Source organism: Drosophila novamexicana, unplaced genomic scaffold (genome assembly GCF_003285875.2).
Source record: "Drosophila novamexicana strain 15010-1031.04,08,12 unplaced genomic scaffold, DnovRS2.1 tig00001059-arrow-arrow-pilon, whole genome shotgun sequence".
NCBI classification, from domain to species: domain Eukaryota; kingdom Metazoa; phylum Arthropoda; class Insecta; order Diptera; family Drosophilidae; genus Drosophila; species Drosophila novamexicana.
Window position 1 is genome coordinate 1,350,178 of NW_020824837.1, and position 144,179 is coordinate 1,494,356.

Consider the following 144,179-nt stretch of genomic DNA (forward strand, 5'->3'; position numbering starts at 1 on the left):
TGCGCACTTGGGCATTGAGCTGCTTTGGCTGCTTTTGCTGCTTTGGCTGCCTCAGCCTGAGCTGGGTTTCAATTTATTTGCGCCTTGCAGTGCGTGGCTTCCTTTAATTTGATTAAAATTTATGTAGAACTACGCGTAGCTGCTGCGTCCGCTGCAAACCTGATAAATGTCCGCTTCAGAGCTAGGTTATAGGTTCGTTTTGGGGGCCACTGACCAAAGCAGCTGGAGAGCTAGGCTCGCCATGACATTAACTTGATTCCATTTTCTTATGCTTTACTCTTTTTTGCAGTTGAATTCTATGTGAAATAATTCTGTTGATTTTATTTAGTTCCATTTTGGAATGCGTCGAACCAAGGCCACAAAGCGTTTCGATCCAAGAAAACCAATTTATTTCTACTATGAACTAAAACTCTGAGCGAGACAGGCCCACTGACGCATACATTTTTTAGAAATGGTGTTGATTGAAATTCAAAACTTTATTGAAAGACTCAGCCCCAAAGCAATGCATTTATTTTGGTCCCAAATATTCGGTTTATTTAAGCCGAACCACAGACTTTTTCGGATTGCAGACCTGTTACAACAATTCTTGGGTTTCTGCCCAACAATCAGCTATTGAAAGCACAGTCAACTGTTACTGGGGTATTTCATTAGGTGCTGGCCGAGATTCGTCTCAAATATTTGTAGATTTTACTTAACATAAAAACTGTGATAATCTCTATACATAAAGCTGTTTGTCCTGACTGACTGACTGATTGGTGATAAGCGCACAGCGCAAGCCGTAATGAAATCTTTACAGTAGTTACCTTTTGTGATGAAGGTGCACATTAAGACGGCGATTCGGGAAATTCCACCCGCATGCCTTGGAATAATCGTTTGTATGCAAACATGCATATTTCCATACATACATATATATGTACACACATATGTATGTATCATATATACATACATTCATGTGCACATATACACATGCATACATACATAAATAAATATACGTACATACATACATACATACATATAAATATACATATGTACATACATACATACATATAAATGTACATACATACATACAAGGAATTAGCAAAAAAAACACCAGAAAAGCTAAGAATGAAAAACTGCAGAGCCTAATTGAATTCTTGAGAATCGAGGAGAAGGGCAGTTGGTAACAAATCGTATTATTTGAATTTGCAGCACAGTGAAATATAAGCTTGGTCTGCATTATATATATACACATGTATACTTACATGCATGCATACACTAACACACACACGCCTACACACACATATACATTCATACACATATATAATACTAATAAACGATTTTTCGAAGACTATGATTAATCTGGAATCATACCTCGGAGCAATAATTAAGAAAGGCTAAGTGCAAATTTGAAATCAAATCCTTTCGGTGCTGAGGGTATGTCCTGCGTGTGTCCTTCGCTTTAGACTCCCATCTAGATTATTCTTTGCAAGGTCGCTGGGTTAATGCGCCGCCAGCAGGCTCAACAATAACTCAATTAAATGCTGGCCATTAATCATACGCCGTGTGAGACGCGCCGAATGCGGACTCGCATCGGCCTCTCTCCCTGTCTCTCGCTCTCTGTGGCGCGTCGTCGTCGCTGTTGAGCTGCAGCAAATGTGTGAAAATCTCCCGTGGCGATGAAAAATTAAATGCAACTCTAGTCATACATAGATCATCAATGAAATTTAATATGCGAACAGCAACAAGCGTCGCACTGGTAGCCGCTAACATTCGGAGCACTCCGAAGTCCGATTCCGTGCCCGAGCCCGAGCCCGAGTCCGACCCGTTGACCAAACAGACCAAACACACAATGACATTGTGTAGCTTAATTAGCCAAAGTTGTTGCCAGTTCGCTGTGAAAGCCAAAAGGGGCAGGCGGCTCAGCAGCCCGCTGATTAGAATATGATTTGGATTGTGTGCGATGGAGGAGGAAGGAGAGGGGGGGGCAAAAATGCGTCCGATATCATTTTGTGGCAGCCTAATGAAGTTGTTGGCTGCGCTGTAGCGCAATTAATCAAAACTCTAATCAAATGGAAAATGGAAATTTAATGGCAGACAAAACGTTGCAGTCGTGTGACAAGTGTGGCATAGACGAAGATTTAATGCCCTTACTAGATTAGTTATAATCAGGTTGCCATGCCGTTGCTTTGCGTCTATAATTCTCAAGTGGTTTAAGGAGTAAATAAGATATTTACAATTCTAAAAACGGGAGGTTTTTGCATAAAACTTACTTTTATCTTTGTTTCTTTGCACTTACAATTCTCAACTAGTTAAAGCTTCGAGCTTAAAAAGAGAACTAGGTTCTTGCAATCCCAGAGTCGACAGCAAGGTCGACTGATAATAGAAGATTTTACATCAACCAATCTTTTAAATAGCATTAGCTTCTAGAGCCTTTGGCTTTATATATATAGCTTTAGTAAAAACAACATAGTGACTCCATGATATAGTGTTACGATCTGGTCGGCTTGGCCATATGTATTGCCTGGAGCTAAAAGCCTCAAGGGCACCGAGTTCTATCGGAAAGCTCACTTCGATCTAGAATATGCATAAATTGTTTCGACTTGATGTCGTCTTCAAAGGGTTACGTGTCACGTTACATATGGAAAATAGCTAACGCGGGTTAGGGTATACATAAATATGCCTAAATGATGAGATATAACGCAAGTGAGTAAATTGATGAGAGCTGCTTTGCAGTGAAATCTATGGAACAGATCTGGCTATCAACATGGCTAGCTGGCTGGCCGTCTGGCTGCTTGGCTAGTTGCTTGATTAGCTAGTTGGCCAAGTGGAACTCTCTCTTTCACTAAATGAGCCAACAAATTGCAACAAGCGCAATGTTTAACAAACTGTTGTTTAATGCGCAACTATAATTTATGCGGAGTGCAGCTACTGCAGCAGCAGCAGCAGCAGGAGCAGGAGCAGCAGCAGTAACTGGAGGCAATGCTAGAATACCAAGAACAAATGCGACTTTTGGACATAATGCGCGAACTTATGCAAATGGGAAAAGGCGAAACGCGAACCGTAAACCGCGAATGGCGAATGGCAAACGGCGAATGGCGAGTGAGTCCAGGCTGAGACGAGGCATGACTTATGCCTGAAATTTGTCTAGTTGTCAGTAAATATGGGAAATCAGTTTACAACATGCGTGCCACAGTTGCAGCAGCAGCAGCCGCAGCAGCACAGCTCCAACTGCAGCTCCTTCCCGGCCTGGCGACGACAGCGACATTGAGACTTAAGCGGAAGGCACAGCAGGAGCAGAGATAGCCAACATCAGATAGACTGAGACTCGTAATGGCGACAACAGCAACAAAAGAAGGAAAACCAACGACAGCGACAACCCGACAAACCGACAACCGGACAATCCGACAACCGAGTCGAGGATGGAGGATAGAAAAAGAACATGGAACATGTTGCTTGTTGCCCATGATGAAGCCCGGACCCAGGGACTGGGCCTGGGTCTGGGTCGCTGCTGCACACACAGAGACGAGGCATAGATTGATGCCTGCGTCGAGCCGGCGTTGTCTATTGACTATTGATGACTCGTCAGGGCAGAGTAAAAGCTTCTCTCTCTATCTCTCTCTCTCTGGGTGTGAGCGTCATATGCATATGAGGCCAAAGTCAAAGCCAATGTGGATGGCAAGTTCCGAGATTCAAGATCTGTGCACCTATAAGGATAATGCGCAAACACACGCAGGTTGCCACAAAATTTGCATTGCAAAGTCACAGTCACAGCCACCGTATGAGATACACTCAAAGAAACAAAAACTATATTTACTACAAAGCATAAATAAGCGAGTTCTGATACGATTATATTATTATACCAAGCATTTTATATGATGCGAATTCTTCTTAATCGAAATTCTCAAGACGGAAATTGAATTTGCGGTCATTCAATCTATAGTGAATTCTTTCCGCGCAGAGCGGTGGATTTGCCGAAAAGGCTGAAACAAAGCGACTGAGCCTAAAATTTTTTTGCATGGAGTTTAAAAGCATTTTTATTTTCGCTCATTCAAATAAATCAAAAGTAAGAGCTTGTAAATTTATAGAGTTTCTCTGACATGCTAAAAATGACAAAACTATGCAAAGAAACATTTGATATTCTAAGAATTTACTAAAATTTTCGCAGAGTGCATTCGAAGTGTGTGACTCAAATAAAACAAGAAGAAAATATGAGAAATAGGCATCGGAATACTTGGGGGTACTTAGCGTGCAGTTCGTTGAACCTAAGCAAATAAGTTGGAACTCAGCTGTGCGTTCTCAGATTTCAGGCAAACTTGAGAACACAAAATGCCGTGAATTTATGCATAATATGCTTCTTGTTTGACTGAGCAAAACAGGGGACAAGCATCGATCAGAGTGAGATCAGAGCCAGATCAATAGAGCAGTTTATTTTATTTATTTTATTTTTTGGCTTTTACAACCTTGCCATAATTCATTTGTGCGGTGAGATTTCAATAAATTTCGCATAAAACCAAGTAAATATTTAATTTGCTGTGTTGTGTAACATAAATTCACCGCTAGAATTAATCCTCAGCTGGAGTCAATTAGTATTTTATGGCGCTTTTATTAGGCCCGAGCGACAACCTTTTCGGGCATTCAGCAAAGATCAAAAGAAATCGAGCCCAGACACAAAGGTTAAGCCAAATTAGAATTCATTTCTTGTTAATATATCTATATATATATATTTATATATATATATATCTATATATTATGCCACTATTTATGCACGGACCCGACTTCATTAGCGAGCCGTCGCTGCCAGGCCTGGGAACCCACCCAAGTGGCCGCTGAATGCGAGCTAAAGTCATGTAATTGGAACGCCGCCTTATCAAAGCGACTAAATATTAAATACCAACCAGAACAAGTAAGTTCTGGACTAGTTTCCGCTAGTGCTCGACTAGTAAATACCCTGTACTCAGCGACAAGCTATACTAAATCCCAAATCCCTAGCTTGTGTAGCTTTCCAGATCGATTCAGAGGGAGAGATGGATTCACAACGTCGCCATGATCAAAAATATAGATTTTTTATGAGGTAGCAGATGCTTTCTTCTGCCTGTTGCATACATTTGCACAAAACCCTTATTCCCTTCTTACAGATTCTCATTTCATGGGTGCAGGGTATAAAAAGCCGAAGTCAAGTTCCAGTCGCGAGAGCCATTCCAAGCTTAAGTTTATAACGAAAGCGCTTTTCAATTAAAACTAAAACAGAAGGCAGAAGCAGCAACAAGTTCGATGAAATGGGTTGGGGGGGGTTGGTAGGGGGCGGCTTGGGGCACAAACCACATGAAAAATCGAACAAAATGTGCGCTCATTAAAAATTCGCATAATTTATAGATTAATGAATGTTGCCGACATATGGCCGAGGTCGACGCCAGCTACCGAAATAAAATAGCGATATTTATGTCAACAACTGAAGCTGAAGCTGATGCCAATCCGCGTCCCGCATAGACGTCATCAGCGGGGGCGATACCAATAACTATATATATATATATATATATATATACAGAGCTTATCGAAGTTATGATTCGTTCGATCAGAAGCGAAACGGCGGCATTTGCATGCCCGGATGACAATGGATTAGATGGATATGTGCGGATGAGCCGGCAGACAGAAGCCGGCCAGAGGACAAATACGCAAATAAATAAAACTTAACATCGGCCACAAGAAATCAACCAGACAAGTCGAACAGCAGCACACATGAGCTGCGAGCTATTCCTCGATCTGGCAAGCCGATATCAGTATACCCTGTAATAAAGAAATCAATTCATTTGCCTGCCGTTTACCCCACGCACAGCACAGCACGGCCGGACTTGCCATTTCGAGCAGCTCGCATCGCTTTGATTTGTGACGGCAGCTCATTAAGCAGATACCCTGTGATTATGTGCTTAGATCGATGCGTCTATTAATGCGAATGGCCTATAAATTAACAAACGTATTGAGCGAATTAGAATGCCCAATGTCTCAGAACAAACAGCATCGTGAACAAAACAAGCAGGAATGTTCTAGGTGAGAGCGTGCTCGAATGCAAGATACCCTTTACGAAAGCTGTAGAAAATAACTATGTAAAATATGAAAGAGAATAGCTTATATGCATACTGTGTTGGAATACCCTGTACCTAAAAATGTTGGCCTACTGCTCTAGGTGAAAGCATGTTCGACTGAAAGATACTCTGTATAACTTTACTATAAGTATGTAAAATGTGAAGAAAAATATGCTGAATTCCTGTCACCTGGAAACACCCTGTAAACCCTGAAGCAAAAACATAGCAATGTTTATTCTCCAGACGTGGGTGCTCGACTAAAAGATACCCTGTCCGAAGGCTTCAGTAACTATGTAAAATATGAAAAAGAATACGATATTGCATATTGTCTCGGAATACTCTGTATCTATAAAAAAGTAGCAAATATGTTGACTTAATGGGCAAGGCGAGCCTGAAACATACCCTGTACGATAGGTTTGGGAAATAACTAAGAATAATTTAAAGATGTTTATATATAAAGCTTCTGGGAATACCCTGTACCAATAACAAAATTTTTTGATATAATACTTAAGGCGACTGATACATACCCTGTACAAAAGCATATGACCAGCTATGTTGAATTGGTGACTATGATGTATATGATTGATACCTGCACCTGTAAAGAAGTAAACAAAATTTTATTTAAAAGAGATTTTACAAGAAACTTCTGGGTTTAATCCGATTCCTTTGACAAATTTAGTATAGAATATTAAAGTTGACAACTGCAAGTTCTAGAAAATGAAAGTGTTGTTAAAAATATCGCTTAATACTAAGGGGAACTCTGGCGTTGGTAACTACCAAGTTCCAATGCCAAATATATATATTTTTATGGTGTACAGAGTATTGAAAAGAAGGAAATCGGAAAATGTATCGATTATTCTTTTCTTTTTGTCAGTCAGGCGAAAGATGCCTGAAGCACATTTGTATTTTTGCCTTAAAGGGCAGCAAAGGCCTCTTTCTGCTAGTAACAGCCATTGTTACGGGCTACAGGGTATAACAAACAACAACAAAAAACAAGCAAACATACACAGAGCGCAGCCAGAGCAAAGCCTGCAAAGCAACTGGCAACAGGCAACCAGGCAACTGGCAACATGTGGCAGAACAACAATTTATGATGTTGCCGCTGACAGGCGAATGTTGTTTGCAGTTGTTGATGACGATGATGATTCCAAGGATGCGACGAACGGGACGACAACGACGACGACGTCGACGGGACAGCTATTGATTTGGCCTGGCCGGGGCCAAACTTGAACATCCCCAACTCTGCCAGCCGACGGCCAGCTCCCCGCTGGAGATGTTTTTTCTTTGGCTGTGCGATAGATTTTGCATATTACTTGCATGATGGATTCCGTTTGGTCGTTTTGTGTGGGCCCGAACAGCGCCTCATTGGAGCTGGCCAAGATTCCAAATGTCGTCAGAGAGTTCGATCTCAGATGCGCTGCCCAAATATTGTTGTGGATAGCTGCCGCTGCTGTATGATGCATAAATCCAGCCGAGCGCAATTGTGTCCATTGCCATTACCATTACCTGATTTGTTTAGATAGACCCCTACCCCAGGCCAAGAGGGAGGGAGGGGGCTTTGAATGAGACTCGGCGTGTGGGTGGCGTCGATCAACGATCGCCGATCAACTGGCACACAATGAGATATACTCGCATATGTATATATATATATATATATATGTGTATATATATCTCATGTGCTTTGCTTTTCAAGTGCCTGTCAGAGTGTCGCTCGTGTTGCCATAGTTGTTGTTGTTGTTTTTGTTGTTGCTCTGTGTGCGACTCATTCATTTCAAAGTGCAAATGCAAGCCGACAGCTAAGCGACGTCATTTAGAGTTTTGACAAGCGGCGCAGCACAGCAAATGCTGGCCAAATGCTTAAATGGACGCCCTCAAATTGCGCCGACGAATAACACGGAGCTGGCTTGAGAGCTTGTGCCACCAACGTGCATTCCAGCTAAAAGCCAACAGCAACAACAACAAATGAGCATAATTACAGCGGCAAGCACACGACTAGCAGATACTCTGTAAGCCGTCTGATACAAATAGTGGAGGATTCGCCTGTTTCAATTATGATTAATTATATATATTTTTTCAGAGACTCGTTCGAAAAGTTCTTGAGCGTATAGGGTAAATAATAGTAATTAAAAAATATTTCGATAGTCAAGCTATTCAGGCTAGCTAGATTAGCAAAAGGTTTTGGGAAATTTATAAAGGCAGCTTTAGTAGTACCCATTTGGGATTTTGAAAGGCAGCTTGGAAGAAATATTTTCGAGTATTTTTTAAAAGAAATCATTATGAATCTTTATATGAAAGACATCGGGTGGGTAGCCTGGCATACAACTGCTTGGTTGCTTTTACAAGGGTATAAGCTGTTTTTAGAGATTTTAAAATTTGGTAAGTCTAGCTACATAGCCTAGTTTGCAGAGGCGCAAGTGGGCGGGGCTTAAATACGTATTGGCCTTAGCCTGCACGAAAATCATTTGTTGCTAAATATACTCTTATTTAATTATAAATATATATATGACTTTGGGTTTCAAATGGTGACAGATATAGATTTTTCTCCGTTTATATAGGGAAACATTTGATCACATCTTGCCAGAGGATTATCAGTGGTTCCTATGTGTAACAAACTTAGATCAAAAACTGCGAGAAACTATAGGGGCTTTACTCTATGGGAGATGTTTTACTATACTTTGCCATAATGTAATAACATTTCTAATCTTCGTGCAGAGTATTAAGTGCAAAGTATTTATGGATGTAAGATCATCTATATATTAGAGCTATATATTAGAGCAATTTGATATAAAGAATGTTTCACACTTTTCACAAAATCCATTTCGCCATGATATAAATAAAGGTCCATAAGGATTGGCGTATGAAGTTTTGGGCTCAAATTTATTAATTTATATTTTAACTGATTTACATTTTACTTTTTACTAATTTAAGAGGGCGTGGCATATAATTGTAGGCAGTCGGAGCCGCAAATGCCTCTGCTGTTGCCCTTTCAGAACAGGGTATAATAACAACAACAGAGAGACAAGAACAACAACAACAATAATAACAGCGACAACAACAACAAACACTGACGATGGCACGCACATTTCGTGTACGATTCCCAGACAAATTGCAGAATTGGCGAATGCTTGAGAATTCTGCGGAATCGGAATCTACACTATGGGATCTATGGTGGTCCTTTTGGCCACAAGCCGAGCTGAGGCTAGAAGTTGCTAAGAAGTTGGAAGCTTGTCGCTGGATTGGGCTGGGCTCAAGCTCAGGCTCAGGCTCAGGCTTGGGCTCAGGCTGCTGTGGTTGTTTTATTTTTGTTGGGGGCGCCAAATTCGCACATGTTGCGTAAGAAACAAAGTTGCTGTTAATGCGCATTGTTGTTGTTGTTGTTGTTGCGCCCAATTTGGGCTGCGAGCACTCCAAGCAGCAGCAGCAGCAGCAACAAACAATAACAGCAAGAGCAACAGGGGCTGGCAAGGGGTCCCTGGGGGATGGGGCGGGGTGCAGAGCTCAGCATACCAAACACTCAACGCCAAAGCGCACTCCACTCGGCCACTTCACTGCACTCGGCGGCAAACATAGCCCAAACAACAACAACAACAACAACAACAACAACTACGGCAACAACAACAAAGTGAACTTGTACACAGGTGAGCGCTGGTCTGGGAGCGCGCACAGCCAGCGGAGAGCGCTGAAACCGGTTTATGCTCGCATGTGCTCTCTGATACTCGCTCGCTCTCCCTCTCTCTCTAACTATCACCCTTTCGCTCTTTTTTTTTTGTGCAGCTAATTTACATGCCGCAGCCGCTGCCGCTGCTTCAGCCTGGGCCTGAGCCTGGTTCTTGTGGGCAGCACTTGGCGAGGCGTTGGATGCATTGCTGGACTTGACTTTTATGCTTTTATTGAGGCACGAATTTAAGCACGATCACAAGCACGAACTATCGCCAACACAGTGCGTGTGGGTGCTCAGCAGTGAGAGCGAGAGATTGAAAATGCGAGAGCGCGTTTGAGCATAGAATTGCTGCTCTCTCCGATTGCTGTTGCTGCTGCTGCTGTGGTGCTTTTTAGCTAATTGTGGACCTGTCGTCGCTGGCTTCTTAGCTGTTCTTGTTGTTGTTGTTGTTGTGTGTGTTGTGTTGCTGCCTTTTAAAATTCTTGTCTTGCACCGCTGCTGCTGCTGCTGCTGCTGCTGCTGCAGCCAATGCTGTCTCCGTTTTGGCATTCATATGCAATTGCCATGTTGCAGGCCAAGAAACTACCGCGTGCTGTGCAGAGCGCACCAAGATGCTGAGCGGGCAGCAGGGCTCCAGCCTGTGGCTGAGTGTGGCCAAAAGAAACCGACCAAACCACTTTTGGTGAGTTGCCAGACGCCAACACACCACGCACACACCAAACATACCATACACACAAGCTAGCTCTCTCTCTCTCTCTCTCACTCACTAACTCACTCACCACGCTTGCCGCATGCACTTGACCACAGGTGAGTTGCGGGCATCGCCGCGAAGAGAGCCAGCGCTGAGAATTCAGTCTGTCGTTTGTTTTCGTCGCAGAAACATTGAGCAATTGCAGCGAACGGATTAACGCAACTCTCGTCGCAGTTGTCGCCGTCGCCGTTGTTGTCGTCGTCGTCGTCGTCGTGCTCGCAACAACACAGCTTCAAGAATCCGTTTATCGGTATTAGAAACGATATCGATAGCTCGATATCGAAGTGCAAGTGTAGACAAGTGCCAAATAGCGTTAACTGCGGCACAAAACAAGTGCTAACGAAATTTATATTCTTTGAGCAAATCCAAGCATAAATTCTAAGCCCCAGAAGGCATCTCTGCTGTAGCCCATCCGCCCCTCGTTAACCGATCCCCACCCAACTCCCATCTGTTGGCGTTTGTCGCCGCGTTTTTATTTTGTTTTCGTCGCGGTTCCGTCTTCGTCGTCGTCGTCGCCGTTTTCGTCTCTCGCCGTGCAACAAAAATGTAAAAAAAAAGAGTTGCAAACACAACAAAAAAAAATAAAATAAACGGAATCTGAATTCAAGTCTTTGACTGAGTTTGAGAAAACTTCGGAGTGGGCTGCGAGTCAATAAATGCCGAATGTTAAGAAAATTGCAATATTTGCATTTTAATTAAATCGCAAGAATTTCCGTGTGTGCACGCGTTTTTGTGTGTATGTGATTGTGTGTGCGTGTGTTTGTGCCCCCTACAACAACAAAATACACACACCAAAAATATATAATCAAAAGAAAAAAATACAAAAAGAAATAAACCAGAAAAAGGCGAAAAGAAATATTGTTCAACAAGTCAAACGAGTTCTTTTGGCTCGCTTTGGCCGTGTGGCCAGCAGCAGCAGCAGCAGCTACAACAACAACAACAGCAACAACAACACAGCAACAACAACAAATCGACTCAACATCGCATTTGGTGGCAGTGGCAGGCAGCAAGTTTTGTTGTTTGCGCCTTTGGTGAAAAATATTGACAGCATTTAGCCACAAAATGTAAGAAAAACACAGTATAAAAGAGAATAAAAAGGATAAATAATACATAAGGACACATGTGACATTTTTGAAGGCGAAATTATTCTAAAGCCCAAACAGCTTCACTTGCTGCACAAATCGTTATGGTCGTACAGATAATTCATGTTATGCCCAACTACAGCAAGGAATAAATTTGGAAAAATGTGAAAAAAATAGTCGACTTTTTTATCAAATTATGCCAAGAAATCATCATCATCATTCATAGATCACGATTAGTACTCATACAAATATGCATAGTGAGCATTGTACTCAAAAGAACGCATAGTACGCATCGAAGTACGCATTCCACTCATAGAAGTACGCATCGTACTCATCCCAGTCGGAAAAGTACTCAAATTATATGCGAAATTCTCGTTAAGCGTAATTTTCAAAGTACGCATAATATTTGTCGACGCACACAATTTACTCATAGTACTCATAGAAGTACGCATTGTATTCATCACTGTTGGCAATGTACTCATAGTACTCATCAACACATGCATTATGCCCAACGTTATATTCACTGTACTCATCAGAGTACGCATTGTATATTAAATAAACAGGCATAGTACTCACAAGATCTGTTTGATTAGTTAGCGCAACTTACGCAGCCTAATTAGATGTTCAATAAAGTAAAAGGTAGCAACAACAACAACAACTGCGTCGGCGGCTGCAGCAGCAAGGAAAACAACTTGAAATAGTCAAATTGGTAATCGAATTTGACTTGTTAAATGTTCAGAGCCACGGTAGACACAAAATGTACACAAAACGAAAAAGGTAGAAAAGCAAAACACACACACTTTGCAGCTGCTTCTTTACATGCATCTGTTTCCTCTTCTTCTTGTGCTCTTTCCCAAACGTTTTTTTCATTTTGCCGCTTTGTCTTTTGTTCCAAAAAAAAAAAAAAAAGTTGTGTGAGGAAAATGTGAAAAACCAACAAGGTTGTGATCTTTGATTTTCGTATTGAAAAATTCGAGTTTTCGTTCGTTTTGTTTTACCTGTTTAAAAAGAAATATCGGTGCGTAAATCTCTCAATAGGCCGTTTGAACTGTGAGTTATCGTTATCTATGTGAGCAATACGTGAGCTGCCTGCGCAAAGTGTCGCCAAACGTGCGGATTCCTGGAAAATTGACAGCTAGAGACCTGCAAGTATTTCCAAACGCCCAGCAGCTAATTCTATGTAGGGCTTACTTTTTGGGTCTTTTTTCGTGGCGTAATAAAAATCACAAAAAAAAGAATGCAGGAAGTGTTGACGTCGTGCTCGGATTTCTTAATGCTTGTTGCCATTAAAGTGCATTAAATTTTCCACTGAAAATTATATGAAATTATTACAAAAAGTCGACCAGAAGCCGAGTGTGTGTGTGTGTGTGGTGTGCGCAAGCATTTATAAACCAATTTTCGAGCTGCTGTTAAAAGCCAAAATAGCTTGACATTAAGGCAAGCTAAGAGGCTAACTGAAAAACAAAATTTGGGCTAACAATGAGCGCAGCGAGTCGCGGGGTTTTCTGTATTTTTATGGCCCTTAATTTACACTTCCTTCCAATGCGCTGCGTAGAGCAAGAGCAAGTGAGAGGAAGAGAGAGAGAGAGCGATGGGGAGAGAAACAAAAGATCGCCGAGCTCTCTAGTTTGTCGGCAGCGACCAAAGGCAAAGGCGCAAGCGGCAGCAAAAGCGAACAAAATATAATTTTCATTTCCCATTTTCATTCCATGTTTCTCACAGCAAAACGCTCGCCGCTGCGGCTGCTGCTGCGGCTGCTGCTCTGCATATTTTTGCCTTATCAGCGCCGGCGGCGGCGGCGGCACTTGGATGGCAGCTAACGGTCGAGACTCGCGCGACCGTTTCGTTTTTCTTATGCTCTTTCCCCATTTTCTTTTTATCTTTATGCGCCGGTGCGTCAGATGCGGGTGATTGCGATTGCTGTGACGTATGCGGCGCGACATAACGAAAGACTTAGGCAACGAACTTGCAAAACGCAATTTAATGCGCTTTAAATTGCCGAAGACGTCGACCGTTCACCGCTCCCCCTGTCTAATTGCTGCAATGCTTAGCGCTATACAAACAAAAATTACGCTTTAATCTATTTTTGCCCGGCCCCATACACATACACACACACACAGGCACGCACAACAGGCATCAGGCCAGCAGCTGCCCCCTTTTTGCGGACCACACGCGCGTCTCGTGCGCCATGCCAAGAAAATTACATTAGACGTGGAAACGTTTCAGCTTTGCTCTTCGGTAAAAGCAACGCACCATGCTCCATGCAACACACACACCACCCCCCTGCTGCCCCCCACTCAACATATACAATGCCTAGGCCATGGCCACCTGCTCCTGGCTGCTGCAAGCGCAGGCCCACAACTAAACACCCGCTCGGGTCTTGCCCTCAGCTCAGCGCTAATTTCTTTGTTGAGTCTCATGCGAGTTGGCACCGCGGACATACGAATGTGCTAGCCTGTGATTAAGTTTGGAATATGTTCATCGTTTTGTGCAAGTGTCTTCATCCGCCACAATCCACAGCGAGAGAGAGAGATTGCGGCCGGCTCTGCCTGGCCATGCTGGATTGTGATTGAGTTTGTGCCCGCGGCTGCTCGGTCGTGCTAACTACGCATAAATATTTTCTCTATGCGTATTAAAAGGCATAAAACAATAAACATTGTTAATTTCAGAGCAGTTACAGTTTGCAGGCACTGTTGAGGTGCATTTGCCTATTAAAGGGGACCGCTTGAGTTGGCAAAATGCTTGCAACAGGCGGGGGCAAAGAGAACATTAATCTTGTACGAGATATATTATTGGATTTGGCCCTTGACTTAGATCTGAGAATAGCGCAGCTAATGACACTTAATTATTCATTTTTGTGATTGTTTACTATGTTAGTTAAATATTACAGACTAAAAATAAAAATCAATTAAAATTAGAGCTGAACATAACGAAAGACTTAGGCAACGAACTTGTGAAATGCAATTTTATTTATAACTAGCATTTCTCTTTTATTTGTTGAATAAATTTTTATTGTCATCTCATATTAAAACTTGAGTTAAAATAAATTTTTGAAGTTCATATTTCATTTACTTTCAATCGGATTTGTCGACTGGCAAAGATGTTTATTTTGTGAAATCTACGTTCTTTGGCTTTCAAATTTCATACAAATTTGACGATAAGCTAGGAGCATACGTATAATACTCGACTAAGTAGAAACATATATGGTACCAATAAGAAATACATGTATGAAGTGAATAAAACCCCATTTATTCAGTTAAAAGAACCTAGGGTAATTTCATGTCTCCAGAAGATCGATGCATACATAATTATATAATATATATACATATATGTATATAAATATTATATCTATTTTCTGTGGTTTACGTGTGTAGTATGTAAATATTTTATGATTCAATTCAGAGTATCTAGAAGTCCAGCAGCCTGACCTGGTTCAGTCCGATTAAGTTTAGTTTGGGATTTAGTTTTATGACCCACATGTGCTGCCTGACCATGCACCAAGCATGTGTGTGTGTATATTGCACGAGAAGGTATTAAATTAAGTCAAGATTGAGCCCATAACAACAACAAGAGCTAGAACGATCGTAAAGCAGGGCACTATGCCCGTCGATAACAAGTGTATTTGTGGCTTCGGTGTGGCAAAGCATTTTGTCTGCATTTGCATTTGTGGCATCGAGCCCATAAACACTTGGTCTACATAATTTGATTGTTTTAATGGGAGCAGCATTCTTTATGGAGGCAAACTAGTCGCATACAGCATCAGCTCAATAGCGCGATAAATATAACGAAATGTTAACAATTTTTTTTTCCGATTTTGATTGAAAAACATATTTGTATTTAATTTTTTTTATGGCATAGCGTGCGGGTTAATGAACGCGCTGTGAGATCAGTTTCTCGCTGGCTGATTTGCACTTTTATGATGAGCCATAAAACGGGCCAAACAATGGCCAAAAAGCACACACAGACTATGGCAATAATTGCTAAATGCTTTTGGCTACCCCCGAAAAATAACTAAAACCAAAAAATAAACACTCCTTATAGCTAGATCTGAAGCTGCTGCCCGAAGCTTCCGGTTCTCGCAAATCTATTAATATCCCATATAAATTTGTGAAAGATGTTACTGGGCGCAGCCCCATAAACCGCAACGGATAGCACAAACAAACGTGGGGAAGGTAAGGCAGGTGGTGCAGCACACACAGACACACATAGTCGAGATTAGAAGACACAGACACATGACAAGCTGCAGCCCATTCGGATTCGGATTCAGATTCCAGTTCAGCTACAGCTTCAGGTTCAGCTTCAGCTTCAGGTTCAGTTCGGCGGGCAATCTGTAATCTGTGTGAGCGTCATTTCATATTTTCTTACACTTTGGAAATTGGTGCACTTGACGTCTTGACGGACGCTGTTTTCCGATAAGATATGATAAATAATATAATAAATGCCGCTAATTAATGGCACTTTAATATGAAAAGAGCCAATGCCATGCTAAATATAGGCAGATCAACTGTTTGCTGTTGCTTCCCTGAGAACCTGTGTGCTGCCCATTCCGCTTCTTGTTCCCGACAACTCTGCCATTTTCATTGCAGGCTAATTACGAGAAAATTTCAATAACAGGGCGCTTTTCTAGCTAATGGTAATGTGTGCTTGGCTAAATTTCAATATTTAACTATTATTGCATGAAGAGGTTCGGGAGTTCTCTAATTAGGCTGATGACTATCGAAAATTTATACAGAAAAACATCGATTTGTAAGTCAACATGATGCATACCGATTAATTTCATAGAAAAAATCGATAAATCGCTATCAGAGACATGTACCAAGCATTTTATCGATAAGATAAGTTCAAATCGATAAGTCAGAGTCGTATGCTAATTTAATAATAACAATGATTAAATATCAAATACATCTGTATCGATAGATGTACTGACAATTAGAATACCGATAGTTCGTACTAGCGAATATCGATAAGATGGCAAAGGATAATTGACTAGTCTTTCAAGTTTTATAAGATAACTTAGTAAATTTTTCATATGAATCTAACCACACATATAGTTAAAAGTTTTAAAGTTCCACAAATATCGATATATATCGATAACTTGAAAAATCGCAAATATCATCAAAATATAGCAAGCTGACCACACAAATTGACCCCGATTTTTTGCACTTGTTTTGAAAGTGAAATTCATGGTGAAAATTTGTAAATGAAAATGGAAAACAGTTTCGTGCTTTGCTGGTCAGCTGAAGCGTTTAGGTGTTGGGCCGTTTGCGTTCACTTGCATTTTCGCACTTTTTCTTGCAGAAAATCTCATGCGAACTTCACGCTTTCTGAGAACCGTCCGTCTGCATGTCTGCGTGTTTTTTTCTGCTCGGCTGGCCATCAACAGAGACTCCAGTTATAGGCGATATGCACATATGTACGCCGCAGATTTGCATCTAAATGAGCTCAATTAATATGCAAACAATTAAAATGTTACTGCTTATGGCTAATGCCACGAGTCCAACGCGACTGTCTCGAATATATCGTGTACGGCAATTAGAAAGCCATTAGAAATAACTTATTAACAACCGCAGCCCCCACAAGATTGAGCATCACCCCTCCCTCACTACCCCCCCGCTGCCAAGCACTGTCGCGGGCCACTTCAGTGAGCAGGCGCACTGGGCATGCTCCATCTCGCACATTTCATAAATTACTCAACATTTAATTAAACACGCTCTAAAGCGCTACTTACCACCTACTTAGCCGCCGGTTTTAGACAACAATTTTGCATAATTTGAAGTTAAATCATGAACACACAACAGCAACAACAACAACGATAACTGCAGCAACAACAACGACATTAACAGACGACAAGTTGATTATCAGATTCGTTTCTTTCCTTTTTTTTTAATTGTACAAGTTGAAGTTTCTTTAATGCCCTTTAATAAGCGGGTATTTTAAGTGCGTTGAGGCACATGTAACGCGTTCAAAAAGACTTCGACCAAGGTCTTCATTGTTGGACATAGGACATAACCGCAAACTATATGAACTCATATCCCAGTGCAGATATCTTAATGAAATTTTGTGCAGCTGCTTCTTAAAGTTGTTGGCATTATATCTGACAGAACCGATCTGATCGGTTTACTATATCGCATGGCTACCATACGTGTGATTGATCGTATCGATCGATCGTAAAGGTTTTGAAAGGAAAATTTTGGTGTTGCTTATGAAAAATTAATCTAACTCAAGATTAATCCCTCCAATTTAATAAATATGAAATGTTATGGCATATAACTTAAATAGAAACGATCGGTTAATATAGCCCGGCAATATACTGCATATTATCTATAAGTATGCAAGGCATTTAAATCATTTAAATATCTTGCATATTATATGCAAGTATACAGGGCATTTAATTCTCCCAATAGATTTTTATTAAATGTCTAGTTTTTCGACAAAAAGGAATAAATAAAAAACCAACTAAAAATCGCTTGAACATTAAATGCTTCTATGGAAACCCCCTTTAGATATTTTGGCAATACACCTTTTGCCCGCCTATTTGACGAGCTTTTGCTTAAGATCTGATGAACATATTTTATAACTGCCATAAATCTGTAAGGGTATTAAATGGCAGTACAAAAGAGTTATTTTTTCTTCTGGTTTTTATAAGCAATTAATGAAATCCTAGGCACTCAAAACATGTGCAGTGCTCATGTTAAGCACTGTACGCGGCGCTCTGGGCCGCTTCCTGCCTGGCAGCTGGACAGAGGCGCCTCGGCTCCTTTGGCTGGCCCAAATTGCGGCGGCCATGCTTGGACGCTCAGAAAAACCGCCTGCTTTTCGTCTGATGTTCGTTTGATATCAGAGCAATGCCAGGTGAGTGTCCACTGTGCACAGCAGTCGAGAGTTGAGAATATTGTGGCTTTTCTTTCGTTGCTCCCTTTGTCAGTTTTGTGCCAGCCCCCCTTTGGCTAATTAGTTGAGCCGTAAAGTTTATGCGCCTTTCGTTATTGTTTTTTTTTTTTGTTGTTTTGATGGGGTTATGGTTATATAGTATTTGTTGTAACTTTTATTTGCCATTAAGTAGATTTTATTAACGCGAACAGCCTTTACGAGCTTTTGTGCTCGTAAAAAGAAACAAAAAAAAGCGAACACAGTCCCGGGAAAAGTAATATTTTTTTAATGCCCAAGTTATGAGATGGTCAGGCAAATCAAAGCCAAAACTACAATATGTCTAATTACATGTTTGTCATTTGATATTAGACAACGGCACAGTGCACAGTTCGAGTGGAGTCTGCCTGCCTGCTGGAGCCACACACACGCAACCAACCAGTTGCTGTTGGGGCCACGCTCTGTGCGCTTTCTAATGTGTTTGGGTATTAGCAGTTCATCTAAACTTATGACAAGTGCAAATCAAACTGACGTTTCCGTAGTAGCTGCAGCAGCAGCAGCAGCAATAGCCCAAGCCTCGATCTCGCAGAGGTAATTTGCGTATGGGCCGCCGTCAAGTGTCAAGCCTGGCCCAACCAGAACCGGGGGTTCATGTCTAATGTGCTTCTCTTATATTTTTTTCTGTTAGATTTTCAACCCGGTTTGCAGTTTATTAAATTACATTTTCATGCCATGGCTGCGTTTCCAGGAAGGTACTCGGACCATGATTATTAAGTTATTAGAGGCCTGATGGACACGCAGCCTGGCCCCCATACCCTGTACCCGCTCCCGGTACGTTATATCAATCAGGCATTCAAGCTGTCACATAATTGAGCCCAAGCTACTCTCACATGCAATGCACGGCCTTTCGCATGGTCTATTTATTAATTCACTTTTAATTGCTCGCTTTCTTTTTGATCCTGTGATCATCTGACGATGAGCGGGCAGTTTTCTTTTCTTTTCTTTTGGAGGGTGCCCTTAATGCTAGATTTCTATCGCTAGGAACATCACGAACCCAAATACCATGTGAAACTAACAAATTTCTATTTTGGGTATTTCCACCATTTGCTACGGCCTGTTGAAACAAACAAATAATCATAATTATACCCTGGATTTTAGAAGAACATTTTTGAGAGGGGTGTTTTGAATGCTATTAAAGGTAGATTTAAGAATAGAAAAAAACAGCCACTAAAGTATTCAAAATTCATTTTATGATTTTATGGCGATAAATTAAAATTTTGTTATTAATTTCAACCAATTTTCATTCAATTAACTAGCGACTTTGTCGATTTTCCTGTTTGATTTATATTTTTGTTACTTTGTATAGTTTTGGTACTTCAATTATGATTCGAAATAGTCAAATCTATAAAGAAAATATAACTGTGGTAAGAGGATTCTGACGAGGCTGTGATACTGTACTTATAAAGAGACATCAGCACACATTTACAGCTCTTTCTTGTTCTGTTTATGTGGCCATAATTTTCGATCCCAGCCACATTTAGAGCTGGGATTTTAACATTTAGCATGCTAGCAGCTTGACTAAAAATTGTGATTGTTGAAATTAGTTTAAGGTACTCTAAATCCCTGTTGAAATGCTTATTTCAAATATATATTATGCCCCGCAGTCTGATATCAGGCATTTTCCTATTCGGTTTTGCTTTGTTTAAGTTTTTTTTATTTCTGTCAATAACCAACTTGTGTGTAGGGTGTTTGCTAGTGCAGCACGCCCGTCTAAAGTATTTTTACTTCTTTCATTTTTCTTCTATTTTTTTGTTGTATTTTTTGCTTATCGCGCGAGAAAAATCTATAAAATTGCAGCAGCCGCCGCACAGCGTTGTTTGTTGTTTTTTTTTATTTTCGGGGCCACTCGAATGTGCCGAATATGAAAAGTGTTAGTCATGGTCTTGTTAACTAAATTGTTGACCACGAATTCGCTGGCCAGCCGAGCCGCAGTTAAGACTCGCCCTCTCTCTCTCACACACACATACACAAAATCTTTCTTCTGTTCTTTGGCTGATCCCATGCGCTCCAATCCAATTTCAATACAATAAAAACTTCAGTTGTGTATTTTATTTGTTCGAATTCTAAATGTGCGAGTGTGTGTGCGTGTATGTGTGTGTTACCAACAGTTTTAGAACATCAATATTTCAGACCAGCATAGGCCCCAGCAGAATTGCCGACTCGGACTCGGACTCGGACGTGGTCTCAGACCCTTTTAGCCTTTGAACCTTTTGGATGCGCAGGTAGTTGTTTTTTGTTGCTGCCAGCCGGAGCTTCTTTTGTCTTCAGCTCGTTTAGTTTATGTGTGTATCCCGTCTTTTTTCTTAACCCACCCCCGGTATATGGGCATTTGCCTCGTTTGAATTTCAAATTGTGCTGCGGATGCTTGGACAATGCGTAAGCCGCTCTCAGAACCATCAACGTGATGAGCTTCATCAGTCTGCTAAGCGCGTTAGTGCAGTTATCAGTCTATTAGTTGCCATCTATCACGGGCCTAAGAGGAAGACATCTAACGCGAAGACCCACCAACTTTCCACCAAGTCGTTGCAGCGTGGGCAGGGATTAGTTGGTCACGTTTATGCTCTGCGTTTATAGTCGCCCATTTGTCCCTGCTTTTCAAAAAGAAAAATAAGCCCGGTGCCAGTACTTAATCACAGTTTGTCGAAGGATCGCTTGGTGAATCAATGCCATGTGTTGACACTTATTCATGTGTTGAACCTAGCTCGAAGCTTGGCGAAGTAAATATTCCTCACTTTTCTGTATTAATTATGGTGTGTGTGTAGTAGAAGCAGAAAATTTAGTTTTTCTCTAATTGAAATGCAACAAGAAAGAATACGGGTGGATTGAGAGCTGAAGATTAAATATCCTCATGGATAAGCGTAAAATTGGAATAACAGACATGATAAAGTAGTCTGTTTCAGCCAGTTACCATGTATATACGTCCTGCACACTAAAGAAGGAACTGTGCTTAATTTTATGAAGAGAGCTGTAAAACATAGAGACTAGTTTGCATAAAAACAAACAGAAGAACAAGGCTATCACAACTCGTATTTGTACTGATCAAGAATATATAGCTTATGTGAAATAAAATTGATATTTATCAATTAAAACCAATTAAACCTTTTTCTAATTTTCAATATTTTTTCTCCTTCCATTTGCAGCCCAAAATGGCGCCTGCTGCTGGACGTAGCGTAGGGCATACGCAGTCGGTGATATGCGATTAGCGTGTTGTTGGGTTCTTAGCACGCAGCAGCAACAAGACGAAGAATACCCAAACGCAGACAAACTGAAACAGCGAAAGCGACTGAAAGCCCCAAAAAACCCAACGAGATGCATACGAGTTCGAGCTCCAGCTCGAGTGCGAGTTCTGTGAACTCCAACAACAACAACAACAAGATCTGCAGAAGCAGCATAGCAAACACAAGCCGGCGTGCCACGCCCAGAACGCCTCAGAAAGATTACACAATGTTTCACAGATGCCGGCGACGCAACCGGCAAAGCTCAAGGTCAATTTTACCCGCCAACAACAGCAACAACAACATGAGCTGGACGCTGCTCTGGCTGCTCCTAGTCTCCTGCAGCCAACTGTTCGGCTGCAGTGCAGCGGGCAACGCGGGGGACAAGCAGCAGCACGAACGTCGTCTGGAGGTCTTTGAGGGCGTGCCCATTGGCCATCAGATTGGCTATATCGGTGACTTTGACAGCATTGACAGCGGTCCGCCCTACATCATAGTCGCCAATCCCGGCGTCGAAACGGATCTGGCCATTGATCACATCTCAGGCGAAATACGCACCAAGGTACGGCTGGACAGGGAGACCCGTGCCTCCTATGGCCTGGTGGCCATACCCATGAGCGGCCTAAATGTGCGTGTTGTGGTCATCGTGCGGGATGAGAACGACAATGCGCCCACGTTTCCACAGCCCGCCATGCACATCGAGTTCCCGGAGAATACGCCGCGCGAGGTGAAGCGCACGTTGCTCCCAGCGCGAGATTTGGACCTGGAGCCGTACAACACGCAAAGGTATAATATTGTGTCCGGCAATGTGAACGACGCCTTTCGCCTGTCCTCGCATCGGGAACGTGACGGCGTGCTCTACCTCGATCTGCAGATCAGCGGATTCTTGGACAGGGAAACAACGCCCGCGTATAGCCTGCTGATAGAAGCTCTGGATGGTGGTACGCCGCCGCTGCGTGGACTCATGACGGTCAACATAACAATACAGGATGTGAATGACAATCAGCCCATTTTCAATCAGAGTCGGTATTTCGCCACCGTGCCGGAGAACGCGACCGTGGGCACCAGTGTGCTGCAGGTGTATGCCTCCGATACGGATGCGGATGAGAATGGACTCGTGGAGTATGCGATCAATCGCAGGCAGAGCGACAAGGAGCAAATGTTTCGCATTGATGCGCGCACGGGCGCTGTGTACATCAACAAGCCGCTGGATTTTGAGACCAAGGAGCTGCACGAGCTGGTCGTCGTGGCCAAAGATCACGGCGAACAGCCGCTCGAGACGACTGCATTTGTGTCCATACGCGTGACGGATGTCAATGACAATCAGCCCACAATAAATGTTATATTCCTCAGCGAGGATGCCTCGCCAAAAATCTCGGAATCGGCACAGCCGGGCGAGTTTGTCGCACGCATTTCCGTGCACGACCCCGACTCCAAGACGGAGTACGCCAACGTGAATGTCTCGCTGAAAGGCGGCGATGGTCACTTCGCACTGACCACGCGCGACAATAGCATCTACTTGGTCATAGTCAATCTTCCGCTGGACCGTGAGGCGACCTCCAATTACACGTTGAGCGTGGTGGCCACGGACAAGGGCACACCGCCGTTGCATGCCACCAAGTCGATCTTCCTGCGCGTCACTGACATCAACGACAATGCGCCCGAGTTCGAGCAGGATGTGTACCATGCGAATGTCATGGAGGTGGCCGATCCGGGCACCTCGGTGCTGCAGGTGCTGGCCCGCGATCGGGACGAGGGCAACAATGCGGCCTTGAGCTACGCCCTGGCGGACACGCCCGACACGCATGCTCAATGGTTTCAGATTGATGCGCAGACCGGGCTGATTACCACCCGTTCGCACATCGATTGCGAGACGGAGCCGGTGCCACAGCTGACGGTCATCGCACGGGATGGCGGCCAGCCGCCGCTCAGCTCCACGGCCACGGTGCTGGTCACCATACACGATGTCAACGATAACGAACCGATCTTCGATCAGAGCTTCTACAATGTGTCCGTCGCCGAGAACGAACCTGTGGGCAGGTGTATACTCAAGGTGAGTCACTTCCCCATCTACCAAGGGTACCAGATGTCTGTATCTGGATATCCATCCATCTATTTGCCTATCTACCAGCTTTTGTTTGACCCATTTTGTTTACTTTGTTTTTTTTTTTATTTTTGGCTCGCCTCGCCTAGTGACTCGAATCACACAACAAGCGTCACTTATGGATTTTCTACGTACTTGAAACCCAACCTAATCTCATGCATCAATTACCCTCAGACTCAGGCCCAGAGTCAGTCCGAGTAAAACTTTCTGACCGATCACTCAGACATCGACATCCGTAGGGAATTGCGGCGGCTGTCGTTTCGGCTACTTGCCGCATGCCGTTTGCCTTTTGCCTCGTAGACACATTTGTGCACAGCTTGTTATGCGCATACCCTTATCTCAGGCTAGAGGTCTATGCGCTTTTTGACCAAGTTTGTAGTACTTAAACAAAACTCACGCTAAAAAACTGCAGATGGGCGAGGAAGTGTGATGAATTTGAAGACTGACAGATCTACCAAACTAGCCCAAATGAATTCATTCGATAAACGATAACCTTTGCAATCGAAATCGATCAATATTTCTTATATACAATGTCCAAATATTGATGTTGTGTGGTCAGTAATCCTACAAGATGATAATAGCTCAATACCATTGAACATTTTTAATATCGATAGATTTCTTTAATTGAGAATTGTTAAGACAATAAGATTTCTTGATATATGATCAGCTACTGATGCGCTTTAACGTTTTTTTTTATCGATAATTGCAATCGAAATCTCGGAGCATAACGATATGATCGAGAAACGATAAGCCCAAATCAATACTAATGACATTTGTAATATCGATTAAAAATATTCTCGATAGTCATTTTTTACGATTTTGCTCACTTGACAACTAGTGTATATCCGTTTCGGTGTTCACCTGTTGGCATTTCCTCCTTGTTAACTGTTTTAGGCAGTCGAATTCCAAATCGTTTCCAGCTTGTTCGGGTCCCCGCAACCCCCTTGGCGTTACCCCGTTGCCATCCGCACCCGAAGCAATGCAGGCTTCTCACTCTTTTGTAGTTAATCCATTCATCATCGGGTAATTACATTTTTATAACATTTTTCCCCGCTCACAATACAAATGGGCAACCAAAAAGAAACAACTGCAACAACAACAACAAGAACAACAACAGCATGAAACCGGGGCCTAAAACCGTTTCTAGCGCTTAACGAAGGCATTTTGTTCGCTGTTGTTGGTCGGCTCTCAGTCTCCGTCTCCAGCTCCATCGCCGTCTCCATCTCCGTTCCCGCCTCAAACTCTTGTCTTTCTATCACCCATTTTTTTTCTTTCACACACACACACACACACACACACATATACATACACGACGTCGACAAGATTTTGTTCGGACTATCAAATGTGACCTCTCTTGTCTCTTGTCTCTCGCTGTGCGCCAGCCGCAAATAGCAGAAAAAAGCCCATGAAATGAAAAAAAAAAACAACTAAAATGTTGCTTAGATTCCGAAAAAAAAACTTCTCAGCAATTTAATAACACGAGTTTCAACTCAACGCAACAACAAAAACAATTTATAAATACGAGTAACATATCAAAAAAAAAACATTGATTACCGTTTTTGTACAACATTTTTAGTGTTGTAAAGCGCTTTGTTTGTGTAAGCTTGAGAATTTGTCTCCAATTTTATGTATTATCAGGAATCCCATTAAGTGTAATATCTTAAATTGGGTCAGTTAACAAAAAAAACGTACAAAATCTTTGTATAAATGGAAATGCCAAATAAAAAATCAGAATTTTTCATGTTTCTTTTGAGTTTTCAATGTTGTGCAGCGCCTCTAAATGGTATTTCCTAGGCGACCCTTTTGGTTTGTAAATCTCTTCACCACAATTACATACTCTTTTTAACAATATTACTGGCTCAAGTGTCTTTTCGTCAACAGTTTTCAGTGTTGCAAAGCGCTTCGTAAGTGTATTTAAGTTCAACTTGTTAGCTGAATTCATATTTTTTTGATTCCTGGTCTTAGTTAGTAAAAAATCGCGAATTTAGCTACTTATAAACAATTACAGGGCGCTCTCGTAGACATTTCCGCCAATCAAATCAAATCAAATCAAATCGTATCGCTGCAAAGAAAGAGAAACAGCAAATGCGAGAGTTGAACGAAATTAAAGGCTGCGACGGGCCAAAACAACAACAATTTGAAATAACAACGCCAATTCTGTGCTGGCAACAACAAAATTTTCGATGAAATCTGAAAAAAGTCACGTTTCCTTAATTACAATGAAAGAAAATCAGTTGCGTCTCGGTGTTGCCGCCTCCCCCAACCCACCCTCGCTGAACCCTTCAAGCAAAATATAAACCACAGACACAGAAAGAAATACAAAATACGAAACACAAAACGCATAATTGGTTCACGCAAAAATGAAGAAAAAATACAAAATAATACCAAAAAAAAAAAAATAAATAAAAATTCAGTCTGCGATACACATCTACAGTTTTGGGAAAGAGATAGCCATATCGCTGGATCGTAGAGCGCGAGGTTTCATAATCATAAAAGCGGCGGCCAAGAGAGGAAAAAAAAATCGAAAACAAAAACTAAATTCGGTGCTCGGGTTACTTCTTTTTCATATTGAAGCCAATCTGTGGTTGTGAACACAATAAAAAGTCGAAGCTACTTCAAAAACAAAAAACAAAAAAAACGCAAATCGGAATTTGGAGTATAATAAAAACAAATTCAAAAAAACAAAAAAACAGAACAAGTAAAAAGGGCAACAAGCTGTTCCAAAGGGCCCGAGAGACAAAAACGAAGACGAACTAAACATTTTTTATGGCGCAAACCAGAAGAAAATTAAAAAACCCAAAAAGAGAAAAAAGTTCGTAATATATTTAATACGAGCGAGTTGGAGAACATTCAAACAGGCCAGCGCCAAAGCCAACAAACAGACAAACAATAAACCGAACAATTCTGAAACAAAAAGCCAAATATTTGACTAAAACAAACCGGACAACGGTGCCCAGTTTTCTGGACCCCAAAACCCCAAGCCAAATAACTGCGCTGCCCGGTCGAGTGAGAACAACAAATACTTGCCAGCTGCTCGTCATTGTTTGCTCGACTTTTGGCACTGCACGTGGGCGCAAGGCGCGGTCAGCGGAGCGGAGCGGAGCGGGGCGTGGCGACTCGCTGCGTTCCATCGATTGGCGGGCAGGCAGGCAGGCAGCCAGGCAGACCGGCAGCGCAGCTGCGAATGGAATTCGCCATCATCATCGAGGATAATTGCAGCTTCATCAGCCGCAGACGAAGCTGACTTTAATTTCGTTCCTTCCACAACGCAGAACAGGCGGGTTTCTCCAGAGCAAAGTGCAAAGAAATATGCCAGAGCAGCGCTGCGAAGGTTAACAGAGCACAACATTTTCAGCACCCTGAGAGTTTCCCAGGGAAAGTTCTGCTATTATAATTAGTATTTCATATCGCTTGTCATTAATGTTTATAATTCAGCCCAAACACTGGCAAAGATATCAGAATACTTGTGCCCAAAACTGGTATTCAAATTCGCAGCATAAGGCTCAAAGAAATGTCAACTATTTTTACTTCCTTTGTATTTAAAACAACATTTATCGAGGGTTCGAACCCTTTACCTAACTATTCAGTAGCTGTACATCTTTAAAGGAGAAGCCATGCAATCTAATACTAATTATTTTTTTTTTTAGCTAAGTTTAAAGAAATATGCAAAAAGAAAGCCAAGAAATCCATAAGATGGCTCGAGCCCCCAGCCACAAATGTATATTTTATATATTCATAATAGATATCAATGCATTATGAGCTAAAATTTGTGTTGACTCTTAGAGAAGTTGGAATCTTTTCCCTTAGTATAAGGAAACTGAAGTCTGCGGTTCAAGCTCCCAGGCTCAATTTCCAATCAGTTCTATAATCGAAATAGATTGAATGAACTCGCATGTAAATAGCAAAGTCCACAATTTTGATGGTTTTTTAAGCTGTAATTTTAAATTTGTTGTATTTTTATTATTAAGAGTTGGGAGCTCGAAACTCTCGGCCAGTTCTTGTGGCAGTTACTTGCTCATAATGCAAATTGTTAAACCAAATGAAATGGCACAAATTGATGGCAAAGGCCACGTACTTGTTCCAAATTCGGTGCCCTACAAGCTCTGAAATGTTGGCCGACTCAGTTTCGCCCTCCACACAGACAGACAGACAGTCAGACAGACAGATGTACAGGCAGACGGAGCGCGTCCGTCCGTTGCCGTTCCCATCTAGGCCACACCTATTTCGCCAGCGAGTGTATCATTTTCGAGCGGGAGCGGAAATGCTATTTAATTAGAGGCGATCAAATGCCGCCTAACTCCAACTCCAATTCCAAGTCCGACTGCGACCTCGAGATGGACTATTACTTGGCCTGGTAGCCATCTAATGGCTGACCAAATTACACTTTAATTCGGGCCGCAAGACGAAAGACTTAGGCAACAAACTTGCCCCAGCTACGCCAGCATTAATATTGAAATGAAAAAAAAAAGAAAAAATTAAAAACTCATTATGCAAATTGCCAGCGAGAGTTGAGTCCAAGCTGAGCACAATACGAATTGGAGCGCCAACTGTGAAGCGTCCTCTACGTTCTGGTCCTCCGCTTGCCGCCGCCGCCGTCACCCCCCCAATCGCCCCGCGGCCACCCCCGCAGCCGCCCTCGCAGCAGTCAGTTGATTTCTAAGACAACATAATTTGTTCAGCGTGTTGTCATTTCGGATTTGTTGTTGCTGTTGTTGCTGCAGTTACACACTAAATTACATGCAATTACATGTTGCAGCTAGTTGACTGGCAATTGGCTGGCACCCCCTACACCCCTCTCCCCGCACCCCTCTCCCACCGGACAGCACGCGGAACAGATTGGCAGCCAAAGTTGTTGCTGCAGCAGCCGGCGCTGAAATTAGTTGCATTTGTTGCCGTTGCTGCTGTTGTTGTTATTGTTGTTGTTGTTGTAATTTCGCATTGTTTGGCTAATCTACGTAAATCTCATTTTGGAGGCTCCCACAATTACAAAAGTGCCCGCTGCTGGGCGCAGGGGAGGGGTCGGGGGCGGGCAGCATTAGTTGGGCTCTAGCTGCGAACTGCGGCCTGCCCATTTGGCAAGTTATGTGGCCGCTTCTCTTCTAATGCCATTGAACTGGTTTGCGCCGAGGGTGCAAGTGGCAGGTTTGCCGCGCCCCTTTGGCAGCCCCCCGCACAGCTGCCGCCGCCCCTGTGGCTCCACTTGCTGCACATGCGTTGGCTTTGCACCAATTTTTCTTTGTCTCTTGCATCAATTCACTTTTTTCTAAACATGGACTCAGCCTGCCCCTCTCTCTCTTTCGCACTCTCTCTGAGCGAGCTTCTCTCTGTAGTTCACGCTCTCTCTCTCTCGCTCTCTCTCTCTTGTCCGCTCTCTTTTGCACTGCGTCCGCAACTTGTTTTGCACAATTTTAATTTTATAAACACCTTTAACGCATTTTTGTGCGCTCACATTCCATAAATGCCACAGCAGAGCGTAGCGCAGAGACACAGGGCGAGAGACTAAGAGAGAGTGAGAGAGAGAGCATGTCTTGAATTCACCTCACTTGCTGCACGTTGTTTCTGTTGCTGGCAAACGGCGCATTCAGCGTTTGTCATTCAGAAATTCAGCGTGTTCTCTAGCTCTCCCTCTCTCTCTCTCTCTCTCTCTCGTTCTCTCTGTATGTCTGTGTGTGAGACAAAATGGTTGGAAAATCATGGCGCAGGCGCAGCGGCCGAGCCGGTTTTTGGGCTCGATATTTTTGTAGTACTTGTCTTTTGTATCATAGCAAACAACGCGCTACAACTTAGCGTATGTGTGCGTGTGTGTGTGCACATGTGTGTATGTGTGTATGTTTGTCTCGCCTTGTTTGTATTTGTGTTTGCGGGGTGCCTAATATATGCAGTGGCTGCAGCTACCATTTGTGCTACCAACTGGCGCTGATATTTAAAACGCTTAATAAATTAATTAAGTTGTGTTTTCTTGTTGAACCATGCCACGTCCCGCCCGCCCCGCAGGCATAGAGAGAGAGAGAGAAAGGAAGAGAGAGAGGGAGGGGGCAGCGATAAGCCCAACATAATTTTTGACACAATTTTGCAAAGTTAAAAATCGCCAGATAATCGCCAGTTGCCCGAGCGTTTCCTGCTATGCAAAAAGCAGGCGGAAAACAACAACAACAACAATAAGAGGAACAAGAACAACAACAACAACAACAGCAGCAGCAATAATAATAACGACAGCTACATGAAGAGGCAGCCATAACAAACACCAACAACCCACAAGCGCTGCCCGGGCAACCGCCACAATAGCCACAAGCGCTGATCACAATCAAAACATCAATAAACCTTAACTGATAGCCAAGGCAGCCGAGGCGGCCAAAAGGAGCGGCTGTGCCACAGTTGATGTTGCACATTTTGCATTGCCACTGACCGAAAACTGCGTCATCCTCTTCGACTTGCAACGCGCATGTGTCTGTATGTGTGTGTGTGTGTGTCTGTCTGGTTGTGCACGTCGTCATCACACATCAAATGCGCATCAATTTGCGGCCCAAACGCGACAACAGCCGCGTACTCTGGCCCAAAACCCCGTTCCAGACACGCGTGCAACATTGTGGCAAGGCAGGCAGGCGGCGCTTTTGGGCCAGAGCATTGAGCTCTGTTGCTGCTGCTGCAACTTCTGGCTTGGCTCTGGCCATATTTAGTAAATGCCGCTTCTGTAGCCTGCCTTTAAACGTGCAATTAAAGCGCACACACACATACACCAACACACACACACACATATATATATACATATCGCGAAGTGCTGTTAGGACTGCAAACTGTGGAGCAGAAGCGCGCGCGCGCGCCCGTTCGCTCGCTTGCGCACATCACAACAACCCGAGGGCATTGGCTACTGCATTTGCATAGCCGCCGCCACTCACTCGCTCGCTCGTCCTCTCTCTCTCTCTCTCTTCCTCTCTCTCTCTCTTTCTCTTTCTCTCCTCCACTCTCTGGGCAAGAAAGAAAGACAGGCCCTGGCAGCAGGCAGCACAAAATATGCACTCCAGCTCCTTCTGCCCGTACCTTTTGGCCCGACTTTGGCCGTCAGTTTCAGTTATGTTGGCCAAAATAGCTTCTTTTGAAGCTGAATCTGAAGTCGTGGCTGGAGCTGGAGCTGTTTCTGGCTGCGTTGTCAAGTGTGCACAGCTCAAACAATTAACTCGTCTCGCTGTCCATTAGCTGCTCAAGCGTTCGCCCCCTGCAGCCTGCTCCAAAAATCAATACAGCCGCGTTCCGCTTAGCACTTTATGCTCCTTTTTTCTTTAATACCCTGAATCCATTGAAAATGGGCAGAAAGGCATTATACCCATTTTACCAATGTGTGTAACAGACGGAATATATATATTGTTGAACAGGCTTGATCAGCCGAGTCGAGGTAGCCTGGCTGTCCGACCGTCCGTCTTTAAAAACAAATCGAACCCAACAACTTTAACAGCTAGAGATTTAAAAGTTGAAATATATCATATTATTACTGACCTTATTATTTTCCCCATATCTCGTTCCATTATCGTAATATCGATAAATAGCCATTTGGTCTTTGGTATTTGAAACCTTAAAGCATTAATATTCCGCATCAGAATGGATGTAGCACGAGTCTATAAAAACAAATCGAACCCAAAAACATTAAGAAATATATATTTGAAAGTTTGCACATACGCAGAACGGGGTATCTGATAGTCGTGCACTGCCGACTAGAGCACACTTGCTCTTTTTTATAGTTTTGTGGGGCGGCTCAAAACGCGCTTAGCCGCCATTAGCTGAACGTAAGAAAAAAACTGAAAGTGCGTTGATTGATGGGCTGCTTTGGGTACCTCTTGGCCACGGCTAGTTGGCCAATTGGTGTTGGAGGTCAAGTGCGTGTGTATATATGTGTGTTTGAGTGTGTGTGTGTGTGGCAGCAGAGGCATTTGCATATTGGAGTAGCAATCAACGCAGCAGCTCGTTCTGGCTTCGTCTACACTTCAGCTGCTGCTGCTGCTGCTGTGTGTTCTTAACAATTTCTGCTGAAAAACGTGCGATTCTAAATGAGCATATCAACAGCTTACAAGCCAAAACCACAAGGCAACGAACCAGCGAGCCACACACAAAAAGCAGCAGCAGCAGCGGCAGCAGCAGCAACAAGTACCTACAGACGAAATACGAAAGACTGAGGACACAAACTTGCTCGCTGGCTGCCTGGCAAGATGCAGCGTTGATAGCTTTTGCATATCGTTGTCGGGTCGCATTCGAAGTATTTACCACAGCAAAATAAAAACCAAAAAAAAAAGCACACACAGCAAGTTGGCAGCTTATTTGGCCCTAATGTCTGCTAGGCTGTTGTTGTTGTTGTTGTTGCTGTTGTGTATTTGGCATAGCGCCGCATGCGGACAGCAGCAGCAGCAGCAACAAGCGAGTTCACAATTTTAATTAGTTAATTATTTTTACTTTTAAGCAAACAAGATTTCAGCGACAAATAAAAAGCAGTCAACAGACAACAGGCAACTGGCAGCAGCAGCTCCAGCCACAGCCGCAGCCGCTTTTGGCCAAATCCCACATGCAGCGGCTCAGCTTGAACCCCAAAACCAAACAAAAAATCCCTGCAGCCTGCAGCCGGTGCCTGTGTCTAAGCCAGACACAGTCTTAGTTTCATAGCCATGGCCGGCAATCTGCATACGTGCATCTTGCTACAGTTGCCGCAGCGCGCCCTTTGCATCTTCCTCTCCCTTTCTCTCTATCTCTCTTTCTCTGTCTGTCTCTGTCTTTCGCTGAGTTTCTCATCTACGCCAGCTTATTTGTCGTCCTGGTCTCAAGTCTCTCTTCTCGTGGCACCCTTTTTAACTGATTTTTTCTTTTGCCTTAACTGATTCGCTTAGCGATTGCTTCTGCTGCGGCTGCTGCTGCTTCCGCCTTGGTCCGGCATGCAGCAGCTCTCCAAATCGACATCTGACCAGCAGTCGCCACAATTTTCGGCTAAATTCCGCAGCGTGTGGGTTGCTGCGCTCAAGAGATGTTTGTGATTTGCCGGACCATTGTGGGCCCATCAATAGACTCTAACAAATTATTATTCTCCCAAAAAAACGAAGCAGACAAAAAAAAAAAACAAAGACTGTTAACATGTGTACGGATTTGCATATTTTCAATGGGCCAACAAATAACAAACAAAATATTCGAATCAAAGCCAAATATTTCATAAATCCCCCACAGCCGCAGCGGACTTCGAAATTAAATTGTCAATCATTTTTATAACATGCCCACAGCTCGTGAGAATGTATGTGTGTGTGAAAAGAAGTTAATGCCAAAATGATATGTGAAAAGCAAAAACCATAGATACAAGAAATACAAGTATTTATGTTTAGCTATGCCCTGCAAACAGTGGAGTATTGAAAGTGGGTAGCATAAAATAAGAGGCAGGCAGCTAAGTTATATATATATTTGATGAGCCGCGACAACTGAGTTGGAAAGTTTTGCCTGAGTTATCAGGCACTAAAGAGCTAGGGTATTCGGAAGCTCATCTCTTTTGTCTTATCGTACGCTCAAAAGCATCGCAATTGGCATCTACTACTACTACTACTACAACTATCGACTAACTATCTAAACAATTGTATATTAAAAATATCAACAGCCTCTTAACAATACAAAAAGCTGCACAACTATCGCCATTCATATGAACTATCGATATTGTCGATACTATTAACAGGCTTAAAGCAACATTTTTGTTTATATCATTATCTAGCAACAACAATAAACCAATGTAATGAACCAACTACAGGGTAACTGTTATTCTGTCATTCTAGTCATATCACCTGTGTGCGTTGCTTGAATTTTAAACAGTCATTGGCAGGCTTTGTTCGCAGCTTGTTGTTTGTTGTCTCTTGTCCGTTGTTGGCACTTTGTCGATTTGACGACGCTGACGATGATGGAAGATACGATAGACAGATAACAAAAAAAGAAGTACACATACATATTTGAAAAGACAAGGATCTAACGATCTTGGGGTATTCGGTTGTTGACTGAACGCGTAAATATAAATAATGAATTATGCTGATTATTAGGTGACTTATGCAAAACTTGGCCACAGAGCTGAAAAATCACAGTGATTAGCTGATTTGAGTGTTTATGGCCAATAGCTGCTACCAATGAGCTACTTGGCCATAAATCAAGCGCGTGCTGGCCAACAAAAAAAAAGAAGAATCCTCAAAAACAATTGGAATGCCAAAGCGGCTTTTATCGATGCGCGATGCGCGCTGCATGCTGCATGCTGCAAATGCATACAAAAAAAGAAAAAACGTAAAAATTAAAAACTTGGCCCAAAAAAAAAAAAACCAAAAAATGGAAGAGGCAGCAGGAAAACATAATAATACTTTGTTTCTGCCGCAGCAGCAGCAGCCGCCGTCGCCATCGTCGTCGTCGTCCGGTGGCAATAAAGCTGCAACATTGTAAGTTGTTGATGAGCTGCCACGACATCAGCGCACGGCTGTAGCTGGCGGGCTAAGGGGGAGGAAGGCACAGTCAGAGACAGAAAGAGAGAGAGGGGCTTTGCACACCACAACACAGTTATTGATTAAGGGCCATAACAAAGCAAAATTGCTGATTGAAAGCCAAAGCACAAATCACAAAGGGACCAACACGCAAACACAGCACAAAAAAATATCGAAAAATCAAAAACAAAAACTCGCGTTGAAAGAATCTCCCCCCAACAGAAAATAACTGTGCAGCCAAATTCGAGTAATTGCAGTTGCAATTTGCAAAACGAAACAAAAGTAAGCCGCGCCGGGCCTCCACAGGCTTTCCAGCTCTCGCTACGCAACTCGATACTTGCGGCTCGTCGCTCGAGTTTTGGCCTTCTTTGCCCTTGGGAGAGGGAAACACACAACCCAAGGAACTGCTAGACAGCCCAGCAGGCCAAAGTCAGCCAGAAAGGTGACCACCTATGAAGCACTTCAAATGAACACTTTAAAGCAATCGATAAGGGCAGACTTTAACATTTATCGATAGTCGATAGAATTGATAGAGTTGAGGTATCTTTTATCGATTGAAATTGTTGATATGAGCAAAATTGCTCGATAATCCCATTAATATTTCTACTGAGAGAACTTTTATTGCCAGCGATACTTCTGATAAAAGAACAGTGCAGTATTCATACAAATAAAAGTATCATCGAGAAAAATACTAAGTTAGCGATGAAAAAAGTAATCGAAATTGTGTATATAAGTTTTGTAGCAGATAATTAGGTACATTTATCGATACTAGTTGCATTCAAATCAAAGTATCATCGCTATTATTAGCCCGATACTCTTGATGCTATTATCGATTCAGCTAGTTTGTTTGATAGATATAGTTATCGTTGTAGTATTCTACGTTTTATATTGTAAACCAATTACTGCTAGTTCGACTTTAATTACAATACAATTAAATGTTCCACAATCCAGTTCGATTTTCGATAGCATCGATACTTTTGAAGCATTTCTATGAACAACTTTCTGCGCAGCTTTCTATTTCCGCTCGGGAAAGTTTCGCTTATCGCATTAATTAAAAGCACAATTCTTATTGTTGGGCACAAAAGCGCTTGATATTGAAGAAATATTGCGTGGCGGAGTCGAGTTCGATTGTCCGTTGGAATTCATAAATTAAATCAAGTTAATATTTCAGTGTCGCTTTGCCGCAACACCCAGTGGTAACACCTACTTTGGTACAGAGAGATATTAAAATGCTTAATTGAATTTGTTAAACACAAAAAGACGGCGAAGCGCCGAATCCGCCAGATAAGGCACGGACTCATACGTACTCTCGCACTTCCTACAACCAAAAAAAAAAATAAAGAAACAATAAAAAAAGGAAAAGAAGTGCGGCGTGCAAGTTCACACCGCACTGCCTGTGGGCCAGTTGCTGAACTCAATGGTTCGCCATAAACAAACGCAAACATTTATTGCCGCTGATTGTTAATTTGTGAAGCGATAACGCAGCCGAGTCCAACTCGCAACTCTCAACTCCACATTCAACTCGGAGTCCCCCACATATTCTGCGACCTCAATAACCGCAGAAAAAATGCGTGTATGGCCGCAGTGCGAACTTGTGACACCAGCAAAAGCTGAAGCTTAAGCTAAAGCTGTAGCTGTAACTGCAGCTATAGCTGGGCTGTCCCTACACTCAGAGAAAAACTGCCTACTAAGTTCTAGCTTGATGCATTTTATTATCAAAATTTCAAACAATTTTCCTTGCGAAATATATTGTTATAAGTCTGAATTATCTTAATTTTAAAGCAAAGCGCACAATTGTTCTAGAGTTTTGAGAATAATTATGAAAAAATTGCTTAAATTTAGCACAAAATCTTTTTAGCCAGAATTTGCTTACTTAAAATGTGTTTTAATTGTTCCTAATTTAAGAAGAAGATTACATTGATTGAGTATTCTGTTTGGGTTATGTATTTAGGATTATTTAGAAGACTTCAGTAAAGTATTTTAATTTAGACTCTTGTCCTAAGCCTAAGCGATTTCTAAAGCAAATAAGCTTTAATTTATTTTAAGCAAAATATTCATAATTTTCTTTCTGTTGAGTGTAAGCCTTGACAGCCCCTGCCCGCAGTCGCCATGACCCTGGTCCTGGCTGCAGCTCCTCCTGGCATACACTCACGCCTGCTCGCATTGCTTCACCTTTTGTGCTTTCGCTCTGGCTGAGGCGGCCGCACTGCACCCGCTTCGCCTCTGATCTTTTGATATCGGTAAACTCATCCTCATTTTTTTTTGTCTGTTGGTTTGGGTTATTGCCACCCCCCCTCCTGCTTCAAGTTCCGCGCGTCTCGCTCGCACATTAGCACGCATGTCGTTTCCTGCGCCGACACACAAATGACATGACAAATGTCTTTGACCAGAGCCCAGCGCCTGCAACTGACACTCCACACACACACACACACACACACACACATACAAAAAACTTTGCGATTTGGCCAAGAGAGACGACACCCAAAGGCAGCAAAAAGAGCCTCCCCTTGCACCCTTCACCCAGCCCCTATGCCCAATGCTGGCCCTGACTCTGGTTCTTGTGGCTGCTTTTGTTGTTCAATTCAATTTATTGTCGAAAGTTCGTAGTTGAAAGAACATTTTAATTTGGCTGGCAGTGCTGCGGGGCCAGAGTGCGGTTGGCGGGGCGGGCGGCGCGTTGCTGCTTTTCTTATAGTTTATGTGGCATGAAGCTGCGCTGTGGCACATTCAGCCTTAAATTCAGACGCGCTGGCAAATTGAACTTCCAACTTTATTTTTTTTTTGCGGTCGAGGACAACGCGCGGCGATTAAAAAGTAACTGTTTTGCACAGGGTGTCGAAATTGCCGTTTGGCTTTATTTAAACGTTTATTTATGCACTTTTTGCACTCTCTTCTTCTGCCTGTTTATTTTGCAGCTGTTGTTGTTGCTGCTGTTGCAGTTGTTCCGCTGCTTTTTTGTGGCTTCATTTTATGCACAAATTCAACAAATTTATTTGCAACTCTCTTTTCGTGTTGTTTTGTGGTTTTGCTGTTGTTGTTGTTGTACTTGTTGTTGGCAGTGTTTATTGTTAAATTTATAACGTCTTCTGGCCGTGCCGCTCGTTAGTCGAATTGTAAACTCTGACGGGCCATCAATTGGCATCAATCAATTGCAGCCAACAAGCTAGCTGCCTGTCCGCCTAACTGTACTTTAATGCACAGCTATACACCATATATATCGATATATATCGATTTATATATATATATATATATATATATATATATATATATATATATATATATGCATATATATGTTATAAATATCTGAGGCAATGCTCGAACAGAACTGCGCCTGCGCACCGGATCATAAATTTGTGCATACAACTCATTAAACAGCAAAGGGAACCAAAAGTATCCGATTACCAACACTGCTCAGCCAGAGAGAGAGAGAGAGAGAGAGAGAGAGAGAGAGCGCAAAGAAGAGAGAGGGACGGGGAGAAAGGCTGAGAGAGTTTGCAAGCGAGAACATATTTCTTTACTTCCATAGAAGCACAGGCTCAGACGTAGGCGATCGCCGGCTTCGTTTCGCTGGAGCCAGGCTTGATGGACACGAAAGTGGATCGATGCTGGCATGTTTGAAATTTTATACACATGGGAGGTGGATTAAGAGATTCTTTCAGCTTTTTGAACAACAACTAAGTCAACAAAATAAGGCAAATTGGGAGAAAGAATAAATAAGGAGAATATGAATAGATGTGGGAGGTGAAGAAGTTAAAGTGCGATTAGAAGGAGGAGGCAGTGATTCGGGGGCGAACTGTTAGAAGCTGCAGTTAGAAGAGACATTGGAGAAAGTGGAGACAACGTACTTAAATAAGGAAAATAGACCAGAAAGTAGAAGAATTAGCAGCAAAAACAATGAAATATATAAAGTGGGAAAGGCAACGGAAGGTTTAAAAGTCGGAGTGAATGGAGGAGGAAAACAACTCAGAGGAGAAATGGGAGCATGAGAGGAATAGAAATTTGGCAACGACTAGAAGTTGGTGGAGAAGACGTAGGCAGAGAAACTGAATAATGAATAATAAATACGAGAAAGAAAAAATATGAGACAGAAGAAAGGATAAGAGCAGAATTAGGCATTGGAATGGCAATATGTTAAGAAGTCGAAGGCGTTGAAGTATAAAGAGTAGAATATTGAAAAACAAGTACGAAAAGAAAAACAAAATCAGCGAATGAGGAAGACGAAACCGTAGAAGTAGTAACTAGAGCTAGACTTAATAATGAAGGCAAATGAGTTGGTTGAGGCTCACACAGAATCGGAGTTGGCAACAATGGAAATAAAGTCAAAATACTTGGATTATGCGACGCCTGCCAAAGTAATTGTCAAGCAACGTAATAAACTTCACTCAGCATAGACCTTAAATTGTCAGCAGCTGCGTTGCAAGGGGATTGAAACTGTGCCAAAGAGCCTGAAGAGGGGATATGGCAGCAGCAGCAGCATCAAATTAAAGTTAACAAGACAAAGTGTTAATGAATTATTTGGAGGACACGTCGCAATGTGCCCAGGCGAGGGCAACAAACAAACGAATGGAACGGAACGAAAGGAACAGCCACAAGCCAAAAACCAAACCGCAGACGGCAACGCGAGGCACTGGCTCAGGGCCATGCCACAAAGGCCGCTGCTGTTGCTGTCGCTTGGACTGTTGCAATCGACATCGTTGCACAAATGAATTTCATTAAAAACTGCAACAAACATTGTCGACAATTAAAAAAAAGCTCAAAGCCGCAGACCGTCGCTGTCCGAGCCCATGTCCCTGTCCGTGTCCCTGTCCCTGTCTGGGGATTGGGGATGAGCTGCGGCAGGGTCTGGCTGCGGTTGGGGCAACGCGTACAAACTCTTAAGTGGGCTCAGGCTCAACACTATTTTTAGGCAGCGCCGATGGGCATTGCGAATGCTGAACTGAAAACGAGTCGAATGCAGCCTCTGAAATTGAAAGTGGAAACTCTCTGGAGTATTACTAGCTTATGTTCTTCTTCTTGTTATATTTTTTGTTTTCTAGTTGTTTTTCATTCTCATTGCCACTGCCATTGGCATTGGCATTGCCATGGGCAGAACGAAAGCGAACACGCCAGCAATCGGGCAAATTAGCAAACATTTAATTTCAAATGCGTTGGCAAGTTCGTTGCCTAAGTCTTTTGTTTAGCGACTGCTGGCTGCCGCCTGCTTGCATTTATTTTGCATGGCAGCCGCAACTATTTGCTTTGCTCTCCACTTATGTTGGCAATCAGCTTAAAATTAACCAACTTGATGCGCATTAAGCGTGCAGCAGCAGCAGCGAGAGCGGGTGTATGCCAGTTGGCCACTTGGCTGGGCAAGATGCGTGCGTGTTAAATTGGCCGCCCTCTTAAGCTGCAGTCTCAGCTTGTTGTTGTTCATGGGGAGTGCCTGAAACTAGCTAAATATTTTGCATAATCAAATATTGATCTTTTGCATTCCTTTATTATGCGTTCTCATGGGATTTCTGCTGGAGCCCAAGAAACTTTTGTTCTTTTGCTTCGAGTTGTTGCGTTCGGCTTATGTGTGGGCGACCCTATAATTTGCGCGCGCCTTTAAATGTTGCGTTCTTAATGACAATTGGACACACTTAAGACATTTACATATACATTTTAACGGACACCAAATCGGAAATGCTTACAGGGCATACAATGAGCCAGGGTTAAGACGGGGTGAAAACAGCAATCAAATTAAAAATGCAAATAAGCTACTAAGCAAAATGCTGCTGCCTGGAAAAAAAAAACAAGTCAAAGCATGAACAAGAACAAACACGAGCGCTCTAGTTGACAGTGCTCGACAAGGCAATACCCTGTCTTTAAGCAGGGTCTCCTTAAATTGCTTTCTGTTTTCTTTGTGGAGTGTGCAAGTTTGCTGCCTAAGTCTTTTGCTATATTCAACAAGTTTTTATTGAAAACTAAAATATATTTGAGCTGTGAACTTTGCAAGTTTGCTGCCTAAGTCTTTTGTTATATTCACTTGTAATCTGTAAAAACAAAAATATATTTGAGTTGTGAGTACCTTATTTGGTGTATCTAACTCTAATAGCACAGAACACATAAATGGAGCTTAGTCGTACCTGGCAGAGCTCTGCAATTTATGATAGTCATAGTCGAAGATACCTCCTGCTGCTTGTCACATACATTCGCACAACTTAATAATACCCATGCTTTCGTCTTGTGGCTACAGGGTATAACAAATCATAGTTCTTGCCGACATTTGTTAAAGTTCATTAAACGCAACGCACAAAAAAGAAAACAAAGACAAACACAAATAAATATGAATGTGATGGCGGAATGAGGAGTCAAAGCCAAATAAGACGGCGCAAATAATGGCCACGGCTTCTCACTGGACACAGGCCCAGGCGGCCCACCAGCAGCGCGATCGGCACCAGTAGAAGCAGAAGAAGAAGAAGCAGCAGCAGCTCCCATACTTATATAAAAAAAATGAAAAAAAAAGAAAAGACGCACGCACTCGCCCCGCTGGCTGTGATCGCTGCCATTGCCAAAGACATTGCCAACATTTTTGCGAGCCGCGCTGCGTTGACAACTTAATAAATTTTGAGTGAGCAGCTCGAGCGATGCGCGACGAACGTTGCGAGACGAGAGAGAAAAATTTCTCCACTTGGTTAGTCGTCAGTTAGTTTAGTTGCTGGTTAGTTTAGTTGCTTAGTTTAGCTTGTGGATTGGCTGCCTGGCAGCCTCCTGACCGCCTGCTTGGCTGATTATTAAACGCGCATATTTCTAATAATTTGCTCAATGTCTGTGCAGACATTTCCTCTATTTATCAGAAACGCATAAATTTCTCAAATATTTTCAGCGTTGAAGGCAGCAACAAAAACACGACTCGGCCAGATAAAGACAATATCTAAGAGTGAAAACCTCAAGACGGCGAGATGCTCTCTTTTGAGTGGAATAATAATTGTGAAAGGGTTTTGTTATTTAAGAAACCATTAATCGAAATACATTTAATTTATCGATAGTTACTTTATGAGCTACTTTTGATGTCACCAATGGCAGCGACTATAAATATTGTTTATAGTTATCAACTATACAAAGTATAGAGAGATCGACTGCCCAAATTATCAATTGTTGATAGATATTAAAATCTATCAATGAAAAGCTATCGGCTATTTAAAATATCGATTGCTTCAATTATCGAAAGCGTTGCAGCAGCATAAAAATATTATATGACAGCCTCTTTATTGATAATGACAACTATTTTAAACATATTTTAGTGTCGAAATTATGCATATCGAAATTATGCCTTGTAGCCTCATAATTTGCACACACATTTGCATACTCTTTCTTTTCCTTTGCCAACAGTGTATCAAAATAACAAGCATCAGAATAACAAGAAGAACAACACCAACGTGCACAATAAATATAAGTACAAAGTACAAGTACAGGCACACGTGCAGTTAACACACGCCCGAGTATGAAGATCGCACTCGCAGTTATAGTTAGGGTCTGATGTTGCAGCTATGGGCTGCAGTTGGATTCGAAGACGTACTCGGAGTCGGAGTCGTAGTCGGTTCTAGCATTTCATTTCAACACCAAACGTAAATTTGTATTTCCTCAAAGGAGGCAGCGGCGTATCGTTCTTGTTGTTGTTTGAAAAAGAGATTTATGTTCATTATAGATTATTTCTGTCTGATGATGTTAATTTTGTTGCATTTCTCGCATTTGCTGCAGCCAAGCAGCCAAGCAGGCTTGTACAAAGTGTGTGTGTGTGTGTTGCTTGGAGAGGAAATTGTAGAATTCAGCTGGCGCTGCCACAGCTGTCTCATAAATGTTGTTGCTGGCTGTTGGCTGGTTGCCTGCCGCTGCTCGTGTTGGCCACATTGCATGGCAACATTTGATTTGTTGCCGCGCACAGCTTGGCAACATTGTTGCTGGCCAATCGATTGTTGCCAACACGATTAGCACATGATTTTTCCTGCAGCTTTTCTTTTGATGCACTTAACTAATACGCTCTCCCTCTCTCTCTCTCTTTCTTTGCAGGTAAGCTGCGTTTGCACATTAAACAAACTAAAGGCGTATTAGATTTAAGCTATGCGTGAGTATTATGTGACTTCTCTGGTTGCTTGTCAGACGTTTGTCAACACATGTCAAGATCTGAGGCTAACGTTGCCGCTAACTAAAGTAGATGCAACAGCAGCAACAACAATAGGCACAACAGCTGCCGCCGCCGCCACCTGCGCCCACTGACCACACCCCGTTCGGCTGGGAGCCGGTGCTCAAATCAGCTGTCATTATGGGGCTCAGGCAGCCATAATAATGCCATGTTCACTTTGTGTTACACGTCAGTTGCTGTTTGCAGTCGTAGAAGAAGAAGAATAGTTCTCCACGCGCTGCCCTGCTGTGGCAAGGCTGAGCTGTTGTTGTTGCTGTTGTTGTAATAAAACTTTTGTGGCACATAAAGCCATAAAGTTCGAGCAACGCGTTCAGTTAACCAACGGGCGCGCATGTTACCAATTTAACAGCGCCGCAAGCGCTCCCTCTCCCTCTCTTTCTCTCTCTCTCTTTCTCTCTCTATCTCGCCCGCTCAGTGTCATTTATTTTGGTATCAGCTCGGCTCAAGCCACGCATGAACGAAATTCTAGACTTTTATGTGCGCTTTTCAATGCTGCCTATGAAAATGTGCAGCGCAGTCCGCAGCGACGCTGGCAGCGACGTCAGCGGCGACAACGACGCCCTAATGTCGACTGTTGTTCGGTTTATGATCGCGTTGACATTTTTATTAACGCTTGCCTTAATAACACACACGCACAACAGCTAGTCGCACGGCCTGCACACACACACACAAAAACACACACACCCATTCCCCCAGTCCGCCCGCTGGTTGGGAATGTCGGCAACTCCGTTAACGCTCGCTGGAGCGCAGCGCAGATTTATGAAGGCCATAACAATGAATTAAATATGACATTGATTACTATCGATAGAGTTGTGGCCCGTTCTGTTTTATCGCCGGGCATCAACGAGATGCACATGAAATGCATCTTGGCATTGTTCAAGACTTGCTATTGATAAGCCATGCGGGAAACCCAGCACATTGGACAGATCCAAACACAGTTTCACACACAGACACACACATACATGCACACACACACACACGTATCCATCAGATCCCGCTGCGTGCGACTTATGCAACCGCCCGACTCATATATCAAAATGCTTGACGTGTATATTTCATTTGGGGCAGAGAGCTAGCTGGCAAAGTAGGGTCTGCAAGGGGGGCCAGCAGCGGCAGCGGCGTCTACGTCTGCGTTTCCCTGCACTATATAATTAGTTTCATCAACGCAATAATCATGCTGCAATCGGGGCCTGAAAAGGTGCAGAGCGCCGGGTCGGGCCGGGTTGCTGCTGAGGTGCAATAAAAACTGAAAATTACCAACTGTCTTTGTCTGTCTGCATCCTCTTTCTTTCCTTTTTGCCTTAAATTAGGCAAAAGTCTGAGCAAGAATGACAAAGGAAGATGGAGAGCGGAAAGGAATAAAGCAGAGATCATATTTAGCGAAAAGTTCATTTCAGATGGCTAAAGAACTATGTTGATGTATATCAACTATTTCTTAGTATTTTATCGCCAATTTTAAATTGTTCCAAGCCAACCTTTATTCCATTTGGCAAGTTCCTTGCCTAAGTCTTTTGTTATGCTATGTTATATCCTGTACCCATGGCTAAGAAGGATTTGTTGTAGCTCTGCAAATGTGTAACAAGTCGAAGTAGGCATCCGCGAGATCTTAAGTTTTATATATTCCTGATCAGGACGACGAGCTGAGTTGATCTAGCCAGGTTTGTCTGTCTCCCCGTCTATGTGAACATGTTGTTAGCCGCTCGTTAGGTTTTCACTGATAGAGAATATTTCACATTTTGGATATCTTCCCTCTTTTCAAGTTATTATGTTTCAAATTTGATGTACATACTTCAAGATCAACGTACAAGCAATTTGCTTAAAATTTTAACTCGGCTTAGTTTTGAAATTGAAATCGTTTATCGCTCTGCGCGGCGTATTTTGGGTTACTTCATTTGGCTATTTATGAATGGATTTTTGTATGGCCGCCAACGTAGCCGGCAGCATCAGATTACCAGCTCAATTCATTAATGGGGCCAGCAGACTGAGACTCGAGACGCGCGACGCGAGACTCGAGACAGAGATTCCAATTGAGACAGAGACAGACAGCTGGACGGACAGTTGTTGTAACAAAAGTGTTTAGTTAACCACACAACAACACGCTCGTGGGCTTTTGAGCTTGCATGTAATGTAAAACAAAACGCCTCGGTACTTAGGAGAATCCCCCCTCCCCGCCCACAACCACTCTAAAGCTTGTGGAGTGTGTGAAATAGACGAATTGATTTCGCGCTTCGATGCAAATGATCAAAGCGGGCTCTTGTTCAGGGTTGCGTAGTGTTGTCTGGCTTTTCTTTTTTTTTTATTTTGTTTTTTTGTCTTTTTTGATGGCTGAGCTCAGGTGTCGGTTCTGGGCTGCAGATTGACAGACAGGCTGACAGAGTGCGAGGGAAGGGGGCAAACGTACAGACACTTTTGCGGTTTGCAGTTGCCAAATATGCAAGACGAAGACTGTAAAAAAAATGGCAACTTTTCATCGTTGTTGCAGTTGCAGTTGTTGTCATCGTCAAGGCGGCCATTTTGGGGGCTGGTTACTTTGTTTGCCTGCCTGGAAATGGGAATGGGGAATGTGCAGGAGCAGCCAACAATGTGAACTGTTCACAGCACGGGGCTCCTGCTCTCTGTGCCAGCAATCGGACAGTTTACGACTTGGAGAGTCGAACTCGAAGAGTCGGACTCCAAGATGCAGTTGGACTTTGCGACTTGGCGGTAGCGCATACAATTAGAGTTTTAATTATCGTATTTTTGCAGTTGTTGTTTTTGGTTGCTTTTTTTTTTTGTCGTCAGCGTAAAAACTAATAATTTGCAGTAAAAAAGATAACAACATTGGCATTGGCAAAGCAGCCGCAGCCGCCGCAGCAGCCACACAAGTTGCACGGCGTGCGCAGAGCCAAACTTGAGTGCAGCCTGTCGATTCTGCAGGCAAAACCCCGCAGCCCGTGCCGCGGAGTCGTTAACATTTTGTATGCTTAAAGCAGAACAGAACAAAAGTTGGCAAATAATTTGCAAAATTTTATGAGGCAGCGGCGAATTATTGCAGGAAGCTGCTTAGTTAAACAGTTGCAACTGGCCACTTGCAGGTTGCAAGCATCCAGTGGCAGGTTCCAAGTTGCAAGTTGCTGGCAGCCACGAGTACAAGTCGAAAAGTACGCAGCAGTAGATATGAGCACGCCAAATGAAATTCAAGCCTTACATTGCCCATGGAAAACATATTTCTTTATACAACTCGCAATATTTCAGATATTCAATGTCCAGAATTTTATTCATACACTGAAGATACTTTTAATATTTTACCAATTAGAAAGTTTCAATATCAGATTTGATACTATTCGAATAAAAAACAAGCAAGAGGTTCTAGTCGGGAGCTCCCGACTAGGGGATACCCTGAACCCTCTTCTTCCAACATCAAATGCATATATATATTCTATTTTAGAAGCTATATGTCAAGTTTGGTGGCTCTAGTTCTTATTATTTACCAAAATTGCCCAAAAAACAGGATATCGATATCGACTTTTATCGATTGCTTGGAAACGGAGTAAGTTATCGATTATCGGAAACAAACTCGATCTGCGCGGGAGCTAGGAGCATCTACATCTAAAATTTCAAGTCTCTAGCTCTTATAGGTTCTGAAATCCTTGCGTTCATACGTACGGACGGACGGACGGACAGACAGACGGACATGAGGGAAAACCATGAAGAAAAAGCCAAACTTCGTGGAAATCGGATGAGATTTGACCGAGGTATGGGGGTGGTAATTTTTGACCCATGTCTATATACGAATCTTGGGGTAAGATTTGGACATGAATTTCGACCAAAAAATCGGTGTCGAGATTTGAATGCCAGATTAATCTAGAGGGAAAACCATGAAGAAAAATACAAACTTCGTGAAAATCGGATGAGATTTGGCCGAGTTATGGGGGTGGTAATTTTTGACCTATGTCTATATACGAATCTTGGGGTAAGATTTGGACATGAATTTCGACCAAAAAATCGGTGTCGAGATTTGAATGCCACATTAATCTAGAGGGAAAAACATGAAGAAAAATACAAACTTCGTGAAAATCGGATGAGATTTGGCCGAGATATGGGGGTGGTAATTTTTGACCCATGTCTATATACGAATCTTGGGGTAAGATTTGGACATGAATTTCAACTAAAAAATCGGTGTTCAGATTTGAATGCCAGATTAATCTAGAGGGGAAACTATGAAGAAAAAGCCAAACTTCGTGGAAATCGGATGAGATTTGACCCAGTTATGGGGGTGGTAATTTTTGACCCATGTCTATATACGAATCTTGGGGTAAGATTTGGACATGAATTTCGACCCAAAAATTGGTGTCGAGATTTGAATGCCAGATTAATCTAGAGAAAAAACCATGAAGAAAAAGCCAAACTTCGTGGAAATCGGATGAGATTTGACCGAGTTATAGGGGTGGTAATTTTTGACCCTTGTCTATATACGAATCTTGGGGTAAGATTTGGACATGAATTTCGACCAAAAAAATGGTGTCGAGATTTGAATGCCAGATTAATCTAGAGGGAAAACCATGAAGAAAAAGCCAAACTTCGTGGAAATCTGATGAGATTTGGCTGAGTTATGGGGGTGGTAAATTTTGACCCATGTCTATATACGAATCTTGGGGTAAGATTTGGACATGAATTTCGACCAAAAAATCGGTGTCGAGATTTGAATGCCAGATTAATCTAGAGGGAAAACCATGAAGAAAAGCCAAACTTCGTGGAAATCGGATGAGATTTGACCGAGTTATGGGGGTGGTAATTTTTAACCCATGTCTATATACGAATCTTGGGGTAAGATTTGGACATGAATTTCGACCAAAAATTGGTGTCGAGATTTGAATGCCAGATTAATCTAGAGGGGAAACTATGAAGAAAAAGCCAAACTTCGTGGAAATCGGATGAGATTTGACCCAGTTATGGGGGTGGTAATTTTTGACCCATGTCTATATACGAATCTTGGGGTAAGATTTGGACATGAATTTCGACCAAAAAATCGGTGTCGAAATTTGAATGCCAGATTAATCTAGAGGGAAAACCATGATGAAAAATACAAACTTCGTGAAAATCGGATGAGATTTGGCCGAGTTATGGGGGTGGTAATTGTTGACCTATGTCTATATACGAATCTTGGGGTAAGATTTGGACATGAATTTCGACCAAAAAATCGGTGTCGAGATTTGAATGCCACATTAATCTAGAGGGAAAAACATGAAGAAAACGCCAAACTTCGTGAAAATCGGATGAGATTTGGCCGAGATATGGGGGTGGTAATTTTTGACACATGTCTATATACGAATCTTGGGGTAAGATTTGGACATGAATTTCGACCAAAAAATCGGTGTCGAGATTTGAATGCCAGATCAATCTAGAGGGAAAACCATGAAGAAAAGGCCAAACTTCGTGGAAATCGGATGAGATTTGACCGAGTTATGGGGGTGGTAATTTTTGACCCATGTCTATATACGAATCTTGGGGTAAGATTTGGACATGAATTTCGACTAAAAAATCGGTGTTCAGATTTGAATGCCAGATTAATCTAGAGGGGAAACCATGAAGAAAAAGCCAAACTTCGTGGAAATCGGATGAGATTTGACCGAGTTATGGGGGTGGTAATTTTTGACCCATGTCTATATAAGTACGAATCTTGGGGTAAGATTTGGACATGAATTTCGGCCAAAAAATCGGTGTCGAGATTTGAATGCCAGATTAATCTAGAGGGAAAGCCATGAAGAAAAATACAAACTTCGTGAAAATCGGATGAGATTTGGCCGAGATATGGGGGTGGTAATTTTTGACCCATGTCTATATACGAATCTTGGGGTAAGATTTGGACATGAATTTCGACCAAAAAATTGGTGTCGAGATTTGAATGCCAGATTAATCTAGAGGGAAAACCATGAAGAAAAAGCCAAACTTCGTGGAAATCTGATGAGATTTGGCTGAGTTATGGGGGTGGTAAATTTTGACCCATGTCTATATACGAATCTTGGGGTAAGATTTGGACATGAATTTCGACCAAAAAATCGGTGTCGAGATTTGAATGCCAGATTAATCTAGAGGGAAAACCATGAAGAAAAAGCCAAACTTCGTGGAAATCGGATGAGATTTGACCGAGTTATGGGGGTGGTAATTTTTAACCCATGTCTATATAAGTACGAATCTTGGGGTAAGATTTGGACATGAATTTCGGCCAAAAAATCGGTGTCGAGATTTGAATGCCAGATTAATCTAGAGGGAAAGCCATGAAGAAAACGCCAAACTTCGTGAAAATCGGATGAGATTTGGCCGAGATATGGGGGTGGTAATTTTTGACCCATGTCCATATACGAATCTTGGGGTAAGATTTGGACATGAATTTCGACCAAAAAATTGGTGTCGAGATTTGAATGCCAGATTAATCTAGAGGGGAAACTATGAAGAAAAAGCCAAACTTCGTGGAAATCGGATGAGATTTGACCGAGTTATGGGGGTGGTAATTTTTGACCCATGTCTATATACGAATCTTGGGGTAAGATTTGGACATGAATTTCGACTAAAAAATCGGTGTTCAGCTTTGAATGCCAGATTAATCTAGAGGGGAAACTATGAAGAAAAAGCCAAACTTCGTGGAAATCGGATGAGATTTGACCCAGTTATGGGGGTGGTAATTTTTGACCCATGTCTATATACGAATCTTGGGGTAAGATTTGGACATGAATTTCGACCAAAAAATCGGTGTCGAAATTTGAATGCCAGATTAATCTAGAGGGAAAACCATGAAGAAAAATACAAACTTCGTGAAAATCGGATGAGATTTGGCCGAGTTATGGGGGTGGTAATTGTTGACCTATGTCTATATACGAATCTTGGGGTAAGATTTGGACATGAATTTCGACCAAAAAATCGGTGTCGAGATTTGAATGCCACATTAATCTAGAGGGAAAAACATGAAGAAAACGCCAAACTTCGTGAAAATCAGATGAGATTTGGCCGAGATATGGGGTGGTAATTTTTGACACATGTCTATATACGAATCTTGGGGTAAGATTTGGACATGAATTTCGACCAAAAAATCGGTGTCGAGATTTGAATGCCAGATCAATCTAGAGGGAAAACCATGAAGAAAAGGCCAAACTTCGTGGAAATCGGATGAGATTTGACCGAGTTATGGGGGTGGTAATTTTTGACCCATGTCTATATACGAATCTTGGGGTAAGATTTGGACATGAATTTCGACTAAAAAATCGGTGTTCAGATTTGAATGCCAGATTAATCTAGAGGGGAAACCATGAAGAAAAAGCCAAACTTCGTGGAAATCGGATGAGATTTGACCGAGTTATGGGGGTGGTAATTTTTGACCCATGTCTATATAAGTACGAATCTTGGGGTAAGATTTGGACATGAATTTCGGCCAAAAAATCGGTGTCGAGATTTGAATGCCAGATTAATCTAGAGGGAAAGCCATGAAGAAAAATACAAACTTCGTGAAAATCGGATGAGATTTGGCCGAGATATGGGGGTGGTAATTTTTGACCCATGTCTATATACGAATCTTGGGGTAAGATTTGGACATGAATTTCGACCAAAAAATCGGTGTCGAGATTTGAATGCCAGATTAATCTAGAGGGAAAGCCATGAAGAAAAATACAAACTTCGTGAAAATCGGATGAGATTTGGCCGAGATATGGGGGTGGTAATTTTTGACCCATGTCTATATACGAATCTTGGTAAGATTTGGACATGAATTTCGACCAAAAAATCGGTGTCGAGCTTTGAATGCCAGATTAATCTAGAGGGAAAACCATGAAGAAAAAGCCAAACTTCGTGGAAATCGGATGAGATTTGACCGAGTTATGGGGGTGGTAATTTTTAACCCATGTCTATATAAGTACGAATCTTGGGGTAAGATTTGGACATGAATTTCGGCCAAAAAATCGGTGTCGAGATTTGAATGCCAGATTAATCTAGAGGGAAAGCCATGAAGAAAACGCCAAACTTCGTGAAAATCGGATGAGATTTGGCCGAGATATGGGGGTGGTAATTTGTGACCCATGTCCATATACGAATCTTGGGGTAAGATTTGGACATGAATTTCGACCAAAAAATTGGTGTCGAGATTTGAATGCCAGATTTATATAGAGGGAAAACCATGAAGAAAAAGCCAAACTTCGTGGAAATCTGATGAGATTTGGCTGAGTTATGGGGGTGGTAAATTTTGACCCATGTCTATATACGAATCTTGGGGTAAGATTTGGACATGAATTTCGACCAAAAAATCGGTGTCGAGATTTGAATGCCAGATTAATCTAGAGGGAAAACCATGAAGAAAAAGCCAAACTTCGTGGAAATCGGATGAGATTTGACCGAGTTATGGGGGTGGTAATTTTTAACCCATGTCTATATACGAATCTTGGGGTAAGATTTGGACATGAATTTCGACCAAAAAATCGGTGTCGAGATTTGAATGCCACATTAATCTAGAGGGGAAACTATGAAGAAAAAGCCAAACTTCGTGGAAATCGGATGAGATTTGACCCAGTTATGGGGGTGGTAATTTTTGACACATGTCTATGTACGAATCTTGGGGTAAGATTTGGACATGAATTTCGACCCAAAAATTGGTGTCGAGATTTGAATGCCAGATTAATCTAGAGGGAAAACCATGAAGAAAAAGCCAAACTTCGTGGAAATCGGATGAGATTTGACCGAGTTATGGGGGTGGTAATTTTTGACCCTTGTCTATATACGAATCTTGGGGTAAGATTTGGACATGAATTTCGACTAAAAAATCGGTGTTCAGATTTGAATGCCAGATTAATCTAGAGGGGAAACTATGAAGAAAAAGCCAAACTTCGTGGAAATCGGATGAGATTTGACCGAGTTATGGGGGTGGTAATTTTTGACCCATGTCTATATACGAATTTTGGGGTAAGATTTGGACATGAATTTCGACCAAAAAATCGGTGTCGAAATTTGAATGCCAGATTAATCTAGAGGGAAAGCCATGAAGAAAAATACAAACTTCGTGAAAATCGGATGAGATTTGGCCGAGATATGGGGGTGGTAATTTTTGACCCATGTCTATATACGAATCTTGGGGTAAGTTTTCTACATGAATTTCGACTAAAAAATCGGTGTTCAGATTTGAATGCCAGATTAATCTAGAGGGGAAACTATGAAGAAAAAGCCAAACTTCGTGGAAATCGGATGAGATTTGGCCGAGATATGGGGGTGATAATTTTTGACCCATGTCTATATACGAATCTTGGGGTAAGATTTGGACATGAATTTCGACCAAAAAATCGGTGTTCAGATTTGAATGCCAGATTAATCTTAAGGGGAAACCATGAAGAAAAAGCCAAACTTCGTGGAAATCGGATGAGATTTGACCGAGTTATGGGGGTGGTAATTTTTGACCCATGTCTATATACGAATCTTGGAGTAAGATTTGGACATGAATTTCGACCAAAAAATCGGTGTCGAGATTTGAATGCCAGATTAATCTAGAGGGAAAACCATGAAGAAAAAGCCAAACTTCGTAGAAATCGGATGAGATTTGACCGAGTTATGGGGGTGGTAATTTTTGACCCATGTCTATATACGAATCTTGGAGTAAGATTTGAACATGAATTTCGACCAAAAAATCGGTGTCGACATTTGAATGCCACATTAATCTAGAGGAAAATTCATGAAGAAAAATGCTATATCATATATATATTATATTTTAGAAGGTATATGTCAAGTTTGGTGACTCTAGTTCTTATTATTTACCAAAATTGCACAAAAAACAGGATATCGATATCGATTTTTATCGATTATTTGGAAACGGAGTAAGTTATCGACAATCGAAAACAAACTCGATCTGCGCGGGAACTAGGACGAATGGACGGACGGACGGACAGACGGACAGACAGACGGACATGGCTAGATCGACTCAGCTATTTATGCTGATCAAGAATATATATACTTTATGGGGTCGAAGTTGCTTCCTTCTGCCTGTTACATACATTTGGCTTTCGCACAAATACAATATACCCTTATACCCATTTTTGAGGGTATAAAAACCCAAAATAATATAATAATAAGTGAAATATTGTATCCAATTAAAACGAAAAGGTTTTCCCAAGTAATTCACAGTATGCCGCAAAAATATGTCCAATAAATGTATCTAAATAAATCTCAATCTTTAATGCTCAATAAATTTAGAGTTCAAGGCATGACTAAAGTGTGATCAATCATGAATATCGTTGATCTTCGACCACGTTATGAAGTCTATTGAGGAGATTGAAGAGCTTGAGAGCTTTACAAGCAAATTCTATGATATTTTTGGCATGATTGTTAACCGAATTATTCATCATGAAAATTATGTTATTTTATACTTATTTTCACACGCAACATTGATTTAAATAAAAACTTCAAGATTCTGAACTTAATAAAGCAGAGAGAAAAAAATACTTACCAAAATAATAACCAAATCAGCAAATTGTGTATTAAAATATTCCCCAGTTGAAAAAGCAGCATTAATCTAGACGAATAACGAGAAGAGTAAATGTTATCAACCAAGAAAATCAATTGAGTCTCAACAAACTTAAATATATTAGGACTAGAGAAGTGACATTATTTGCTGGGGACTTGAAGTAAAATTTAAATTGATCTAAATGGAAAGCCTGTCCGGCTCTTGGCGTTCTATTTTCAATTAAAAATAGATGCAGCTCCTTATCGAATTGGCCGATAAATCTCGAAATCTCAAATGGCTGAATGCATATTAACGAAGTACATCACATGAATTAATGGACTGCATGAAAGTCTCGTTAGTTGTTTATCAATTGCCGTGTAATTGCTGCCATTTTGTAGTGTATACGTGAGCCTTCTAGTAAACGAAGCGTTATAAATCGCTTTGCCTAATCAATTATCTTTAGCATCTTTAATTAATTTTATATTATTCGCGCTTGTGTTTTGGACAGCAGCTGCTGCTGCTGCTGCCGATTGCTGATCAGCATCATCAAGAGAGGCAGCTGAAGCATCTGGCCAGCACATCTAAAACTCTCTCTCTCCCCCTCTCCTACTCTCTCTGTCTTTCTTTCTCTTTCTGTCGCTTGCATGCAATTGCAAATTGTAAATTGCGCTCCCTTTAGCCATAAATCGTGCCGCACATAACTCAGCCCCAATCGGAAATTGGTTTTGCGCTTATCGATTTACGCGCCTAATCGACACAAGACAATTTTCAATTTAGCACTCATTTACTTAGAATGAGCTGGCCCACACCCCTAAGCCCTGGCCCGCCCTGGCAGGCAAAGCCAGTCCTCCTTCAGGCCTAGCTTAAGAATTTAATAAGATTTCTAACTTTGGCCTCAAATTCTTGTAAACAGAACGGGTTAAATGAAACAACGGCAACGTCTTCTCATATGTTATATACAAAACGTATATCATATACCGTACATATGCATGCATATATAATATTATCATATACCACACATATATCTCGCATTTGATTTGCATAATCTGCTATTAATTGCGCTGATAGCGCATTGGAATTAAGAGAAAAGCAAGAGAAAGGCCGAGAGCAAGGGCCAACGCCAGGGCCAGGGAGAAAATGGCCAGCAAAAGCGGGCCGCAAATTGATTGGACTTAAATACCAAACAGAAACATTTGGACAGCCGCAACGGCAGTCGAACTCTGTGGCCACAAGCCAAAAAAACAAAAATACCCAAAAATAAAGTCAGCTCCTACCCATAAATATATGTTGGTAGGCCCAGAGTAAGCGACTCTGTACGGCTTATCGTTGGGCCTTGTCATCCATTGATTAATAAACACAAAATGGAAATTTAAATGGAACCCAAACGTAAACCCCAGCAGCAGCAGCAGCCGCAGCAGAGAGTGGGACAGACAGTCGGGAGCAGAGTTGAGGCCATGTATTTAAATGAGCATTAGGCACAGTTCGAGCTGGCGTCTCGAATCTCCCACAAATGACACTAGCTGAAAATAGCATTTAAATTAAAGGTTTTCCAATTGGAATAGAAAAGGAATTTAATCAAATACCCATTAAAATGTGCAACTGTTTCCAGCGCGTCGTGAGCTGTCGTGTCACGACACTCACGACTTTCATCAATACATTTTCAATAAAATTTGATAAACATTTCTATAACAAACCGCCAGCCAGTTGATTGACTGAGTAATATATAGACTTTGTATGTATATCTACACAAATATATTCAAACTAGCGGATATACCCCGGCCTTGCCCTTCTCTCAAACAGAAATTTCGACCTATGTCTATATGGGATATTTGAGGGTATTTTAGTATTTTCACTTGAATTTTGACCAAGAATAATGTTGCCAGATTTAGATGTCAGCTCAGCTGGGCAAATTGTTTAGATTAATATCTCATGCAGTTGCCTAGACATCAAAGTTGAAGCAAGAATAGCATAAATTTCCTAACGTAACAGTCTGAAGTGCTTGTCTAGGGTTTGGCAATCTCATACAGAGCATTGCGTAGTCGGCTTTTGAACTATTTTGTTTTTCTAAACTTTTCAAAGCCGTTCTCTATTCCACTTCCTTATATCCCATTGAATACCGCTAGGCCAGCCGCAGCGGCCACTTGTTTTGCCCACATCTTGGGCCAGGTTCAATGCGGTGCGTTGGCCAACTTATAGATAGTTAGCTACTCATGTATCTTAATGTATACAGATGCATGTATATACAGATACTTGTGCTCATACATGTTTGGTAATGGCGACCAACACCCACAAATTGTTGGCTGGCCAGGAACAGGCTAAAGGCAGCGGCTAAACGCAGTATGGCTAAAACGGACAAAATGCTTTAATTAAAAATCTCTGTTGGCCTATTTGTATGTTGTTTGGCCGTTGTTGTGCTGTGCGCTCTATCATCTGGCTTTACACCATTAACCGTTACTATTAACCAGCCCAGCGACACACACACATACACACACCGAGCACACAATCGACTTCACATGCAGGCGGCAACGTCAGTCGAAAATCTGTCATAAATTTATTATTTTCAATTAATTATGAGCTGTCGTTGTTGCTGCTGTTGCTGTTGCTGCCTGTCGAACGGCAGCGCAACGCCCAAAACGCTGCTAAATAAATTTCTAGGCACAGCCGCACAGCTCTAGTGGGAAGTGCACGACTAGAAAATACCGTAAACCCAGCGCCAAACTTCATCCATATATAATAAATGCGTTCTTGGTGAACTTTGATGTTGTTAGTACTGTATAAAATGTTCAGGACATAAATATGGCATAGGCAAGTGTGCATAAGTTTCTCAAGTTTCTAGCTAAGGTATTTTTCCAATGGAAAGGGAGGGGTATGTTAGCCTCAAATAACCATGTCTCTAAATCGATATTTACGATAGCTCCTAATCAATCTCATTGCTATCGGTTAAATGAGAGGATCAAAAAGATCGGAAATGTATAGTTAAAATCCAACTTTGTAGCTTTTGGCTAGACGAAACAGAGTCAGACATGTCTCCGAAAACATCATACCCTTAAAGTTAGTTTTAATTGGTTCAGGGTATAGAAAACGCTTATTATAGACAACAACAAATGCGGCGTGCAAATATTTTAGCCAGGCCAAAATGCCAAAGTGCTCATTAACAGCAGCCACAGCAGCCGCAGCGAGACGAGCTGTGGGACCCGCTTTGCCCAATAGATAGCAAAGAGTTTCAAATCGAACCGTGCGTAATTTATTGCTGCCAAAAATAGGCGTACAGCTCAAATTTGGCCAAGACCGGGACGAGTAGGCACTAGGCACTGGCTGACAGTTTTTCGGTTTTTGAGGCTGATGACAAAAGTGTCGCTGGAAAATGTTGCCATTAAAAACGTTTCGTATCAAATCCGCCAAATGACCAAATCACCAAATGGCAATTTAGCAACGCATCGGCATGCGCGCTATTGATTGAGTTTTTCACAGTTTTGCGATGAATGGCTGCTGGCTCCATGAATGAATGAATGAATTGCAATCGCCTGGCCAGCTAGTGCCCGAAACGTCAAACGGACAACGTCTCCAACTGACCGCAACAATCCGAAAACAACAACTGGACCCAACTAAATTGCAGCGTGTTGTGTGTGTTGCGTAAATCGTGAACCCATTTTTGGGCTTTCTTGGACATTTGAAACAATTTTGTGAATTAAAATTCAGCGAGGCTAACGCACAAAAATGCAACCACAATGCAATTGGCTAAATGCAACAAAGCCATCAAATGATTTCATAATTGCGGGTCAAGCAAACAGACTGTGACTCAGACTAACAAAATCTAGGAGGGTTAACAGATCGTAGCGTGAGAGCTGAACTGCGAAAGTTGCTACCTAGACTGTCCATTGTTTTGACAGAAAAGAAACATTGTTATGGATAGTATAGTAAAATGAGTATCAAGAAATCAGCAGAGACTGTCAAGATAGAGAAATGACTCGAAAGCATCGATTGTCTAATGAATACTGTCGATTGTGACGCAAAACAGATAACAATCGGTATACCGATAATGCAATCGATAGTTTTATGTATTTAAAGATTAAAGCATCTCGTTATTGGATCTTAATCAGCATCCTGTCAAATAGTTGTCAGTAAGAAAGTACGGCTGTCTTCTACACTTATAGACAAAAGACTAATGGCTTAGCTTAGAAATGCTAGCAAAATTGAAAAGCCCATAAGTGCTGGGTTTGGAGAAGATATTATATATATAAAAAAAAGGGTTTTCCAACTTTTTCCCACCAACTCATATAGTAGTCCGATTTTGATAAGGTTTGGTTTGGGGTAACGACATATTTTCGCACGACATATCTCCGCTATTCTACAAACGACATATCTCTACGCGAAATTATGTCCTGTTCATAAGTCATATCTCCGCACGAGCATGATAAAACTCCTAAATCTAAGATCTAGTTAAAATATCTTAAGCTACAAAAGAGTTTCTCTTACAAGAAGCAAACTTTCGAGCGATCATTCCTATGGCAGCTTTATGATATAGTGATACGATTTTGCTTAGATTTAGGCAGAATAGAAAAACTGTTAAGCGACGGGTTTGTATACATTTCTTCAAAATTTATATGGAACCACCATGTCAAATAGGACAAGTCCGATTCCGACATAAGGTAGAAAGGCAAACTAGGAGCTAGTCAGACATGGTTAAAGGAATTCCTGCTTAGGTATATATATATATATATATTCTATAAGTTATGTCTGCAATGCGTTACACATTTCGTGACAAAATTGTAAGAGCCTATGCCCAATGGGCATTAAATATGAGTACTCATAGTATTCATGCTCGTAAATGCAATCCACATACACACGTGCACACACACATACAGTCGCAGCGGCAACAAGTGCCGATTGATAGCTGAAAAGGCTGCTCCGCATGGCTATCGCCACGTTGTTGCCACATCGATGGGTGGTTGCATCTTTGCATTTTATGGTTCAGGCTTTCGAAAGAAACCCAACCGGCAACTGGCTCTGGCTGTGGCTCTTGCTTTGGCTTCGACTTGGCTACGACTCCGGCTTGTAATGTGTTCATGGCCACGGCGAACTAATCAGAAAATTGAATCGCTTTAATTACTGCAAAAGCAATGAGCATCGTTTGCCCGCCAGAAAGGGAACTGCAGGCGTTGAGTACTCATCAGGCAGCAGCAGCAGCAGCAATAACAACAACATGCAGCAGCAGCAGAAGCTGCAACATGCAGCAGCTGCTTCTTCTGTGGGCTGTGGCTACTCGTCTTCTATGAGAAATTACTTTAGAAATTTTGCAATAAATTTTAATATGCGTGTAATGAGTGGCTGAAGAATGCGCCAAAGCAAATGGCTAACAAAATGGCGCAATAATTAGAAAAGGAATTTATGCAGCAGCTATGCGGGGCATGCCACCAACCAGCAGCAGCAGCAGCAGCAGCAACAGTTGCTAGCATCCTCATCCTTCGCTGGCTTTAATTGCCCAAAATAATGGCTTAAACTGCGCCCACACTCAGCGACAGGCACAGAGGCGAGTGGAGGGGGATTGGGCAACCCAGTGACACATTAAAGTGTCGCTTGTCAAAGACCGAAAAAACAACCGTTAAGCCACGCTTACACAGTGGCTTTCGGGGGGGGTGGGGGGCGTGTCAGTGTCTAAACATAAATAATTGAAGTAAACGAGCGGTCAATAAAAAAACAACAGCGGCAGCGGCAGCTGAGGCCAAGACATGCTCGGATGGGCCCTCGACTTGGAGCTGCAATTCAAGTGGCAGTTGAAGTTGAGAGCTGCAGTTGCAGCTGCGGCTGCACTGCAACAGTTCCCAGTAGACAGTAGACAGTGGCTGTGGCTGGGGCAGTGACTGCCTGCCTGTGGGCCCCGAGGGCGTTAGCTAAGCTGCCAAATGTCGAACGGGCTGGCAAACATTTTTGGCCAGGCTGCGCGCTGCACTACATGAGTTGGCAGCAACAGCAACGGCAACAACAACTTCATTTACTGCCAGCAGTAATGCCAAATATTTACAGGCCGAAGCGATAGCAACGAATTAAAAAGGGCGACCGGCACACACACACACACATAACCCAGTTGAAGCCAAATTCCCAGCGCTTGCCACTGTTAGCTGCTACTGCTACTGCCGCAGTCGCAGCCACAGTCACAGCGACTGCCACTTGGCTGGCTGTTGGCTGTAACTGACACTTTAACAGCAACAGGCAGCAACAAGTGGGTGGACGTTTATGTCTCTTTGTTTTCCGTCTGTTGTCTTCTGTCTGCGCCGCAGCAAAGATTTTTCCAGCTTTGGTTTTTATTTCATTTTTATGCGCTGACTTTGCAAGAGCATACCTAATATGCCATCACATGTGTAACGCTTTGCCAGAGACATGGCTCGGCCCTTTGAAAGCTAACTAAGTCAAGCTCCATTTTATAAACTCATGCAGAACCAAGCTCTCAGTAAGAAGAAACTTGGTATAGTTGATTTTTATGCTGCCATAAACCTAGCCAATATTTTGTATTGTTTTTACTGAGGTCCGATCCCTTAACTTAAAGCCTTACAAATATTTTGTATTCTGTCTTTACCAGAGTTCGATACCCTAACTACGACCTATTACATTACATCCAGCAAATATTATGTATTATATCCTTACGAGGGCTCGAGCCCTTAAACACATACAATTAAAATTAAAACCTGCAATTGTTTTGTATTCTGTCTTTACGGGGGTTCGATCCCTTAACTTTATGACCTTGACTATAAGCCCAGCAAATGTTTTATATTCTGTCTTAACTTTGAACTCAGTCTGCAAGTAATTAACAAACGAAACACAAATGCCACACAAGGTGACAGATTTCTTACAGCCTATTTAGTAAATATGGTATGCCCACTACAAAAAGTAAAAGCAGCTCTAAAAAAGAGCATTCGATCTTCGGCGAGTGGCAGCTAACTAACTGTTCTTTCTTGTTATTTCATTTTTCGTTAACTAAATCACACAAATGTTTATTTCTTTTGGTTTTTGTTGTTGTTGTTTTTTTTTTTTTTTGGATTCGAGCGCTTCGAGCATTGCCTCTGCCATAGTTTCGAGTTGTGAGTTTTAAGTTTTCAGTTTTATGGGCTGCTCATGCTTTTTTATGGCCACTTGGAATGGCAGCTACTCGTACTGTGAAGCGTAACAGCATAACCAACCCGACCGCCCGCCCGACCGCCCGCCTCATGTACCCACCCACAGCTGACACAGTTCAAGATGCTTTCATTGGCAGCCAGATTGCTGTTGCTGGCGTGTTGCATCCGTGTTTGCCTGCCCCTTGCTGGTGGCCAAGCTTTGGCTGTCAACAAATTTGACAGTTCGACGAGCCAAAAGCTTTGCCTTTGGCCGAGTGGGCGCCGCACTCATTTGTCGTTTAGTGAAATGAGTTGCCGGTAATTGCTCTCACACACACAAACTCACACACATACACACACTCCTCAGCGGGCCAAATATGGTGGCATTTAATGGGCGGCGTGGGCGTGTCATTTGATGAAGTGCCATCCAGCCAAAGAGAGAACATTTGCACGAGGCGAAAGCAAACGCTGCGCCAGTAGCTCAGCTCTAAGACAAAGATCTCAATCTGTTCAGCAGGCGATCGACCTTATTTAATTTGAATACCCTGCACTATTTTGGCATGACTTAAAAATAGGCATGCTAATATATATATTTTGTGAGATTAAATAAATTATAGATCAATATTTTTACCAGGTTAATGCAGATCAAGCAGTTGCTTTAAATTTTCAAGTTTGATATACCAACATTTTCTGGTAAAATGAATAAATAAAATTCAATGAAATTCTTGAAATTTCATTTAAAGGGCATATCTAAGTCGCGCATTCTCATCCGTATTATTCTCATCTACTCAAAGACCTTTCTTTGATTCATGTGATTTGGCATTTGTCACTCGCTCTCTCTCTCTCTATCTCTCTCTCCTCCTCTCTCGCACCCATCCTTTCACCGTCTCAAAATATTTAATTTCCACTTTCACATAGATTAATCACATTGCTCGGGACCACCCGACGGTTTCACTTAGCTCTTATCGCAGTTCACAATATAAATTATGTAAATTTTGAATAGCTAATTGAGTTGCTGCCTAGTTTAAAGTTGTAGCATTAAAAGCTAGAAAAATGTTCGCATTAACATTTGCTTTTTCTTTTCAACTTGCAGGTAAGCTAATCCCAAACAATGTTTGTTGCTTCTAAGACAATTATGGCCACGCCCAGTTGCTGGCCATAAAAAAACAAAGAACGAAGCGTTAAAGTTAATTTGCCAGGTGAGAGTTAAGAGCCAAGAGCCAAAAGCCGCAAAAGCGGCTTAAGAAAGCAGCAGCAACCACAGCAGCAACAGCAACAACATGAGGGCGTATTATTTATAGTACGTGCATATGTTATTTGGGGCTGAACCCTTAAGTCCAGTTGGCCAAGGAGGCACTAAATTTGGTAGCCATTTTCTCGCTGTTCGTCTCCCTCTCTCTCTCTCTCTCTCTTTCGTTCTCTCACTGTCTCTCTTTCTAGCTGTTGTGCTGCCAGTTTTTTGTTGTATATTTTTTTTGTCTTTCCTGCTTTACATTCTCACATTATGCTTTCCTTGGAGTGCTACTGATTGCCTCTAGAAGGTACTCACATGTACCGCCTTCTCAGACCTTCGCAGTTGGCCATTTTGACAAACAGCAGCAGTCAAGTTTCTTCTGCTGCTGCTGTCGGCTGCCTGTTGCTCATCATGATCTGCACGCTGATAATGATGTTGCCGATGACGTGACTGTGAGATTCTCGAACTGAGAATGACGCCCGACACTGACTGCTGTCTGTCAGTGGCCATTTGTAGTTGTTGTTGCTGCTGTGGGCAATCAAGTGGCTCGCCTGGTGCGTGCAGCGAGTGGGCACTGTGGGTGCTGCTGTCATATTGTCTTAGCCCATTTTTGGGTCACAAATTGGTCAACAATTTGCGAGCACAAACGTTGCCAAATGAAATAAAAACAAGAGAAGAGGAAAAAGTAACTTCGTTCAAGTTTGTGTCCTAAGTCTTTTGTTTCGGCAGACTGCCATGTTGGTAATTACAAATGGCCATGCTTTGCATGTACGCTGCACGTATGCATATGCATGTGTGTTGGTGTGTGCTCGCATGTGTGTGTGTGTGCACAGCCCCGACCCAGACCCCTTGGCCAGAATGGAACAGGCTACATGACTGCAGCAGCCAAATGGCTAAATGTTTTGTGCCCAAAATGGCAAATTCTAGCAGATTTTCTTGTGGCCACAGCATCTGTGTCTATGTGCTCTACGGCATTTTACCCTTTTACGGAGAGCAGCAACAGCAGCAACAGCAACAACAGCAGAAACAGCTGCAGCTGGCCCTTGAAGCCAGGGCCAAGCTGCTGCGCTTTGAGCTTTTTGGTCCGTTTACACGGGCCGTCTAGGCCGGAGCACTCGCACAGTCGCTGTCAAGACTGCCTCGATTTGCATTTCGCGTGACTTTTGTGTGCCCACTTTTGAGGCGTGGCTTGGGGCGTGGGCATTTAAACGCATCAGTCGACTTCCCACTAGCAGCAACAGCAGCAGTAGCAGCAGCGACAAAATTAGCCGCAGCCTCATTAGGAGCAACTGATACTCGCGCCGCTTATCAAACGGGAAACGGTTATGCCAACCCCCCCCACTCTGCAACCACAACCCCTCAATTCGCTGCTTCCACGTTATGATTGCCTATGACAAGTTCTGGCCAAAAGCGTTCCGACTCCGGCAAGACAGTCGACAGCCTGTCTTGGCCGACTAGTTCAAGGTGTCGCCTCATGTAAATGGCGCAGTGCCCACAGCTAACAGCAGCAGGCAACCCGCAACCCACCTCCCTCCTCTGGCCAAGAGTACACGCTTCAATGGCGGTTAGTTGCCGCATGATTGATGCCTGTTTTGCGTGTCGTGCGCTGCTTTTCGAGTTTATTTTTGTTTTTGTTGTTGTTCTTGTTGTTGTTGCAGTTGCTGTTGTTTATCAAGCTCTGTCTTTGTCTTCTTCTTGGTCTGCGTCTCGGACATCGCATGCCGGCGGCGGCAAGGCCATAGACACACAAGTACAGTTAGAAGCTGGCTCAATCTGCGTTCGGCTGCAGCTGATGCTCTTCAGCTTGTTGCGACATCTGTCGTCTTCGCCTGATTGTCACCAGTTGTCCCCTTCTCCAGCCCGACTGCACCCCTCTGACTGCCCGCCACACTTTCTGCATAACTTTACACAGCCCCAAAAACCACACACAAGAAAGAAATGCTGCGAGCGAAATGGAGCGCAAGAGAACAAGAAAGAACAGTTAACTTCGGCTTGCCGAATATTAAATACCCTTATTTATTGCGTTCCTCTTTCATAATAATAGCAATTAAACAAATAGAGAAATTTTAAATTGCTGCTGAATTTGAACCGGCGAGCTGGCGCTTGTAAGTTCGACGCTCTGAAACCTAAATTGCATTTTTGTCAATATTTTTCATTCAAAGCTTAATCAGCTTTTTTGTCCAAAATAAGTTAAGGATATCCCCGTTTTGGTGCTCAATCAAAAATTTCATTTTTTTTATGTTATACTGATCCGTTCGCCGGCAGCAGAACCGAATCCATGGCAGGTCTCATCAATATAGCTTGAAAACTATATATAAGATGAGGCACACAGAGATATGGATATATTAAGACTGATCAATGAGATTTCCTTTCAACGCGTCACACAATTTGCGACAGAATTATAATACCCCTTGCAAGGGCATAAAGAAAGGAGACAAAGAGAGAGAGAGAGAGAGAGAGAGAGACAGAGAGAGAGGGAGATATAGAGACAGCTTTAGCATTTTGTTGCGCTCGTTACGCGCAATAGTTTTATATATTTTCGCTCATTTTCCACTGAAAAACGCACTTGACTAACATAAATTTTCTCATTGTTTACTTGGCGAGGCAGAGACTGCGGCAGGGACTGAGCCTGTGGCAGCAACTGCTGCTGCTGCTGGTGCTGCTGTTGCTGCTGCTGCTGCTGCATCACTTGATTCGTGGCAAAGTCCAAACTGGAAGTGGCCGCAGCTTGTTGTTGCCTGTTGCTGGTTGTTGTTGCTGCCATTGTTGTTGTCAGTGTCAGTTGGTCCGGGCAGCAGCAGCAACAGCAGCAGCAGACCGCGAGCGCGCGTTGTTTGTTGTTGCATTTACATTTTTGGTGTCGATTCAATTAGTAAATATAACCAAAAGCAAACAGACAAACAAACCCAAAGAGAGTCCAAAAAAACATACGAGCAAATGCGGCAGTTGCAAGTTGAAGAAACCTGTACATTGTTGACCATGCGCATGCCTAAATAGCCGCAGCAACAACTGGCCAGCAGCAGGCAGCAGCAGCAGCAGGCAGGAGGCAGGCAGCAGCAGGCAGAGGCATCCGATGCTGCAGCCAGGCCACAAAAATATTGCTGATAAATCTTGGGGGCAGCGGCAAATGCTAACTTTGGCAGACGTTGCCCAAGCAACGACTTCCTGCTGCATGCCGCAGTGTCTATATATATATATATATATATATGAATATATACATGTATGAGCATGTGTGTGTGCGTATGTGTGTTGAGTTTCGAGTGTGTGTGCAAATTAAATTGCACGCTAATGAAGTGCGGAGCGTCTAAACATGCCAAAAGGAGCCACAGCAACAGCCGCAGCCGCAGCCACAGCCCTAGTCCAGGCGCCCAGTCGATAGCTTGATACTGCACCTATAACAACAACAACTATCAACAACAACAACAACTGACAACAACAATTGGCAACTGGCAACAACAACATTGTTAGTAATGGCTTCATTTCTGGACAATCGACAATATGACACAAATTGCCCAGCAAAAATCGGACAGGCCTGAACCGGGCCTCTCTTGGGGCCTTGTCTTTAGGTCAAGTCGCGCATGATTTGCTTTGCCAATAAATGGCAATAAATACGTTTTAAAGTGTGAGCTGATATCAGGCACAGCAAAGGCTGTGAACACTTTTTTGACATTTAAGCAAGCAAAAGGCGCCGCCTGCAACAGCAGCAACAACAGCAACAGCAACAACGGCAACAGCAACAACAACAACAGCACGCCGGCAACATGCACACACACGACTTTATAATGTGCACAAACATGGTTAGATTTTGATTAGAAGGTGAAATAATGATGTTAACCTCTTGCGAAGTGTGTTGTTGTTGTTGTTTTTTCTGCGACTGCTGCTGCAGTAGATGTTGCTGTTGTGTTTCATAAGCATGGCTATGGCCGTTTATTGCTGTTGGCTTAAATGGGGCCGGGGTTAGAGTTGATTTTAGCGTATTGCATTTTAAATATGAACATTTTTTGTCAGTTTAGAAGAGCCAAAGAGCAGCAGCAGCAACAACAACAGCAGCCCGCAGCAACACAGAAAACAGCGCACAGCAACAATATGCGCAAGAGCAACATGTTGCTGCCTGCTGCTTTTGTCGCCATTGCCATAGCCAGAAGTTCAAATATTTTTATACAGAAATGAAGTGAAAGAAAGAATCGAAGAAGGCAAACTGTTGGCCCCGGCCTGGCCCTGGGTGCCAGACAATCAGCGAACCACTGCACCACTCTGTTCCTGCTGCGGTGGTGCAGATGATTTACTGTCCAGTTAGGTTTGTGCACATAAATTCACCTGCGCTGACAGTTGCCTGCCCAAGAAAAGCGAAAGGCAATTGCAACAAAATCGAATGCGAAGCAGCTTAAATTGAATCGAAATCGAAAAAGACATATATATGCACATTTTTGTTTAGTTCTGAGAAGCGCAGAGAAGGGCGCGGGCGGTGGTGGGGTGGAGAGGGTTGCTTACATATGCAAAAGACGCGACTATTGATTGACTCATGAAAAGGCAGCGCAGTGTGTGTGTGTGTGTGTGTGTGTGTGTGCTGAAACAACAATTCGAATCTAATTCAAAAGAAATGTGATTAAAATCGTACAGCCCAGGCAGGCTGGCACGCTGGCAGGCTGGCAGGCAGGACTGCGCCGGACGGCACAGTTTGGTTGGGGCCGGACGGAACTGCCAGCCATGCGGCTTATTGGCTGCTGAAAGGAGAAGCCGTAGCTGAAGCTTTTGTGATGTCATTATATTGAAGAATGGCAGCCAGGGGCAGACATTGACATTGAAAGCAGGCACAGGCAAATGCTAAAAGGAGCTCAAATCGAGACCCTTTTGACGCTGTGTGTGTATGCATATGTGTGTGTGTGTGTGTGCTACCTGTGACTGACTGAATGTCCATGTGGGTCGCTGCTTGGCTGCGCTGGGCTAAACGCAATGCCAAAGCATAGCTAATCGCTGCGCCAAGCATGCCGCAAAGCCACAAATGCAAAAACGTAGCACACAGGCAACGGCAACGGCAAAGGGGTAAGGGGTAAGGGTAAGGGGTTGTGGTGCGGCTGCAGCAGCAGCAGCTCAAGAATGGCGGCATTTGCGCTTAAACCTTGGCAATGAATTCATCGTTGACATATCTCGTTAATTTAATTTCTTATCGTAGGGATAGCATCGTTGTCTCCGTCCCTGTCGTCGTCGGAAGCCGCATGGCTGACTGATTTCGGCGGCGACTCGACTTGCTACACTCAAAGAAAGGGGGAAACTTTGCAGTGCTCAAATCGAGTACAAGATTTCTTTGACTAAGAACGAAATTACGAATCAGTAAACATGATTTCTGATGCCAGATTTCTTTGACACAGAACTCAAACTGAGAAATATTGCGCTTACAACTAAATGTTTAATGCTTAGTTTAAACATATAAATTCTCGGTTTAGGTACTTAGTGCTAAATTCAAGCTTTTTGTATACCTTTCTTTTGTCTACTTAGTCAACAATGAGACCTGCTTAATTTAAGAATATTTAACTTGATTATTAAAACCCAAAAAAATTTTAAATTCTCGCCCAAACTAGAATGTGGTACACCTTTTTTTCTCCAAGTGTATCAGCTGCGAGGGGAACTGTGCTGTCTGGTATGCAAACTAGCAGCAAGGATGCGCAGCGCTCTTGACTTGGAGCTGTTCAGCTCTGTTGTCTTCTGTTGTTGTTCAACAACAACAACAACAACAACAACAAGGACAAGGCAACAGCAACATGTGGCTGCTGCGACTGCTGTCTAGTTGTGCAGCCCCCCTCTCACTGTTGTCCCCTCCTCCAACCACTTTTGTACCTTAGTTTCTTTTCATTGGCTGCCTCTTTTGCTACTATAAATTTTTGTCAACGATTTGTACGCATTGTCTGCGCGCATTGCCGCTGCCGCTGCTTCTTCTTCTTCGTTTGCATACGCTGCTGCTGTTGTTGTTGTTGTTCGCCTTGGCATTGGCAGATTTTTAGCATAACATTTGATTATCATTGTCAATTGTGTGTATTTATGTGGATCGCTTGAAGCAGTCGGTGCCGCTTTGTGCTTCAATTCCAGCGCCCAGCTTCAGCTCCAGCTCCATCTTGAGCTTCAGTTTTAGCTCCCAACTCCAGCTCGTTCTCAGGCCTCGTTTGGGTTTGCTCAAGGACCTGAGCCTGACACTTTGGCAGCACAAATGATTTAGCGTAGCTGTCAATCAATTTGGTTGCAGCTTCAGCAGATTCCTCTGCGATAAGCACTTGGCAAGTTTGTTGCTTAAGTCTTTTGTTTTATTGCAGCAGCTGCCTTTGAACTTGTTTTGCTTTTGCTTTTCCATTTTAATTGTTATTTGCTTATAGTAAATAAAAGCTCTTTATATATGCCTTGCTTTCGCCAATTAGCGATAAGCCATCTAGAATGGACGTAACCACCACCCCCCCGCCAACCTCACCTCCCTTGGTTGATCTGCCATATTTATTTTTTATATATTGTTTTTGTGGAGCGCACATTAAGCAACATTCGCGCAAATTAACGCAAAATGCTTATCACACAGCCACACAACCACCGCAGAGCCGTGTCCAAATGGAGTCTGGCGGTTGCATTGGCTAACGAAGTGCGCGTACGCCGCCGTGGGTTACACCCCACGCGCGCTGCCACCGCCCCCACCCTGCGCTGCCGCCTCGGCTGTCTGAGCCCAACAATCGCTGATGCAAGCGTCGCCGTTGATGGTTTTACGCACCAGCCGTGCATTGAGTGCACCACCAAGCTGCACCGCCGCCAAGCAATGCAGCCAACTGGTGTTGAAAGCAATTTCAAAAATGATGAGTATGATCGAAAATGTTCTGTCCGCTTGTCCTTTATTTTCTCTGTTCTCCTGTGACGGCTGCTGTTGGCTTTTCGATTTGCTTTCAATATAATTTCTGTGTCCGCTCGCTTGGCCCCTGCCCGCTGTCAGCCGCCCGTTCGAGCGACCTGTACAGCAAACGTGCGCGCATAAATATTTGCGGCAAAGACCCAGCCCGACATTGTCTGTGGCACATCGGCTCCACCTGGCCTTTTGCGAGAAGCCAATAAGCAGTTTTGCTTTATCGCTTATTAAAAATCATTTCGCTCTTCGTATTTCAGTTTCACCTCCATCAGCAGCAGCAGCAGCTGCCCCCTCTCTACCCCGCCGCCCTCAGCCCTGGCAAAACTTCATTTCTACTTTGCAGTCGCTCTTCCCTTTTGCCCAATGCCCCTTCTTTGTGGCTTTGTTATTAACTTTGGCTCACATGTCGATCACTCTTGATGATTTTGTTCAATTTTAGCGCACATGCGAGCGCCGGTCTACGTCTCCATCTTGCATCTACCATCAAAATTGCCGCCGCTTCGCCGCGCCGCGCCCGCTGCCTACATTCCACGCAGTCAGGTCTGTTGTGTGTTGGTGTTGTGATTGCTATCGCAGCAGAGAGAAATATTTATTCAGCCCCCAAAAAATATGTAATGTTATTTTTCGGGCTGCCGTCGCTTCGAGTGGCCCATCAAAGTTGATGACGCTGCTGATGATGACGTGCCGTTGTCAGTGGTCCGAGTGGTCTTCAAGTTCTTCGACAGTTGACTTGTCCTCGCTTTCATTCATGCAACAAGCCGCAGCGGTTCTCCCTGCCTCCCCCCCTTTTCTCTGCCCCACTCACTCTCTCTCGCTCTCTCTCTCTCGCTGTCTCTCCCTTTCGATGCAGCCATTTTCTTGTGTTCGCTGTGGCAAATTATGGCAAATACACACCTTAACTTGGCTTACATGTTGACCCCTTCCCCCAACTCTCTGAACTCAGCCCCGCACTAGCCACAGACAATGGCCGTGCACGCACCCGACGCACACCAAACGATTCCCAGTCTACGTCTCAGACAGGCCATCAGCTTTTAATGCCAACTTTTCGTTTCGTTTCGTTTCGTTGTGTTTCGTTCCGTTTCGTTTTTCTTTTAGCATTTTTATCGATTTTATTTCTTATTGTATTCATGCCGTAACCCCTCCCGAAAGTCTTTCCCCCCGTAAGCCCAGCACACGATGATTACAAGATCACTTATCTGTGCCTTCAATAAACTTCGGCGTCGCTGGCAGTTATTATTTTTTAATGTAGTTTTTAAGTACCATCAAACACTTGAGACTATGAAGCGAGAACCAGCCCCAACCCCAACTATCGCCGGGCCACGCATCTGGTTCGCATACCCATTAACGGAGACCCTGCCCGCTTTGCCCATCCCAATTGCACTTGTTGTTATTGTTTTGTTCACTCGAAAAATCATCTAGAAGTTGTTTAGCTCCACAGCAGCAGCAGCAGCTGCAATTACTGGAGCACTTGAGCGTACGTATAATCTGTCCATTATCATCCTGCGATTTGGGGGCGGTGATTATCCCAGTCATGTTTGAGAATTTCAATTTTCCAAGCGCATTTAATGCACACAGTCAGAGTCAAAGTGGTGAAACTATCGATAGTGTCAATTGCTGACATATTTATCGATATATTTTACATTTATGCGATTCATTTTCTAAATATCAAGCATGTTATTTCATATACCGAGTGTATATAGGTTTCAGCATATTCTTTATCGAAAATTGTATCAATATATTATAACTCGGGGGCTTTTTACTGCTCTGCCAGAGACGACTTTATTTTTCGACTATTTGCGATACTCTTAATATATTTATCGATATCGGTTTGTGTGCTATATTCGTTACATGTCGATCTTTTCCGATTAATATTGTGCTGCTTCTATCGATCAAAGCGATGGTTCTTTTTTATCGATATTTTCGGCTGCTTTTCTTATTATTGCTTCAACTAATAACCTAGCTGCATATAATTTTATTTATCGATGTTTTTCTATTGTTGAAGTAAGGAAAAGGTATCGTAGTAATTTTTGCTGTGTCACTAGTTTGAAAGCTTGTCTGGCCGCAGTTGCCGAACTGCACCTGTTACTAACACTTTCTTCTGGTGCCTATCGACAGTTTATTGATATCTCCTTTTTATTTTGTGCCTTGGCAGTCTACATGGTGCCCTTTGTTTGGCTGATCGCTGACCATTACACGGCTGCTGGCCATCAATTGCAAGTACAGTAATTTGGCCAGAGGTGGCCGCACATGCTTTATGCGTGGCTCCGATGCATTCTGGCCATTTGTTGCCATCATTACCACATAACTCGGCTTTATGGCTCTTGACTGGGCTTACACGCACGCACGAGTAGCCAGCGAGAGTGCACGCTTCTCTTGTCGGGATTGCCGCGGTGACGCACTCGCCATGGCAGCTACTCAATCCACATTCCAGGCTCATGCTGCCTGCTGCCTATTTTCCAGTGCCTCTTTTCATTTTCCTTGCACTCTTCGTTACTCAATGTGCAATTTTCGTTGTCCAACTTATTGCCTTAATAGCAGGCTATAGCCTGAGTACCCCTGCTCCCGTCTCCTCGCACCACTTTTAGCTAAGCTAATAACTGGCAATCTGCGCCCTTTTCAATCTCATTGCACATTTCAAGCTCCAAGTTTTGAGTTCGAGTTCCAGTTTGTGTTCTTTGTTTTAGCAAGTTGTTGCTATACCCTGCATTCATTGAAAATGCGTAATTAGAGGGTATAATAGGAAGGCATATAAGATCTTAGAGGAAACATTTGTCGGACAAGTCATTGTAAGCCGTTTTGAGACTGTAAGAAACCTAGAAGTTTCCATTGATTCCTAATGAGCGATAACTTTTACCACTTCCCCCACAAGACATACAAAGATGAGCTAAATATGGTTTATAAGATTTTGTAGATTTTTTTCCGCTTCTCTAAGTTCGATAAGTATCGATTTGAGAGGTAGATAAACAAAATATGTATCGATACATTTTCGATACATATTGATAATATCGAATGGCAAAGCTAGACACAGCAAGTTCAGATTTTCAGTTTGTTAGGCATTGAGTTGCATATTGTTCACAAAATTGAGAATCTAAGCTCGATAATTATCGATTTGCAACAAATTTTGAATATAAGTTTTAGAATTTATATTTTCAGCACCGGCTTGTTAAGCTTTTTATAAGCTTAGCTTAGCATCTAGATTTTGAGGCTGGCTTCAAGGTATCTGTTAGTCGTCTACTCTCGACTAGAACTCGCTTACTTATTGCTGCTGTCGTTGTTGTTGCCACATTCTATTCTATCGATCTTGCGTTGATTCCCTTTTTTGCCTGCACGCCTTGCTGCTGCCGCTGCTGCTGCTATCATTGACTGTTTTACGCTTCGCTGCGAGCCCAGCGCTGCTAACATCTGGCCTTTTTGATTTTAATTATATATTGTGACCACTTCAGTCCAGGCCAGGCAAAGGCCAGCCCGGGCTGGGCGAGGCGAGGCCAGTTGCCCAGTTGCTCGGTTGCCCGGTTGCTTAGTACCTGCGCCAGCGCCAAGAAAAACTAAGATTATTTCGCTTATAACGCTGGTGGGCGTGTCACTAAATAAATTACTTTTCTATATATAACGAACATATGCGAACGATACGATATATATTATTGCGCATATGTGTGTGTGTGTGTATGTGTGTATGGGTTAGAGCAGAGTTTCCCACACGTGCAGTCGCTGCAAGTCGGAAAATTGTTAGCTAAACGCCCTTTCCTGTAGCAGCAGCAACTGTTGTTGTTGCTGCTGTGACTGTTGCAACAGTTGCCGTTGCTGTTGCTGTTGCTGCTGTCGCTTGTGGGTTGCGGCTGCTGCTGCTCGTAATTAGCATAAATCACTTCAAAAAAGGCTTCCTTTTTGGCTTGACCAAATTTGTTTTATAGTCTTTGTGGCTCTTTTGGCATTTTGGCATCTCTGACTGGCAGCAGCAGCAGCACTCGCTGCCATGTACTGACCCGCCCCCGTTGCCGCCTACACCGCCCACCACCCGTACAACAACAACAACAACAAAAACAAACACGACATCGACAAAGTCACGCATCGCTGACCAAAATTGGCACACAAAACGCTGCACTGGGAGATTGCGAGGTTTGTTTTTTTTTTTTTTTTGGCCAAAAGTTGAGCAATCAAATACCATTTGCATTGACTGCCCCTACGCCGTCCCGCCTTCCCTGCCGCCCCCCTACCAGGTAAGTACTGGCAACAACTGGCAAATAGAAAGTCGATTATTGTGTACAATAAGAAAAACTTTAATTGAAAGTTTAACAAAAAGTTTTGTTCCCAGCTCTTGAAAGACGTTCAAACCAGCGCCTTACATTCCACCTACCCACCCCCCTCCACCATAGCTAGCCCCCGCCATTAGCGCATGCGTGCCATTTATGAGCAGCTACAAGTGCAATGCAATGGTTTTATTTTTATTTACTTTGCGGCAACTTTCCAAACGCCAGCATCGAATACCAATGTCATTAAGCTATTTCAATGATCAATTAGTGTCCATCAGAGCAGCTTGAAATAATGCAGAGATCCTGCAGGTGATCGGCTGTCCGATTAAAATCGATAATTATCAAAAGGGGTGTCAGATGTGCTTAGCACTTGTTTTAACTGGAAGTAAAAGCTAAAGCAACTAAAAGGTCGCTGCAATGGTTTTTAATTAGGTATTGCAGCATGGATCGACAAATCGATAGTTTTAAGCCGGACTATCAGAACCTAGCGTGTTCTTAAACTTTCATTGCTTTAACATGCTTGTCAGGCTGCTAGATCTGCTTATCGATTGATATTTTCGATAACAAAATAACCTAACCATCGATTGCAATAGTAATAGTCGATTACGTCATTTTATGCCTCGCAGATCTACCAACGTAATGATTTATATATACGATATTTGTATTATTTGTCTTGTAACTTTGCCTACTTATCGATTGCTTTTATCGATAAAGCATCTTTTGTCTCGCAGCTCTGCCTACTTATCGATTGCTATTATTGATAGTTTGACTTGCGGCTCTACCTTCCAGTTGTCATTCATTGCACAACTTGAGCCATTCACTGAAGTTGTCAACTTGATGTGTGCGTGTCCATGTCTAAGTCTGTGACCGTATCACAATGACGATGTTGATGATGATGATGACGATGATCATGATGAGGCTGGGGGCCACCATGAGCAGCGACATAATTTCGCGGCCAATTGGAAACTGTCAAAAACTATTTGGCTGCGTCTTCATAACTCGGACAACAGCTCGACGCTCGACGCTCGACGCTCGACGGCTGAGAGACTGGATGGAGCTAGGCAACCAGTCGGGCAGTCAGGCGGCAGGCAGTCAAGTCAACTTGTTGGCCATTCCATTAGGCCACCGCATCGTCGATGGCCCACTTGCCCCAGTTGCAGCTGTTGGCTGGCTTTTTGGCCTAAACTATGCGCATTTTTGCATCGGATTTGCTCGCTTTTTCAGTTTTTTTTTTTTTTTTTTTTTTGTTGCAAGCGCTTCCCTGGACGAGAAGGCTAATTGAAAAAATGGTTTATTAAAATGGCATGCGATAAGCCGAGCGAGTGGTGCGACAGTGCGGTGCAGCTTTGGAGCAGGCAAACGCATTATATTTCCGTCATTAGAGGCAACGAGTTTCGGGGCCGTTGCATAAGAAGTTTGCTTGCGGTTAATGGTCAATGGAAGTGCACGCGCAAGTTCGTTGCCTAAGTCTTTTGTTTTAGTTCCCATAATTTGCGAATCGTGGCCCCAGCGCACACAGCTTGGCCCGCACACAATCCTACACTCCCACTCAACGACAATGGAGCGCGTCCCAATTAAAAAGTCGCGCGTTATTTTGCCAATTGTTGTTGTCGCTTGTTGTACGTTGTTGCTGTTGTCTATAGCTGCTGGTCATAAATCGCGTCTGCTTATCATTTTCATAAACAACTGCACAATAAAAACGACGAACGCGCCAACTTATGCAATTCTGAGTGTCAGACTCGGCCCAGTCTGGGCAGCAGCCCCGTCTATGGCAGCAATATGCACCACAGCAATATGCACCACTGCAATATGCACCACCATTTGCCATAGTAATGACAGGTGTTTGTAACTCGTTTGTAACAAGCGCTCGGCCACAGCTCTGGAAGCTAACGGAAGGCACCCAGCTACAGCGCCGAAAAAAAACGAAACAAGTCAGAATGCTAAAGTTGGGAGTGCCTCACCAGCAGTTACCCTGTAATTTGTTTTTGGCATGTCCTTAGATTGGAATGCAAAGAAAGCATGGATCAAAAATATAGGCATTATTGGACTACAGTCTGATTTAACTTAACTTAACTGGAACTTAATTCGATTTTAGCGATCCAACAGTTATCTGTTGTTTATTTGCTATATAAAGCATATAGTTTTTTTTATATTATATATCCTGTAAATAAATAGCTTAGGTAAATTTAAATTTTATACCTTATATCTATATTTATTTGATTTATTCAAGTTTTTATCGATGGATCGATGCATCCATACCCAAAAGACGCGATCTAGGCTACACTTTCTGTATTTAGATGCCCTTTTCCCATTTGATGTGTACAGGGTATAAAAATATTGTACTTATATACATGTTGCGCACTGGCCAGGAGAGGCAATCGGCACAGCCATCGCCAATGGCAGGCTGAGCGACTGTTGCTGATGCTGTGGCTGTGGCTATGGCTGGTGCTGTTGCTGTTGCTGATGCTGGCGGGGGGTCGCCAACGCAGAGACCCCAACAGATATTTGCATTAATATAAAGCCCAAACCAATTTATGCCCGCCAGCAGCAGCTGTGCAGCGGCAGCCAAAAATTATTGTACAACGAAATGTTTTGCTAGGCAGACAGTTAGACACACACACACACACACACACGCACACATATACTAGACTTATAGGTCGCTGAAGTCAGCCGTAAATTGCGGTCTATCAAAACTCGACGAGTCCAAACTCCCAACTAGATTCAAGTGAAAGTGATATCTGGGCAATGGAAATCGAATAGCCGGCTGCCTGCCAAGTTGTGATTCTTACATTTTCATTATCGCCGTCATTTGTTCCTGTGGTCGGAACAAATCGCAGCCGAGGCAGATGAGTAGTAGCTGATTTTGATTGGGTTTCTGCCGCCGCCGCCGCTGGACCTGTGTCGCTCGATCTGTACTCTTTGCGGTTTTCAGCTATGGCCAGACAATAAAATTGATATTTGCGGTTTGTGGTTGAAGCCTGCTCGCAATGGAATGCGCGCTGTTCCATGGCCTCTCACTGGTCAGTCTGGAGAGGGATGGGAAGGGGAGAATCTTAAGACGAAGCAGGGTGGCCATTGAACTCTTGCCAGCCTATCGAACTGATTAGCTAACTTGACGGGCATTTGTCATTGTTAGCGCATAATTAACACACGCCCCGCCTGACGCCCACTGCCTGGCATTCAGACAAATCACAAGAGTGGCTATGAAGCGGGAAGGGGTAAGAGGGGTTGCTCCATCTGGCGACTGGCAACTTAATTGCAGAGTGTGTTTGCATAATGCTTTTAGGAGTGAAAAAGTGCGCTTGCATTGCGGCCGTCTAATGGCTAAAAATATTTCAAGCCAAACATTGAAAAACACTTGCGGCCAACACCAGACCCGAAAAGTGAAAATTGAATTTGCCTCGACTGCAAGGGGCGCGGCGAGGGGGCACAGGGAGACACACTCATAATTAATTTGACTGTGACGCTTATCGGCTGGGCAGCGAGCGCAGAGCAAACCACTCAGGCAGCACTTGCACCACCTGCCAGGCTAAAAACCGCCTGAAAAATCAACAAAATCGATATTTAAAATCGCATAAATCGTTGTGGCTCCACGTTCCACTTGCAGTCCACATGCGTTCCACAGACTTTGCTGGCTTTCCGGCTGCAGCCACTTTGTGGTTTGATTTATGCGACTCTTCGACCCACTGGCTGCCTGGCTGGCCGCCCGACTAGTCGACTGGCGCGGGGGCGCGAGGTGTGGGTGCGTCGGTCGCCAAATAACAGGAATTGCTTTAAATTACGCAAATTTTGAAATTTGCTGAAAAACAACGAACCGCAGCGAGTCGCTGGCAAAACTTGAACTTTTGATTAACTTATGGATTGCTACCCAACCAACCCCCCGCGACACCACACACCACACACCTCGCACCTCACCCTGGCTGTCTGACTGGCTGTGCCTGGCACTTGCCAGCTCCAGACTTGTCCACTTTACGTGCCATTGCGCGCATTTATCAGCCAGCGCTGGCAAAGGCGAATGAAACTGAAACTGAAACCGAATCCGACTCCAACTCCTACTTCAAATTCAAATCCAAAATCGAAAGTGACCAAAAGTCAGCGACAATGAAATAAAATGCCACAATATGTTGCCTAATTTATTAGCCTTTACGGGCACTACAATTTACGGTTATTCATGCAAATGTATTATCCGAAATATTATTATACCATAAAGATAAAATTCATTCAAAGAATCGATTCCTAGAACGGCACAAAATGTTTCTATTTTTTTCATACCATGCATTCAGCATTAATCATTGTCTCTTAAAATTAAACAAGTAAGAGGTACTAGCCGGAAGCTCCCCCGGGGATACCCTGAACCCTCTTCTTCCAAAATCAAATGAATATATATATTCTATTTTAGAAGCTATATGTCAAGTTTGGTGATTCTAGCTCTTATTATTTACCAAAATTGCCCAAAAAACTAGATATCGATATCGATTTTATCGATTGCTTGGAAACGGAGTAAGTTATCGATTATCGGAAACAAACTCGATCTGCGCGGATCTACAATTAAAATTTCAAGTCGCTGGCTCTTATAGGTTCTGCGATCCTTGCTTTCATACATACGGACGGACGGACGGAAGAACGGCCGGACGGACGGACGGACAGACAGACAGACGGACATGTCTAGATCGACTCAGCTATTTATGCTGATCAAGAATATATATACTTTATGGGGTCGGAGATGCTTTCTTCTTCCTGTTACATACATATGGATTTTGCACAAATACAATATACCCTTATACGCATTTTTAATAGGTTCAGGGTATAAAAAATAAGAAAGGGGCTCTCGTCGCGATTTCCCGACTAGGGGATACCCTGAACTCTCTTCCTCGCGCTACAAGCTCGTTTGCAGCAATAAGAAACTAAGGAGCATAATATCCACATTGAGACAAAAACTTTTTCGTAATTTAAAAATTCGCGTCTAATCGTTATGTGCCTTAAACATTGGAAATGTCCTCAATACGGACCACAGAAAATATAAATTTGGCTAGAACAATTTTCCACCCATTCACCGCACTTTAGAGCGAAATGCGAAATGGATTTGGGGAAAGATAAAAGTTGCAAACGATTCTTTTCCGCCCATTTTGCGCACTTCAAGGCTAAATTCACCAAACCCAATACTTATTAAATTTATTGCTTGAGAAGAAAGCTTAAAACTGCCCGAAAAAAATAAAAGTTGTATGCTACAACTTTTCAAACTTCACTTCCTTCACTTTTCCGGCCTTTACTCAAAACCACATTATTTTGAGTTTTTGAATTTTTTAATTTCTTTATTCATTTTTTTTTTTGGCAATTTCTCGTTATGCCTGCTGATTTATAGAGCCTAGCATCCAATTTCCGGGAGCCTTTATATACGTTGTCTACGTTTTTGATTTGCGGCCAAGCGATGCTGCGCAAATATTTACACAATCTCAATAAATTTATGCGCTCTTCTTCACATTTTCAATTTGCAATTTTTTCGCTCGCCAGGCGGCGGCTGCTGCGTCCAGAACTGGGGTAGCACAGGGGAATTGGCCGTGGTATTGGGACGTGGAGTGCCAGTTTTTTTTCTGTTTTTTTTGCTGCTAGCAGAATTTATGCAAATATCCAAAACACAAACTCTGGCTGTGATTGTTATTGGCCTAGAGAACGATCAGCGATCAACGATCGACGATCGAAACATGGAACCACGTGGGCGGACAAAATTGAATGCGTGGTAGGAGCTGAGCTGAGCTGCATTGAGCTCCTACTCGGAATTGGAACTGGGACTGCGAATGCGAGTCGTGGAACGGCATCCGTGGAAGGGCTGCTGTGATTTTTATCGCATGCCTTTTAGTTAAAGGCCCGATATAAACGACGGATAGGAGTGGATCAGACGACCGGCTAACTGTGCCAGCCGGCGCGCGTTGTGTGGCCCACTTGCTCCAGTTAGACATAGATGGAGACATGAGAGCGCAAGAGAGGAGCAGGCGACACAGTTGCACTTGGAGATGCAACTGGCAGTTATGGTCAGTTCACAGTGTGTTGCAGCAGCAAGTGCAACAGCTTTGTGGCAACAGCAACCACAACAACAACAACTCAGTTCAAGCTCATTGAACAATTTCCTAGTTTGACAATTTTTGGTGCGACTTTTGTTGATTGTGGCCAGAGGCGAAAGTCAAACGGCACCAAAAACAACAAACACAAATGCTGGCCATTAAAAAAAAGTGCTTTATTAAAACCTAACAGGAAAATTGAACAACGTTGTTGCTGTTGCAGTTGTTGTTGTCTCTTGTGTGAGAGATGTGCAGGAAAAGCCCAGTGAACGCAGTTTCCCAGACTTTTTAACCGTTTTCAGTTGGTGTATTTTGTTGTTTTTTGTTTTCTGCTACAATCGATAAATCGCGCAACAACTGGCAATGCGACAACGCGTAGCTTGTTCGTTGTTTTTGGTTGTTTAAATTTGGTTTTATTTATTTATTTCTCTCTTTTTTTGGGGCGGAAGCAAATTGCCATTTGAGAAACGCGACAGCTGATCAAGCCATACATAAAACTGTTTATGGTGCAGGAATGGGAAAGTCTTTTATTATACCCTGTAAAGTGTGGCTTAATTGTCTGGGTGTGGGTCTAGCAAGCGGCAGTTCGCAGGTGCAAATTAAGCAACTTTTTTTCATATTTACATATTTCTTTTTCATTTGTTGTTATTCACAAAGCCGATCCTTAGTTTGTGGCCAATCTAGCAAACGAATTCGGTACCGGACAACGCCGCTTAATTTCTGCTAGTCAAATGTTTAATAACAACATCAATTGCTAATATATTAACTTTATATAAATACATTATAAGCCTTCATTTTATGCCCATTTGCATGCTCCTTTATATTACAGGGTACCTTGTAATCGCTCAGGCTCGTCTAAAGCTTTTCTTATTAATTTCCCACAACAGTTTAATTGATGTTGTCCAAGCAACATTTGAAATAGTTTGATTAATTGCTGCTCCAGTTAGCAAACACTCCCAACTTCGAGCTCTCAACTCTAGGCTTCGAGCTACCCGTTGTAAACGCAACAACAACAACAACAACAGAAGCGGGCGCCATGTCAAAAACAGATTTTTTGGTTTTTTGCTTGGCCTGTGGCCCCACGCTGCCTGCCAATTAGAATGTTTTGTGTGGCAGCCAGACGACACATCCAGCCAGGCTGCTGCTCCCACTGACTCAGAGCCAGCCACTGGGCACCCGCATGCAGCAGCGGGAGCAGCAGCATCATTTAAAGCTCTGTTGCTGATTTTGTCCATGACCACATCACTTCCGTCCGCTCTTGATTTCATTAACGCGCTGCGTAGGCTGCGCCGGCAAAGATGCGAGCACTGGAGGACGAGCTGAAGAGCCCGTGAAGCGTGCATCCAACTTAATTAGCTCTGAGCGCGAGAGGAACTTCAGTTTAATGAGAAATGGCTGTGCATCGATAAGCGTGCTCCATTGGCGCTAGCTTAATTCTAGAGATGAGCCCGTGACAGCAGCTGAAACGAGCACGAACACGAATAACAAAGGGAAAGCACGGGGAATGTGCACGGGGAACAAAACTAGGACAGAAATTAAAAATGTCAAGCACGGGGAATGTAACACAAGCACGAACAACAAATTGCAAGCACGAATGTGGCTTGTACAAGAAGAGTTGTACGGCTTAATATGAATACATAAATGATATTTCCCTTTTGAAATTATTATCAAAGCTCACGAACACGAATGCAGGCCAAAATGAACATGCCGTGTTGAGTCCTGAATTCCTGTGAATTGCGCTATGTCGTATAAAGCCGTGCTGGATGAAATTACGTCGTGTTAAAGCACGAGTTAAGTCGTGTCTGTCTAGGTTTAGTCCTCTTCTGGCCATGTTAACTCCTACGAGGTCGTGTTTTCGTGCTGATATTCTGACCTTGGTTAGACACGAGCACGAATGTCTTCCGTTGTAAGCACGAAGAGGGCTCCTGTAGATAGTGTTGTATATAGTGTTATGTTGTATCAAAGTTTATAAGGTCACATTAAATTTAGACCACACGCAACATTTTCACACTTCGAACCCATCGTCCTTTATAGTTGTGTTAAGTCGTAGCACGCACGACTTGTGTGTCTTGTGTCGTGTCACGCCGTAAAAATGAACGCGCGCTCTACTCTATGCGCTCCATGCATATCTAATCCCTGAACTTTGTCGCAAGCACTTTGGATACCTTGCCTCTATTGGTCAGCTGCGATGCGACGCACATTTCTAAGCGACGTGAGGACGTGCACATTCCATTCGAGCTGGCAACGTTCACGAGTTTATGCAACGATCCATCATCTAAGCCAAGATTTGTTTTTGTTTTTTTTTTTTTTTTTGGAGTCTGGACGGACAACGGCGGGTGGCAGCTGCAACTGCCAACAACAACAAATACAAAAACAAAGCGAGAGGAACAGCAAAAAAGCATTTTTTAGCCAATGCGCAAACACAAGAAACGCATTCGCGGTGGTTGTGACGATGGTTGTGGCAGTGGCAGTGGCTGAGGTTGAGGTTTTTCCCCTCTTCATGTTTATTGTTGTTGTTGTTGTTGTTGCTGCTGTTGTTGTTGATGTTGGCCAGGCTGAGCATTGACTGAGCTTTTGCATACTTAGTTGCCTGTCTGGCAGTTGGGCTTCGCATGTTTTTGGCCATTTGGCGTTGCGATCGTTATTGTTGTTGTTGTTGTTGTTGCAGTCACAGTCAAGTCCAGCCACAGGCTCCAGGTTCAGCCCCATGTCCAGCTCGGCGCAGCTCTATGCAAATCTTGCGCCGCCTCGCCCCGTTGCTCGGCACGCATGTATTGGAATTTTGATTTATCAATAGATGGCAGTGGGCGCCCAATGAGTCCGAAATGGAGTTGGACTTGGTGCTGGGAAGTTTTCTTCGTTTTTTTTTTTTTTATTTTGTTTTGTTTTGCGGCGAAAGCAAAAGTTTCCGTTGAGCGAAAGGCGACTGGCTTAAAGTTGAAACGTGGCCTGGCCGTGGCCAGACAGCTGCAACAGCTGCCTGCCACCAAGTGCCCGTCTCCATGGCTGACTAACATTAAAACTAACGCTGCCCCACCGCCGCACCACTGCATCGAGGCACCGCCAGCTCATTTGACTTCTTTGGCTGGGGCGCGCAAAACATAAATCAAATGGAGGAAAATGTACAAGATAAATTTTTAAGCACACTTATTTAACACCTAACAACCTTGTTAGATGCATTTTGATGATGCAACCAGTCTCCGGCCATGCCACAAGCACAGTCACAGTCACAACCACAGCCGTAGCCGTAGCATCAGCCTCAGCCGCAGCCACAGCCGGCGACAAGGTGGAGCACACACACACCGAGAGACTAAGGCTCAAGACACGTCGCATCGTCGCACTTGTGGCTCAGAAATCTATACCGGAAAATTAAAAATTGTTAATAACACGACAAGCATGGTGGTGCGGCGGTGCAGTGGTGCGGCGGTGCGCTGGTGCACTGACGCTGCCAACAACTGTTAGAATTGCTTTTCGGTGTTTGCGACTCACCAAAGCAGCGACAAAGAACACAACGCGGTGAATGTGAATGTTGGATGTGGTTCAACTTTTAAATTGCAATCGCAAATAGTTGCCACACACACCAACACACACACACAGGGGAGAGTGTGTGAGCGAGAGAGAATGAAGAGCTCCTCATCAAAGCCTCACATCTGCTCACATATAAATCTTGCGGCCTGGCTAAAGGGTGCCGAGAACGCGTTGAATTTTTTCAAAAAAATAATTTCTAAAAATTGCAATAAATATTGAGAGGCGCTGATAAGGCGTCAACATAAATCAGGTGGCATGTGGAGGCAGATGAAGAAGAAGAAGAGGAAGCAGTTGTGGAAGAAGAAGCAGAACAAGCAAATGCATAGAGCATAGCGGAAATATCAAGACTGGAGAGTCGGGCATGGGGACCCGTGACTAATCAATGTAATTGTGCGAAATCTTCACACGACGCAGCCAAAGACAGCTACGACGACTGTGGCATGCCCCTTGTTGCAAGCTGTAAGGCTAAGGGACGGGGCGCGTCGGAGTCAGCTTGCCCAGGTCTCATATTTTTTGATAAACTAATTCGCTTGGTGGTCAACTCTAGTCATCGATACAACTGCACGCTTTCTGCACACAACATGGCTGCTGTGGCAGTGGGCACCACCCACGCGCACCACTAGCCAACCAACACCACCACACAACCACACAGCCACACAAGCAGCAAAAGTCGACAAGCAAACACTTTCATTGCCCCCAATTGCAATGTGTGCCATGAAGATTGGATTACAGCGTGGTTCGATAGCGTCGCCAGAGACTCTTGATTGATCCATAAGTACGGTATGCTAATGCCCCATAGAGACAAGAGACAGAAAGAGCTCAAAGCTGAGAGTCTAAGCCAAGAGCATTAGAGATGGGCACGTGTGGCATATTTTGGCAACACGAGCACATGATTTTATGCATATAATATATTTAAAGAAAAATTTAATGCTAATACTAAAGCTTAAAACTTTACATATGTACTGAAAAGAATTTGAAGGTTTCAATAAAACCCTGTTGAGGTTGAGAATTTCGCTATAAACACACATACAAATTTCTTTCTGAAGTGTAAAATAAAATAGCTTTTGATTTGCTATCTTTTCATACTTTTCTATGCAAGAAAAAGCAATTAGATTGTTCAGAAATTGTCAAAAACTTTTAAGGACTTAAAAAAAAAAAGGAAAAGAAATTTACGCAAACAAATTGCATTTAAAATATATTGTAGTACAATAAATCTGTGTAGGTAGATAGATAAAACATGAACCGTTGTTTTTGCTAAGCACCTGGAAATATCAAATACAACTCAAATCGAAGCTGTTTCGTTTATCCGATTAATCGATGTTTCTCGGCATCACCAGAGCTAGCTGCTATTTAATCTAACGTGTCACGTTAGGAAAACACGACTCACATTTAACATTGAGAATGAATGTTGTTCAAATGGTTGTGGATAAGCACAAAGTATTTGGCAATCAGCACTCTGCACTCTTCAGACCTCACTCGTGCTCTCCGCTCCACGCCCCACACTTCATTTGGCGCTCTTCTCTGTGGCACGTAGTCATTTCTCATCAGACGCGCTGCGGCACACTCATGGGGCAGGTAAATCATCCACATCTGCCGGAAATTGCATAAAAATATGCAAGGCTGCGTTGTTGCTCGGCCTAGCCAAGAACAACAACAACAACAACAACAACAACAACAACAACTGCACCAGCAACTGCCACATGCTGTATGTGGCAGGGGCAGGTATGGCAATGCTGCAACAGTGCAACTACAGTAAGCCACGGGCCGCAAGACATGTCCGACTCTTATCAAAAGCGCTGGCTGCTTGATAATCCACGGCAGAGACACGACCGACATTTGGCCACCTTCTATTAGCCCCAAATGCAATCCCCGCTGCCCTCTGCCCGCAGCCCGCTCCCCGTCGCTTGGCCGAGGTGTTAATCAAGCCAAACCACGATCCGATGGCTCAGGATGTGGCTGGCTGGCTGGATGGCTGCATGGGGAGCTTTGCTCGGATAGTTTCTCAGCACCTCGAGCCTCACACGCCAGTTAGCCAGAGAAGCGGGGCAATCAACTGGCCAACTGCTGTTGCTGTGTGTGTGTGTGTGTTTGAGGCTCGACCGCATTGTTGTTGGCCGTGCTTCGTGTTTGGTTTTGGCCATGACAGAATTTCTCCTTCGTTTTGGTTGTTTCGTACGATAAATAAGGTAATTGAATGAAATTACTTTTGACAGCTTATTTGCATACATCAACAGCGGTCGCAGTAGCTGGATCCAGCTGAGGTCGAGAAACTGAGGCCTTGTTAGGCCATAATTGGTTATTGAATGCTGCTGCTGCACACACCAAGCACACACCACACACACTGGCACACACCCCACAAGTGCTGTGCCTGAGTGTGTGAGGAAGTGCGTGCTGACAAAGATGAATAACTCTTGAGAAGTTTTGACGACAACTTCGCTTCGATTTCTGCGTCTGTCTGCAGGCAAAACGAATGACTTAAGCAACGAACTTGATTTTTATCACACAACTCAGCCCTTGCATTGTGAAGTACTTTAGTGACGAAATGCGTAACGCATTGAGTGTGGCATTTCGAAACCCATTCGAATATATATCTTTTCGAACAAAAAGAGGAGCTGAGCTTATTTTATTTATGCATTTTATTTTATTTATTCGGTTAGCCTTTCCCTAGCTGAACCAAGCATATAGAAAATATTTTTCAACAAGACAAGGCTCAATCGGTCGTAAAGAGGAATGCAAATTAAAATGTTTCCGTATCTGGGTTATGTGGTTTGACAAATTCAAAATCGGACTGCAGCACGATATTATAACATTCATCAATTAGAATTGTTAAGTCTAACATCTTAGTCTTTCTTCACAAATCTTCTATACGGATGTTTGGATGTTTTCCTTTACCGAATACATTAAATTTCGTTTTAAATTAAAATGATAAATATCGATTTTCAGTTTGACTTCATTGGCCTCACGTAGAGGATTATTGAACTTAAAATAAGCCCGAACTTCGGAGCAAATATTTACTTCTACCGAACGCACCTCAATTACATTTCGTCTAATCGACAACTGCGCTTGCTTCTTATTTATCGATAAATATCGGTTTCCAGCTTGCGTTAATTGACGATATGTCAAGAATTTTCAGTCTTACAACAACCGATTTTCACCCATTTATATTGTTAATTTTTATCATTCGGCATTACCTTTCCAGTTTTCATCAAATTTATCATTTTATCGATATTTGACTACCTTTTCATGTAAATCCCATAGGAATAAACGGCTGTCAGTTGAGTTCATGTCTGAAATTCAAAATTTAACAGACCCAGACTGTTTAACAAGATGTTGGTTAGGATTAGCTAGGATCAGCTTAATAAAACCAACAACTGCCTTATGTCTGGTCAAATGTTGTGTTTGTTCCTTTCCAAAACGTAATGCTAACTGTTCTTTGCCTGGTTTTACATTTGGCTCATTGTCGTTATTTCTGGCAATTGGCGAATGCTCCGTTTTGATTTACCTTTCACTGCAGCTGCCGCTGTCCGCAGCTGCTGCTGCTGCTGGCAGTTATCAGTGGCCCAGGCTGAGCCCACGAGGCGTCTGGGCCGGCCAGGCCAGGCCAGGCGTTGGCTGCTGCTCATCCCCACTCGAAATTCGTGTGGGCGTTTTTGCAGCTGGCGACTCCGCCGTCGCCGTCGGGAACTGTCTTTGGGCCGTGTTTCTCAACAGCAGTTCCATGTTGTTGACAGATAAAATTGCCAATCTGTTGGCTCTGACGACATCGTCGTCTTGGCTTGGCGACAATTTCGCTCGGGTTAAACGGGTTTAAACGGCTGCCAACTAAGCTTAATGAAAGTCTTTAGTCAGCACAGCAGCCCAGCAGTAAAGCAGTACAACAGTCCGGCAGTCGGGCAGCCCAGCAGCAATCTAAGCAGATCTTCGCCAGGCGGACCCAACCGAAGCCGAGCAGTTCGATGCCTTTGGCTTACAAAAAGTGTAATTAGCGCAGAAATTGAACGTGAGGAGTCGCCGCGACGTGGACACGTTTCGCTTTAAATGCATATCAGTCTGGGAGTCTCGAGACCCAGACTGAGACCGAGACAGAGACAGAGACAGGGACAGAGTCGCAGCCTGGCGGGGATCACTCGTCTTGTTGTCGTCTGTTTGGCCCTGCAACTGACTGAGAGGGGGTGGGGAGGGTATATTCCACTATTTAAAGTGAAATAATGACAGTTTTAATTGCTGATTTTTTGTTGCTCCATGTTCGTTGGCGTCAAAATGCCAGAGCTCTGACTCTTGACTGTCCCCCTCCCGACCCACACCACCTACCCACTGGGTGCTACTGGTTGTTGGGGCTGGGTCTATTTTTAGGGTGGCGTAGGCCAGCGGCGTGCAGCCTGTAAAATGTAAATGCTGATTACGCAAATGCCAGCTAATTGGCAGCCATTAAAGCCAGGTCAATGCTCCCTTGCGGGCCCCAAAAAAAAAATAAATAAAATATAAAGAAAATAAATAAATAAAAACCAAAATTTAAGTTGACATACGCTTAATACGCTGCCGCCGCCTGAGGCTCGAGCAGGAGGAGAACAAAGCATGACCAGAACAAATTGCTCCACTGACTGTTGCAAATTAAGTTAAGCTGTGTGCGGCTTAAGCCGCGCTGCCTTTAAATCAAATTAAGATTTTGACAACTTCATTTGTAATTGGCAGCGCAACCGTTTAACCAGCAGCAGCACCACCAGCAACAGCACAAGCACCACCGCAACCACCGCAACCATCATAATAATCATTATAATATCGCGTTCCCTTTTTGTTTTCGCCTGCAGGTCTCGGCCAGCGATCCGGATTGCGGCGTCAATGCCATGGTCAACTATACGCTCGGTGAGGGCTTCAAGCATCTGACCGAGTTCGAGGTGCGTTCCGCCTCGGGTGAGATTTGCATTGCCGGCGAACTGGACTACGAGCGCCGCAACAGCTACGAGTTTCCCGTGCTGGCCACCGATCGCGGCGGCCTGAGCACCACGGCCATGATCAAGCTGCAGCTGACGGACGTCAACGATAACCGGCCCGTGTTCTATCCACGCGAATATAATGTGTCGCTGCGTGAGTCTGGACCGGCACAGGCCAGCGGCACGCCCATGCCCATTGTAGCCGTGGTGGCCACGGATCCGGATGCGGGCAGCTTTGGCCAGGTGTCGTATCGCATTGTGGCCGGCAACGAGGCGGGCATCTTTCGCATCGATCGCGCCAGCGGCGAGATCTTCGTCATACGACCGGACATGCTCTCGGTGCGCACCCAGGCGATGCACATGCTCAACATCTCGGCCACAGACGGCGGCGGCCTGCGCACCAGCACCGATGCTGTCGTCTTCCTCAGCATCATCGATGCGCAGCAACGGCCGCCGATCTTCGAGAAGGCCCGCTACAACTACTACGTGAAGGAGGATGTGCCACGCGGCACAGTCGTCGGCTCCGTGATAGCCACCAGCAGTGACACGGGTGAGTTGTATAGCCAAACCCCAACCGAAAACCCAACCTGGAGTGCAGCAGACTCATCTGTTTGTCCAAAAATATGTGCATGTATGTAGAGAGCGAGCGCTGGTTCTGACCGTGGCTACCTAAGTTGGCGGCCAGCATCGCGACGTCTTTGTATTGGATTGCATTCATTAGTTCACTGAGCTGGAAACCAAAATATGCGCATATGATGGACAGACGGACGGACAATGGAACGGACGGACGATCGAATGGTCCAACGGTTGAATGGTCCAATGTTTGAGCCAAAAAAAATAATAAAAGAAGCAAACCAGAAACAGCCTACGTTAGATACAGCGAGTATTAAATACCCTTACTTTGATTTGCTGAGAATTTAATTAGACGTCATTCAAGCCTTAGTCAATCTGGGAGCAACATTAAATTATATATTGTGTAGTTAACTTTGAAGACGCGAACTCTTTTGAGTATCACAACTTCAGTACCCATTTCCCGAATTGAATGAAATATTTCAGACTAAGTAGCTTAGGTTAAAACAGACTAGATAAGGTAAAGGTTATTTTTCGCACTTACCCGAAATCCGACCCATTTTTTAGTAGTTTTATAATATAGCCAAATTTTATACACCATGCTCGAATCTACAAAAGATTTTAAGTTATAAAAGTAATTAAAATATAGTTTAGATTGTTGCTATTGTGCATATATAATGTATTAGTCCGAGTTTTATAAAATTATTAGATATTTAACAGGTAAAGAGCCTATAAATTGCTGAGTTGAGGAAAAAACAAATATTAATCTAGAACAACCCAACGATGTTTTATATCTGAACATCAGTTCGTAGCGATATGTTACAGATGAATGATACAATATTTTTAGTTTTTCTTTTTACCAAATGAAGCGCAAGACTGTTGCACACGGCATGCAAAAACGGTCATACTTTTTATGAAGCGTATAACAAGCCAAGAAAATTAAAATAAAATTTGTACAAGCAAAAAGCGCTTGCTTGCAACAAAATGGGCCACTGGCCAACAGAGACAGGCACAGGGAGAGAGAGAGAGATAGAGAGAGAGAGAGGGAGAGGCACAGTCAGAGGAATGATCAGGAGAGGGGGCAGACAGAGTGGGGGTCTTACTGGCACAACAAAGCCAAAGCAAAACACTTCAAACGCAAATTTCGGCAGAAATCTGCACCCATCAACAATATTCCACGTCCTCGTCAGCGCTCGCTCGCTCGTTGATACAAAAGGCCAAGACACGAGCTCGAGTGCCTGTCTACCGGTTGCAGGGAGGCGGGCGGGAGGGGAACCGGCGATCAAGTGGCAGGGGCAGTGGAGAGAGAAGAGGTTTAGCTGAAGTTGGGAGTCTTTTTTTTATTTTTGTGTGCCCGGGCTATGCAAAATGAATTTTGAGCTTTAATTTGCTGCTTTCGCTGTGCACTTCCTTTCATTGCTGCCCCTTGCTACACCATCAGCACCCCCTACCCCCCTTCCTCTCTTCAACATGTGTCAATCTGAAAGCAGACTGAGCGCTCGTTCATTCTTTCGTTCTATTGTTCCATCTGCAAACTCATTGCGAGTCCTTTGTTTGCATCGCTGGCATTTGAATTGCCTTTAATGAGGCACCTTTTGGGCAACCCTTTAACCCCGCGCCCCCTTTTGACATTCTTCTCCGTCAATTTGTGTCTTTTGCTCATCTTTCTGTCTCTCTCTCTCTCTGTATTTTTACAGCTCAACGCAGTCCGGTGCGCTACTCTATATACTCGGGCGATCCGGATGGTTACTTTAGCATTGAGCCCGCCTCGGGCAATATACGGATTGCCCATCCGCTGGACCATGAGGCGAAGGCGCAGGTTCTGCTCAACATACAGGCGACGAGCGGGGAGCCGCCCGTCTACGGGCACACGCAGGTGAACATCGAGGTGGAGGATGTCAATGATAATGCGCCCGAGTTCGAGACGAGCATGGTGCGCATATCGGTGCCCGAGAATGCCGAGCTGGGCGCACCGCTGTTCGCGGCCCATGCCCATGACAAGGACTCGGGCAGCAGCGGCCAGGTGACCTACAGCCTCAAGGGCAATGCCACCCAGCAGCATGGCAAGGCGCTGGCAGCCGGCTCCGCGCCGCTTTTCGCTATCGATGCACGCTCGGGCCACCTGGTGCTATCGCGACATCTTGACTATGAGACGGCGCAGCGGCACTCGTTAATAGTGACGGCCACCGATGCCGGATTGCCGCCTCTCTCTGCGGATCTCACGATACTCGTCGATGTCCAGGACGTCAACGACAATCCGCCCGTCTTTGAACGCGACGAGTATGCGGTGAATGTGTCCGAATCGCGAGCCATCAATGCACAGGTAAGATTACACTCAAAAAAAATATGTATAGTAGAATCATAGAAAAGAGTACACAAGTTGACAAGCTTCTTTTAAGCAGAAAATTGAATAGGCAAAGTAATATATTTGTAAATTATCTTAAAAGGAAATCTGTTAATCTGGTTAAATTCTGATTATAGAATTGATATACTCAAAATTACCGACAAATTCAGTTTTGTTATTTTCAAAAAATTAAAAAGTCTATAACTCGGGTAAAGGAATTCCAATTTTTAAAATAAATGGCAATTTTTGACATCAAATTGCAACCAATTATTGAAAAATTTTACAATATTACATTATAATAATAATATTTTTGTCTCAAAAATTTTCCATATCTGATCGTAAATTGTTTTCCATGATTCGAAAAGAATATTTTTATAGTTGTATCTATTATTTTTCTAAGTGCATTTACTCCGGACTCTACAACCCGCCGCTCGCCCACCAACATTGGCTGGCCAACGGGCCACGTTTGGCTGCCTGAAGTTTTATTGAAAAATAAATTTTTGTAATGCAAACTAAATGCGCAACATAAATTTGATTAACAGCCCGTAAAAGTCACGCTTTTGTCAGGCAGGCTTCATATCTTTTTTAAAATATCTCAACACCCCAGAGAAGATGCGGCTGTTGCAGCCACGTCCATGCTCTGGACAGCAACTGGCAGCCTGTGTTGCATGTTGAATGCGGCCTGTTGCCTCGCGCCTCGCGCTGAACTAGTTTTGATCATAAAATCACTTTATATCTTTTGGCATCACGAGGCTGAAACGAGTTGCAGCAGTTCTAGGGATTCCTCTAGAGATTTACGCAGACATGCATCAGAGATTCCAATGCCGCCGCTTCAGCGGATGATTGATGACCGCCAGCCGTGTTTGGCATGTAGATCGTTGCCTCCTCTCGCTGTCAGTCCCCCTCTCCCTCACTCTCTCTCTCTCTCTCTCTACTGTTTATCTGACTGTTTAAAATTAACACTTAACTCTTAACTCTCTTTGTTTCCAGATCATCCAGGTGAATGCCAGCGATCTGGACACGGGCAACAATGCGCGCATCACCTACCGCATTGTGGATGCGGGCGCGGACAATGCCAGCCAAAGCCTGGCGAGCGTTGGCGGCGGCGGCCCGGATGCCGATCTTGCCCAGCATTTTGGCATCTTTCCCAACTCCGGCTGGATTTATTTGCGCGCCGCTCTCGACAGAGAGAGCCGCGATCGCTATGAGCTAACCGTTCTGGCCACCGACAATGGCACACCGGCGGCACATGCGCGAGCTCGTGTGCTCGTCCGTGTGTTGGACGCGAACGATAATGATCCGAGGTTTCAGCGGGAGAGCTACGAGTTCCGGATTGAGGAGAATCTGCGACGCGGCGCTGTTGTGGGCGTTGTCAGTGCCAGCGACGCGGATCTGGGCGAGAATGCGGCCATACGCTACAGCCTGCTGCCAGCGAATTCCAGCTTTCAGGTGCATCCCGTCACAGGTGAGTCGATGCATCCTCTTGCCATAAATTAGTGTCGCGGCGCGGTAGCCGCCAATCCAAGCAAATGTCCCAGTCGAACAACTCACTCAGCTCAGCTCCACTCAGCTAGGCTGAGCTCAGCTCAGTTAGAGTTCGTGTCCGAGTCTCAGTCTCTGCGAGTCCAAGGCAAGGAGAAGCCACTGTCAAGCCAGCAGCCATGACCCATGGTCATTCATTACTGCTCCACTTGGCTGTCGCTTCTGCACTGCTCCTTGGCATTGCCCACGTCGCCCATAGATCAAACGCGCACGAGCAAACGGAAACCTGTTCTCGCTCTGCTCTCTGACGATGGGGCAAGCGATAAAATGCGATCTGTTTGAGATATGGCTAGATGGGGCAGCCGGCAGCCGGCGGGCAACTATCTGGCTGCTCTGGCTGCAGGCCGGGAGTAGCGCATGACCATTAGTGTTTGAGCAACAACAGTTTTAACGCTGTCAGCTCATCCGTCAATGGAATATCATTGGGTTGACATTTTGCCGGCCACTGTGGCCGAGTGTGTGTTGGACTGTGTGTGTGTGTGTGTGTGCGTGTCCGCTTTAGGGGCCTTGCTGGCAAAGGAGCCACAGTCTGTGCCAGCGCCAGAGTCTCGCTTCATTTAAATTAAATATGGAAATCGCGTGCAGCTAATCCTGGCAGCAGCAGCAGCCAAAACAGAGGCTCCGGCAAACTCGTTTTCCCTGACATGATTTTCTTTTGGCCGCCACGCTGCCAGGCATGACATTTTGATGGCAACAGGCGGAGGCACCACCAGCACAACGACCAGCCAACACTTTGGCATTAATCATCTGCGACCCAGTTACGAGCTACATTTTCCAAACTAATCAACAATTGTTAGCGGTAGCTCTCGCTGCCTCTCTCTCTCTCGCTCCTTCTCTCTCCCTTGCTGCTGTTGAGAGCCATGAGTGTCTAGGAAAAACGAGGGTACTCAAATAGACACCTCCCACCCGCCTTTCATATTTCTTGCTCAGCATGATGAACTCTATCCAACCATATCCATGTACTCCTTGCTTTTGTGTGGACGCGTTGATCTCGGAAACTACAAAGGCTAGAGGCTTGAAATTTAATATATTTATTCTCCTACACCAATAGGAAAACGAGCTTATCATTTGATATATCCTTCCATTTTCATATTATCGATAAATATCGATTTCTATACATGGTTTTTAAACATAACTCGAAAATTATAAGAGTTTTATCCACCAAACTCTTTATGTAGCTGCTCGCATATTAAATACGGATTACACTTTGGGTACCTTCTTACATTTCTACCCAATACAGAAAATCCTCATTTTCAAATAAAGAGCCTTGCGCTTTGATATGCACATACTTTCATAACCAACATTTCAACCCAGAAAATTCCATAAAGATCGGACAATGAGCACCGAAATTAATCAAGAGTGCATTTCCTATACATAGAGCGAGACCAAGGGAAGAAGAAGCGCAGTTGATGTACAAAGAGCTTGTGTGTGTGTGTGTACATGTGTTTTTGTCTATGTATATAAGAAGAAAGGCTTTTAACCTCAGCACTTCGCCGAGTTAAGGGTATCTCCTAGTCGAGGACTGCGTACTAGAGAACTCTAACTTATTGACACTTGATTAATTACGAAAATCCTTCTCTTTGCCTCCCTTCAATTACAGGCGAGATAAGCACACGCGAGCCGCTGGATCGGGAAATGCGCGAACTATACGATCTGATGGTGGAGGCACGGGATCAGGGCACACCGACGCGCAGTGCACGGGCACCGGTGCGTGTCCATGTGACAGACGTGAATGACAATGCGCCGGAGATAGCCGATCCGCAGGAGGATGTGGTTAGCGTGCGCGAGGAGCAGCCACCGGGCACTGAGGTGGTGCGCATACGCGCCATTGATCGCGATCACGGCCAGAATGCATCCATCAACTATTCGCTGCTGAAGGGTCGTGACTCGGATGGCCACGGCCTGTTCAGCATTGATGCCAACACGGGCCTGATTCGCACACGCGTCATGCTCGACCACGAGGAGCGCAGCATCTACCGCCTGGCGGTGGCCGCCACCGATGGCGGCAATCCGCCCAAACAGACGCTGCGAATGCTGCGCGTCGAGGTGCTCGATCTGAATGACAATCGGCCAACGTTCACCAGCTCCAGCCTGGTCTTCAGGGTGAGTGAGAGATTTATGGGCGGGTCATTTGCCCGGGCCGCAAGGCGACAAGCAGCAAGACGTGGCAGACGTGGCAGATCCCTCTACTCTTCTTTCCAGTTGGTTCCAGGAAAACTTTTGTCTATTTGACGCTTCTAGTTTTACACGACGCGACGCGTTCAACGTTTCTCGTTTGATTTCCTGCTTCTCGTTTTCTTCTTCTTTTCTTCGCCAGTCGTGATCAGCGCGTTTGTCGCCTGCCTTTTGTGCGGATGATTTGTTGCATCGGGCGTCACGTGACAATGGCCAAGAACACGATTCCCCAGCTGCCAGCGACAGCCTCGGGAAAACAGACATCACAGCAGCTCGGACGGCACAGGGTGGTCAGCGCGGGTGCCAATGCGGCAAACGCTTCCCGATTTGCATGCACAGTGTTGGCCAGGTGGTTTGAGGGGCGGGGGCGGGTTAAGGAGCAGCAACATCTTCGTTGCCTGTCGTTGTTCATGGCGCACGCGTAATTGTCACTCTGTGAACTGTGACTGTGACTGCAATCCCTTCCCCCTCCACCACTCTCCCCTTGGCCTTGGCCCTTTTCCATTAACTGCGATTCGTAACTGTTATACCCTATCAGAGAGTATTATGAATGCAATATCTAACTTATAAAGCACTGAAGTAGACTTTTTGGATTCACTTAAATTTATATCTGTCCAAACAGAAAGTCGTGTAGATCCCGTATATCCACGTAGGACCGCCTATTTGAAAAAAGCTCGCAATAATGCCACTTTAGCAAAACTTGACAGCTTACATTATGTCGGTCCATTTAATGATTATGTCAGCGAGTGTATTAAACAGTCGGTGCTCTTTAGTAACTTTTCTGGCTGTTTAGATTTCGGCATGTTGCAGCGCGTCGCAGTTAAAAATGCTGCGACTTTTAACATTTTTATCACGTTCGATTCGCACATGTTTTGCATACCCCGCACATTATTGCATACAACACATGCCTATCCGCAATCCGGCACCAAAAGCATTCCCATTGCTCAGGCTCGGACTACTCCTGTGACCACTCCATCACATCCTCCTCCCGCTCCTCCTCCCACTTCCCACTCTGCTCTGTTGATCATTTCCAACACACTCTGTGTGTGGACGAGGACGAAAAGCCAGCCGAGGCACTGATGGCTGCGACGCTTTGACATGCATTTAATTGCCTCGCCCTCTCTCGTTCTCTCCGTCTCGCTCACGCTCTCTGTCTCTCTCTTTTTCTCTCTCAGTCTGGCTTTTCTGCCGCGGTTTGCCTTTTAAATCCGCTGCGGCAACAATTAAAATTGACACATTTCGTTGCGTTTCGTTGGCGGCTGCCTTTGATTCCACTCGCTTTGTCCTCAACTGCATCTGCATTCTTCTCGCTTTGTTCTTATGCGTTGGCGTTGGACCTGGCTCCGTTTGGCGGCTCACAAATAAATCTCGCCGAGCCCCACTCACCTCCAAATATGCGTCGTTGTAATTAAGCAATTTCCAATGAGGCAACCGCCCTGCAGCCTCCTCCGTAAATGCAGTCAGCTATAAAAGTACACAACAAATCATTCGCCATTTTGGCAGTGTCCATTTTTGTGGCAATATGCCCGTGCATAATTTGGTAGTCAGCCGGCGCAGTAGTCGTTAGCAAACCAAAAGCCACCACCAACAGCAGCAGGAGCAGGAGCAGTTGCACCACCAGCCGCAGCTCCAGTCCAGACCTGCTTGCTGCGTAATCTTGGCTGCGGCATAAATCTCGTGACTGTCATTTTTGTGTCTCCATTTTGGCGACCCAAACAATATTTTCAATGTATATTATGAAAAAAAAAAGAAAAAGAAAACGATGCACACACACACACACACTCCGCACTGAGCCCTGCAGAAGAGCCAAAAAGAACGCAAAACCTTTGCTTGTGTTTTTTTTTTTTTTTTTCATATGCTGCGAAACGGTTTTTGCGGTTTTGCATATTAAATTCTTATATGCGCTGCACCACCACACACGGACCCTCTCCCCCCTTTTTTTGTCCCCTCCCCACACTCAATTCGACTCACATTTTTCTTCAGTGATTTTTCGGGGCCGGCAACTTTGGTCGGAATGCATAATTTCTTTTTAATGCCATTGCCAATGCCTGTGTCTGGGCCATGGCCAATGCCACGGACTTGGCTGGCTGGTGGTTGCCAGCTCAGCACCTCGCACCTCTCCCCGCTCAGCTGGGCCTGGGTATAGGCAGCTCAGAGCAGAGAGAGCGGGGCAAGCAGCAGACAACGTTGTTTTTTGGTGGAATGAAATTTTTAAATGTTTGCTGCCTTCGTAATCTTGAAGTATGAATTATTGCTTTAAGATTGGATTTTCAACACTGTTGTTGAGATTAAGATACCCCGGACCAGACGACAACCAGCAACAACAACAAAAGCAACAAAAACAACAGCAGTAGGAGCAGCAGAGGCGACCAAGTAGAGCGTCGAGCCTGAGAACTGTGGAGAGCCCCTCTCTTAATACCTCCACAAACAGCAAATAATCTATAATTGCCTTTGCCGCATTTATTTACTCCTTTTTTACTTTTTTTTTGTATTTTTTTTTTTGCCTCTTTGCAGGTACGCGAGGATGCGGTCGTTGGTCATGTGGTGGGCTCGATTAGTCCCAATGAGCGCAGTGCGGAACTGCCGCCAGTTAATGGCAACAGCCTGGACGAGCTGGGTGACCAGCTGTGCGTCACATACACGCTGAATCCGCTGAGCAAGGATCTAATTGAGGGTGCCTTTGACATAGACAGGAATACGGGCAATCTCGTAGTGGCCCGTCAGCTGGATCGTGAGCTGCAGTCGGAATTTCGCCTGGAGATACGCGCCCTGGACACCTCGGCCAGCAATAATCCGCAGAGCAGCGCCATAACCGTCAAGATCGAGGTAGCCGATGTGAACGATAATGCGCCCCGCTGGCCCAAAGATCCCATTGAACTGGAGGTTAGCGAATCGCTACCAGTTGGCGCCATTCTGCACAACTTTACAGCCACCGATGCCGACTCCGGCACCAACGGGGAGCTGCAATATCGTCTGCTGCGCTATACGCCGCAGCTAAACGAGAGCTTGGAGCAGGTCAGCCCACTATTTGCCCTGGACTCGCTCACGGGCTCGCTGAGCTTGCAGGCGCCTCTGGACTATGAATCGCTGCAGGAGTATCTGCTCATTGTGCAGGCTCTGGATCAATCCTCGAACGTCACAGAACGCCTGCAGACCTCGGTCACGGTGCGGCTGCGCATACTGGATGCCAACGACAATGCACCACAGTTTGTGGTGCCCAGCATAAGTGCAGGTGGTGCAGCCACAATGTATGTAAGCGATGCCACGCGCATTGGCGAACTGGTCACCCACATTGTGGCCGTGGATCGCGATGCCGGCGAGAACGGACGCATTAGCTACGATATTGTCAGCGGCAATGGCGAGGGACGCTTTCGCATCAAGCCACAGTCGGGCATTATTGAGCTGGCCAAGACGCTGCCGCCGGCCTCCGAGCAGCTGGACAAGACCGGCCGATTTATGCTGACGATACGTGCCAGCGATCATGGCGCGCCCACAGCCCAGCAGACAACGCTCAGCCTACAGCTGCTCGTGCAGGGCAGCCACAGCAATCCGCCCAGATTTCTGCAGGCCGTTTACCAGGCAACAGTCCTGGAGAACGTGCCCAGCGGCAGCTTTGTGCTGCAGGTGGCCGCCAAAGCCTTCCATGGAGCGGACAACGGTATGTAGTCAAGAACCTAATTAAAATAAGTAGCAGGAGAAACAAGCCACGACCCCTCAAAGCCCCGATCTTAATCAGAAAGTCAAGTCGAGTCCATCTAACCATGTCCATCAGTCCGTCTGTATTCAAGATTCAAATTGAAGCTTCACAAATTCAACAATGAGATTGATTTACCGAACTCCCGAGTAGGAAAAATAAAACCTCTAGTTCTGAGTTTAGGAACTTAAATTTAACTTGAATATAAGTAAATACACACTTTGCTTTCTCATTAACTCCCAACTCTAATCTCTCATCTCACTTTCGCATTAACAGCAAATCTCAGCTACGAAATACCAACTGGGGTGGCCGCTGATCATTTCCATGTGGATTGGCAACGCGGCATTGTGACGACACGCGGCCAGTTCGATCGTGAGACCCAGTCCCAGTACACACTTCCCATATATGTGCGGGATGCCAATCGCATGGCTGCCACGACCACAAGCGCAATACGCAAACAACGCTCATCGGAGAGCAACTCGGAGCCGGCAAGTGGACAACACTTCGATGTGGCCACGCTGATCATCACCATTGGCGATGTCAATGACAATGCGCCCGAGTTCCGACCCGGCGCGTGCTACGGTCTATCCGTGCCGGAGAACAGCGAATCCTCCGTCATTCACACGGTGGTGGCCAGCGATTTGGACGAGGGCGCCAATGCGGAGATCGTTTATAGCATAATTGGTATGTTTTGCTTGACGGTAAATCTCATATTTGACATAGATCTAAGCCGAGTTCTTCTGTTCTCTCTCTTCCGCACAGGCGGGAATCTGGGCAACAAGTTCAGCATTGATGCACGCACGGGAGAGCTGAGCGCCCGATCCTTGGATCGTGAACAACACGCTCGCTACACGCTGCAGCTGCAGGCCTCGGACCGGGGTCAGCCCATCACGCAACAGGGTCATTGCAATATCAGTGTTTTTGTCGAGGACCAGAATGACAATGAGCCGCGCTTTGAGCTATCCAAGTATGTGGCCAGTGTGCCGGAGGACGCAGCCATTGGCAGCAGCGTGTTGAGCATTAAGGCCAGCGATGCGGATCTAGGTGTCAACTCCAGACTGGTCTACTCCCTGGCCAATGAGACGCAATGGCAGTTTGCCATCGACAGCAAAAGTGGTCTGATTACAACTGTGGGGTAAGTTTTCGAAAGTATATTCCACTATACCGTTCGTTGTTATATAAGTCAAGGCTAGTTAGAGTCCAAAACAGTCCAAAAATCGATCGATTAATAGAAACTTGATCCCTTGAAGCGCTCATCTCTAAAAGAATCCAACCAATACTGAGGGCTCTCTTAATTTAACTGAATGACACGATATATTCTGTAGCGTATTTGTTATAAAACAGAATTCCCTAAAAACCGAAAACTCTAGAAGGAATTCCTATTAAGACTGCCTGCCTGTACGACGGAATATAGCTCCTAATACATCTAGAGACTTAGCCCTAACCCACATTTAGCCTGTTTCTATCCGTGCTTTCGAATAGAAACGAAATTAAATCGTCAAAACAATTTTTGAGTGCGTACCAAGTCGACAACAAGCTGAGTCTAAACGGATTTGGTTTAAGACAAAAGGTAAAAGGTGGTTTGCCTTGGGTCAATGCAGTGCGACATCTTATCTGCGGGCCAGATCTCAACGCAAGGACAACATTGAAATACTTAATTTCCTCAATAACAACGCGAACTAATGCGACTGCGACGATTGCGAGTCCAACTACAAGTCGACAACATCCTACGCAGCGACAATCCGGCAAAAACCCTCCGCTGCGGCTATAAATAGGGCTTGTAGCTGGCTGTGAGTGAGTGACTGTGTGTGTTTAACGCATACGCACAAAAAGGATAGGCCCTACTTTTTTGCTACTTCAGCGAGCTGGCTTATAAGGTCTGAGGCCTCGGAGCTGGTCTGAAAAGCCTGTACTTGGGGGCCCCCTCTGGTGCAAATTTATGCTTATTGACAATCAATGATGACAACAATTGCTTGTTCCGTCTGATGCCAGAAAGCAGGGCGGGAGGAGAGCAGGTTGTGTAGGAGGGGTGCGTTACTAGCCGCTCAGTTCCGGCCCGACCGAGGAGCAGGTCCTCCACCTCCAGCTGCAGAGTTGCAGCTTCTCGTACTGCGCTAAGCACTCGCCTGCTCGCCTGAGCCTCTCTAGATTTGGGTTTAGCCTTAGCTTTTTAGCGCTGGAAGCACACTTGAGTTGACAGTAGCGTCAGTGTTTGCCATTTATACAAACGCGATCCGCTGTCATGTACCAATTTTTATCTTGCGCTGATTGTCGGCAAACAATAAAAACGAAAAACCCCGCCAGAACAGAGGAAAAATAAAAGAAACCCAACCAACGCGAGCAACCACCGCGAACAGCGATGAGAACAGAGCGCAGCACCTCCACATGGCGAGGTAGAAGAATTGTAGAGCGACAGTCAAGACTGGACAGCGCGGACAGACCGACAGACGGACAGCCGGACAGGCAGGGACGTACCGACGGGACAGACAATTCGTGACGTTGTTGTTAGTCTTGGATCGCTTTCGCGGTCGCGCTCTTAAACTTGGACTTGGACTTGGAGTTGGACTTGGACGCTGCCCGCTGCTGGGGCCTAAATAAAGTCAGGATTGGAGCAGGCAGCAAAAAAAAAGCGACAACAACAAAATGTGTTGTTGTTGCTAGCTACTTTTTTTGCAGCAGCAGACTCTGACGAACTGACTGAAGCTGGACAAGACTAGGCGCAGTTGCTGCGGCTCTCGCTTGTTGCTTCGCCTGTCTGATGATCAGCAAGCGCAGCCGACAATGACAACAACAACAAAACTGTTGACTGACCCTTGGCAAAAGCATTTCTGTTGTTGTTTTAAATAGACAACAACAAACTGCGAGCGACGAGCGCAGGAATGTTTCTGCAGCCAGTTCCTTCACTTTGACTGATTCGATTCATAAAACCAGAAAGCACAACCCAACTAGGGCATAACGCCCAATAAATACCCTAACAAGCCCAGGGCAACAGTCAAAGGATTGACAGCCAGACAAAGCGTTAAATGTGTTTCAAATTCAAAATATATAGAGCATATTATAAAACAATAAATACTACAGTTTTAGCCTATATACAAAGGCTAGAGAAGATTTAATCGAGGAGCCTGACTAAAAAAAGGCAGACCTTTGGGTAATTGAGCTTAATTTTTGACCCATTATTCCTGAGCTTATAACGCGATCCGATCAGACTTAGATATATTTAAATTCGATAACAGAAAGAATTTTTATCTAAACAGCTTTACTGATAGCTCGATTCGAGTAACTGCATACCTAGTGCTCAAATATGGATACCCCACTGTTAGGGTATAATGAGGCTCAGCAGTAACATGGAGCTCTCGAGCTCAAGCTGGAGGTAGAGCTGTGGAGCCGCATAGCTACAGCTGAAACTGGATGAGCTCGTAATTTGCTAAATTCGTTTTATTGGACGACATGCAATCGCGACGAGCACAGCGAAACTTGCTCAACCCTTTGACTATGGCTAGGATTTTAATCATTTTGGTTTATTATTTGTGGCAGATACCACATACCAGAATGCCAGTTGCGCAGCCAGCCGCAGCCAGGGGAGGGATTCAAGAGCGTGCAGCGTGCAGTCAGATTAGCTGCAACGCGAGTGGATCATTTCAACAGCAATATTTGCTGGCAAGCAAATGACTTAATTACCAGATACCCCTTCCCCTTTAGTATCATGAGTCGTCTCTTGTGTGTGTTCGCTGGATTAATTCCACATCATTTCGTGCGGCTAATTGTGGCTAGGATTACGTTTAGGCATAGCAACGGGGCGACTAATTAGTGTCGCTAAAGATACCCTTTCGCAATCATTGATCTCACAGACATTCAGCTTGAGTTAGCCCGGAATTCCTCTACAGATACCCTTTCAGAAGTCTAAGCCAATTCGTAGCATGTGTTAGGTAGGAATTCCTCCAATTATGATTGACTTAGCTAGGAATTCCGCTAAAGATAACCTTTCGCAATCATTAATCCCGCAAACATTCAGCTTGAGTTACATATACGCTTTCGGAAGTCTAAGCCAAATCATAGCTTGTGTTAGATAGGAAGTCCTCCATCACCTTTATCATTGATCCCTCAATTGTCCAGCTTTTCTTAATTATGTATTCCACTTGACACCCTCTAATTGTCTGCATTTCTTTGCATGCTCTTCCGAACAGCAAACTGGATCGCGAGCTGCAGTCGAGCTATAGCTTCATGGTGCTGGCCACCGATTGTGGACGCTATGAGGTTCGTTCCGGCAGCGTTGCCGTGCAGATCAATGTGCTGGACATCAACGACAACAAGCCCATCTTCGAGCGTTATCCCTACAGTGGGCAGGTGGCGGCGCTCATTCAGCCCGGCCAGACGCTGCTCAAGGTGCAGGCGCACGACGCGGACCAGGGCACCAATGGCGAGCTGCTCTATGCCCTGAAGGCGGACAGTACATTGACAACACCCGCCATGCGCAGTAAGTTTCGCATTAATCCCAACACGGGCGCCCTGAGTGCCACCCAGAGCCTGGCCAGCGAAACGGGCCGTCTGCTGCAGCTGGAGGTTATTGCGCGCGACAAGGGAAATCCACCGCAAAGCAGCGTTGGTCTTATCGAGCTGCTGGTGGGTGAGCCCAACCCGGGAGCGCCAGCTCTGCTCTTCCAGAACGAAACGTATCGTACCAAGCTGCGCGAGAACTCACCCGCGGGCACACGGCTGCTTCATGTGGCCGCCGTGCGCAGCGATGGGCGCCGCCAGAAGCTGAACTTCTCGTTCGGCGCGGGCAATGATGAGAACATCTTTACGCTAGATGCCGGCACAGGTGAGATACGTGTAGCCAACCCTCAGCTGCTGGACTACGATCGCTTTGCCACGCCCACTCTGGCGCCGCTAAGTCGCGGTCGCGCCATGCACTACGAGCAGACGGAGCAGACAGAACAGGCGGAGCAGCAACAGCCGGACAATACGAACAGTTCGCGCAGTCAACGCGCCCTGGCCCAATCCTCATTCGCCCTGGCTGCCACACAACCGCACGAGCTGCGTTTGGTGCTGGTGGCACGCACCACGGAGGCACCTTTCCTATCCAGCTACGCGGAGCTGGTGGTTGAGCTGGAGGATGAGAACGACAATAGTCCGCAGTTCTCGCAGCGCCAGTTCGTGGCCACCGCCTGGGAGGGCAACAGCAAGGGCACCTTCGTCGCCCAAGTGCAGGCCTTCGATGCCGACGAGGGCGCCAATGCCCGGCTCCGATACCACATTGTGGACGGCAACCATGACAACGCGTTCGTCATCGAGCCCGCCTTCAGTGGCATTGTGAGAACGAACATTGTACTGGATCGCGAAATCCGTGATGTCTACAGTCTGAAGATCATTGCCACGGACGAGGGTGTGCCCCAGATGACGGGCACCTCAACGATACGCGTCCACATCGTGGACGTCAACGACAACCAGCCCACGTTTCCGCCCAACAATGTGGTCAGCGTCAGCGAAGGTAAGTTTCAAAGTTGTGAGTTGTAGTGAGAGAAAAATCAATTCTTAAATTAAGAACCGATTCGAATGTTAAAGATTTACACAGTATCGATAATGAGACAGGGGTTTTTAAGAAAAGCCCAATATAGAGATCCGAAGATCCCTCCCCCCGTTCTTATAATTTCTGTGTTAGTTAAAAAATATAATTATCTATAATTATCTGATTTGGTTGGTTAAAGAGAAATAACGGCATATTGAAGGTCTAGCTAGATCTAGCTTTAAAAAAAAGCAAATAATGTAATAAACGCGACTTAATCCAGCAAATTTCGTTTATAGTTTGTCCCAATAAAGAAAATATATATACTTTATCGGAACGATTAGATCATCTGCCAAGACGTTCAGATTTTCTTATGTGATTAAAAGCAATCACAAACAATCCAAAGAATTAATTAGCTGATCAAAAAGATTTACCAATTGATCAATCAATCCAAATAAAGAACCCAAGCCCAACATGAGAGATTCCCGACTAACCCCCAACTCTTCCCACTTGCTCTGCGTCTTGTCTTTCACAGCCACCGAACTGGGCGCCGTGATAGCCTCGCTGTCGGCCAACGATGTGGACACCTACCCGACGCTGACCTATCGCTTGGGCAGCGACTCCGCCGTAGAAATGGAGAACCTGTCGCTCTTCGGCCTGGATCGCTACAGTGGCAAGCTCGTGCTGAAGCACCGCCTGGACCACGAGCTGCAGCAGGAGTACCAATTGGAGATCATAGCATCCGATGCGGCGCACGAGGCACGCACCACGCTGACGGTGCGCGTGACCGATGAGAATGACAATGCGCCCCGTTTTCTAGCCGAGCGACCGCCCGCCTATTTTGCCCTGCTGCCCGCCGCAACGGAGCTGCTAGAGAGCAGCTCCTCCATGGACGTGGAGCTGCTGTCGGTGAATGCCACCGATGCGGATGCCGAGGGTCGCAACTCACAACTCAGCTATCACATCGAACCACCTTTGGCTGGTTTCAGCATACACGCCACAACGGGCGTGGTCTCGGTCAACATGAGCCAGCTGTCTGCGGCAGTGTCCAGCAGCGGCGACTACTTCCTGAGCATTGTGGCACGGGATGCGGGTAAGCCCCAACTAAGCGGCAACACGCTGCTGCGCGTGCAGCCCGGCGACAGCGGCTCGGGCCGGCAGCAGTTCCAGCAGACACAATACCGTGCACAGATTAGCGAAGCGGCACCGTTGGGCGCGGTAGTGCTGCAGCTGGGACACGATGTCAGGGATCAGGCGTTCAGCATAGCCGCGGGCAACGAGGAGCAGGCCTTCGAGCTGCTGCCCAACAAGGCGCTCGTGCTGGTCAAGCCCCTGGATCGCGAGCGCAACGATCTCTACAAGCTGCAGCTGCAGCTGAGCCAAGCAGGCAACACGGCTAGCTCCAGCTCCAGTTCCAGCTCGAATTCCAGCGCAGGGATCACGGTATTTGTCAGCGTGCTGGACGCCAATGATAATGCGCCCATCTTTGATCCCAGCGCCAAATATGAGGCAGAGATTAGCGAGCTGGCGCCGCTGCGCTACTCGATTGCCCAGCTGGTCGCGGTAGATGCGGATCAGGAAAATACGCCCAACTCGGAGGTGGTCTACGACATCAGTTCCGGCAACGATGAGCACATGTTCACCATCGATCTGGTCAGCGGCGTGCTGTTCGTGAACAATCGCCTGGACTACGATAGCGGCGCCATCAGCTACGAGCTGATCATACGCGCCTGTGATAGCCATCAGCCGCGTCCGCTGTGCAGCCTGCAGAGGTTCCAGCTGTCGCTGCACGACGAGAACGACAATGCGCCGCAATTTCCGCTTGGCGAGTACGTACACTTTCTGGCCGAGAACGAGCCGCTGGGCAGCTCCGTGTTTCGCGGCCAGGCCAGCGATCTGGATCGCGGCGCCTTTGGCCAGCTCAACTATAGTCTGGTGCCGGCCGCCGACGTCGACGACGACAGCTCGTGGCGTCTGTTTCGCGTGGATGCCGTCACGGGCATTGTCAGCTCCGCGGCGGTGTTCGACTACGAGCAGCGGCAACGCTATCATCTACAGCTGCGCGCCAGCGACATGGGCGGCAGAAGTGCGCGGGTGGCGGTGCGCATCGAGATCGAGTCACGGGACGAGTTCACGCCGCAGTTCACGGAGCGCACATATCGCTTTGTGCTGCCGGCATCCGCTGCGCTGCCGCTGGGCTTTGTCGTCGGCCAGGTGACGGCCACAGATGCCGATAGCGGTGCGGACGGGCGTGTGGTTTACCAATTAAGCGCACCGCACAGCCACTTCAAGGTGAATCGCAGCAGCGGCGCGGTCCTGATCAAAAGGAAGCTCGACGACAGCCTCATCGACGATGGCCGCGATATCAGTCTGGTGATCTCGGCCTCCTCGGGCCGGCACAACTCGCTGACCAACATGACTGTCGTCGAGATCGCCCTCGATCCGCTGGCACATCCCAACACGAATCTGGCATCGATTGGCAGCGCCGGGGGAGCTGCTGGCGCGGGCGCAGCTGGTGCGGGCGGCTCAAGCGGTGGGCCAAGCGATTGGATTGTGGCTCTGCTGGTCACGCTGCTGCTCATCCTGTGCGCCGCCGCCGGCATCTTTCTGTTCATCCACATGCGCAGTCGACGACCACGCAACGCGGTCAAGCCGCATCTCAGCAGCGAGACGGTCGGCGTGGGCAACTCCAACAGTTATGTGGATCCGAGTGCGTTTGACACAATGCCCATACGTGGTGGCGGCGGCGGCATGACGACGGCGGGCGGTGGTGCCGGTGGTGGTGCCGTGGCCTCGGGTCAGTTTGCGCCACCCAAATACGATGAGATACCGCCGTTCGGACCGCATGCGGGCAGCTCGGGCGCAGCGACCACATCGGAGCTATCCGGCTCGGAGCAATCGGGCTCGAGTGGACGCGGCTCGGCGGAGGACGATGGCGAGGATGAGGAGATACGCATGATCAACGAGGGGCCGTTGAGTCATCGTGCCGGCGCCGGCGCCGGCAGCGACGACGGACGCATTTCGGACATTTCGGTGCAGAATACACAGGAGTATCTGGCACGCCTGGGCATTGTCGATCACGATCCCAGCGGCGGCGGCGGCACTGGCGGTGCCTCCAGCATGGCCGGTTCCAGTCATCCCATGCCCATGACCATGCCCATGCCCACGCTGCACATGTTCGATGCGGACGAGACGGCGCGCTCGGACATCACGAATCTGATCTACGCCAAGCTGAACGATGTGGCCGGCGGTGCCGGCTCCGAGCGTGGCAGCAGCGCAGATGACGCGGCCACAACAGCGGGCAGCATCGGCACCGTCGGACATGGCCACGGACACGGCGTAATGGCCAGCTACGGCGAGGTGCCCGTCCCGGTGCCCGTTGTGGTTGGCGGCAGCAATGTCGGCGGTTCGCTCAGCTCGATTGTGCACAGCGAGGAGGAGCTGACGGGCAGCTACAACTGGGATTATCTGCTCGACTGGGGGCCGCAGTATCAGCCGCTGGCGCACGTATTCTCCGAGATAGCAAGACTGAAGGACGACACCATGTCGGAGCATAGCGGTCACAGCGGCAGCGGCGCCTCGTCCAGCGCCAAGAGCAAGCAATCGCTGGCCCACTCTTCGCACTCCTCGACGGGCGCCGGCAGCGTAGTGCTGAAGGCGCCACCCGCGCACATCCCACCGCCGCTGCTGACGAACGTGGCGCCGCGCGCCATCAATCTGCCCGCGCTGGGCAATGCGGTGGGTGGGCTGCGTCTGCCGCCGCATCTTAGCATGTCCGGGCTGCCACGTTCGCCCATTGGGCACGAGGCCAGCGGCGGCTTCAGCACCTCCTCGGCCATGTCGCCGTCGTTTTCGCCTTCGCTCTCACCGCTGGCCACGCGCTCACCGTCGATTTCGCCGCTGGGCGGGCCGCCCACCCACATGTCGCATGTCTCGCTGCCGCGCCACGCCCCACAGCCAAGCCAGCGCGCCAATGTGGGCACACGCATGTGAACCAGAAACCAAGAACCAGGAACCAGGAACTGAAGCCGCAATCCCCCCCCAAAATCTGTGTGATCACCATTTAGAGTTTAGCATAGCGTACTTAGTTCTAGTTAGTGCCAGAGACTTGAATTTGAATGGAGCGCAGCTGCACATGCATAGTATTACTTGCACCACACCACAAGACACCACCCTCACACATACATCCACACACATACATGCACACGCACATACGCACACTTACATACTTATAAACATACCTACACAACAGAGTCTCAGCGACACTGCCAACTTGATGCTTAAAAACAGTTAACTGTTATTACTTAAAATCATAAACAAATCTCTGCATGGCAATCACATTTAAGTGTTGGCAACGCACGAGTTCTATCTGTATCATAGTTGGCAACACGATTCAAGCAATTGCCAATTGCCGATCTCGGCGATATTTGTTTAAATTGTGCCCATGAATTTTGTTCTTATATTTTAATCAGTTCGGCTGTTAACTCTTTAAGTCGTCTGCGACTAAAGTAAACATATTAAATTAAGTTCTATAAATGTCAGGCATGCCTTTGATGCCGCATTCTATCGCAGAGTGTTGCTGGGAACTCATTAGCCAGATCAACATGCCAACATATTTAAACGCACGGGCACACACCAACATGCACACACACACACTCTCTCACACACACACACTCTCACACACACACACACACATTAGTTGTTGTATGTAATGTATATATAGCATATGTACGATTGTAGTAGTAAACGACCACAAAGCCAACAAAGACTCTCTGATAAATACGCTTGGTTGGCCGCCTCGAAGCGCCAACGGGCCCCTACAGACAAAAAGCCAAGCCAGCCATAAGTTGTAAGCATTTCTTAAAAGCTAAAAGATACAGGAAAAAAAAAACAAAAACGAAAAACGAAATACAAATAAACGTAGACCTTAACGTAGTACGTAATAAGTAGTACGTAAAACGTAGAGTTAAGCATAGGAACTAAACTAGTTTTTCGCAGCGACGCATCGCATCGCATCGCAACGAAAGGAAACGCGACTAAACGAACCAAGTGCACTTAAACCATTAAACATTACCATTTAGAATCGAACAAGAAGAAGAATAAGCAAGGCTCGCTCGCATGTCTGCCTCCATTCCCCATTCCCCATGCCCCATACCCCATACCCCATACCCATAATATCGCGCATTATCAAAATAAAGAGAATAATCAACTGAGATACCGAGAATTGCGGAGAAAGAGCGTAGAGTGTTGTGTCAGGGGAGGAATTTGTAAAAAGTTGTTTTTAGTAATCATTGGAGAGCCCTTGTAAATGTTTTTCCACACGAAGAGCGTACATATATACCATATATATACATATATATACGGTATACGATTAACGATATTTGTTTTACGATATTCGATTTTAAGTTTAGCCTCCTAAGCTGTAGTTTCTTAGTTATTTTTCACTTTATGTGTGATGCTACTTGTGTAATTGCCTTACGATCTAGCAAAGCTGTAAAAATTAAAAACTAAATAAAAAAATAAATATATATATATATAGAATTATATATATACCTTGTATTGCCCATTAGATCGTTAGCGTTATGTTTAAGCCTTAGCTGGTAATAGCGAAAGAAAATCAAAAAATAAATACGAAATATACTAAAAAAAAAAAAAATTACAAGCCGAGTTCTTGCTTCTTACAAATTGCTGTTGTGTTTGTGATTAATTTCCATTAAGGTTTCAATGGCCCCAGGCGGCAACCACCAACCACCAACCACCAACCGCCAACCACCAAGCAGCAACTGGCAACTGGCAACCACAAGGACTGCAAATTTGTGGCCATCGACAATGCATTTTGTGAGACGACCTGGAAATGGATTGCCGGGCGAACGCCTTCATTATTATTATTTTTGCAGTTGTTTTCTTTGCATGCCCTTACAGTGGGTACCATAATTATGTCACGCAATGTGTTACACATTAAAGAAGACACATATGCCCATATAGCCCATAGGCTATATAAATCTTAATCTCAATCATGGACATGAATTGAGTTGGATGTGAGTTAAGATCTGTTGCTGGTAGCTCTTATATAGACATCAGCCAGATCCAGAACGTACCCTCTGTATCCCACAACTGTCGCGAATTCGACTTTTTATTGAAACCTTTTTAACAATAATTGTACGGCTTAATTTTTTAAATCAATGCTCCTCTTTCAAATCTAACTAAAACATATGCAGAGTGTATTCAATTTTTGTTCTTCTTGCTTGTTATTCACATTTGTTCGGGCGGACAAAAGCAAAAGTGGCAGCCACGCCCCTGTCAGAGGGAGAATATTGGTAGGGTTAAGCAAAGCTCTTGTATGGCTGTTTCGCACATGTTGTAGGTGGCAAAAAACGTAGCTGAACTCTTGAACCGGCATGCCACATACGCAGCAACTGGAGTCCCCAACAAGCCACACTCCAACCTGCAACATCCTCCTCCTCCTCCTGCTGCTGCTGCTGCTGTTGCACGCTGGCCTGTTGTCGCGCTTTGCAATCTGAGTCGACGATAGGCGGTGGCCGCCTTGTTGCCACAGCTGCTACGGCTGCTGTTGCGGCTGCTGCTTACCTCAAATTCTAGACGCTCGGCAGCCAAAGGCAGCGACAGTTGTCGGTGGACAGTGGGACGGGGGGGCAAGTGCGGCGACAGGGAGCCAACGCGACGTCGCAGTTTGTCTTCATTTCAAAGCCGTTGCATGAACTCATTTATTTGTTTCTGATTTCTGGCCACAAACACGCCCTCCTTTTCTCCTCCCCCCCCACACACGCTCCCCTCGAGCCCTTTAACCGTCTGCTGTCGTCATTATCATTATTCTGCTGCACACACTCCTTTTGACCGGTTGAGTTATTTCCATTTGCCAGTTTCGAGTTTTGGACTGCTTTTGCTGTGGCTCCTACTGGTATCAGTTGCAGTGGATCTTGCGGAAATTTGTTTTTCTTCTCCTTTTCCTTTTTTTTTTTTTGGTCACACTGCGTTCTACTCCTGACTGGGTTATTATTATTAGTTGCCGCGTCAATACATATTACAGCCAATACAAATAACAACAACTTTGATTTCTCAGAGTGCAGCCTAGAAGCTTTAGCTGTGGGATTAGCTGATGCAGCAACAATAGCAACAAGAACTGAAGGAACATCTCTGATGATGATTATGGGTTATGCTCTCTCGCCTAGGTATTCATTTGGGGCACGCAGCATTCCTTTGGCTTTTTCGGGGTGTGTACGGCAGACAACAACGCGACGGCGGAAAGTGAAAAGCCTTAATTTGTTACAGGCCAAAAACAACACCAGCAACAACAACAACAACAACAACAACAACAACGTCAACAACAACAACAACATCAACAACAACAACAGCGACGGCAACAGACCAGGCCCGTTGGGTTTATTTTTAAAGCCATTTAAGTGGTTGTGTGCGCCTGTCTCAGCTTTAAGCACGTACACGTACACGTACTAGCCGGGCCTTTACATTGTTCTGCGCGTTGGACGCATGGACATTTTTCACTTGGGCCTGTCAAATCGGGACATCGACAGCTTTTAAACAGAGCAGCGCCACCAGGCCACACCACTGACAGCCGCAACAGAGCATGCACCGCCCGCCCTAGCCTGTCCCTGCCCCTCCCCTTACCAACACACTCGCGACTCTAGGCAGTGCATTGGCTATATATTCCGCTTCCCTTATACGCTGTAGCCAAGATGGCAAATGGGGTATATTGGGCGAGCTCAATGGTGTACTTGTATATGCCTGAATAATAGTTTGTCACGCCCATTTCGAAAACTGAATTGTGCAAATTGTATAAACCTTTCCTAACATTAAAGTCTTGCCTAGTTGGGTTCCCTTTTAGGGTATATAGATCACAACTATTTTACTTTTTGGATACCTCACCAATTTGTTTGTAGAAATTGGAAAAGATCTACCATTAGAAGGTAAAGCCTTGAGCTTTGCTTTATGCACACTCTTGGAAACCATCTTCCAGCCCTGAAATTCTCAAAATGATCGGACTATAAGCTCCGAAGTTATTTAAGAGGAAGAAGCATAGCAGCTGCATAAGGTTTATGTATATACAGAAGATAGTTAAAGTGTTTAAACAGCTTGGCGGCAGGGTATCTGCTAGTCGTTAGCCCTACAAACATATTATATTATAGCTGAGAGTCTCCTGCATAGCTTGAGCAGCAATTGTTAGGGCTTGAAAGTCAAGGAAGGATCTGGAACTTGAAACTGGGCCTGTTCCAGCGCCAATTCCCGTGCCCGTACCGATGCCTGCGCCTGCGAATTGGTCCAGCTGATGGCAAAATAAGTGATTTGCGAGCTGCTGCTGCGTGATAAGATGCAATCAGTCGTAGAACCGTGCTGCGATGCTGCGGATGCAGCAGGGCGGGCGGCGAACAGACAGACGTTGGGCATGCCTTATGCCTTTATAATTTGTCAATACTTCAAGCGGACAATAAAGCGATTACGATTACGATGGGGATTACGATGACGATTACGATTGGCCGTTGCCAAACGACAACGAGCTGAGCCTTGAAATCGGCATGGCCAGCACATCCTGCCGCCTGCCAAATTCTTGACATTGGCCAACGGCGACGACTCCGACGACTGCGACTGCGCTTGAATTGTTGGAAATACAATAATAATTTTATTTCAACTCAAATGATCGCCTGATGAGAAAATTAAAGCCGCCGCAGCCGTCAGAAGCCTAAGCTGAGCCGCGCTTCGACTTCGCAACAGCGACTGCGACGGCGGCTTAATAACAATTCCATTAGCGGCTAATGTCTTCATTGCAAGTGTCAGAGTTATGGGGGCGCAGAGTGCGTGGAAGAGAGCGAGAGAGGGAGAGTGGTCCACCCCTAACCCCTGTCTCTGACGCTAAACTGGCAGCCGGGACGTTGTCTGGCAGCCATCAGCAGCTTGGACTTTTGCTTAACTCACGGCGTGAACACCTTCAGAATTATGGCTTACAGTCTTATGCTCTACTCCTCCTCCTCCTCCCTCCCTGCTCCACCCAGCTGCAGTTGCATCTCTACACTCAGAAAAAACTAAGACAACACAAAACAGCCCCAAAAACTAGAACTAAAGGGGCTTCCAGAAACCATAGTTCTGATAAACAATAAATCTATAAGCAATGATCATATACAAAATTTTTAAAATTAAGTATTAATTATTTTTTAAATGTACTGTACTTTTTTTTGTGTGTACCCGCGTCTGGCCGTCTCGCATGTCAGTTTAACACTTTGGCAAATCCTTTGAAGTTGTGGCTCAGTTGATGTGCGAGCAGTTTTTATTGTAGCGCACGCTTGATTATTGTCCAAAATTTATTGCAATGTGCGCACTAATAAGCTCGTTTCCCAGTCCTTTCAGGCAGCAACCCCCTCATCCCCTCTCCAAAAGATGCCTTGGCATTAGCATTCAAGTGGGCAACAAATGCGAAAATAATTGCTACCACGAAAAGATGCGCGGGCAGGTGGGCTGGAACGCGAGGCTTTGGCTAATTGCCGACATGATTGGCGTAGTCGCAGCACGACAACAACAATAATTACAACAACAGCATCTGCACAACAATAAAGAGATTTCTTTTGCTGCTTATATATACAGCACAAGTTCGTTGCCTAAGTCTTTTGTTTGGCACTGACCATTTCCGGTTCCGCTAGCGCAATAAATGCCCACAGCCTGGGAGCAGCCTGGATATTGGCCAGCTCAAGCGCCGCATATGCTCAACAGAGGAAGGGGCGGTAGGGTAGGAGGCGTGGCATGCATCAAAGAAAAGATGCGCCGTCGCCGTCGCCGCATGTAATTCGATACGTTTGTGGAGTTGGCACTGGCGCCGCTCCCCACCAAAGATGAGCGATGTCTGCGCCAGCTTGTATTTCAAGCATCAAAAAACCAATACCAATTCCTCCGCAGCAGGGGCAGGGGCAGCAGCAGAGGCAGCAGTTGCCATTAGAGACTGGAACAAGGAGCAGCAGCATAGAACAAGGCGGCCGCATAATGAAACACGCGCAATGTTTGCCATATAATGGCAACGGCTCCGGCCAATAGATGTGCAGCCATCCATCCATCCATCCATCCAGTGTACGGCAACCAAAAACTCAATTCCGCACAAAGGCAGCCATTAAAATATAATAATAGCTGCAAAGGCAACAACAGCAGCAGCAGCTACCGTGGCCAAACAATTTGAACATGACACAGCCAGCTAAGCTGGCCCAAAAGGAGCTTGCGATGATCGAATCTCATAAAGCCAGCCAATCTGTGCGGGTGTGTGTGCGCGTGCAGGCAACGTCAAAGCTAAACAAGAACAATCTATCCAAATGTCCATCTATTGCCCAGATAAAGCAGCACCATCTTCTTCTCTAACTTAACACACACAGCCCGCACACACCCCACACAGCCCCCTTTGGCCTAGCTGCTGGTCATGTGTCTAGGGATTTGTGTGCGGCTTACACTTTGCGCCAACCGCAAATCCAATGCCAACTACAAACGGCGGCTGATGAAGATTAGCCTGGCTACCCCGGCACCAGCAAGCCGAGATTGTGATGCTGCTGCTGCTGCTGCTGCTGACGTTGATGTGCCACCAACAGCAGCAGCAGCAGCAGCAACATGCAGCCATTGTTTCGCCAGCTCATTGTTGTTTTTGTTGTTGTTGTCCTTTTAGCATCAAAAGAGATTTGCATTTTATCGCATTGCGCAGCGGAAATAACAAAATCAACAGGCAGCAGCAACGCTGTTGTCGTTGTCGTTGTCGCTCTTTGATGCCCGCTGACAGTCGCGACAGTCGCTCAGTTTTGCAATTGAAGCTGGCATCAGCAGCAGCAGTAGATGCAGCCATCGAGCTGCTGCTCAGTCATTTTCGGCGAGCTGTCAGTTAATTGAAATATTCGTGCCGTCGTCTTCGTCGTCAATGTCAGTCGCTTTTGATACTCATTAAAGCAGCGCTTAGGAATCAAACAGCGTTTTGCATGAAGCGCGTGAGAAAGAGAGAGAAGCAGAGAGAAAGAGAGAGAGGGAGGCGGAGGCAAGAGTTTCACCAGCTGGAATTTAAGCACAAACGTGTTAATGTGCCAAATGAAACGAGGCAGCAGTTGTCAAGACGCAGAGTTGGGCGGCACAGGCCCAGTCAGATTGCGAAGAGAGTGCCGCAGAAGTAGCCCCAAGGAGCTAACCCGCTGTGCCACAAAGTTAAACAGAATCAATTTATAAATCAGCGGCTTTAAAGGTCAGCGATAACAACAACAGCAACAACAACAACAACAACAACAGCAACAATGAGGCAGCTCGCGCTGTTCCTGCGACTGCGGCTGCTGTTGCTTTGGCCCAGCTCTCGTCCGCGATGAGCAATTTATTGTGTCAAACTCAATTATACTCGTGTGATATTTTTGTTGCCCACAAAACAAAGCAACAAAATGCCAAGCGCACACACACCAAAACACACACACACACAGTTACAGTCAGCAAAAAGGAGCAACCCAAATTCTCGAAATGCTGCAACTTTGGCCCGCAAGAGAGCAGCAGCAGCAGCAACAGCAACAACACACAAAAAACACACACAAGTCTTCAGCCAAAAGTTTGTGCATCTCCAGCCCCCCTTCCCACCCTTTCCACCTCACCAACCAGCTGGACCAATGTCTGGCCACAAAACTGCAGCCGAAATGAAAGAAGAAAAGTTTCAGATAAATGAGCCGAATGGTTTGGCGAAAGGCGCAATTCAACTGCCAAAATAACAAAAGCCAAAAACACAAAAAAACAGAACAAGAATGCTTCAGTCTTAAAAGTACATAACTTTCAGATACCCTGTAGAGAAAAGCTCATGGAGAATGTACAAAAATTGTGCAGCATTAAAGACATAATATAATATGAGCAATAATTAGAAGAGAATGTAGAAAAAATAATGCAGAAAAATTGAAAGCATACAAAAAGAATATAATAAGAAATAATACTAATATACTAATAAATAGTATTAAACATTTTTAGGACGAAATTTTCAGTTCCGTCCTATAATATAATAAATATAATATGATTAACATACCGAATTTGAAGGCTGTGATCGTTCGTATATTCAAAATTCCAAAGTAAAATGTGTTTGTAAGAACAAAATCTATTCCTGAAAAAAATAAAATAAAAAATACATTAAATTTTAAATATAAATTATTGAACAATAATAAATAAGATTAAGACATAGAAACATAAATTTTGAATATAGTATATTCAAAATATTACTAAAGAGGAATCAACATAAAAAATATTTGTTCTTAAATTATTTAGAAGTTTTAGATTTAGGAATACTTCAAATATTTATTTTCCTATATTTATTGTATCTTTAGACCTTGGATGACAATTAGTTTCAGAGTTCTTAGCTTGAAATTCGTTCGAAATTTTCATATATTTAATTTTCATTTGGCAATAAGAAACGACATACAAAATTTGCTCTCCCTAGCTTTGACAGTCGCTGAGTTCTCTGTCAGTTGAAGCAAGAGACAGGTCTGATGCGAGATGCTGATAGACAATTGAAATGATATGATCGACTAGATCGCCAAATGCTAATTGTGGCTTTTTGAAGTAGGGAGCTGCCTGCCTCGAATGATTACACATATACACACAGCTTGAATACACTCTTTTCAAAGACTTTTAATTAATACAGGGTATGCAAAAGGGTAGGCAGCAATGTGCAACTAAATGTGCTGAGCAATGGCAAATGGCTCTTTAGAGACGATTCATCAATGCCCTACATCGCATGAGAAAGCTTGCTAATTAATTGATTTCATGTTAGCACAAATATATACTCTACGATTGGAAGCCTTCTTTAGAAGATCACATAGAAATAAGGGAAATAACGATTTTATAATTTACAGTTTTCATATTAAGATATCTCTGTCGATAATAAAATCGCTTAAAAAAACGGAAAGCGCCTTATGGAAAGCCTTGACTCTCCTTGCCACACCCACTACGGTCCCTCCGTCGACCAAGAAGCCACGCTTAAGGAACCTGCTGGTAAATGCGATCCAAGTACTTATTTTTTCAACCTGGATTTATCTACCGCCTCGCTAGCTTCTTTATTAACAATTGTAGCTCATTGGCAGCCTCAGCGTGGCTGCACACAGCCCGCTCGTGTGGCAGACCCCCAAAAACAGAAGTCGACCAGTCGAGCATAAGAACTGCACCCGCCCGCTGCTGTTGCTGTTGCTGCTGCTCCTGCAAATGCTGCCTCGCCTGCTGCAGCTGCTCCTCCAGCTCGTTCCCTTTTGCGGCGGCTCGCGACCAGGCAACACTCACTTTTTGTGCACTGGGCAGCCAAGAATTTCACGTTGACACTTTTAAGTGGACATCAAGCAGTTTGCGCATATTTCCCCTCCCCAATCCCCATGGCCAGTTGCCTGGCCCCCACCACAGCAGTCTCCAGGCTCCAGGCTTCAGTCTCCAATCGGGGCGCAGCTGCAGCCAAGTTTCGGCATTGGGTCTTTTCGAAATTTACAGTTGGAGTCGCAGCAGTCGGCGGAGCGGAGTGCAGCGTGCGAGTTATGCGATCTTTGGACTCTTAACGATTCGCTTTTGTTGTTGGCAACTCTTTTTTCTCTCCCGCTCCCGCTCCCGCTTCCTCTCGCTCTCTTTCTCTCTTTTGATTTGGCCAGTTGTCTCTCGTCCTGCGCTGGGTCAGAAATTCAGTTAATTTAGCAAGAAATGTACAAAAGTTGTCAGCCAAGGCTATGGCAAGAAGGGGGAGAGTAGGGAACAGGCTAGAGGTCGCCAGAGAAACAGAGAGAACGACAAGGGGGAACTGTGAGACTTTCAGCGACTTCTATTGGCAGCTTGGCAAATATGCGAAACAGTTGCATCAAAAGGACACAATTAGGCAGCGAATGCTGCTCGAATGCAGCTCGAATGGTCCATCGAATTTTCGGGGGCCTCATCAAAGCGGCTAAGCCGACAATAAATCTTCAAGCGCATATAACAAAATCCAAGCGGAATTTTTATTGCTTATTATTGGTCAGTTTGGAGAACTTTGGAGCTGGTCATTTGGGCCTGGCATTTCGCAGAACCCCAAACAGCAACAGCAACAGCAACAACAACAACAACTGGGAAAAGTATCGAATTTCATTTCCTGTGTCCCAGACCCTATAGAAAGCAACGTTCACTTGTCATTCTGATGCCGAACAATGGCAAATTTGCAGTGACCTCTGCCGGCAGCTTCTCTTTGTGGCCCATTATCCATTTATATATATATATATATATATATATATATATATATTTGGGTATATAGTTCTGAAATCAGATCCTTGTTGAAAATCATTCGCACAATCAGCGCACACAAATCGTAACGATTTCTCATTTTAATCAATTAAAAAGTCAACGGCCGCCCCAAACGACTGAGGTGATTCTCGTTGCCGATTTCGCCAGCTAACTGTAAATTGGTCTGACACTTGCCGAAAATATGCCAAAAAAAATTCCAAACTTACAAAAATACAAAATAACAACAACAATCTGAATGTGAGACGCAGTTGGAGTTGGCTTTCGGACTTTTGTGCCCTTGCATTTTGTTTGATTAATGAGGTGAAATGTTGTGAAATATTGTCAGTTGCTTGTTTTCCCGACAGGTGCGGCGAGGGGAGGGATCGAGAATTGGCCGTATATCGTGCTGCAGGGGGGGGCAGAAGTGAGGGAGGCGGTTAGGCAGCATGTCGACAAATCAAATGGAAATCAATACCTACATGAAATTTAACGCCTCGCAACGATTCCCGTTTGTCAGCTCGTTACAAGTTTGGCTTTGCAGCCAAAAGAGAGACGCCCCCGTTGACAACATGCGAGCGGTGCGCACCACCGCACCACTGCACCACTGCACCCCCCTCGCCGACCAACCCTTCACCATAATTTGTTGCCAAATATGGAGAGACAACTGCAGTTGCCGCAGTTGTCAAGAGCAGTCAAAAAATGCAACCAAATACAAATAAAAGAATTGCCAAATAACAAAAATAATAAATAATATTGTGTTGTTGCGTGAGTGTTAACGACTAGCTAATACCCTGTAAGCACATGCAAATTATTCGAGCTTATGTCTAAATATCGTCGAACGATTGTTGTAGAGACTGTAATAAGAAGAATAAAGAGTTTTATAAAGAGAAGGAACAACTCTTCTTTGCCTGAAAAGATCTCAGTCTTCTTTGTAGCTTATCATACATTAGACTTTACTTTTATGTAAGTTTTGTATTCTCTTTTCTTCACATTTCTCCATTAAAACATTAACGCCCACGCCTGAAATTCTACTCTGGCCCAAACTTTGTATGCCATTGTTGACTAAAGTTTTCAGGGCGTATTTAATATTCCATAAGTCAAATCTCACAGCTGAGCCATATAAATTTCTAACGTATAAATTTCCCAACGTTATTACACCCTTTTCGTGCATTTCAATTTACTACAGGGTATACCAGCAGCAGCAACAACAACTACACCAAGACGAGCATAAAGTGTGAACATGTAAACGTCACTCGAACGAGTCGATTCGCTGCAATTGGAATGGAGTTGCGGCAACGTGAGACCCACAGCTGCAGGTGTTCCCCTCAAAGCAAGCGCTTGGCAAATAGCTGACTTCCAAATTTTTAATCGCTCCCCCCCCCCCCCCCCCCCCCCCCTTCTCTATGCTCGCTTAAAGCGTGAAACGCGCAATTTGAGGTGAAACTAAATCAATAAGCACACGGCGTATACTTAATCAAGACATAATGTTGGACAACAAACGCTGGGCGTGGCCAAAGATAAGCCGCAATCCGTTGAACACGATGATTGAAGCAACAGCTGCAGCAGCAGATCTTGAGCCAGAGATATGAATATTCATGCCTCTAATCAGTTGCGCCCCGTTTAGCAATCGATAACCAGAGAATCGATTGCTGGCGAAAGCGTTGCGACGCCCAAAACTGAAACGCCTTTCATTGCAACAGCAACAGTTTCTTAGATCGTCTGCTCAAAATATATTTTTTTAAATATTCATTAAAGCATCATATACTCATAATACATTCATCAACAAATCTTTAATCCAACAAGAGTCGTATACTCATCATATATATGTAACTAACGGGTATACCTTGGCCTTGCCTTAGTCATGCCTTGGTTCGTATGAAATAAATTCTCGCAAAATGAAAATCGGATGGGATTTGACCGGATTACCTATCTATATAGGATATTTGAGGGTACCATTTTCACATGAATTTTGTTCAGTCAGTCAGTCAAACAGTTATTTTATATAGTTATATATACATATAAGTATCGTATGAGTATTTTATTCATAATATATTTGTCAAAGTATGGAATACTCGTTATATTCATCATCGCACAGTCATAATATATTTATCAAAGAGTAATATACTCATAATATACGCGTAGTATACTCTCAATATACTCATAATATATTCAATGTAATCGATATTTACTTATAGTATATTCAACATACTCGTAAGATATGTGTTGCATATTCGTAATATACTCAATACATACTCATGTATTATGAGTCAAACTATTCTCGATACATACTTGTAATACACATCTTAGCTACTTGAAGTATACTAGTTTATAGTCATTATATACTTAAAATATACTCGAATTATACGGGTATTAAACTCGTTTTATACTTAGAAAATACTCGTAGTAATATAGTCATAAAATACTCGTAAAATACTTGTTTATTCATAGTCACACACTCAAATTATACTAGAAGTAAACTCGTTAAGAAAATACACGTCACGTTCTCATCAAATACATCTAATATGCTCGTAGTATATTTTTTATAACTTACTCGTAATGTATTCGTAATATTTTCATAAATTACTAGGAAATTCACATAAATATATTTGCATATACTTAATATAATGAGTTATATGAAGAGAACTTCCCAAATATCTTCAAGTGAATCAGAATGTGCAAGACAAAACAATAGAAATATGCTGAGAAATAAAAGAAATATTATTAAACGAACCTATTCAAAAGGAAAACTTTTAGATCAATTAACTGAAATTCCAGATTAAGAACAATTATTTTGTAATACTGCATATTGTCATACAACTACAAATTCGAATAAACATAGTCCAATAGATGTCTTTTCCCGCATCACAGTCGAATGGTAAGGATGGAGAAGCGATCGGGGGAGAAAGAAGAGCATCTGACTATTTGACTATACTGAACTGCAGAGCAGGCAAAGCTTTGCTTATAAACTTGGCCAGTTTGGTGCATTGACCCGCTTCGACTCCAATCAGTTGCGACCAATTGGTACGCGCAGCCACACGGACCAGCATCCGAACGCATTGATGCTAGATGCAAAAAGCTAAAGCAATTTTAGAAAGAAATATTATTATCTAACCAAAGCTGGTTAGGTTTTTTTCATTAAGCATTGCTTTTGGAATCCCCTCACGATGCTGGCAAACAGTTGTTGACCCAGTTATTGGTTTTTAGGCTTGAATAAATATGGGACTGTGGTTCAGTGGTTCAGTGCGGCCACATCTGCTGTCTGCTGTCGGCCGCCCGATGTCTGCCGTCTGCCGTGTTGGCTGTTGCCTGTTAGCTGTTAGCCGGCAGCACGGCTCCACATTGCAAGGCGCATTAAATTCTAATAATTCGCTATTATGACATGATAGTCACGTATTAGGCAAAGCAACAGCAACAGAAACCAAATTATGAGACGGGCCGAAACGGCAACCGGTTAAACAGCTAACCGAAAAAAAAAAACTCAAAACAAAAACAAAAACCGATGAAAAAATAAAAATAAAACTTTCCGTGCACCCCGCGCCCAAGACGCCAAGTTGCAGCCACAGCGATTGGGAAAATTTAAAATGAATGCGCAAATGCCAAAATATTTGAGGCAAAGCAGCAGAAAAATAAATTTGCATTCGCATCGTGAAACTGGCCCAAAACCAAAACCAATGCCGAGCAAAATGCTCAATGCAAAGTGCTGTGTGCCACATGTGGCAAGGCAGGCACGGGGGTTGGGCGGGAGGCGGGAGTGTTGCCACAAATGCGCGCCACATACGTGTATCGAAACTTGGTTGATTTTCTTTATACCCTGTACCCATTAAAAATGGGTATAAGGGTATATTGTATTTGTGCAAAATCCAAATGTATGTAACAGGCAGAAGGAAGCATCTCCGACCCCATAAAGTATATATATTCTTGATCAGCACCAATAGCCGAGTCGATCTAGCCATGTGCGTCTGTCCGTCTGTCCGTCCGTCCATCTGTCCGTATATATGAACGCAAGGATCTCAGAACCTGTAAGAGACTGGAAAGATGTCGGTGCTCCTAGTGCCTGCGTTTCCAAGCAATCAATAAAAATCTATATCGATATTCTGTTTTTTGGACAATTTTGGTAAATAAGAGCTAGAGTCACCAAACTTGACATATAGCTTCTAATATAGAGAGTATATATGCATTTGATGTTGGAAGAAGAAGGTTCAGGGTATTCCCTTGCCGGGAGCTCCCGACTAGAACCTCTTACTTGTTTATTAAATATTTTTGACACTATTAGTTTTAATCTTTCAATAAGCATAAAGCATTTTGTTCTTTTGTTTCATATAGTTGTTCTACAGAAGTCCTTTATGATCCTCTTTAGAGGCTGGCTGCTTTCATACTTAAGATTTTCTCCCGGTGCTGAGAAATAAATGCTTTTGAAAAATGTCTATGGATGATTCTTTCTATGATTTGGCCTTATAGTACTTTACTTTACCGACCTGCCAAGGTAACAAGGATAGAATCGCTTTTTAAACACACTAAATTTGATTATTAAAATTAGACACGAGTGAAATGGAGCTTGTTTTCCGGATGATACACACAATATAGATTTAAACTGTATAAATATTTTATTCTCGCTTCAGTCAACATTTTTCAACTGCGGTTACAAGTTCTCAAATCTAAGAATGAAGCTGATTTTATATTTTTTGGTTCTCTCTGCATACGTGGGCAGTTCCTTAGCCCTTAAAAATGGTTAGTAAAAGACACCGAGACAAACTTCGAGTAAATTCAGCTTTTATCTCGTTATTACCAACATAGAGGTGTGCGGATTGCCACATGCTCAACCAACAAGTGGAATCATGTGCTTGGCTAACTACGAAAAATGGTCCTATAATACTGTGACCAAAGAATGCTCAATGTTTATTTATGGAGGCTGCGGTGGAAATGCTAATCGCTTTTCAAGCCAAAAGGATTGTGAGGATAAGTGCCTGGAATAAATACACAATGAAGAAAGCATGATAGGTTAACATCTTCTAACTAATTATGTTAGCCAAAATTGCTTTATCAAATTTTTAGAATATCCAATCGGGCTAAGATATCAAATGAAATATTAATAATCCCTTAAGTCTTGCCCATCGATAACTTACTCCGTTTCCAAGCAATCGATAGAAAGCGATATCGATATCCTGTTTTTTGGGCAAATTGGGTAAATAATAAGAGCTAGAGTCACCAAACATAAAGCTTCTAAAATAAAATATATACATATATGCATTTGATGTTGGAAGAAGAGGGTTCAGGGTATCCCCTAGTCGGGAGTTCCCGACTAGAGCCTATTTGCATAACAAAGGCGCAAGACTTGGCGCCTGCAGGCGAGTAAACAATCTACCCCCCTCTTACCTCTCCCCCCTCTCTCCGACCACTTTGCTAGCCACATAAACAGATCTAACTGGCAGCCATTTTGGCATTTTGGCTAGCTGCGTTGACACATTGCGCAGTCGCTGCACCAATTGAACGTTTTTCATTTCTATTTTTTCGTTTTCAATTTTTCGCTCAAGTAGCCCACACACAGTCGCACACACACGCACACACTCGCAGCACACACGCACACATTGTTCTACGGCTGATCGATTTGTGCCACTTAATTTGTTGCCAAAATGTGGCGCACACACGACTTGTTTATCTCATATTTAACGGCCTGCTAACAATACGTTTAAGCTGCAATGACACCAGCTGCCACTACACGATACTTTATGAAATCGATAAGTAAAATAAATTTCAAGAATTTAACCGATCATACGTTATTCGTAAAGGAAAGTATTTAGATAGAAGCTATCGATAAGTCTTAATTTATGATAGTTATCGATAGCTTATAACAATGTCTGTTATCGATGACTGATTACGATTAATGCCCAGTTGTTTTCACTATCAATTACCGATTGCTTATACTGTTATTGATGGCTGTTATGAATGACTGTTATCGATGATTGGTATCATATCAACCTCTATTATCGACCATTGCTTTCGGCTATTCTATTTAAGTGAATAACCACAACCATTATCGCCTACTGTTATCCATGACATATTTCGATTAATGTTATATCATCAGTCGATGACTATTAACAGCTGAGCTTATATATATATGGCCTTTTTCAATGACTGCAGCGACACCTATCGTAAACTGTTATTGAGCTCTGATTAATGACTTATGCATTTATGACTTTTATCGATCCACGAACCGGTTGTGCGATAAGTCATTCATCAATAACTGATATTGATGTCTCTTATTGATTAGAAAGATTGCAAATGCAAAAATTTGTAAACAATTGCTACCAATTGGTATAGCGATAAGAATTATCATCATTCATTTACAACAATTATTAGTTGATGTAATCAAACTGCAGAATGTGATATATACAATATAAAGCTGATAAGATTGAACTTTTAAACAAAAAAAGTGTACTCAAGAGCACAACGAGAGAGGGGCAAAAGTCAGGAAAAGAGAAGAGCTTCCACTTCTTCCCACTCGATCGGTTAAGCAAAAACAGAGAGTCTGATTAACTGAAGTTTTCATGCAGCTTTTATTGGCAGGCAAGTGTCATTTTAAGCCAATGTCATTGCAGCTCGCCGTCGTCCAAGTGTTTAGTAGCCGAGTGTTTTTGTTTTGGTTTCCTCTGTTGCTGTTATTGTTGTTTTTGTTGGTGTCCCGCTGGTGACGTGTTTATGTGGAGCTTTGCTGCACCCGCACATTGTGCTAAAACTTGAACTTCGACTTTCGAAAAGCCAACGACAGCTGACTAATGAGAGAATTATGCAAACAGCTAGAACGGCCCCCGAAGCCGTTGGGACTCGTGTCTGGCTCGACGGCTGCGGCAACGGCAACGTTGCGTATGCGCAACGGGAGGCAGCAGCAGTCGCAGCAGCCAGAAAAAAAAGGCTCATTAGCCGCTGCGCTGGCTAATCGCATTGGGGCTTACTTGCGCCCTGGTGAATGGACAGCGTCCAAACGAGCGAAAAGGCAGGGAGCGGAGGGGGGCCTATCAACGAGTGGCTGAGCAAAACGGCCAGCGACATGAACACATCTTATCAGGCAACCAATTAAGACAAAAAACTAAACGAGACTAAACTAAACTTGAAAATGCCAGCAAATCGAAATGAAAATCAAACGCAGACACACACACAAAGACAGACGGACAGCCAGACAGACAGCCAAAGAGACAGTCGAACAGACGGACAAGCCACACACACACACTATTTGGATTTTAATTTGATTTAAAGCCAAAGCTAAAGTGTGTGGCAGGGACGTGCTCAGGGGTAGAAGACGCAGCGTTATCCATGTGGCAAGTTTTTTGTGATTTGTATACCCTGTAAACAGTAAAATTTGGGTTAAGTGGGGCATAACAACAGCAGGCGAATGCATGTAACAGCCAAAAGCAGGCAAACTGTGTTTCCTTTAAATAAACTTGTCTAAGCTCATTCATATTCAACTTCAAGAGACGATCTGTAGCCAAGACTAGCATAGCAAAAAGACTCGAGCTCTAGTTAAGGCTAGTTGAAATTGGAAATATTAATTCTCCTAACACATACGCAGCAAAAGTTTATCATTTTTCTTCGATATCTCCACCTACTTTCAAAATATCGATAAATGTCGATTTTAAGACAGGGTTTTTTGGGCATTACTCGAATGGGATACTCTAAATTTGGTATATTGCTTCTCGTCCAGCATTAACAGATTCCAAATAAAGTATAGATACTTCTAAAGACACTTGTATAGATCTATTCAAGCCCTGAAAATTGCATATGAATCAGATTGCAAATACCGAATTATTTAAAAAGGCGTTCCCCATCGTCTGGAATTAAGTAAGGAACACGATGTCCATAGAAACAAACCAAGAATTCGCTGTATGTATGTGTACAGGGTATATGATAGTTTATAACATTCGACTGACACATATGCATACGTGTTGCTCGTAGTTTTCGATTTCATTTGCGATTAACAAACATGGAAAACAGCAGAGGTCCATGCGGATCTAAGCTGAGCCCGAGGCATGTAATGAGCGACGTGCGACATGGCCAATGGCAATCGCCAATTGCCAATTGGCAGTTGGCAGTTGGCAATTGGAAGCTGTGGCTGCCACCTGTTGCTATTGTGTTGCAGTTGCTACCAATTTAGCGCGCGTGTGTGTGTGTTTGTGTGTGAAAGATGCAGCGATAGAGCGAGTGAACAGTCAACAACATGTCAAAGCAATCAACAGCAATTGGCCATAACTCAGAGCAGATCGCAAAAAAAGTGACATGAGGATCAACAGCAAAGGGCGGGCTGGAGGAGGACAGGCAACTAATTGAATGCATTTGCGAGTGTGTGTGTGTGGGTGGAGATGGGGGTGGGGATGTTTACAGCAACATCAACAGCATCTCGCATCTGGCAACACCATCTGCAGCAGCATGGGCAACCATGTGCCGCCAACTGGGGCAACAACAGCGTCGTGTGGCTGGCTTTGGATTTCACGTTCAAAGGTTATGACGTTGTCGTGTCAACGTTTCATTATTTATTGTTTGCCAGCCAAAAAGGGTTTGCCGCCCAAAACAAAAGCTAAGCTAATGCGCCCACCACTCCTCGACCTGCATGTCCGTCCGTCTGCCTGTCTGCCTGCCTGCCTGTCTCTTGCCTGTCGCTGGCTTTGACTGCAAGCTGTTCTTGTCCTCGTCCACGTCGTCGTCCTCGTCCTGGTCCTACACCTCCGCCTTTCTCTGGCTGCGCCCTGCGCCTGTCAGTTATTAATGGAGCGTACGCTCCATTGTCTGGCCTAGCTTCTTGGATCTGGCTCTAACGGCGCTTTGATTTTGCCTGGCAAAATTAGCATTCAATACAAGAAATTCTGCAGCAAATGGACGCCAATCAACGCCCAAACTGAAAAACCAAGCGGAGCCCAGGGGAAAATGTACAACCGACCCCCCGCACGCCCGCACTCCTGAAAGGCAGCTAATCAAACATTGTGTGCGTTCAGCTTTGATTTGTGGGAGGGGGTGCTGCAGTTGCCTGTTTGATCTGCACAAATTATGCACAATTATGCGAGTGCATAAAAAATAGAAACTTTAAGTCGTAAGCGCCTGACTGCGAGATACCCTAGCCTAGCGTAAAATAACTTCAAATCAATGCACAGCCCAAACTTAAAGAAGCTAGTCAAGCGTCCTCCTGGCTCCTCCTGATGATCGAGCAGGCGAAGAGAACGCTCGTCAAAGCTTGTATGCAAAATATCAGAAAGAAACGCTGCAAAAATAAGCTCATAACATCATAGCTTAGTTGTTTGCACGTCGAACTGACAGGCGAAAAGTAGCCGGTTCAAATCCAGCATCAAGTATATCTTCTTATGTTGGGTAATTTCTCGAGTATTTAAACGTCGGACTAACAGCAGTTTAAGTATAGTTAACTTCTTTTGTTGGGTAATTTCTCGAGTATTTTATCAAATTGATTTCAAGTTTTCTTTAAGCCAATAAAAGTCGCCGCTAAAGCCGCCGGTTCGACTTCAGCAGCAATTTCCCTCAGTATTCAATTGAATTGTTTTAAAATATTCTTGAAGCCAATATACCCTTTTGGCCTTATGCTTAGTGAGTGTAGTTTAAGCCCAGCGACAACTTCCGCAGCGATAGAGAAAGCAATAGCAGCAGCTCGGCAAGTTGAATGCAACGGGCGGCAGTCACAAAAGCCTAGGCCCGCAACCACGCCCCACGCCCCTCAATCCTCACTGCCTTAGTCCCTCCTTACCGCCTTCCCCCTTTAACAGTCGCTCACATGTAGGTGGCGCTGTCGACATCGACATTGCTGCGGTACACACAGAGATGGGGGCATTAGATAGTCAGAACTGCGCGCGAGATTCTCGTCTGTTCGTTTTCTCGAGTCTTCGCTCCTAATCGCAATCGTGCGCGGTTTTCTCATTCTCATTTCTCGTTTCTGTGATTGTTAGATGAACGCAGAGACGCAGTCGCCAGATGTTGGCTGGGGACGCGTCTTGTTGCCGGAGACAACGTTGATTTCAATGTTTCATCTGCCGCAGCAACAACAACAACAACAACAACAACAGCAACAATGAGGGAACAACAGCAACAAGAGCGCGCCTTTTAATTGCCGTGCCGCCAACAGACATTAGAACAGAAAGACGGCTGAGGATGACAAAGATGATGATCATGATGCTGACATTGTTGTTGTTGCTGTTGCTGTTGCTGTTGTTGTTGTTGTTATCTGTATCCGTGTCTGTTGCTGTTGTCATGTGGGTGGAGAATATGACGCTGATGTCTGTTGCCCGGGCAACCCCTCTCCACCTCCACCAGTCGTTGGGACTGTCTTTTCTGCATAAATGGAACAATGCTAGAACTTAAAGCATGACAGTCGTTCAAGCTGAGAGCCACAGCCCACAAAACAAGGCAATCACGTGGTTGTTGTTGCTGTTGTTTGACATTGCAATTGTTTTTAATTTCAGCGACAACATTTCATTGTGAATAGCCAAAATGAAGTGCAGACATTTCCGGACTGACACAAGGAGACAAAACAGAGAGAGAGGGAGAGAGGGAGATAAATAGATAGAGATAGAGAGAGAGTGACAGCAGGGAGAGAGAGGCAAAGAGAAAATGTCTTGGGCATGAGAAATGTTGGCGAATTCAAGTGTAACCATCAGAAACCGCTTATCGTACGGTATTGCCAGCTATTGGGGCATGTGTCTGCCATCGATATGAGAACTTCAGCTGCAGCTGTGCCGGCTAACAACAGCATTAGAATTGCTAAAACCACTCAAAATCAGCGACAGCAACAACTGCAGCGGCAGCAGCAGCAGCAGAGGCAGCAGCATCGGCAGCATCGGCAGCAACAAGCAAAAATGTTAAAGTGATCACGTTTTCCTCAGCTACAAAACAGCAGCAGCAAAATCCTTAGGAAAAGCGCTGCACCAACAACAACAACAACAGCAACAAAAAAATCTCAGCTGCGGCTGCCGTTGACATTCCAAGCGTTGCTATTGTTGCTGCTGCAGCAGCAACTGTTGCTACTGCCTTTGCGCATGCTAATTTTTGTTGTTGTTGTTGTGTGACTGCCCAGCACTATAGCGTATATATATAAGTATATATAAAATCTAGGACTGCGAGGCCCTCGATGCTAACTGTAAAATGCAACGCAAGGCGCTCGCCAAGTGAGCCATGAAGCATGAAACTCAACAGCAGCAGCAACTGCAACTGCAACAGCAACTGTTGCTGGCAACGCGTATGTGTGATTTTGTTCAACAGCGCTCAACTCTTGCCATCAAGTAGCCAATTGTCATTGAAGAGCCGTTGCTGTTTCTTGCTTCCGCTACGATAGATACCCTGTACCTAATAAGTGTGAATGAGCTATATGTCAAATTGAGCCAACTATTTGGTATACTTTTCAGTCTATCAACAGAAATATAATAGATATTTTTAAAAATTTGTGGCAGTGTTAAAATTTGAATAATAATAAAAGAAATAAGTACAATATAATGCTATTAATATTAATAATAATAATAAAAATAATAATAATAATAAAAATAATAATGATAATAACGATAAGCTTAGAAATAAGAGTAATTAATAATAATAATAATAATAATAATAATCAGAAAGATAGAGATAAAGCCTGGGTCCAAGACGGAGTTTAACCTCATAATTGTGTTGGCAGATATAGCACAAAGTACAGCACATTTTCCGGCCTTGCCCGCGTTTTTTCCTATATCAGCTTATAACAAATTTCCCGCCCAATAGAAATTCAAGTCTCATTGCTTCTATACCGTTTATTTCAATTTGTGGCAGCAATATTCTATGATTTCAACGATTGTTCTTATCTATGTGCAACATATGATAGGTAAAAATAACTCAAACTAGAGGGTATCTGTAAGCCCAGCTCGGGATGCCTCTCTCCATCTCTTTCTCTTGTTTTCTGTTTGCTTTAAAGTTTTTAGTGAATTAAAGGCAGAGCATAGGTAGCAACAGCAACAACAGCAACGGCTAGTTGGACAGAGAGAGGGGGGCAGGGGTGGCAGGGCTGTGGGGTTTCCAAAATGCAAATAAATGCCGATAATTCAAACGATAAGTTTGTCTTTTGTCTTGTTTGCAGCTACCGTTTGTTGTTTTTTACTGTGCGCCCAAAGCAACAGCCATTACGCCTTGCATAGACAGGCCGACGGACGGAGGGGTCGGTCGGCGGGGAACAGGGGCTAACAGAGGAAGGCAGCAGCCAGGACCATGATCACGATTTTCAAGTTTCGACATTTGATTGAGTTTTCGTACTAACGAATTTTTTTTAACCAGACCCCCGACTTTTTGTGAGACTGTGTGCATGGGTGTGGGAGGGGTATGCCATATATACATATATACATATAGTGTATATATATATATATATATATATATAGACGATTTTTTGCCGTTGTCTCGTTATCTGCGTTGCATACGCTAAAAGCGTTAATTTGACACAAGTGACCCGATTAAAGCCGCTGGCGGCAAAGCAAAGCAAGGCAAAAGACGACGCTGAAAAACGAAAGACTTAGAACCCGAACTTGCTATGCAAGCAGCAACAACAGCAAACGAGGACGGCAAAACAAAAATGTTAACTTCACATGTTGATAAAAATATGACAAGTTGACTGTCATTAGTCACACAATTAACATATACAAATATTGTAGGAAGCGAACGCGAGTGTCCTCTCTCTGTCTCTCTCTCTCTCTCTCTCTCGCCGAATCTGGATGCAACAGACGGTCACGTATCGTGTGCGGCTTGAAACGAGGGTCCAAAGCAGACGCAGGAGACACGCTGACTTCAGCAAATTGTCAATTACTCATGCGATGAGCGAAAGGAGCAACAACAGCGACTGGCCAGCCCGCAGTTGCGCAACTGTTGCTGCCGCTGCTGTTGTTGCTGGCGCGTCGACCGCCTGTCGTCGACGACTGCCTTTTAAAGCATCATTAGCAGCGATAATTAGCGCCGTGCAACGACAGCCCAGAGATTGCCACAGGAAGCCACACGGCCCAAGCTCAAGCACAGGCTCTGGTCCAGACCCAGCAGCAACAGTCGCTCACCGACTGAATGCAACTGTTGCTGCTGCTGCTGTCTGCTGTTTGCTGCATCCGCGACCCGCTCCCTTCGCATCACGCAGACTGGCACATTTTTGGCTAATAAATTCAAAAATTTTAAACGTTTTCGGCGATTTTTGGTTGCGACTGCCTTGGCAAATTTGAAACTCGTGAGAGATTTGTTTAGTTCGACGACAGCAACTTGTGCAGGTTGCTGCCGTTGTTGCTGGCGTTTATTAAGCTGCTTCTAAGCCGTTCGAGTTGCATTTGTGGAGTTGTCATGCGTAGCATACGTAACAGTAAATGCTCAGACTGAAAGGGGTAGCTCAAGGTGTGAGGGTGCTGCAATTGCTGCGACTATTGCTGCTGCTGCTGCTGCTGCTCTTGCTGCTGCTGCTGACTGACTGACATGTTAATTAGTCGCTTACATGACAGCAGTTTGTTGGCCCAGGCTTAAAGTCTGGACTACAGGCAGCGCATTCAGTTTGTTATTCATTATTCAAATGTTAATTTCACAATAACAGCAGCTACAGCAGCAACAGTTGCAGCCGCCAAAATGTTGAGTAATTTTAATTGAGCAATTTGCGTGAATTTGATTTATTTTCGCAGCGACTCGTGGCTGAATAAAATGAAAAATAATATAAATAAAATTTTAACGTTCACAATTCCGGTTCGATATTTCATTTGCAAATAAATGAAGCAAAGCGTAGCAGTTCTTTATGCTAAACAATAACAACAGCAACACAACAGCAACAATTGCCGCTGCTCCCTTGTGTTGCACGGTTTTGCAATCTTGGCCAGAAATTTGCAATGTTCAACTTAACAAGCTCGCCGCGTGCAAATGATGCTATTAAAGTGGCATTTAAAATTTAAGTTGCACTTAAGTCGCGCCTCTCGCTCTCGCTCTCACCCTCGATCATTCACACAATTTTCTCCCTCACTCACTCACTCACTTTTGAGTCGAAGCCATTTCTTCTGCAACAAGAAAATAAAATAAAAATAGAAAAAAAAACCACAACAATCAGCACAAAAGAACAACAATGGCAGCAGCAGCAACCGACACGACTTTCGGCCTGCCTTTTGCATATGTATGAAGAGGCATCTAATCTGCACGACGCGCTGTCTATGTGTGTGTACTGGTATGTGTGTGTGTATGTTTTGTTGTTGTTGTGTGCTGGTATGTGTGGAGTCGTATAAGCATCTAAGATGCCGCTTGCGATGCACGTTGGCCGCTTAGATCGTCACCATTGCTGGCAGCGCCCCGATGTTGCTGCTAGACTAACAACAGCAGCAACAACAACAGCATCAATAGCCACAGCAGCAGCAACAGTCGCACTTTTGCCATTTGGCTAAACTGTCGACTGTTTTGCTTTTCACCCGAAATAAGAAAAAACTGCAAATAATCAACAGCAACAGTTGCAGCAGCAGCAGCAGCAATTGTTGCTGGCAACAAACAGCAACAGCAGCAACTTCAATTGGCCAACTCAAATGTGTTACGGTCACAAATGCTTAACTTTTACTAATGCTTTTTTTCTTGTTGTGTTTTTGTAGCAATTGCAACTCCTTCACGCCTTTATCGCCTAGCACAAGTTGTTGCTGTGCTTGCTGATGTTGCTGTTGTTGTTGCTGCTGCGCGTACGATTTCATAGATAAACATTCTATTTGGCAATTAATTGGCGTTTTGTTAGTTTGCCAGTTGAATTTGTATAAATGTTTTTTGTGTGTGGTTGTTGTTGTTGCTGTTGTTGCTTGTCGACCCGCGCACGATATTGAAATGCAGGCAGCAACAAGTTGCAACTGTTGCTATTGCTGGCTGCACAGACTTTTCGTGATTGTCAACAATGATTACTAGTTGACTTGCCTTGACTACAACACAACGCCCCGCACCACAACTCCCCTAGCACGCCTATACTCTCGCCTCTTCTAGCAGGCAATTAGAAAGTAAGCGCAGAACCTGCTAATTAAATTGAAGGCGGATTCTGTATTGCAGGATGTGAGACAATGCAATCAGCCCCTAGGGCTCTCCCTCCCTCTCTCTCTTTCTCTCGCGCACACACTCGATCTACCTGTGCCAGCTCACCTTTGTGCCCTCAGCAACTGCAATCGTATTTATGGCATTGGCAGTAGCCAGGCCAATTGACATTAACCCTAACAGCGACAGATGCTAAAAATGTGCAGGCCGAGAGTTGCTGCTGCTGCTGTTGCTGCCGCCGCAGTTGAGGCAACTGCCAACTGCGAGGGCAACAGCCAGTGCAACTGGCACAGATGAATTTATGTATGCAAAGCGACAGCAAATGTTGGGCAAGGGGGAGGGCGGCGGGGTTAACCGAAAGCGAGCGTCGAGCTGGCGATCGTCCGTACCGCTGACTGACAGGACAAAGGAGTTATTTTTTACAAAAGAACTAAAACAAAAAGGGACGCGACGAAGACGGCGGCTACTTCAAGTGATGCAACCACAAAGGGCAGCAGCAACAGTAGCTGCAACAGCAGCAGCAGCAGCAACACGGCAGCAACTGGACAAAAGTAAAAGTAAAAATAAGTGCGCTTGCGATTACGAGTGTATGCAAAAATGCCAGGACATAAATTATCTACGCCCAGGCGGCGGACAAAATGCTCAAGATGCAGAACCAAGACAGTCCGAGTCCAACTCCACGTCGCTGGCTGTCAATTGGGCCAAAAGCCAAGAGCAGACAAAAGCGTAGCCGAGCAGCAGCAGCAGCAGCAGCAGTTGCCGCCGCCGGCTGTCAATAACCGAATCTCGGCTCGATTTGCAGATGGACGCATTCAAGACAGACGCTGGGCAGCCAAAAGCAAAAGTGCGCCTCTGGCAAATAGACAAGGATACACAAAGAGAGAGAGAGAGAGGGAGACAGCGACAGAGAGAAAAAGAGAGCGAGACAAGGGCCCAAGAGCTTGATTAATTTATGGCCTCAGCTTTTGGGCACAGTCAAAGCCAGATTCAAGTCCAAGACCAGGTTTCATTGTGAGCAGTTTGTTGGCCTTGAATGACGACAATGTCGCTGCTGCTGTTGCTGCCGCTGCCATTTGAATCAATGCAACCAGCAGCAGCAGCAGCAGGAGGAGGTGGTGCAGGGGCTGCAGCGAGAGGTGTTTGTTGCTGGGTTTCGGGCGAAAATTTCGCGGAAAACTCTCTCAGCGCATAAGTCATGATGTGCAGCGTTTGGGCTTTGGCATTGTCTTTAGCATTTGGTTGGGAATTGGATTTGTTTGAGTTTGGGCTGGAGTTTGGGTTTGGGCTTGGGATTTGTCTTGTTTCCGCTTCTGCTTGCACGACTTTCCAGACCGGACAACAGCAACAGGCGAAACAACAACACAGCAGCACCCAAGCAAACAGCGTGATACTTTTCCAGCCGCCTCATTAGACGAGCTCCAAAAACAGTTTGTACAAACTATGGGAACACACAAAGCCCCAGCATGTAATAGATAAATAACAAGAAATTCTATCGAACCAAAATCTATTGTATTTGCTGTAAAATATCTGCAAATATCGGCCAATTGTTTTACATCTAAAAATGGTTTCGAACTTTTGATTCACCTCCTTAAAACGCCTTCTAGCTATGAAGTTTTGAGCGAATCGCACCCAGTTGCTCTAGATGTTGCTTTTGCCCAAAGAAATCACAAGCTTGAACGTCAGAGAGCTGTATACATTTTTCTTTCTGCCCTGCTCATTAGGCATGTGAATGTTTTTCGACAAATTCAAACTTGTTTCAGGCTGAGATTACATTTCTATCGGCGTTAGGATAGCTCGCTCCAAGCGATTTATCAACTAGTATACCCTATTCCCTATTGAAAAATGGGTAAATCTAATCAAATTTTACAAAAAAAAAAAATTTGATTTTTCACATTTGATTAAAAAAAAATTTTAGCTTGAATATGAACAATATGCATTATTGTCGAAATTCTACCCGTTGGGAGAGTTTTTCATATGTAAATTTATTAAAAAAAAATTATTTCTTGAAAATACAACTATAACGTCAAATTTTATACAGCAGAAATACCTTTGGAACGTGCTGAAATACTTCCAGATGGACCATTATTGTTGGTCAAAATTCATGTCAAAATGATACCCTCAAATATCCTATATAGACATAGGTCAATATTTCCCACCCCCATAACTCGGTCAAAACTCAACCGATTTTCAAAAGGTTTGGCTTTTTGTTCATGGTTTGGCCTCATTATCATTTCTGCATCCAAATCTGGCAACATAATTTTTGGTCAAAATTCATGTCAAAATGATGCCCTCAAATATCCTATATAGACATAGGTCAATATTTCCCACCCCCATAACTCGGTCAAAACTCAACCGATTTTCAAAAGGTTTGGCTTTTTGTTCATGGTTTGGCCTCATTATCATTTCTGCATCCAAATCTGGCAACATAATTTTTGGTCAAAATTCATGTCAAAATGATGCCCTCAAATATCCTATATAGACATAGGTCAATATTTCCCACCCCCATAACTCGGTCAAAACTCAACCGATTTTCAAAAGGTTTGGCTTTTTGTTCATGGTTTGGCCTCTATAACAATTCTGCATCCAAATCTGGCAACATTATTTTTGGTCAAAATTCATGTCAAAATGATACCCTCAAATATCCTATATAGACATAGGTAAATATTTCCCACCCCCATATTTCGGTCAAAACTCAACCGATTTTCATAAGGTTTGGCTTCTTGTTCATGGTTTGGCCTCTATAACAATTCTGCATCCAAATCTGGCAACATTATTTTTGGTCAAAATTCATGTCAAAATGATACCCTCAAATATCCTATATAGACATAGGTCAATATTTCCCACCCCCATAACTCGGTCAAAACTCAACCGATTTTCAAAAGGTTTGGCTTTTTGTTTATGGTTTGGCCTCATTATCAATTCTGCATCCAAATCTGGCAACATTATTTTTGGTCAAAATTCATGTCAAAATGATGCCCTCAAATATCCTATATAGACATAGGTCAATATTTCCCACCCCCATAACTCGGTCAAAACTCAACCGATTTTCAAAAGGTTTGGCTTTTTGTTCATGGTTTGACCTCTATAACAATTCTGCATCCAAATCTGGCAACATTATTTTTGGTCAAAATTCATGTCAAAATGATACCCTCAAATATCCTATATAGACATAGGTCAATATTTCATACCCCCATAACTCGGTCAAAATTCTACTGATTTTCAAAAGGTTTGGCTGTTTGTTCATGGTTTGGCCTCTATAACAATTCTGCATCCAAATCTGACAACATTATTTTTGGTCAAAATTCATGTCAAAATGATACCCTCAAATATCCTATATAGACATAGGTCAATATTTCCCACCCCCATAACTCGGTCAAAACTTAACCGATTTTCAAAAGGTTTGGCTTTTTGTTCATGGTTTGGCCTCATTATCATTTCTGCATCCAAATCTGGCAACATTATTTTTGGTCAAAATTCATGTCAAAATGATACCCTCAAATATCCTATATAGACATAGGTAAATATTTCCCACCCCCATAACTCGGTCAAAACTCAACCGATTTTCAAAAGGTTTGGCTTTTTGTTCATGGTTTGGCCTCATTATCATTTCTGCATCCAAATCTGGCAACATAATTTTTGGTCAAAATTCATGTCAAAATGATGCCCTCAAATATCCTATATAGACATAGGTCCATATTTCCCACCCCCATAACTCGGTCAAAACTCAACCGATTTTCAAAAGGTTTGGCTTTTTGTTCATGGTTTGGCCTCTATAACAATTCTGCATCCAAATCTAGCAACATTATTTTTGGTCAAAATTCATGTCAAAATGATACCCTCAAATATCCTATATAGACATAGGTCAATATTTCCCACCCCCATAACTCGGTCAAAACTCAACCGATTTTCAAAAGGTTTGGCTTTTTGTTCATGGTTTGGCCTCATTATCATTTCTGCATCCAAATCTGGCAACATAATTTTTGGTCAAAATTCATGTCAAAATGATGCCCTCAAATATCCTATATAGACATAGGTCAATATTTCCCACCCCCATAACTCGGTCAAAACTCAACCGATTTTCAAAAGGTTTGGCTTTTTGTTCATGGTTTGGCCTCTATAACAATTCTGCATCCAAATCTAGCAACATTGTTTTGGTCAAAATTCATGTCAAAATGATACCCTTAAATATCCTATATAGACATAGGTCAATATTTCACACCCCCATAACTCGGTCAAAATTCAACCGATTTTCAAAACGTTTGGCTTTTTGTTCATGGTTTGGCCTCTATAACAATTCTGCATCCAAATCTGGCAACATAATTTTTGGTCAAAATTCATGTCAAAATGATGCCCTCAAATATCCTATATAGACATAGGTCAATATTTCCCACCCCCATAACTCGGTCAAAACTCAACCGATTTTCAAAAGGTTTGGCTTTTTGTTCATGGTTTGGCCTCATTATCATTTCTGCATCCAAATCTGGCAACATAATTTTTGGTCAAAATTCATGTCAAAATGATGCCCTCAAATATCCTATATAGACATAGGTCAATATTTCCCACCCCCATAACTCGGTCAAAACTCAACCGATTTTCAAAAGGTTTGGCTTTTTGTTCATGGTTTGGCCTCTATAACAATTCTGCATCCAAATCTGGCAACATAATTTTTGGTCAAAATTCATGTCAAAATGATGCCCTCAAATATCCTATATAGACATAGGTCAATATTTCCCACCCCCATAACTCGGTCAAAATTCAACCGATTTTCAAAAGGTTTGGCTTTTTGTTCATGGTTTGGCCTCTATAACAATTCTGCATCCAAATCTAGCAACATTATTTTTGGTCAAAATTCATGTCAAAATGATACCCTCAAATATCCTATATAGACATAGGTCAATATTTCACACCCCCATAACTCGGTCAAAATTCAACCGATTTTCAAAAGGTTTGGCTTTTTGTTCATGGTTTGGCCTCTTAATCAATTTGACAACTGAATCTGGAATGTTTATTTTTGGTCAAAATTCGTGTAAGCATGGTACCCTCAAATATCATATATAGCGATTGGTCAATATTTCCCACCCCATAACTCGGTCAAATCTTATCAGATTTTCATGATGTTTAGTTTTTTCTTCATGGTTTGGCCTCTCAATAAATCTAGTATTTAAATCTGGTAACTTTTTTTTTTGTCAAAATTCATGTGCAAATGGTACCCTCAAATATCTTATATAGACAAGGGTCTAGATTTCTTAACCCCATAACTTTGTCAAAACTCAGCCAATTTTTAACTCCTGGTCGCCCTCTTCCCAACTATATAACACTTGCTTGGTGCGATAAACATCGCTACATCCATTCATCGACGTTAGCTTAGCTATTTTTTACCCTCCCCGAATCCGACGCAAGACACGAAAAGTTCAATGTTAACAAGAAATAAGTCGTCTGCGTGCTGGGTCTCTAATTTCCTGGCTCTGTTCCACATTTAAATTCCAAAACCAAAAAATCCGCGCCCAAATCCACATTCAATGGACTAAATTGAGAAATTGAAGCCTAATCAGATAAAAGAGCGTGCGACTCAAGCGCAAGCAACAACAGCAACAACTGAGGCAACAAACTATACCAAAAAGAAAAAAAAAATTGATTAAATATGAAACACGCAAACGAACCACCTGCATCCCCTGTCTTGCCTCCATACAAATCTTTAGCCGCATCGCAACGCAATCGCCTTTGCGCTTGCCTCTGCACACCTTGCTGCGGCTCCTCCTTCCTAGCTGTGCCTCATTCTTGGGGCTGGTCGCAACGTTTGAAAAATTGAAAAATAAATTGAATTCATAAAAAGATTTATTAAATAAAGCCGGCAATTTTGGCAACGGCGACGGCAACGGCGGCGGCGGCGGGCAGCAAATCCGAAGCTTATCGCAAGCTCAAAATCACACGATCTGTGGCTGCCTTTTTGGGCTACAACAGAGGGGAGCAGCTGCAGCTAGCTGCAACATTGCGTTGCATGTTGTCGCCGGGTATCGCTTTTCAATGGGCGGGCGGGCGGTTGGTGGGCCATGCCAAGGTTAAACATCAATTAAATAACGTAAAGTGGCAGCGCCAGTGGCAGCAACATCAAATCTAACGCCTGCAATATGCTGTGACTTTGTCACCAACTGTTGCCAGTTGCAATCGCTGCTGTTGCTGCTGCTGCTGTTGCTGCCTGCTGCCAGTTGGCAATTGCAATTGCTGCCTGCGCTCGGTTCATTTGCATAAAACAAATTTGGTATTAAATGCTAGGCCCGGCGATAAGATCATTTAACATGCATTCAGTGCATTCGCCGCTGGCGAGCTGTGAGAAAAATTGGTAAAAGCAGAGTAGCTGCTGCCACTGGCCCGCCTCCTTGCCACCGCGACTCTTACCGCCCCTCTGGGCGGTCGGCTAGTTAATCTGCCAAAAACAATGATAAGGCAACTGGCTAACCAATTGGACACATTACAAACGTTGCCGTTAGTCCAGTTGCAGTTAACGGCATATTATGAAACAAGTCAAGAATGCGCTGAATGTCAACGCAAGCACGACTCGTAGATACCCCGTAGGCAAGTGCAGAGTGTACTAAGACACATTCCTGCTAAGTTTATATGCAGCAATGCAAAAACATTGTTATCGATAATTAATTAATTATTTTAATTTATCGATATTAGAGAGTATATCGATAGTCGAAAGAATATATTTATTGAATATTATTTACTTTATATATATTAAACGAAATTAAACTAAAAAGTTGGATAACAACAACAGCTTTCGCTTGTTTGTTAGTTAGTTTTTTAGTTAGACATTTAATAGATAGCCGATTGCTTGCATCATTAATACGATTAATATCGATATCGAACGTATGATTTCAATGGAAATACAATACTTGTTTGTTTGTGAACTGTATTTGTATCTTGCACTTGCATGGATAAACATGTCTCTTCAATTTCGGCCTAGCCCGCATTTTGACATGATTTAAGAATAAAATTCGATATTTTCTCTCTGAGATTAATCAAAAACATTTATGTATATATACTTTATGGTCCCGCAGCTTAGCATGCTATCTGTTAACCACCTTTCTAGGGTATCTAAACGATGCCAAGTTAAGTTTCATTCATGGCACAAATCAAATGCCACAGTGGCAACGGGAACGGGACTGCCCGGTAGTTACCCGCGGCACACCCTCCCTTTTGGGGCTGGCTCATCAGCAACAATTGTCGAAGTTTGTTTGCATAATCTTGGCCCTAATGAAACCATGGCCATGAAACCGAAGCAGTCATGGATATGCCTCGGATATGCCCAGAATATGGCAGCGATTGCCAATGGCTAGCCAGCAACAGTTGCTGCTGCTGTTGCCTCGTCGTGATTCTACAATTTCTTCATTTTATTTATTTAAGCATTGCGAACATTTTTTCCTGTCTGCTGCGATTCTAGTGCCGTTGCTAGACCCCTCAACCATCTCCTGCCCCTGCCTATGCTTCTGCCTTGGCTTGTTAAGCATGCCCTCTCTCTCTCTCTCTCGCTCTCCTTTTCTCTCTGATTCTCTCTTTCGCTCTATCTGTCGCTCTGCATGAAGCGGCAGGCGCATTTCCCATTTGCAGATGCACTGCTAGAGATTTGCATTATTAGAAATGCGCGAGAGTAGGGGGCAGTGAAGAGGGTGTTGAAGGGGGCGCAGCATTGGGAAATTAGCCAGAAATTGTCCATGCACTGTGGGGCGCAACTGCAGCTGCAACGTGCTGTTGGTCAGTGGGCTGCCAAACATAACATGCAACACTTGCCCGTTGCCAGTTGCCGGTTGCCAGTTGCCGGTTGCAAGTTGCAGCAACAAGCACCGCCTCCATTTCTCTGCACGTCCCTCCACGCACCAAATTGAACCTGACCCCAAGAAGAAGACGACAACAACGCAACGCGCGAAATGCGAAACGCCGCCGCTGCAGCAGCAACAGCAGCTCCAGCTACAGCTCCAGCTCCAAGTCAATGGCCAATGGCCATTGGTAGCCACATTTGACCCCGCCGGTAGTCAAGCGGTTTCGAGGGCAGCTGTTTCAGTGTGGTCCCCCCCCCCCCCCCCCCCTACTCCAGCGCCAGAGGTTAATACACTTGCCTCATGTTTAATCCTAAATGGCATTAAAATATTTTTAATAAAACATTTGTATACCCTGGACTTGTAAGACAGAGGGTTCTTCAACTGATGCAAGTGAAAGATCAGCTCGGATCAGCTCTTAGGGAATCTCTTTCGATAAAAGTTGCAACTGCTTACAGGCATTCGACACACAGCTTACTAGAGACCTAAGTGTAACCTAACCTTACCTCACCTAATGTCCTTTTCTAGTCGAGCCGAAACTAACCTAACTAAATCTAAATTAACCTAACTTAACGATTCCTAACCTAAACCTTACATAACCCAAACTAATCGGACTGAACCCTAGCTTGCCTAAATCAAATTTTAAACTTCTCTGAAGCCTTTAGTGGGAATAAACTTGCTTTATAATTAACATTTACATTTTACATATTATTTATATAACTCTGCCAGGGTATTTTAAGTACGGCGACCCACTTGAAGATATTCCTGTTTGTATTTGACTTTGATTTCGGCAATGGACCTGAAGTTGCGGCTTATCTAGGTATATTACAACTATTCGGTAGTACACTGTACTACAAGTCATTAAATATAGCTGAAGACACGTTCAGATCTTTAACAGAACTTCGATCTATGAGAGTTAAACATAATTTTTTGTAATTCCCAAGCAGTTCAAGAAGAAATGAGATTTGTGACTCTTACAACATTGTTCTAAAGGGCCGTGTTCGCGACTTTAGCCACATTTTTCAGAGCTGTTAAGTAAACTGTGTAGAAATGTTGGGTAGCTCAGTGTAGGCGCAGAATTCGCCAAAGTAGACAAATTGCATAAAGCAAGCGTGGAAAATTTGAAGAAAATTTGCAGAGCTTGTTGAATGAGTGGAAAAGGAGGACACGGGGGTTGCGCTGGTTAGATAGAGCGGACAGCAAACGCACACACACACACACACACACACTGGCACAGTTAGACGCCCACTTAGTACGGTAATTTCAAAAACGTGCTTCTTTGATGAGATATAATCTCGATTGTTGTTGTTGCCTCCCAGTCTCAGAGATTAAGTGCAGCAGTCAGAGTTAGGCGCAGGCATCAAGCATCAGGCAGATCAAGCTTCGACAACGTCAACCCCCCCTCAGAGAGGGGCGAGCCATACGTTGGCCTTATGACGTCGTCAGTCGCTCATCACTCGCAGCTCTTTTGGTTAATGGCAAATGGAATATCTACATTAGGAGCTGGGGCGGCACAGGCGGGCGCACAATTGCCAGACGTAACAGCCATTAGAGAAAGCCACCGGCGTGGTAATTAATTAGACCTCCGCAATGGCATCCACAGTCTATAGTCTGAAGTCTGAAGCACACCAACTGGCAGCCGGTTGTTGCTATCGCTGTGCTCTGGTCTGGCCGCCGACAATTGCCTTAACCTCTGTGCCAGGTTCTCAGGATCGGGCACCGTTACAGTGGGCCACCTACTCGCAGCATAGCCAAACGATACGCGAATACCAAGGCTCAGGCTTAGACTCCAGCCCCGGCTCCGGCTCCGGCACAGGTGACTGGGCTGCACTTTCGCTCGAGTTGCAATTGGAAAGCAACAGACAGGCATATGTATGCAGCAGGCAGGCCGGAGGATCAGCTTAGCTTTGCTGCATGCGGCTCGTGCTTCATCGCAGATTCAGTTTGGATTCAGCTAATCATCGTGCCTCATCAGCAGCAGCAGCAGAAACTTAGAGAGTGGCGGCTATAGCAGGCGTCGCTGCTGTGGGTGACTGTGCATGTGTCTGTTGTATGTGTGTGTATGTCTCTAATAGGTAGTCCACCTGGTCACCTGGTCACCTGTTGGCTGGACAACAGGCCATTTGAGGCCAGCCTAAACTCATTTAAGAAAAAGCAAGCACAGCAAAAATGTTGATTTATTTGTTATTCCCAAAGGGATAATATTTTTATTTATATATTATATTCTATTTATATTTCATACCCTTTCTTATATACATATACAAGAAGGATTTTGGTAAATATGCACAAATATGGAGTGCATTTGTGTTATTTTTGTGTAAATTTAAACAATACACAAAGCAATATATTCATGCATTCCAAATTTATTAAGTGTTTGATTCACAAATCAAATTGCTTAATATTTTTAAATAAATAATTTGATCACAAGCTGCTTGCAGCAGGGCTTAGCTGAAGTATCGGAATAATGTGTGTAGCATAGTGTAGCCAAATGAAACACTCAAAATGCAATGCAATTTTTGGGTACACTGTGGACAGCGACCTTTGATTTATCGTTATTTTCATTTAAAAGGCAAACGACAAAAATCAACAAGCAGCAAAGAGAAAACGCAGCACACAAAACGAGAAACTGCAACAGCAGTCACAACAACTACAACAACAACGAAAGGTACAACAAGAACAAAAAGAGCAGAAGCAACAACAACAACAACAAATCGATGTCCCATCGCGCGTTTTAATGACAACGACCAAGGCATTTCAACGGCAGCAGCAGCAGCAGCCACAAAAAACTTCTATAAATTAACAATATATATATATATATATATAAATCGCACACATATATATATATTTATATATATATAACTTTATAGACACAAAAAATCAACAAGCAGCTAACCAAAAAGGATGCCCGGGGGCCAGTTGTAAGTGAGCCACTGGGCGATGACTTCAAAAACGAGCGACGACAACAGCAACAACAACGTCGACGACGACAACAACGACAGCAACAGCAGCAACATTGATCGCGAATCGCATATCGAGGACAGACCTTCTGCCCCCCCTCCCCCTATACCCGAGTGCCTGGCTATGGCTGTGGCGACCCGTAACAGAATTCGTATTCAATTAAAAAGCGTTTATGCTGCAATTGCTGAGATGCGGCTGCAGGCAGCGGTAGGACGCGACGGGGTTCAAGGACCCACGGGGCGTATGAGTGTTGCATAGTTTTCGAAAATTCAATTTGCGAGCAAGCCAGCTGAACTAGTTTTGCGAATGCCAGCAACAACAGCAACATCAACAACAACAACAGCAGCAGCAGCAACAGCAGCAACATCCTCGTTGCGGCCAGTTTTGGCCTGTGGCCGAGCGCGTCTTAAATAAGTTATTATCATTGCTCGCTTTAATTGCTGTAATTGAAAGTGAAAATGTTTGCCTTTTGATTTGTGCCACAGCAAAAATGTGTCTAGGTGTCAGTTGAGGCACGTTGCAGCCGCGTTTGCCACAATGCCACACAAGAGTGTGTAGCTCGCCTCGCCTCGCCCGCCTGTCTAAGTGGGTCGTCGTTTGTTTGTTTGTTTGCCTGTGGCTCAAGGACACCAGCGTGCAGCAGGCCCAAACAGCTTGCCACATGCGGAGACAATGTTGCCATCAATAAAAACTTGTAAAATTGATTACAGCCATATGCACAAAAAATGCATATATATATATATATATATTGCTGTTATTGCTTTTGGTCATTTGAAATGCATTTTTGCAGTTGAACTGGGGCTTCTATATCAAAGTCGTGCGCTGTCAAGTAATGAAGTTGCCAGATCAACAAAAACCCACAAACAACGGGCAGCAGCCGCAGCAGCAGCAGCACAAAAAGCTGTCCACACAAAACAGCAGGCAGCAGCAGCAACAGCAGCAACAGCAGCAACTGGCAACAGGCAGCAGCTTCTCCTGGCGCTGCGGTCTACCTGTTGTGCCTGTGCCTTGGCAAATCGTGCAGACGATATCAGTGATCAACATGTTGCCATGGCCACCACCAGGAGCACTGGAAGACCACAGTACAGCCGCAACCCTTTGTGCAGCTGCACCAGCAACAGCATCAGCAGCAGCAACAGTTGCGGCAGCAGAACAGAACATTCGACAACAATTGCAATTGCTACCGATTTTTATTATTTGCCGCTGTGACTGACAAATCTTGTGTGCAGCTTCCGCCCTACACCCCACCAGCTGCTGGTGCCGTTGCTGTTACAGTTGCTGCTGCTACTTTTTTGGCATTCTGCTCTGTTCCTAATTACAAGCGACGGCAACGGCGATGATATGCCGCTTTTGATGGCCGCGCTCTCCACCCGAAAAACGCGTTCCCAGCTAATTTAGACACCTCGCATGCCAGAGCCTGTTGCTGCTGCTGTTGTTGCTGTTGCACTCATTAAACAGCCGCAGCAATTGCTGATCTCTC

The 144,179-nt window shown here is 44.1% G+C and overlaps 1 protein-coding gene across 1 annotated transcript; it reads left to right on the top strand.

The window, feature by feature from the left end:
- Positions 1-21,924: 21,924 nt before the first annotated feature.
- LOC115765861 (protein dachsous) lies at positions 21,925-106,813 on the top strand. Its single transcript, XM_030709591.1, has 10 exons — positions 21,925-23,748; positions 86,727-87,399; positions 89,117-89,742; positions 90,754-91,228; positions 92,906-93,408; positions 95,995-97,138; positions 97,451-97,858; positions 97,937-98,309; positions 101,359-102,662; positions 103,213-106,813. Exons 1-10 carry the CDS (start codon positions 21,925-21,927, stop codon positions 106,668-106,670), a joined length of 10,788 nt encoding a protein of 3,595 aa, XP_030565451.1. The 3' UTR covers positions 106,671-106,813.
- The last annotated feature ends 37,366 nt before the right edge of the window (positions 106,814-144,179 follow it).

Excerpts from the sequence above, each read along its gene's own strand:
- LOC115765861 (XM_030709591.1), top strand. The coding sequence starts at position 21,925 with ATGTTTCACAGATGCCGGCGACGCAACCGGCAAAGCTCAAGGTCAATT. Across the intron at positions 91,229-92,905 it reads TCAGGTGCATCCCGTCACAG|GCGAGATAAGCACACGCGAG; the intron begins GTGAGTCGATGC and ends CTTCAATTACAG. Across the intron at positions 97,859-97,936 it reads GATCGTTTATAGCATAATTG|GCGGGAATCTGGGCAACAAG; the intron begins GTATGTTTTGCT and ends TCTTCCGCACAG.